The sequence below is a fragment of the Urocitellus parryii genome, chromosome 9 (assembly GCF_045843805.1).
Source record: "Urocitellus parryii isolate mUroPar1 chromosome 9, mUroPar1.hap1, whole genome shotgun sequence".
In the NCBI taxonomy this organism is placed as follows: domain Eukaryota; kingdom Metazoa; phylum Chordata; class Mammalia; order Rodentia; family Sciuridae; genus Urocitellus; species Urocitellus parryii.
The window spans coordinates 32,925,863-33,047,758 of NC_135539.1; the positions used below are offsets into that span (position 1 = coordinate 32,925,863).

At 47.7% G+C, this 121,896-nt stretch overlaps 2 protein-coding genes and 1 non-coding gene across 4 annotated transcripts; 1 reads left to right on the forward strand and 2 right to left on the reverse strand.

Moving 5' to 3' along the window:
- The first annotated feature begins 26,169 nt into the window (after positions 1-26,169).
- On the forward strand, positions 26,170-111,503 carry Baiap2l1 (BAR/IMD domain containing adaptor protein 2 like 1). 2 transcript variants are annotated; one of them, XM_026404216.2, is made up of 14 exons: positions 26,170-26,404; positions 49,091-49,166; positions 54,626-54,712; positions 86,911-86,972; positions 87,081-87,152; positions 88,622-88,759; positions 89,857-90,009; positions 92,516-92,683; positions 94,990-95,137; positions 97,048-97,255; positions 98,309-98,386; positions 100,238-100,418; positions 109,286-109,323; positions 109,748-111,503. In XM_026404216.2, the coding sequence occupies exons 1-14, from the start codon at positions 26,354-26,356 to the stop codon at positions 109,821-109,823; spliced, it is 1,536 nt and encodes a 511-aa protein (XP_026260001.2). In that variant the 5' UTR covers positions 26,170-26,353; the 3' UTR covers positions 109,824-111,503. The 2 variants fall into 2 exon arrangements, with proteins under 2 accessions (XP_026260001.2, XP_077658624.1); XM_077802498.1 differs by lacking the exons at positions 26,170-26,404; positions 49,091-49,166 and adding an exon at positions 26,846-26,933.
- On the reverse strand, positions 52,659-52,733 carry Trnal-caa (transfer RNA leucine (anticodon CAA)). The gene has a single exon. It is a non-coding gene; the product is annotated as a tRNA-Leu (tRNA).
- Positions 111,504-111,623: 120 nt separating the features above from the next.
- On the reverse strand, positions 111,624-120,379 carry Bri3 (brain protein I3). The gene is made up of 3 exons (XM_026404181.2): positions 120,157-120,379; positions 119,775-119,877; positions 111,624-112,022 (listed from the first exon to the last, which is right to left on the reverse strand). The coding sequence occupies exons 1-3, from the start codon at positions 120,296-120,298 to the stop codon at positions 111,890-111,892; spliced, it is 378 nt and encodes a 125-aa protein (XP_026259966.1). The 5' UTR covers positions 120,299-120,379; the 3' UTR covers positions 111,624-111,889.
- Between the last annotated feature and the right edge of the window lie 1,517 nt (positions 120,380-121,896).

Here is a 121,896-nt window from a genome sequence, read left to right on the forward strand (position 1 = left end):
GCCGGGTGTGGTGGTACGTGCCTGTCATCCCAGCAGCTTGGGAGGCTGAGACAGGAGGATCGCGAGTTCCAAGCCAGCCTCAGCCACTTAGCAAGGCCCTGTCTCTAAATTTTATATATAAAGGCTGGGGATGTGGCTTCAGTGGTTAAGCACCTCTGGGTTCAATTCCCTGTACCAAAAAAAAGAAAGGCAAGACTCTCAGTTTCTTGCTGGGACTCATGGGTCCCCAGGACCGGCCTCTCGGTCTCCGTCTTTGTTCTCACTGGGCACCATGTGCCTGCCACACCCACCTTTCTTGCCCCCCCAACGTCCTAGCCCTTGACACTTGTGATTCCTGTACCCAGCTCCATGCCCCTGATGGCTCCGACTGGTCCTCGTGGCCACGGGGCCTGCGCAGATACCCCCCCACACACACACACACACACACACACAGCCTCCTCACTTAGCATGACACTTGCTCCGGCCCCCGCCTGCTACTTACCACCTCTACGCTGTCACCAGTTTAACGTTCCTTGTGACAGTGCAGTTACATCATTTATTCGTCCCTGCTTGTTGTTCATCTCTTGGCTCCGCAGAAAGGTTCCAGGAATGTCAAGGACATCCTTGTCTTCTCAGCACCCACAGTGGGCTACTTTCACCCAACAAACACCTATATCACACTTACCGAGTGCCAGACCCTCCACTAAATGATTTCCAACATGACGGCATTGAATCTTCATGAATAAGATATTTCTGTGATCACCCTCAGGTCATTGGAGAAACTGAGGCACAGAGAGTGCAAGGAACTTGCCCCAGGTCACACAGCTGGTCAGTAATGGAGCCAGGATTCGAACGAGGCCGTCTACCCCAGAGTCGGCGTGCAGTGGGGCTTCAACACTGCTCAGTACACACGAGTGTGGCAATTAATGTCTGCTGAGAGAATGAGCAGCCACGGAGGTAGGACAGGTTCCTCAGGAGGAGCGTGTCAGGTGAAAGAGAAAAGGACCCAAGTAGTCTCTCCCATGGCCACACCTTACATGCCAGGCCACCCCACCGCTTCCCACCTGGACCACAGGGCGCTGGGGCTGCAGGGCTGGGGGCCAGGGGCACTTTGGGGCACGTTTGCTAAACCTGAGCACCTGTGTTGTCATGGTCAACAGCCTCAGGAAGCAGAAAGGAAGAGAGGAAATCAAGAGATCCATTTCCTAAAAAGAAAAAAGAGGGAGAGAGAGACAGTGAACCACCAAGAGAAACAAGTTGAGCGAGGCCCAGAAAGAAATTAGAGGTGGACAAGTTTAGAAAATGAGTGAGAAAAGGAAACCTGAGAGAAGAAAATAAAATTCTCGCACCAAGCAAGCCAGGGCCTCAGGCTGGAAGAGGATCCGCCCCTGAGGGCTCAGCCGGCCGCTCCGGCCCCTGGGCTTCTTCTGAGGCCTCCTGGTCAGGGCCAGATGATGGTTCATACGGTGCTGCTGATTTTTTATGTTCAGGTTAAACAAACAAAAAAGAAAAAGAAAAAGAAAGAAAGAATAACTCTTTGGTTTCTTTGGCAACCCGCTTTTCCTCAACACTTCTCAGCCCCTAGAATGCTGTAAACAGAGTTTATTGCTGCAACTGGGTTTCTGTTTGAAGTCTTGGGAGATTGCGATTCCTGTTAGTTGCTAGGTAGCATCCAAGGTGAGCTCTTGAGCCACAAGCCCAGCTCTGTCTCCAGAGGCATCAGATGGAGCTTACTCGATGCTAATGGCAGGAACTTTTAGATAAATGATTCCATCTGCTGGGGCCCTAGAAACCGTGGACGAGAAAAATATTTCCCAGCCCGTTCCAGATGTGAAAGGAGGGCTCCCCTGTCTCTCATAATTAGCACCACGCTGAGAGATCGGTTTCCAGGAAGAAGAAAGGTCTGACCCAAGCAACCCCCCGGTGTTGGCCTCCGTTTCCCTCCGGCATACACATTCGGTTCTGTGATTTGTGGGGCAGTTTTGCAAATGTGATTTTGCTCAGTTTCCACTACAGTCTTTGGGGGTGGAAACTCGGGAAATTTCCTTAATGTGAAAGCCCAGCCCTTGTCGGTGCTCCAGAGGTGGAGGTTCGGCAGCAAGGGGAGGGCTGGATGCCAGGGCCAGTTGGAAGTTTTTTATTGGCTGGTGGTGGGTCAGAGGCTGAGCATCAGAGGGCTCTTTCTGGTGACTCCTCTCTCCATTGACGTAAATTCCTACTAAATGGAAGCAGTAGGTGGGAACCATCCAGGCAAGAATGAGCCAGACCTGGCCCACCCTCCCGTGGGCTTCCTCCTCCACCCTGATGCAGCCGACCAAGACTGGGCCAGCTCCCTCCTCTCTCCAGGGACAGCTGGACCTACAGTCCAGGACAGTGGACTCTGAGGAACGGACGGCCACCATGCTCTGCCTCTATCCTGTCTCTTTCTGATTGTAACCTCCCCTGCTGGAAGATATGAACCATTGACCTTCCATTGCAAATCCCTGAACCTGATGATCTGTTAAGTCCAATGCAGGTCACCGAGTTTCAGCACTGGGATTTGAGAGTCAGGTCCAAAGACACTTTCTCACTTAAGGACGATGTTGAGGAGATTAACAGGCCAGATGGGGGCACTGCTGAGTCTCCTGATGTAGCAGTCAGGAAAGGTTGGGTTATGCTACAGTAACAAATAGCCCCCAAAAATCTCAGTAGGAAGGGAAGGAAGGAAAAAAAGGAAGAAAAGAGAGAGGAAGAGGGGAAAGGAGGTTGGTTTCTCATGGCCTTTGTTGCTGAGTGCAGGCCAGCAGCAGTTTTTCTCTCCTGTCCTTCATTTTGGGAACAGGACTGAAGGAGCAGCCTTATGTAAAGTATTGTGATCTCACAGCAGAGGGAAAGGGGTCGTGGCAGAGGAAATGGCTCTTAAAGTTTCTGCTCCAACACAGAGTGAGTCACCTCTGCTCCCATTTCAGTCCCTGAGCCAAGTGTGATGTCAGCAGACGGGGAAGTATGATCCTCCCTCAGGAGGGGGCCACAGGGAGGGATCATGGACACAGTGACAACCCAACAGTCTGCCACCCCTGGCCACCAGGCCAACTTTCACCTATGTGTCCCATCACTGAGGGCCTCTCCAGACGGTCATGAAGCACCTCTCCTGGCTCAGAGCTGGGGCTCAACGTAAACAAGCCAAATGTTCCCTCTTCTTAAAGACAAGGAAGCTGGTTTGAGGAGGGTACATCCTGGACACACAGACCAGATGTTCCCTAGGTTCACCTCTTTCTGGGCGCACAAGGACACTTCCCAACTCCCTTGAGGGGGGTATGACCTCATGACTAGGTTCTGGACCACAGAATGCACACAGGAGTCTTTGAACCACTTCCATCCAGGGCCACAAGCTCCCATTCAACCTTTAACCCGTCCCTCAGCCACGGGGAAGGCCCTCCACCAGGACGGTAGCCTCACCAGGCGAGTGGTGCACACCTGTAACCCAGCAGCTTGGGAGGCTGAGGCAGGAGGATCGTAAGTTCAAAGCCAGCCTCAGCAAAAGTGAGATGCTAGGCAACTCACTGAGACCCTAAATAAAATCCAAAATAGGGCTGGGGGTGTGGCTCAGTGGTCAAGTGGCCCTGGGTTCCACTAGTACCCCTTGAGTTCCTAGTACCCCCACTCCCCCAAAGAGAAGAAGGCAGCCTCTCAAGATGGAAGAAGAGGCCATGCTCAGAGGTTGTCATCCAGGTGGAGGCTGTGTCCCCTGCCTGGTCCTACATGACACACAGCATCCCCTCTGTGACTGAGCCCACCATAAAGACCCCCCCCCCATACCATTCAAGAAGCAGAGACGTAGATTCCACCTCCTGACCGGAGAGCCACAAGCTCAGGTGAGACCAGAAAGAGCGTTGATGACCATGGTGGAAATACAGCCTGCCTCCGGTGGGTCCACCAAAACGGAAGGGGCTGCTGGGCAGTGGACTGGCGAGGCGGCCCTTCCCCAGCCCAGCTCTGAAGTGAAGAATCAGCTGCAGAGGTGGAGGTGGAGCCTCAGCTGTCCCTTCTAACTGACCACCTCAGCCAACATCCCACCACAGAGTGGACAGCCCTCTCAACCGGATGCCGACATGGCTCCTGTGAGCGGCGTGGGACCCTCAGGAGGGAATCAGAGGAGCGAGGAAAGGACGTTCCTTGGGTCCCCATCGAGACCACACCTGGCCACCGGCGGGAAGAAGGACCCAAGAATGGGGTGGTCTCCTCTTCTGCCTCCACCAAGCCAGCAATTCCCGACCAGCCTCTTAGAAAGATTCTCTTGGAGAAATAACAACATTGTCAGGGTCCCTCATTGTTACTAAACAGACTGCTTTGTGGATGGACCATGGGAAACATTTTAAAATTTTGATTGAAAGTCCATCAACCTGTTTCCAATTTTATTGGAATCCCAGCCAAGCGTACAGTGAGCCTCCAATGCAAAGGCCTGCCGGGGCATAAGTTGAGGAACAGAGATTCTAGAAGGTTCTAGAATGTTCTAGAAAGCCTCACCTGGGTCACCCCACCCAGCCCTCCACCTACTCAAGACTCCTTACCCAGCTTCAGCACAAGGCAGCCAATTATTATTCGTGTCTGCTTCTTTTTAAGGCCAAATCACATCTTGTCTCACTTTGTGACATGGTTTCCTTTGGGTAATTAAAAAAAAAAATCTTCTTTTTAAGTGATTTTTTTCCCCTTCCTTCCACTCAGCTTGTCACCCGTGTTCTGTAAATAGTACAAGGCAGAAAGCAATTAATTCGCCGGCAAAAAAACCAGGGAATTCCTATTTGAAAAATCAGACTTTTGTCCTCCTCTTGAACCGGAAGGCTCCCTAGAAAGAACTCCATCTGCATAAACCAGCAGCCTTCCTCTGCATTTCAGGTCCCTTCTGTGAAAAGGTCGGACATTTGTCCCCCCCTGCACACTGAGGTCCTTCCCATGCAAACCACAATCCTACGGGAACGTCACTTCCCCCGGGGCTTCGACCTAAGAGGAGAGCAAAGCTCAGCTCTTCCCACTGGGGCCTGAGAGTGCCACGCCACCCCTTAAGCACTTTCCTCAGGTGGAGCGTTGGTCAGAGTCCCTCCACCTCAAAGTGGCCCAGCGCTGGACACTGGCAACTGTGCTTCAGAAAACCAGGGCTTTGCCCTCGCGGGTCCCCACCAACTGTCCCTTCCCGTCACACTCAGCAGGTCAGGGGCAGTGGCGAGCAGCCCACCAGGCCCCCGAGAGCCAACTTCCCAACTGGACACGCTGTGTCGGCAGCTTGGAGTCAGCCGCCGTGGGGCGTTGACGTCACAAAATGCCAGAGACTGGGATTTCGTGGGGGTGCACCATTATTCCAGAGAAGCTCACTGGTGCGGACCTCAGGGGACCCTGAACAAGAGGATCCGGCCATCCCAGACCCTCACATCCTCGGCCTGCTCTCTCTGGGGCTCTGGACCTCAAGAAACCATGGCTGGGTGACCCCGAGTCCCAGGCAGGTGGGCCAGCACCCTTCTCCAGAGGGGCCTCCCTCTCAGGTGCACACCGCCTCACCTGGTCCCTGAGACCAGGCCAAGCAGACACCAGGAGACCAGGCGAGTGTCCCTGTGTCTGGGGAGGGTCCTGAATGTCACTGGAAGGGAGGAGATGGACCGAGAGGTGGGAGAGGTGGAGGAGGGCCTGGGCCTTTTTCTGCTTTTCTTTCTAATAGTTCAGACGTCAGGTGTGGGACCGATGACACTTGTTTCCAAGGGAACTGTGAAGGCCCAGGAAAGTGGGAGGCATAAATGGCACCTGTGGTGGGCCTCTGCAGGGGAGCCCAGGAAGGACACCTGGGTCAGACAGGAGGGCTCGGGCCTCCGGTGAGGGTCGAGGGCATCACACTTCTGTCCAGGACCACAGCCCATGGCATCCCTGCCCAAACAAGGCCCCACTTCCTGCTGTCTATCTGTCTGTCTGTCATCTGCCTGATCCCCAGCTACCCCTGTGGTCTCCCACACTGATAACCATTTGGGTGGGTTTGATGTACATCTTACTTAAATGTGTTGCTGAGGGCACAGAGATGGGAAGGGACACAAAGGGCGATGGCCTTTCTTCCTATTGTCACACAGGGCTAGGCTTTCAAAATGGGGCTGAGGGGACAGTTGGTCCGTGACTTCTGACTATTGCACAGTGTTCTGTGCTGTGTCTCCACCTCCTCACCCCGCCACCTCCTGGTGGGAGACTCAGAGGCTCCCTGAGTGACCTCTGGCAGTCCTCATGTGGAGCTGTGCGGGGATGTCCCTGGGATGTGCAGCATCTCTGTGCACTGGACGCTCTGGGCATACTGTCTTGGTGGTCTCCTCCATGGACAAGGGCCAGTCCTTTTCCTCACTGACCAGGAGGGTGATGACCGGATCAGAGGGGATGTGGGCCAGGACATGGCTGGGAGAGCTCTGGGGTGCTGCTATGTGTAAGAGATCATGAGTTCTGGGATACACCCCCAAGAGGGTATGTGTGGACAACCGTGGGGCCCCCCCGATCTCCACCCCTCACCTGGCTCCCGGCTAGGTAGCGGGGAGCAGACCAACCTAGGAGAAGTAAGGGGGTGAGGGCAGCCTGAGGCACCCATGGAGGTCTGTGTCTCGGAATTTCAGGAGACACGTTTAGCTAACTGGGTGCTTTTCCTGGCAATGTTCAGCTGCCCTGGTGCAGGGGCAAAGCCGCTGGCCACTTTATGTCAGCCGTGCTGGGGGACAGTGTCAGGAGAGGGAGACAGGGATTTTAATAAAGAACCGTGAATGAGGAAGGGGTGACCCAGTGAAGACGTGGGGCCAGGCGGAAGAGCTGGGACAGGCGAGGAGAGGTCCAGGAGGCTCCCTGAGGGTCCTTTCCAGATGATGGCCGCATCCTGGGTATAAAGAGTTGCCTGAGTCAGAATGTGGGGAAAGGTCATTGGAGATGTGGCCATCAGGGTGTGGACTGGGACTTCCCCAAGGGGACGAGACAGAGGAGACACGGGAGAACGGCCAGAAACCATAGTCTTCAGCGAGTGAAGAGGCGCTACCAGACCAACAGGCAGCAGTCGCCAAAAGGAACGGCTGGTGACAATGAGAAAGAAGGAAACTCTTAGCAACCCCTGGGAAACATGGAAGATACTTGGCCTGACCTTGGAATTTGCAGAATATGATAAAAATTCCAGGTCAAATTGTGGGGAGGATACAGCAGGGACCTTTCCAGAAGATGTGGTGGGCCTCTGCAGGGGAGGACACCTGGGTCAGACAGGAGGGCTACAGAGCTCACCGGTCACCCGTGGGATTGAGAAGGATGGAGGGACAGGACTGGAGGTGAGCCACACGCTACAGCTGACCACGTTCTGCGGCAGAGATGGCAGGTTACGTCACACTGGGGAACAGGAGGAGGGTCTGCGGCACACAGCCCTGGTCCTTTGGGGGTGACTAAACTAACAAGGGGAGGTGAGGCATGATGTGAATAGCTGTGGATGACCCTCCAAGGGACACAGAGAATCATCTCAAGCTGAGGATTTAAAGTGTTGGGAGCCTCAGGCAACGGTGGGGTGGCTGCTCCCCCTGGTGGCCATGGTATGACATGGCAAGTAAGCTCTGCAGGCTTCATCCCCAAACCCACACCTGGAGAACAGGTCCAGCCAGGTACCACGTGCCTGTGGTTGGACAGCAATGGCCATAACAGCAAAGCTCAGATGCACATCCCAAGTCTTCCCTATAATTGTGACCTGTGGAGGGATCCCAGCCCAGTAAGTTTATTATCAAGGTAAAAACCATCTCCCAAACTCACTGGTCCCCAGAATACCTGTATGCGAATGGCTGAAAAACTGTTACCTTGACAAAGAAATACATCTCTCTCCAAAGGTAGTAGAATTCTTAATTCATGAAAAATTTCATTAAGAGAGTTGGGTCAGCTTCAGAATTTCCCCCTCAACATTTTATCCTAAAAAATGTTCAAACTCACCAGGCACAGGTGATGCACACCTGTAATCCCAGCTACTTGGGATGCTGAGGCAGAAGGATTGCCAAGTTCAAAGCCAGCCTACTCAACTTAATAAGACTTTATCTCAAAAATAAAGCGTAAAAAGGACCAGGGATGTATTTTAGTAGTTCAATCCTCAGTAGTATTTGTTTTTAAAAGAAAAAAATTCAAATTTTGTTGAAAGAAATTTTGGGATAAACAACCCATGTATACACCACCTCGATGCTACAATTAACACCTGATTGTACTCACTCTGTCACTTATCTATCCACCTACCCAGCCTTCTTTTTTTGGGGGGGTACTGGGGATTGAACTCAGGGGCACTCAGCCACTGAGCCACATCCTTGGCCCTATTTTGTATTTTATTTGAGACAGGGTCTGAGTTGCTTAGACCTCGCCATTGCTGAGGCTGGCTTTGAACTCACGATTCTCCTATCTCAGCCACTGGAATTACAGGAGTGCACCACCAAGCCCTACTCCAACTACCCAGCCTTCTATCCATCCAACGAGCTAACCTATTTCTGACACATTTCCAAATGAATTGTGACATTAGGACCTTTCACCCATAAACACTTGTCATTAACTAAACTAGAATATTCATTGATAGTCCTTTTTTTCTTTTAAAGAAAAATATGCATAGAATAAAAATGCACAAGTCTTCACGTGTACTATCTAATAAATTTTCAAGAAACACATGCACCCTATTGTTCTGCTCATTCCCATCATAGAACAGTTTTGACCCGTTCCAGGACCTCATGTAAATGGAGTCATAAATAGGATTATACTCTACCCTTTTGTGTAACACCACCAGAAAAGCTGCCCTGGTGTTCCTGCAGGGCTGAGAATCTCGCTCTGACTCAGCCCTTTTCTTACCTTCCAGACGAGGAAACTGAAGGTCAGTGATTGGGTGATTGCCTGAGGTTAACCGTCTACAGATTCATGTCCTGAAACTCCTTGACCCTGTTGACTGTCTATCGATGGAGTTTCTTCTGGAACAGTGGTTCTCAAAATTTAGCCTCCATATGATCTCTAGAGGATCATAATCCTTAAGCCTGGGCTGGGGTCCAAGAACTTGCATTTTTAGCAAGTTCCTGATAACGCTGGCGCTGCAGGATCAGGGCCTGCAGTTGAGAACCTCCGTCATAAAAGGCAAGCTTAAACTGGGTGCCGTGGTTCACGACTATAATCCCAGCAGCTGGGGAGGCTGAGGCAGGAGGATCACAAGTTCAAAGCCAGCCTCAGCAATCCAGCAAGGTTCTAAGCAACTCTGAGACCCTGTCTCTAAATAAAATAAAAGACAAAAAAAGGTGGGGAGCTGAGGATGTGGCTCAGTGGTGAAGCACCCCTGAGTTCAATTCCTGGTACCAAAAAAATATGTTTAAGATTCACTACTGGAGACCAAATGCCCCCCATCATTTCTACAGCTTGTCAAAATGGGCCAGCACCGTGACAAACAGGAATCAGAGGGGAGCTAGATGCTAACAGACACCACATTGCAGCGAGGTGTCCCCAACCCCAAACTGGGGCGGGGCAGGGGGGTGCTCCACTCTCTGCTGACTTACATGGAGAACATGCTGGACCTGCCTCTCAGTCCATCTAGTTCATCAGCCGAGTTAATCTAGTTGGTTTGAAGGTCCACTGGCTACTTCCAAGGGCTGGGTACATTTACCCTCCAGGGACAGAGCCCACCTCTCCCTACCCCGCTGTGTGGTCATCATGGGGTGAAATAGATCGTTTCAGGGGGAACACACCGCACCACTTTTTATTTTAAGGCTTATGAATTGATTTGAAGGTGCATTAGGAAAACAAGAAATCCATGAATTTACATATGCTATGTATTATTTACACCGCTTCCTTCTTTAAATCAATTGAAGTTTAAACAAGGAATTGATTTGAACAACCAATAATGACAGATTAATAAAACAGTGGCTGGAGGGGATGTGGTAAAGTCAAGGAGTAGGCTTCGTGGGGTCTGAGAGATCGGCTCCAGAGGATTCCAGAAAAAGGTGAGCCACCGAAACTCAAAGAGCAGCCTGTCCAAACAGGAAAATGCACCTCCTTTTTCTGAGCTTTAAATCATCTCTCCAGGACATAAAAACAATGCCACGTAGTTTATTTTACATTTGTGTTTTGTGACTTCTTTTGCATATTATTCTCCGTCTCTTATGCTGGGCTGCTTAGTTCCTTTAAAATATGTGAATTTTCGTCTATGCTGCAATTTTAAAGTGTGATTTTTTTTAATATAACTTTTCAGGCCTAGAATTATTTTTCCTTGAGGGACCCATCTTCAATTTCATAATGAAAGTCAGCTGGAGTAGGAGACTGAATAGAGAAAATTACTTTAGAGACCATTTTTCAATATCTTTTTACTTACAAATGAGTTGTATTGTCATTAAAAAGTAACTTTGTTCAGTTCTGGTTCTTTTTTTTTTTTTCCCAGTACACCTGCCTCCTTCCACGTGGAATTTGAGAGAATTTACAGCGAGAACATACGCAGCGGCGAGCCAGTACAGTGATGTGCTCCTGAGGCCCCAGTGACTCAGAAGGCTGAGGGAGGAGGATCGATTGAGTCCAGTTCAAGGACAGCCCATGCAATATAGCAAGACCTGTCTCCAAAATAAACAAATAAATAAAACATCGAAATACTAAAATCAAGAGCTGAAAGTGGAAGTTGGAATGAAGGAAAATAAAAAACAAAGGTATTATCGTTTCCAATTGGTATCTGAGCTCCCTGGCAGCTGAAGAGAAAAGGGACATAGAATTTTTTCACAATTTCTCTTTCCAGGAAATAGGAAATGTGTCCATTTCTTGGGGAAAACCACTGTTCTAAGGCTTTAGCTTTAAAAAATCTTAGCTCAGAGGGATCATTGCATGATAGAAAAGACAATGAATGTCCTTGATTTTCCTAAAGCGAAGGGAACACGGTGGCTCCCTGACACCATCAGAGTTCCTCACAGGGGTAACCGAATCGCTTTCCACCATATTCATCTCTAGTCCTAAGGGTCCAGCTGTGTCTAACGCTGCACTGGAACATTCTTTTTCATAACCAACAGTGTTTTTAAAACGTTGAACTTTTGCTACCTTCTTTCCACCAGTGACTCCCAAATTCATATTCTCCCAACTCCAGTCGTACATCCAACAGCCTCCAGCCCACCTCCGCCACCCAGCACCGTAACTGTCCCTCAGCTCCCCACCCCCACCATGCCTAGTCTCAATCAGGTGCCACGGGGGACCTTCAAAAATGTCAGTCATATCAAGTCATGTTTGGGCTCAAAGCCCCACCATGGGTCCCCACGTCACTCAGAGAACATGACAACGATGTCCTTATGTGGCCACGAGGCGACACAAGAAATGGCCCCTATTACTTCTCTGACCTCAGCCCTCGTCTGCTCCAGCCACACCAACCTCTTGGCCGTTTTTCTGGACACATCAGAAGCATCCGACCTTTCCTGGCTGGGATGCTCTTTGCCCCAGATCCCAGCAGAGCTCATTTTCTTTTCAGGTATCACTTTCTCAGTGAAGCTACCTTAATGGCTCTGTTTAAAAGGCTCCATCTTCCGCCCCATCCATCCACTTCCTCACACTTTCAGGACCATTTATCCTCCTCAACTCTGTCTTTTTTCTGCTGCTCTGATCTCCTTCTAGCAATCTTTATAATCATATTCTATTATTTATTACTGTCTTATCAGTCAAAACAGGCCAGGTTATGCTACAGTAACAAACATCTCCCAAAAATCCCAGAGACTTTAAAAAGCAAAGATGGTCCCCAACTTACAATGTCTTTGACTTTCGCCTAGTACAAAAGTGACAAGCATTCAGTACAAACTGTACTTCAAATGTTGATCTTTTCCCAGGCCTCATGATAGTTGGTTCAACACTCTTTTATGATGCTGGGTGGTGGCAGTGAGACATAGCTCCCAGTCACATAGGAAAACATTTGACATCACGATGTGCTGTTGTTGTTAAGCTGTGATGTTTGGTGGGTCAGGTAGATTAAATGCATTTTCAATTTATGGTCCTTTCAATTTGTGAGGGGGGGTTCCTCCTTTGTAAGTGGAAGAACATCTAACATTTCTTGCTCATGCTAGGTCTCAGGGACATGGGCTAATTAAATGAACCCTCTCTTAAATATTTCCTGTTTCCATGTCAGGTATGAGGGAAAGTTCTGGAGGGCCTCGCGACAGCAATTAGATGCTCATGCCCAAGTAACAAGTGGCTTCTCATGTTTCATTAGTCAGAACTGGTCACCTGGCTTCACCCAACCACATGAGGAGCTGGAAGTAAAATCCTACCATGGACCAGAAAGGGAGAACTGGAAATATTTAGAGAACAGTGTTAATGCTGACAACACTAATCTTGTCCATTCTTATTACTTGCTTTCCCTCTCTAGAACTAAATCTCCCCAAAGACAAATATCTCTGGCACCCAGAACAGTGCCTAGAACATAGTATGTGCTCAATTAAAAAAAAAATTCAGAGTGAACTTGGTTAGATCCATATCAGGAACAGAAAGTTAGGAGTTAAAAATAAACTCCAAATGGAATGTGTAATCTGTGGACATGTCAGACAGGTTCTGGGTCTGTTTCTGGAGTGTCCTTGAAGCTCCTGAAATTATTTTCGAACTTTCCCAAGGAGAGGGTCTTACAGCTTTCACCAGGCTTTCAAAAGATACCTCTAAAACAGAGACCAAATGATCAAAGGAGAGTTTGGATATGTCGAGTATAACAGCCAATATCACTTAGGTAGTAAAGGATAACGGGTATGTCACTTCACCTGTCTGGGCCTGGGTCTCCTCTCAGCACTGGCAAGTGAGCCTTAAAAGCTAGAATGGCCCAGGGGGAGGCGCGGCCATTCACCTGCGCGGCCAGCGCGCCATCTAGTGGACGCAGCGGGCAGCTCGCACAGCCCGGCACACACCTGGCCCCCCTGGGTCCCAGGCAGCAGCTGGAGCTCAGAGAAGGTTTAAGCGGCATCAAGTCCGTGCAGATTCTAGAGCAAGGCCGGCCTTTGGGATTTCCCTGCAGGGTAGGGCGGAACTCCAGGTCTCCTCCCTACTGCACTCACCTCCTTCCTTCAGCCACAACTTTGATACACTCCTGGCCACCAAAACACTCTCAGCAGGAACAAGACTGGATCAGAGGGTTGCAGGAACAATTGCACACCACTTCAGAGAGCACCACGCCACCGGATAATCAAGGAGATTTAATGCTGTGTTTTATAAAATCAAAATGAATGCAAAAAAATTAAAAAATAAAATCCATGCCGAACAAAACGTAAATTTTAAAATCAAGACAAGATCCTCATACCCGATCTGTTCATCGGCGGCAAGCTCCAGTAGGGCTCACAGGGCATATCGCTGATCCTGTGCCTCCCCAGCCTGGTCCCAGGGTGGCTGGACTGGGCCAGAGATTGAGGTCCAGCAGCATCAATGACCCTCCTTCCTGGGCACACAGGGACAGGCCCCTGGTGGCTCCTTGGCTCTGCTTACGGGGTGCTGACCCTTGAGTGGTTATGTCACTGCCCCAGACAGGCCAGACCGGGCTAGGCCCACCTGGAGTCCCAGATCAGCTGGTGCCTGTAAGGCCCAGGACCTTTGACTGGTCATCGTATGGAGCTGATGAGAGCCTGCTGCTGCTGCCAGGGAAAGGGGCCTTGCCTGGGTCTGCGTAGCCTGATTTGGTTTGTGGTTGTCGTTATTGTTTGTTTTTTATATGGAGGTGAAATTCACATAGTAAAGTGAGCTACATGAACGTATACATTTCAGTAGAATCCAGGACAGTCACGGCACTGTGCAAGCATCACCTGTAACTAGTTCAAAACAACCTCTTTGCCCAGCATGGTGGCTGGTGCCTGCAATCCCAGCAACTGGGGAGGCTGAGGCAGGAGGATCACAAGTTCAAAGCCAGCCTCAGCAACTCAGCGAGACCCTGTCTCAAAAATAAAAAAAAAATAATAAGGGCTGGGGTTGTGGCTTAGAGGAAGAGCACTTACCTAGCATGGGTGAGGTCCTGGGTTCGATTCTCAGCACCACATAAAAAATAAAATAAAGGTATTGTGTCCACCTACAACTAAAAAAAAATAAATGTTAAGGAAAAACTAAATAAAAATAAAATAATAAGAGCCGGGGATGTAGCTTAGTGGTAGAGCGCCCACAAGTTAATTCCCAGTATCCAAATAAAGAAAGTAAAACAAAACAACTTTTTCAACACCCCAAAAGGACAGCCCCTACCCTCCTCTGTATAACCAAGAATTACCTAACACTAAAGAAAATGGTCAAGTCCAGCCAAATAGGGGCTCCAGGTTTGTATGGGGAAAAGATTGGTTTAAAGTCTCTCCATAGTGACAGAGGCTGGCACAGAGCTCTTGAGCTACACTGTTGACCCTGCCCTCAGGGATCCACCATCTTTTAGCTGAGACAATACAGAGAGGAGGCAGAGTATCAGGAGATCCTGGTGTTTGGATCAGCAACCTAGGAGAGGAGGGGACATGCTCAGAAGAGCCAACAGGAAGAGCTGCTCCCACCAGTGACACGCCCTCCCCTGGCTGCAGGGCTCAGGCCGGTCCCTGAGGAGGTTTCCCACCCGCAGCGTCCCCATCCCTTCACACACTCATTGACATAAAAAGTGAACTAATTCTAGTACCCACAGGCCTGGTGCCCTTTACCCTCCACACAAAGACCCAACCAGGGTAGGGACATGTCTCTCCAAGGCAAACAGAGCTGTCCCCAAATCGATGACTGGCTGTGTTTGCTGATGATGTCACATCCGTCCTGGGCTTCCTGATCGATGTGACTCAAGGGTGAGTGGCTGGTCAAGGTGAGTCATGTCTTCACCCACCCAGACAGCCAAGAAGGTGGCTCCTGGGGTGTCCCCGTCCTTGGAGAACAAAGCTGGGCGGAACCTCAGACCTAACTTCTGACCTCGGGGTTGCCAGTGAAGGGGCATCTGGGTGCCACCTTGGCACCTTGGGGCAGCCTTCGGTCATGCCCCTCGGGTAAAGCTCACGGTGCCTCATTCCCATGTGCAAATGAAAGAGTCCTGTCTTGACAGAGGCTTTGCTAACTGTCCAGTAGCAGAGACAACAAAACCAAGCCAAGGACAATGATTCCAAAGGGCAGGAGGGGGAGGGGCGGTCCATGAGAGAGGTGGGCCAGGTCAGGTCGCCAAGCCTTCATCAGGGACCAGGTCCTCTCAGCGTGGGCTCCCGTTCCAGCAGCTTGTCCCCAGGCTTCGTCCAAAGCAGCCTGCTCCCAGGGGTGTCCTGGAAGCCCCTGATGGTCCAGGGGCAGTATCTCGCAGCCCTTGCTGGTCATTTCGTCCTTCTCTAGTCTCATAACTGCTAAGGGTCAGTGGATTGGCCAAGAAAAATAAATCAAGAATGTTCACTCTGCCAAGAGGAAAAATAAATGAACCTGAGCGGCATGGGCCCTGTGGTTGCTGGACCTGTGAGCCGTGTGGAGATGACATGTGACTCCACCCGCCCCGGCTCAGAGCTCAGAGCGAGTGGGGGGTAAAGAGCTGGCTGGCAAATCCTGTGAGCCGCAATCTCTGTTGACAGTGGAGATCAAAGGCGGTCTTGGAGGGGACAGAAGGGGTAGCAACTGCAGGACCCATGACCTGGCCTCTTCCAACAGCCCTGGTGGCCCTGGGGGCCTCTGTCTAGTGCCTCGCCAGCAGCCCCAGGAGCAGCGGGGACTGTCCGGCTTAGGGCTTATCCGTGCATTCCAAGGGGAGCCTGATAACGGAGTCCACCGGTCTGGAGCCTGACAGACTCATCTTTGAGAAATGCCCCAAGGAAAAACACAGCCTCTGTGACTACTCCCTCAGGGTCATCTGAAGCACCACCCTCCCCCACTTGGAGTGACCAGGAAACAGAGCCCCAGGACAGGCTGTGACTAGCTCTGAGTCACAGAATCGGTTTCCCTGAGACAGAAACTGAAATTGCCAGCCCGGGACCATCTTCCTCAGACCTTACCCCGTTGGAAGGGCAGCAGGGGTCCCCTGTCACCCAGTCTGGGTGCCACCTGGGCACCTTGGGGCAGCCTTCGGTCATGCCCCTCGGGTAAAGCTCAGGTGCCTCATTCCCATTTGCAAGTGAAAGAGTCCTGCCTTGACAGAGGCTTTGCTAACTGTCCAGTAGCAAAGACAACAAAACCAAGCCAGGGACAATGATTCCAAAGGGCAGGAGGGGAAGGAGTCCTGGAGGCCGAGAGCCACTCTGCATTGTGGAAGGAGGCTGCCCCTAGGTCCTAGCTGCTATGCACACACAGTGGAGACTCCATGGATTCTAGACCCTGAAGTCTACTCAATGAGCAAACCCTTCACCCAGGCCAGGTTGTGGGGAGTGCTGACACCCAAGTGTTTTCACCAGCTTAGTGTCAAACAGCCAAAGATCTCAAGACCCAAGGAGCGCTGATTGACGTTCTATGGCAAAAGCAAACAGACAAAATCTCATCTCCTTTCACATTCACAGAAAAGCTGCTGGTATAAGAGAAAACTGCCAAGAATTAGCAAGTCATTTGAGTCCAGAGACGTAGCGTCATCTTAGCTAATAATAATGTGTGAATGCTTTCCTATCTGGTGACTTCTGAGAATATTGCTCCTCTTGTTGCTATTTTGTGGGACATCTTGCAAACCACTGTGACTGACTCCAAAGCAAAATGGATGATTTATCTTGACCAGGTTCCAAATTGACAACTTTGAACAATGACTCTGAAATTTGTTTCTTGGAAAAGTGGGTGTCAAATGATGTTCTTGGATTACAATGAAATGAAAGTACTTTTGGAGAATGGCTTAAGGATATAAAAAAATCAGACAGTAGGGAATTTTTTCAGGACAGTCCCAGTTTGAATAGTACTCTCTCCTCTTTGGTTTCCATAATCATTCTCAAATGTGGCTACCCAGGGAGGGGTCTTTTGTTTTAATTGCAAAATAGGGTATTCCCCAAAAGGAAAAACTTATATGTATAAAAATTTTAAGAAACTCTTTCCTACCACTTGGATTTATTTTTTTATTTGAAGGTGCCTGATGTTTAGCCAGGCATGGTGTATGTATCTCTAATCCCAGTTCCTTGGGAGACAGGCAAAGGGAAGGCAAGTTCAAGGCCGGCCTCAGCAACTTAGTGAGGCCTTAAGCAACCTAGGGAGACCCTGCCTCTAAAAACCCAAATTAAAAAGGTCTGGGTTTGTAACTCAGTGGCAGAGCATCCCTCCTGAGTTCAATTCCCAGTACAAAAAAAAAAAAAAAAAAGATTCATGATGCTTATATGTGTTGAATTTGACATGATCTCAAATTCTCCCACCAAATTTTAAGAACAATATAGGCAGCCCTTTGGATCCTCGGATTCTAGAATGTGAGATTTGACCAACCACCAATTGAAAATATTAAAAAAAAAATTGTACCTACACTGAACATGGATAGACTTTTATTTCTTGTCATTAAATGACACAACATAACTACTATTTATTTAGATTTTACGTTTTATTCCCCGTGGCTCAGGAGGCTAAGGCAGGAGGATCGTGAGTTCAAACCCAGCCTCAGCAAAAGCAAGGCGCTAAGCAACTCAGTGAGACCCTGTCTCTAAATAAAATTTTAAAAGGGCTAGGGATGGGCTCAGTGGTTAAGTGCCACTGGGTTCTATCCCTGGTACCAAAAAAAAAAAAAAAATTACATTGTATTATCTAGAGGTGACTTAAAGTATTGCAAGAATATAAGTTATATGCAAATATTACACCATTGTATATAAAATTGGAACTATAGCATCCATAGATTTTTGGTATCCATGGGCATCCTAGAACTGATTGCCTACAGATACCAAAGGAAAACCAACTATGTCACTTAGGAAGGCTTTATTTAGCTGCCAATCAGAAAGCTCAGTGCTCACCGAAGCTTGGAAGTCAATGAGGGTCTCTCCCTTCGGTCCATCTCTACTTGTTCATGTTTAACCTTTTTCATTGCTTTGGGCTTACAGATGGTGGCTACTTCTTGCATGAACGGATCTGCTTTCTAGGGAAAGCAGACCTTTGTTTACTCTGACTCTTTGGCCAGAATGTGTCTATTTTTCCACTCCTAACTTCAAAGAGACCAGAAAATCACATTTTTTCCCCCTAGCTCACCATCTCCTATAGTAGAAAAAAGGATTTGCACATCAGCTTTTATATGCTTACTATGATCTTTTCAATGCTACAGCATTTACAAACTTTAAATATCCCTAAATACAAAAAAAATAATAATAATGCATAGGATGCATCTTACTGCTCGGTATGAAAATAGTGAAGCTCTTTGGACAGTGAATTTATGGCTCCTATTTCTGAGTCCACAGTGCTTCCTGACATCATGGCCAAACTCCTGCTAAAACTTTTATACTGCTCAGATACTGATGGGATGTGGATTGGCGAGGTCTGCCGTTTATACTCAGCAGAGTTTCCATTGATTCTGAATCCTTGCACTTCTCGGTCAATGTTGGGGACATTTGTAAAGAAACACATAAATTACTACTCAAGGTTTTGCTTAATTATTTATAATTGCATGCATTTGCCCTAATGGAAAATTTCATTTTATGCTGAATTTTAAGATCCGTGGGGCTGATACATCCCCTTTGAGCATTGTCTTGTTTATTGCACTCCACAGATCCCCGGGAATTTAAAGTGAGAACCGAGGGACTGTGATGCTCAGAGTGGTGGGTCGCAAAAAGGTCTGAGTTGTTCGGGGAAACAAATTCACTAGAAATGCCAGGGTCCAAGGTGAAAGAGGCTGGTGTGGTGAGATGGCATCTGGTACAAGAACATAAATATGAGTGCGTGATAAGGTGGGTGTAGACAAAAAGGATCAACTGAGGCATCCTCCTGTCATGACCTTTGCTCTCTTGGAAAAAGAATTAAAATGTTAAAAGACAGACCACCCTAGTGAAAAGGTCGGTCCATGATATTCCACCCCCTTAACATCTCCTCGTGTTCTCATTGGGAAAAACTCCTTAGTAAGCCCAGCCTTTTGGTGTGGTGGCTTTCACCTGTGATCCCAGCTACTCAGGAGAGTGAGGGCAGGAAGACTGATTGAACCCAGGAGTTCAAGACCAACCTGAGCTACATAGAGACCTGGGGAAAAGAGAGAGAGAGAGAGAGAGAGAGAGAGAGAGAGAGAGAGAGAGAGAGAGGGGGAGGGAATGAGCTTTTGTCTGTCTCCATAGATTTCAGCAAAAGTACTTCAGAGCATCATTTTCCAAGTCTTCTCTTTCAGAAAAAGTCCCAGTGGAAGGTAAAATTGTTCCAGAACTTACTGAGTTTATCAAGGAAAAATACTGAGCACATATGCAAGGATTTGAGTCCAGAGACGTAAAAAGGAAATCGACAGGAGCGGTCGATGTTTGGCATTTGGTAAATGCAAAACCCAAATTTGCTTGGCGAAGGAAAGTCTAGAACTTTCTCTGCGGATGCTTTCCCATGGCGGGGTGGGGGAGGTTGGTGATGGAGACAAGGCCAAGGAGGAGAGGCCAGGAAGATCCACTTCCACAAATCCAGCTAGGCCATGTCCCCTCAAGGCCAACTCAATGAGGAATTTTCAGGACAACAGATCCCCGTGGCTTTCCTTTTCTGCCCTTGGAAAAGTAAAGAATGTTCCGGTTATCTTGGCCTTGGGCAAATAATGCCCCCTCCCCCTCCCAGAAGCCAACCGACACCAAGAGAAAAAGATTTCACAATCAGATCTGTGCACAGAAGTTTAAAGGGAGGCAGAGAGAGAGAACTTTAGGACTAAAAGTAACTTGAAGAACAACAACTCTATTCCAGAGGCAAAAAAGAATCCTAGACCAAGAAGTGGGGAAAAAAAAAAGTGTCCCCTCATACCACAACTGATAGAGATAAAATGAAAGCCGATCCCTGACCTCCTATCCAGAACTTGCCACTCCACACACAGCCTCAAAGGGAAACAACAAAGGTTCTTTTCATGTTTCTGGCCCCTGAGACAATCTAGAATTCCTCTAGTGACAAAGATTAAAAATGACAGATAAAATCTATCAAAAATGTTTCAATACATAGCTGAGTTTGCAAGGAAAAAAAAAAAAAAACCAAAAAGACATCAAAAACACAAAGGAAAGAAAGCCAAACAAACAGCACAGGAGAGCCCTTGGGAGTGGGGTGGGAATATAAGAGCTAGAAATGGGCCCAAATAGCCAAGTGGCTGCAATGTCCTGTGTTTCACCAGTACGGAGACTCACAGCCCGTGCAAAATGGAAAGTAGACACTCATTCATTCAGGTGGGATCCTGGAAGCTGAAATTACTAGAAAATTCTTAATGGGCTAGGGGGATGCGAAGGGAGCCGACCTTCACTGGGGTCTTTTTTTGTTTTTGGGGTTTTGGTTTTGTTTGTTTTGGTACTGGGGATTAAACCCAGGGGTGCTTCGCCACTGAGCCACATCCCCAGTCCTTTTTCTATTTTATTTAGAGACAGGGTCTTGCCAAGTTGCTGAAGCTGACTTTGAACTCAAGATCCTCCTGCCTCAGCCTCCTGAGCCACTGGGATTACAGGTGTGCGCCACCACACCCAGCTTAACCGGGGTCTTGAGTAGAAAAAATTAATATCCTAAGATTGTGTCACAGGCCAGGGACAGAGTCTGAATTTTTACCCCACCCCATGGTGAGCTCTTTGGAGTGCCTGGCAGGAACAGATGGCAAAACATTTTTGGAGAAATAATGTATAACCCAGATGGGAATGCGATGGGACTCTTTTCAACAGTTCTTGAGCACCTACTGTGTGCTAGGCCTTGAGCAAGCTACAATGGACAAGACAGAAATCATCCTTGCCCTCATGGCGCTTGTGATCTAATGGTGGATGGAGGAGGAAGACAGCAATGAACAAGAAAAAGATGAGCTAGCATACAGTTGGTCCTCCATGTCAGCAGGTTCCTGTTGTGGATTCAACAAACACAGGTTGAAAATATTCAGAAAAATCTGTGTTAGACACAGTGATGTACACCTGTAATCCCAGCAGCTCGGGAGGCTGAGGCAGGAGGATCAGGACTTCAAAGCCATCCTCAGCAACAGGAGGCACTAAGCACCTCAGTGAGACTCTGTCTCTAAATAAAATAGAAAACAGGACTGGGGATGTGCCTCAGTGGTTAGTGCTCCTGAGTCCAATCCCCAGTATCTACCCAACCCTCCAAAACACTGTCAAGACTGAACATGTTCAGGGGCCGGGTTGTGGCTCAGTGGTACAGCGCTTGCCTAGCATGCATGAAGCACTGAGTTCAATCGCCAGCACCACATAAAAATAAACAAATAAAATAAAGATATTGTGTCCATCTACAAATAAAAAATATATTTAAAAAAAGACTGAACATGTTCAGCTTTTTTCTTATTATTCCCTAACCAATGTATGAATTGATTAAATATGAATCATCTAGAGATGATGTAAATGTGCTGGGGGATATGCACAGGTTACATGCAAACTCAAAGCCATTTTATGTAAGGCACTTGATCATCTGTGGATTTTGGTATCAAAGAGGAGTCCAGCAGCCAATCTGCCATTCATATGAGGGATGACTGTATTGGTTTCTCATTGATGCTATAACAAATTACCACAAACTTAGTGGTAACTTATAACTTTAAAACAACACATATGTTGGGCTGGGGATGTGGCTCAAGCGCTAGCACGCTCCCCTGGCATGCGTGCGGCCCAGGTTCGATCCTCAGCACCACATACAAACAAAGATGTTGTGTCCGCCGAGAACTAAAAAATAAATATTAAAAATTCTCTCTCTCTTGGGGCTGGGGATGTGGCTCAAGCGGTAGCGCGCTCGCCTGGCATGCGTGCGACCCGGGTTCGATCCTCAGCACCACATACCAACAAAGATGTTGTGTCTGCCGAGAACTAAAAAATAAATATTAAAAATTCTTTCTCTCTCTCTCTCTCCTCTCTCACTCTCTCTTTAAAAAAAAAAAATTCTCTCTCTCTCTCTCTCTCTCTCTCTCCTCTCTCTTTAAAAAAAAAAAGAAAAAAAAACACATATGTATTCTCTTACAGCTGTAGGTGAGAGGACCCATGTGTTGGCAGGGTTGATTCCTTCCAGAAGTTTTGAGGGGAGAGTTCATTTTCTTGCCTTTTTCAGCTTTGAGTAGCTGTGGCTACCTGTGTTCCTTGGTTTTGGGCCCTTTTCCCCATCTTCAAAGGGCACTGCTTCAGTCTTACCTTCTGCCATCGTTATCACCTGCTCCTTTGGCCCTTCCTGTGTTTTTTTCAGAATGACCTTCCTGACTCTATCAGACCCATCAGCTAATCCAGGACCATCTACCTCTTTCAAAATCCCTAACATCTGTAGTCTCTTTTGCTATGTGAGATAACTGATGTTCACAGATCCTGAAGATTAGGACACAGACATCTCTGGGGAATTATCACCCAACCTGCCACAGCCAGTGGTGAGCACTATTAGAATTAAAATAGGATGTCCCGATAGGACGATAGGACAACTAAAGTACTATTCAGGTTGAGTGGACAGGGAAGGCCTCTCTGGAATCCAAATGACAGGAAAGAACCAGAGGGCTGAGGGCAGGGTGGAGAACATTCCATCCAGGCAGAGGAAATAGCTAGGGAGAAACTCTACAGCAGAAGCTTGGTGTGTCAATGGCTTTTCAAGAATGAGAAAACTGTAAGCCCCATCCTGTCTCTTGGAATCTTTATGGGAACTTTCTCCAAACTTCTGTTCTCAACAGGAACTTCTTTTGTCACAAAACTTGATAGGATACTCCAGGACAGCTGGGAGCACTCACAGGAGGCAGAGAGCCCCTCAGCAACTGCATACCAAGTTCAGAAGACACAGATCCCTAAACAAGAGCTTGTTTTGATTGTGGTTACCAAGATGTTATTGACATGGTTGTTTGCAATTGCACTTTGCAAACTGTGTTAACATAAAACAGGACATTAGGTTATTTCAACTGAAGCAGGAGCTAAAAGAGAAGGGGGTGGCTGTTTGTCCCTCAGGAGGTGTTATGCTGAGATGCTAAGAGACCAGACCAGCTCCTCTTCCTAGGTGTGTGTGAGTGTGTGTGTGCGCGTTTTCTTAGCACATACCTAGCTACTGAATGACCCCACAATGGTGACTTTTCTCCATTTTTTTCCTGAGTCATTCCGATACATTGATTCATTTTCCTTCACTTTGAGCATCACATAGTCCAAGAACAACTAAGACTATGGGTTCCCAGGTTTACATGCAATCAACAAACATAGGTGAAGAATCTAATATAAATGGCCTGGAGGGCACACCTATATTTTTACATACAGCAGGATTGCCATACCTCTATTACAGCTTTCATTTTAATCCTTCTTGAATTTTGCCTCCTGCATTAAAGGATGAGTTAAACCTGGTTCCTTCTGCACCCAAACAACCCCCAAAAGAGTGCCTGGCACAGAATATTGGATAATCAATACTCACTTATACTCACTTTTTTGTTGATGTTTTTCTTCAATAAAGAACTCCCAAGAATCTAAGGACAGAGAGCCCTGAACGGGGGCTGAGATATACTATATATGCCAGGACAGATTAAAAACTGATGATTCTCACCAGGCACCGTGGCACACACCTATAATTCCAGAGGCCCGGGAGGATGAGGCAGGAGGATGGAGAGTTCAAAGCCAGCCTCAGCTAAAGCAAGGCGCTAAGCAACTCAGTGAGACCCTGTCTCTAAATAAAATACAAAATAGGGCTGGGGATGTGACTCAGTAGTCGAGTGCCCCCTTAGTTCAATCCCCAGTACTCCCTCACCCCCCAAAAAAATCCGATAATTCTCAAAGACTTCTGAAGGAGCAGGATGATCATAGGAAATTATTTCCTAGGAAATTATTTCCAGAAAGGTATGTTAAATATGACCAAACATCTGTTGGAAGATTTGCATACACTTAATAACCTGGTGCTTCCATCAAATTCCAACCTCGGCAATTAAATTGGGCTATCTGAGATACTCGGAGGCTTTATGGTGGCTTGTTAGTCCCTGTCTCCTCCAGCTCTGACTCACACAGCTGGGCCATGGGGGGTTAAAGGTTAAGCCTCTGCTCTCTCTCCAGCTCCCCGGATGACTGCCCGGCAACCTAAGTGGAATGACTTCATCAGAAGGAAGGCTCAGAAGCAAGTTCTAAGACAAAAGGTGATCTGGAAAGTTAAGGTGGTGATTTTCACATTTAAATAAAAACCGACATACTCTAAGAGCCTAATATGTAATGGTGGTAATTATAAGGCCATAAACATATCCCACATACAGCAAAGGAGGCCTAGTTGGAAAAATTACTAGCCAAATACTGGATACCTATTAAGGAAGGGGGTAGCTGCTTCCTTTGCCTGAAATCCAGGACGATATGTTATTTCCCCCCAACATCCAAGAACATATAACTGTTTGGTTCCCAAGCGTGATATATTTTATAGCTTGCAAAACCTGATAAGACTGCCCCAGAGTCCAAGTGGATGTGTCTGTTCTAAGTCCAGAGACATCTCATACTTTCGGGTTTCCCATCCCAGTCACACAGTGCCTTCATTGTGAGATTTCCTAGTGAACTTTATCCCAGGAGCAGTTTAAATTGCCCCCCTCCCATATTGGGGAGCTGAACCCAGACCTGGTGCATGCTAGGCAAGTGCTCTCCCATTGAGCTACATCTCAGATCCCAGGAGCAGTGTAGAAGCTGTAAGTGATGCAATGTACCTAGATAGAAGTTCAGTATTTCACTGCATAATCATTGCCACTACATTAAAGTATATTCACGAATATTCCATGCATACTAACCTTGTACCAAAGACAGTTTAATAATTAATTATTTTAAAGTACACCAGCACGATTAAAAAAAAATCAGCAGCTTCAAATAATGGTCACACCCCTCTTTTTTACAACAACAACAAATTGGCATAAAATCCGTGACAATTATGCAGTGGAATATGGTTTTTAAAAAATCAGACTAAGCCGGGGGCAGTAGCACACACCTGTAATCCCATTGTTTTGGAGGTGGAGGCAGAAGGATCGTGAGTTCAAAGCCAGTATCAGTAAAAAAGCAAGGCGCTAAGAAACTCAGTGAGACTTTATTTAAAGTACAAAATGGGGCTGGAGATGTGGCTTAGTGGCCGAGTGCCCCAGAGTACAATCCCCAGTACAGGCCCCCCCCCAAAAAAAAATCAGAATAAGATCTCTTGTCTGTGCTTGGTGGAAGAGTCAGATGCTAAGCAGTGGCTCCTACTGTAAAACGCTGTTCTGCACCCTCAGGGTCTGGGTCACCCCGACATTAGGTGCACACTCTGGGAGAGGTCCAGAGATGACATCTGCCTCACCCCTGGGCAGGGCTCGGCCCAGGAGTAGACAGAACAAGGAGCCTGAGGGGCCCCACCTGGGAGACAAAGGAAGACAGGCTTCCTTAAAACTCAGCTCACCATGGTTTCTAAATCCTATAAAGATCTTTTGATAAGCACAGTTCCAATAAGTTAAAGGTCGAGCTTAACGTAAAGGTTAAACACGTACTGCCATTTCAGCTACCAGTTCTGGGCACTCATTCATTTTTTTATATTCCAGGAGCTTCCCAAATTACAGGTGGAAGTCCCCCTTCCTCCACCTAAGAGGGTCATGCCCTCCAGTCTTTAGGTCAGCGAAGGGGTGGGCCGGGAGGCAACGATCAGGAAAATCCTTGCGCCTGGGGGATGCGGGTGTCCCCTTCCTGCGTTACCAGAAGGCAGGGCTTAGGGGAAGAGCTCGCGGAGGACGCGGGCCTCGGACTCCAGTCCCAGCTCCGTGTGGTGCACACAAGGGCTTTATTTAGGACCACAGAGACCCGAATGTCCTCGGTCCAGGTTCCGTAGCACAACAGCGACGCAGCAGCAGACTCTTCACGGTCCCCGGGTCGCCAGGAGCCCTGGGAGGGCCGCGAGGGGGCGCGCAGTGGCCGCCCCGCCCGCCTCAGGTGGGGCCGCCACGCCTACTCCACCGCATCCTGCTTCGGCTCCGCCCATCCGGCGGCTTGGCCACGCCCACCCGGCGCAATCCCATTGGCCTTCGTGGAGGCTGGCCCGCCCACCCTCACCCACCCCACCTTGGGCCCGCCCACCGCCTGCCAGGCCACGCCCTCCAGGCCGCCCCAGGTGGGGCCGCCCCGCCCACCGGCCCCGCGGCCCCGCCCGCTCCGCGGCCTCAGGTGGGGCCACCCGGCCCGCCCCGCCTGCCCCGGCCGCGTCTGGCCGCTGCTCCTCCGCTCCCCGCGCGCGGCGGTGCAGCAACTTTTGACGTTTTGTCAGTGGGGACCCGGGCGAGCCCTCTTGGGCCGACGGCGGTGGCCGCAGCCGACCCTCGAGGGGCCCTCGGTCGCGCCCCGCTGCTCCCGCCGCCCCGGGTCTGGCGGCCACGAGGCCCCGCCGCGTCCTCCCGCGCTCGCTCCCCCGTCCGGAGGCTGCAGCCATGTCGCGGGGGCCCGAGGAGGTGAACCGGCTCACCGAGAACACCTACCGGGTGAGCCTGGGGCGCCGGGCGCGGGGTTGGAGGCCTCGGTCCCTGGGGGAGGGGGCGGTTCTCCAGGTCCCGAGTGCGGAGGCCCCGGGCGCAGGGGTTCGAGGCCGAGGGCGGGAGGCTGGGAGGCCCTGGGACTCCGGGGGGGAAACCGGAGTTGGGGGTTCGAGACCGGGAAGGGGAGCCTCGCCGGCAGCTGGCAATTAATTGTCACCAGGGAAAGGTCGGGATTTTCACCATCGGGGTAAGGAGGGGGACTTTCGCGGGAAGGCCCTCCCCTGCCCGAGCCGGAGACGCCCAGCGAGCCACACGTTTCACAGCCGACGTGTTTGGGGGAAGCTGGGCCGGCGGGGAGAGGCCGAGCGGGCTCTGGGCCCCGTGCCCCTCCCAGCTTCTCCTTGGAATCAGTGACCGCGCTGGCCTGGCTGGGCTGCAGCCCTCCGAGGCCGGAGAGACGTGCTCGAGTTTCCTCCGAGAAAAGAAAGCGCACAGGAATGTAGGGGGGAACTCCCCTGTAATTAGCCATCGCCAGGTGAGCCGAGCTCCCCGCCGGAGCCTCGCAGGGGGCTCGGGGAATTTTCTGGTTCGGTGGCGAGTTTGCTCTGGGAAGCCTCGAAACGCCCTCCCCTTTGCACCTTTCCTACGCAGCTTTAGGTTGAACTTGGCTTTAATACATTCGTGGTTTTGTGAGGTTATTGCAGCACCGAGGAGTTAATAAAATTGACATAACTTTAAGGAGCGCTGGAAGGTCCGTCTCTTGCATGTTGGCGAGAGAGAATTTTCCCAGAAACAAGACATGGGATTAGTGGCCAGTTTAGTAAGTTTTAAGTCCTAATAAATGAATTCCAGTTGAAATAAGATATGCGTTTAATCATCTGCTATTAATAGAATACAAAACAACTTTTGTTTTAATTCTGCTTAGGCTCCTTGCACCCTTGAGACTTTGAAGTTCTCTGAATTCATTTGTAGCCATGTGTACATGGCTTTGCTCATTTTGTAGATTTCTTTTAATCTTAAAACTGAGTCTTTAAATTTGTAAGGACTGAGTGAGTTCCTGTAATCAGAGGAGTTTATTGACCTTTGTTGGGTAAGGGTCTAAAAACAGCATGAAAATATTTTCATAATCTAGCCATTGAAGGCCCCCAAATTATCAGTTCTGTTCATCGGAATACATAAAGTGTATACCGTATCATGTGAAATATTACTTTATAGGTAGACAGAGTAGACTGTTGACACAGCATTTGGGGGTCAGGAACTGTGACCAAAAACTGTTCCTGCTAGTGTGTTTCCTTAATAGAAGGCAATTTCTAGAAATGCCAGAAATTTGGATGTTTAAATGCTTATGTTTGTATTGAGATTGTTAACATTTAAATGACCCCAAAGATGTCTAGGCAGGAGGTGTGGGGTGCTGACAGAGAGTAAATAAGACATTCTTAGATTGGGGAGTCATCACTACTCTGATTATAGTTAAGAAAAAATTGTATGTGACTGAAATGCAGATCACTACAAATTATGTGTGGATTCTTTAAGTATTCGCTGGAGTTCAAAAACACATGAATATTGAAGTTCTCCAATGTAGGCCTGTTTTTCCAGTCTGAAATGAGAATATCAACTTTAGACAAGCAATCAGATATTCAGGGTAAACTCTTCTCTCTCCCTTCTGACTGACTGACTGCAGGAGTCTTAAGAGGGGTTGTATTCAAGCGAATTACAGAGTCACAAATGTCAACAATTTTGGCAAGTCATATACCCATGGAACTGGGACAGAAGGAAAAAGTGTGGATTTCATTGTTTTGGTTATCCAAATTTGTAATCATAAAACAGTGTAAGTCATTTTCAGATTTTGAAAGGTTATAATATACTGAAGATCAGAGACCACTACTTTATTGCTTTCTATTCCTAGGTGCCTTAAAGCACACCCCAAACTCACTAAATATTGATTGATTTTAATCACCTTTTCCTTATTAATATGTTGGGATCAGGCTTTTTCATGTTGAGGTGATGGGGAAAGAATTTGCAGAACCAGAAAACAGGTTTACATAATCATTTCAGTAAAGGCTGCTAGCCCTTGGTTTGGCTATGATGAATACACAGTGAAGTTTTACCTCCACAGGTCTGATTAGAAACCTGAAAAGCCTTTTGCCTCCTCCTCATTGAGTTCTTCCCCAGGCCCCACCCACAGTGATGGAGGCTAAAAGCAAGCATAGTATGACAAAATTCTACTGACAATATTGGTGACTCTCATTCTTATAAAAACAGATTTCCTTTATGTTACCTAGCAACCTGCAATATTTTACTAATAGAAACACAGCCTAACCAGGTGTGATTGCAAAAGCCACCTGCAACTGAGATTTTTTTTTTAATACTCAAATTTCTTTGAAATAAAGGAATAAATTCTTTAGAGAAAAGGGAGGTTTATAAAGTAGTGTGATCCTCTATATGCAGTATCAAATATCCTTTAATACATATTTAAACATTTGCTGAGTTTTCTAAAATATGTACTTAGACAAATTATTACTGGCAATCCATGCTAACTCCCTGGACGGCATACATTTTACAACTTCATAAACAAATGACATGATAATAAGCCTCAAAATATCAAATAATCTTGCTGTTGCCAATTAAGAGTTTGGCCAAAGATCCCGCCTCTTCCCACACTTTAGTCCATAGTATGCCCATAATTTTCCCTCAAAAGCTTGCTTGTGATTTTTACATGGTTTTCTGATGAGTACATGCTTTAGTGGGAGAGGAAGAAGTCAAGTTCAAACAAACCTTTAATTAAGAGTAGCCACAACCTTCCTAGAAGTTAGAACTGTTCGTGTCTTAGGAAGTTGATGGAGGCCCCGTGTGGTGTCATCTAGGGATGTCCTGCCTACATAAATCTTGCTAAACAGTTGACTGCAGGAGGAAAATGACAAGGAGGGACAGGGACACAGAAGACTCAATGTCACCTTCTCAAGGAGGCTTGTTCAAACAACTTTAAATTTGCTGACAGCGCTCTCAATCTCAACTTGGGCTACTTTACCTTTCCTCCCATAAAACTTCCTACTCAGTATCCTAAGTGATATATTTTCTGTGTTTTTTCATCTCTTTCCTCCTCAACTGGACTGAGCTCAACAAGGCGAGGAACTTTGTTTTATTGTTTTCCTTATGCCTAAAACCGTTCCTGGTGCACAGTAGGTGTGCATGATTGTTGAGTAAATACACACTTAATTTATTGAACACCTAATCCTGTGCCATGCTCCCTGCTCCCACCCTTGATCATGTTCATAGAGCATCTTGTTGCTAAAAATATATCCACCCATGAGGTGGACGTTCATGAATTATGTGTATTTACTTGTCATTTTTAGATGAAAAACTAAGGCCTAGAATCTATTACCGGCTTCCACATTGGTCTCCAAATAGTAATTTAATTTGTAGTTTCTAGTGATCAACAAATGCACAAACCAAATACATTTTTTCCCCAAATATATTTTCTAATTTGGCAATATAAGATGTCACCGGAATTTTTCTGTCATTCTGACAATTCACCTTTGGCATGTTTTGAACAAGCCTTTTGTTAAGAAACAAGTGCTTTTCTTTCACTGGGTAAAGGGAACAATCTATGCATGTGTTTTCCTTGTCTGTTGAATACCTGTCAGGTTGATTTCCAGTGTGAGACAACAACATACAAGTCTGGCATGTAAAACTTTCATGCCTTTCAAGACCCCTCTCTGAGGTGTGCTCATCACTGTAGCTCTACCCACTGCTGGGTATCTTAATCTTTTCCCACAGCCCTACCTTCTTCAGGTGTGCTGAGATAAGATGGGATTGCAGAAGTCCAGATGGCTTGCTCTTGGCTCCATAGGACTGACAGAGTAGAGCCATGTGCTGGGAGCAGGAGGGGGTGCCAGGTATCGGAAGTATTCTGAACAGCCCAGTGCCTTAGCTTTTTGTTTGGTAAAATGAAAGTACAAAGCAAACAATAGATTTTTTTCTTCTGATTTTTTTTTTTTCCCCTAATGGGAAAGAGGTTTTTTTGAACTCAATAACATTGCCGTGCGGCATCTTTTATTGTGAAACCCAGGGGACCACCTGGACAAGTGACACCTTCCATGGGTTTCAGGTAGCTTTTGAGTTCACATTTGTGACATTATTCCAGAAGTCACTAGCCTTATAAAGACCTATACATTATGGAAAACTATTGTCTCCGGAATTGCCCCGAGTTCGTTTTCTTCATTCCGAGTGGCCATTTATTCTGCAGTCCAACAGCAGAAAATAGCCGGGCCAGCCTCAGCAGCTAAGCGGGGCCCTGAGCAACTTATCGAGACACTGTCTCAAAATCACTGTAAAGCACTTCTGAGGTCAATCCCTAGTACAAAAAAAAAAAAAAATTAAAAATTTTTATAAAAAATACTTAGCTTTAGTAGAAAGTGCCAGGCAGTTTTCCAAAGTGGTAGCACCAGCTGACATTCCCACCAGCAGTGTATGAGTGTTCCTATTACTGTGCATCTTGCTGGCAAGTGATATTGCCCGTCCTTTTATTAATTTTTTGCCATTCTGGTGGGTATGTGCAAATAAAATTTTAAAATTCAAGACCAGAGTTATTTGCTCCAGGCCTCCTGACTGATTATCTGTTTCTCTGTAGGATGCCTACAACCTAAACAGGAGCCCCTTAGGGGACACTTTATGTCAGAGACAGGATCATGACCTAGGGGTTTGGATCTCCGAGAGGCCATACAGCTGTAGTGGTATTCCCTAAGGTAAAACATGAATCTCAGTATATTCAGTTCTAAAACTATCATAGTTGCACATATCAAAGAGTTTATTATGGAAAGAATGTTGAGGGTATAGACGAGCCCTGTTTAGACAAACTGGAATGCTTGGGTGGAGTGCAGCACTTATAGTTAATTAATTTTCTTGCTAATTGAGTATTAGTGAAAGCCCCCCCCTCTCTCTGTCACACACACACACACACACACACACACACACACACACACACAAGATTTAACTCTGTTGCTCTACCACTGATCTACACCCCCAGCCCCTTTTATTTTTCATTTTGAGACAGGGTCTCACTAACTTGCTGAGGCTAGCCTCAAACTTGAATCCTCCTGCCTCAGCCTCCCAAGTCACTGGGAGTAAAGGCATATGCCTCCACACCCAGCCTTTCCCTTTCTTTTTATGTAACTTTTCTTGGAAATATATGAACTTTATTGTTAGGGGCACAGTAGGCTAGTATTTTTAAAAGATTTCAGTTTAGTTAGATTTCAGGGCTAAAACAAATGTTATTTTTAATTTCTCCCCAGTTACATTGTAGCTGTATGTACTTGAGAAATCTCCAAGTGATACCTTTCAGCATTTCCCAGTTGATTCAAATGTATCTGTGTGTATATTTCATCTTGGAGGCTTTTTGTTGTTTATGGTACTGGGGACCACTCCACCACTAAGGTGTACCCCCAGTTTTCAGTACTTATTTCCACTCCAGTCAGTATTTGGTGCTTCATCATTCTGATGACTCCACAGTTCTCTGTTTCTCATCATAATTTATTGATTGAGCCCCTGTTGTTGGACATAGGTTGTTGCCAGGACTTTGCTGGTAAAGCACTGCAGTGGGCATTTGCGAAGGTAAAGCTTTGCCCAAATCCATGATGTTTCTGAAAGCTAAATTCCCAAGAGGGAGGCTGGGTCAAAGGGTGGATCGTTGCAAAATGCCCTCCAGAAAATACACACCAAATTATGCTGTAGCCTGCATTATGGGAGAGCGCACCTTTCCCTGACCCCAACCAGTCAAGTAGGTCTTTTAAAACTACTTCCTTTTTTAAATAACCCACAGTAGGTGCGTGAGCTTACAGTAGTAAAGCATGTTTAGCTCTGCTGAGATAGGGACATTGTCCAGAGTGCCAGAGATATTCCACAAGCTTTAGGCATATTTCCCCATAAACTTAAAACTTGTGGGATGTGTTCAAGTAATTACAGCTCTGTGACCCATCGGACCTATGTCCTTCTGTCCTTATTTTCCTCTGCCTTGGTTTTATACTTTTATTTGTTTTCCTGACCTTGAGTCTCTTTCTGACTTATCAAGTTAGTGATTATGTTCAGCCTCTAACAGTTGCTGCAAATCTTTGTGGATAAAGGTGAGGCTCATGTATATGAGATAAAATGTTGCTGTTTTCTCTTTCAAAGATAAATGAAAAATGTTACTAGAATGAGTTCCCAAACCAGGGAGAAATAGATGTTCACTGCTCAGAGATCCATGCCTTTCAGGCAGCCTGCCAGGCTGAGTGGTTTGGACAGAGCAGCAGGGGTCAAGATGCCCTCCTGTGTTTTGTTGCTTAAACTGTTTATATGGTGCTTTGGAGGTTAAAAAGTCCCCAGGCAATAACAATTCCTTCACTAAAAATCTCAATGGCCAGCAAGTTAACTGGAGGAAGGAGATTTGTAGTTTTTAAGGAGGCTCTGCCTTGTAAAGTGTTTACATTTTTTAATGTTGAAGAGTCACTTTTACAATGCTTAACTGAAAAGAAGCAGCAAGGGCTATATAGTCCATTTACTAAGGTAAAATTACCATTTTCTACCTCTGTTTGCAAGTTGACCTTTTAAAGTTAAAAAGTTTTAATGGTTTTTCTCTTAATTTTCACATACAGGAATACTTTTTAACACTTACTAACCTGAGATTATAAATGCAATAGAAAACTATCTCAAAAGAATTAAACCATTCAGATTTCAATTCTTAAAACTTGTTTTAAGAAGCTTATTCCTATTGTTGCAAACAGCTGATCACCTTCAAGGTGCAGCTGTGTCCTACAAAGGTATAAAACTGGTGATAACAAACTGTCAAGGAAGTCCACCTGATTAGAGCAAAGTACCTGCATAGATGCACTGAGGGGGAGAGGGGATCAGAACGATGACCAGCCCAACACCAGCCATCGTAAGTGCAGAGTTGACCGTGTGAGTTATGGGGAGAGATGAGGGGTACAGCAGACAGCCCTATCGCTGTCACATGCCTGTCAGATACAGGTGCTCAAGACTTAAGGTAATAAACCAATCCACTCTGGCTACAGAAATTCAAATGACAAATCAGGAAAATTATATTGATAATTCCTAAGTGTTGTGATAATGACGATGATATAAGACTTTGATGATTGGATTGAGGATGCTGTTTAGTGGCCATGCATTTGCATGACATTCATGAGGCCCTAAGTTCTATCCCCAGCACCACAGAGAAAGAGAGAGATTTAGGTCAATTATTCTCTGAACAGCTTGAGGTGCTGAGGTGCAGGACATGAACCAGGTCTTGACAGTACACTGTTTATCTCTAAGCATGTAAACATGTGAAACCTTGTTTCTATTAGAGTATTCCCTCTGACTGTTAATGTTCTTTGAGAAGATTTCTGCAGCCAACCAATCCATCCCCTTTTAGCCTAGATTTGAGGGTAGTTAATAAGTCATTCTCTTCCATTTGATCTTGTGCTTCTGTTTTCTTGTCTGTAAATAAGGATGATAATAGTATCTACTCACGAGGTTCATACTCATGAGGATTAAACATGGTAATGCATGAAAGCTTTTAAAACAGTGTCCAACACATAGTAGGTGTTCAGTTAGTGTTCCTATTGGTAGCTTGAGTCTACTGGACTGTAACTGTCATACAAGCATTGATTTTCATGTTTATTCACAGCCTTCCTCAGTATTTAAAAGGCTGACACGTAGGTGGAGCTGAATAAATATTTGATAAGAGTGGTGTTGAAATTATTGGCACTTGTTTTTCTCTCAATGAGCTGTATGCTCCTTCAGGGTTTTTTAATTCCCTCATGAGGCTGGTGCATAGTAAGAACTCAAAAATATTTGTGGGATAAATACTGAAGATCTGTGTCCCTCACACAGCTGTGACTAAAACCATCACCTGCTCCTTAGCATGTGGGATTGAGACAGCACTACTAACAACAGTGGCCCTGGTATGAGCACCTGTTATGTGTGTCCTGAGCATACCACCAACATTCATTCTTTCTGCAACTGTTTTCTGGAGCACCACAGCTGTGCCAGGCCCTGTGGTCACTGGAGAACCGACCAACAGACTGGCCTTCTGAGGTCATCACCAATGGTGGCACAGCTACCAGAGTTTAGCCCCGCCAGTCCTCCCCCTCCGCCTGCCTGGAGTCATGGATTACGCTCCCCTGGCCCCAGCCCAGAGTTGTCCTGCCTTTGCCAGTTCATTTCTTGGGAGTTTGTTCTCATATTGGAAGAAAGGAGGAAAGGATTAAGAGATGTGAAGATGGAGTTTCAGAGAGGATTTTTTTAGGTATTTTGTAAGAAGCCTTTGGAACATTGGATATATAAAAGAAGTAGAGGAGAGATAAAAAGTATATTTTTTAGAAATTTTAATTCTCTTTACTGGAATCTAAGAAATATAAAGATCTTGAACTGTCGTTAAATTATTTGGGGTTTTTGAACAATAATTTTCACATTGCAGGGGCTGTGATCTTAGTGTAGAGCAGAATGATTCTTCTCAGGTGGAAGTTCACTGGAATTCTTCTAGATACTACCATATAAGAATGGGGTTGGGGGCTGAGGCTGTAGCTCAGCGGTAGAGCACTTGTCTAGCATGTGTGAGGCCCTGGGTTCAATCCCCAGCACCACATAAAAAGCTAAATAAACAAAATAAAGGTATTGTGTCTGTCTGCAACTAAAAATATTTTTAAATTTTTTTAAAAGAAGAATGGGGTTAGGAAGGAACTAGTGAGCTTCACAGAAAAATGGCATTTGCTGTATGAAGTCAATGTACTTTGGTTTGATAAAGTTCCAGTGTCCTATTTAGTACTTTGGGGCTTTCTAAACAAATGCAGCCCCAGGCATGAATTGGGCTCTCCTGCAAATCCATTCTTGCTTTTTTATCCCAGGATGCACTTTTTAAAAACAAAAACTAGGCAGGTAAGAACCCCTAACCAAATGGTGGAGCATACTTCAAGGCATATATCCATTGGCGGCTGTTTTAAATCCAGCATCAAATCAATTTTTGTTTTTAATATATGCCATTTACATAATTAAGGTTACATATTTCTAAGTGATATTCAAGTAATATTAAAGATGTTTGCATTTCTTATTTTTCCCACATCAACCTGAATTGCCGTGGTATTTATCACATACCTGTCTCCCTATTCGACTATACACTTTGAGGGCTGAGCTGTCACCTCATTTATCTCAATGTTTTCTAGGCTCAATTGTGGGCAGATGATGCACAAGTGTGTGTGTGTGTGTGTGTGTGTGTGTGTACATATATATATATATATATATATATATTTTTTTTTTTTTTTGGTACCAGGGATTGAACCACTGAGCCACCTCCACAGCCCTTTTTTTAAAATTTATTTTATTTTGAGACCAGGTCTTCTCACTAAGTTGCTTAGAGCCTCACTAAATTGCTGAAATTGACTTGGAACTTGGAATCCTCTTGCCTCAGTCTCCTGAGCCACTGGGATTACAGGCATGCACCACTATATCTGGCTACATTTTTAGTTTTTGTTTGGTTGGTTTTGGTGATGCTGGGGATTGAACCCAGGGCCTTTTGCCTTTGAGACAAGCACTCTACTAACTGAACTACATCCCCAGCCCAGCATTTATAGTTTTTCTCGTTGCTTCAATAGCCCAAATGTGAGAAGGATTTTACAGAGCTAGTGGAATGAGACTTAAATACATGTGTTTTCTAGTACTTATCCTGATTCATTTGTTCAGTGTGTGTCTCTCTCAAATACCAGAAAAGAGAGACATTGTCAGATCCTGGTTGCAGTGTTACTTTTAGAATTTAAAGTTACATTCTGAGGTAGTCATCCTGGTACCACAATTTAGAACAGGAATGATCATGTTTCTATTCTTTCAAATAAAAACATATGCCTCTATCAACCAAGCAAAAATGGTTACAGCTCTTATCATAATTGGAATCTCAAGAAGCAGTGTTTGTTTCAATTTCATAGATACTATTCTCCCTGAAGTTCAGAGTCTGAAAGCTGCTCGAGTTCTGGGGTAGGGTTTCCCGAGGCCAGCACAGGTTAGGCGCTGGTGTGAGCCTGATGCCTTGCTGGCTGCCAAGGCTGGGGGTGCCTGCTGCCAAGGCTGGGGGTGCCTGCTTCCAGCCAGGGGTTTTCCTGCCACCACTACCCCAACCCAGTGTGATCATCTGCACTTAAACTACAAGGAAAAGTGATTTTTAATTCTACCAACAAAAAGTGTAAAACTTTTGTCTAATGTTTAAAATAGAGATTTTCTGGTTGTGAATTGAGTTCAGATCATTTTTTTTCATCAGATGACTGCGAAATCTGAATACCTGTATGTGGTTCTCCCTCCACAATTAAAAAAGTAATTTAAAAATCCATATTTTTATATAATATACTGGCTGGGATCACTCGGACACATAATTTTTGTGAAAGCCTTGAGAGCTTTACCTAAGGGGTGTGAGCCGCAGCAGAACTTCCTGCTCATTTCCATCAGTGTGCTGGGGCTTTTTGTTTGCCTGTATTGGGCTTTAGCTGAACACAATTCTTGATGTCTAAATGAGTAGGGACTAGTTTGTCACAGAAATCTGTTTCTTTAAACAGTGACACAGAATGTTGTGGGCATATGATTGCATCTGGTAATTTATACCTATCTTTTTGGATGATCACACTCGTTCTCCTGGTCGGTTCTTAGGGAGCTCAGGACCTCATAGGTGCACCCATGACTCAGAACATTCTTCTATGAGAGGCTAAGCCCAAAGGCGTATCCGTGCTTCACTGACCACTTGCTCTGAGCTGCTCAGGCTCAGGCCACATCACTAGGAACAGATCCATGTGAACCTGCACAGTCCCCCCTGTTTCTTTCTAGCTGGACCTCTGCACCTGAAGGATCTCTCTTTTTTTTTTTTTTTTCCTTTGCAGTTCTGGGGATTGAACCCAGGGCCTCATGCATGCTAGGCAAATGTTCTGCCCCTGAACTACATCCCCCATCCTTAAGGAGAAACAATTCTGTATAAGACAAAACCTGGATCATGATGAAGGGAAAGGAGGACAATGTTCTAGTCATAGTGAATGTTCGATAGAGAGTTTTCTCTGTGGGCTGAAGATTTCCTATGAAACTTCCCTTTTATAGAATGACGGAGTAAGACCAGGTGCAGTGGCACGTGCCTATAATCCATCCCTGAGACTCAGGTGGCCAAGGCTGGAGGAGCTCAGGATCCAGGCCAGCCTCAGCAACTTAGCAAAACTCCATTTCAAAATAATTTTTAAAGGGGTTGGGGATGTGGCTCAAGCGGTAGTGCACTCCCCTGGCATGCGCGGGGCACTGGATTTGATCCTCAGCACCACATAAAAATAAAATAAAAGATGTTGTGTCCACTGAAAACTAAAAAATAAATATTTAAAAAATTCTCTCTCAAAATAATAATAATAATAATAATAATAATAATAATAATAATAATTTTTTTTAAAGGGCTGGGGGTACAGCTCAGTGGTAGAGCATTCCTGGGTTCAAAAGACAAAAAGAAGGATGCAGTAAGGACTTTTGCTGGAAAAACATGCCAGATTTCTTCCCTAGTCATAGCTGGAAAGACAGCTGGTCCTTAGCAGTTTGATCTCCAAATTCGTGGGTTATCACTTTCTCCTAATGGGTCACATTGATTTTCATCCTGTGAGGGGAGATCGCTGCAGACAGCTGCGTGAGCACAAAACTTTAGAACAATAATACTTTCCATGGGTCCTGAACAGCATTCCCAAAGGATGGCAATGACCTGTGTCTCAAAACATCTGGCTCTTCTGTGTGTGAGCTAGTTAGCCACAACCATTGTGCAAGCTGTCCCACAGCATGAGGATGTGAATCCTTAGCAGTCAAAAGTTGTCTAATTTTTAAAGCTTTATTTTTTTAAAGCTTCATGGAGTTGTAGTTTATGTAACTGTCAAGTTCACCCCTTTTAAGGGTACACATTCTTCATGCCCATTTTCTGTCCTTTCTTACTCCATCTCAGACAACCTCTGATATGTATTTTCTCTATAGATACATCTTTTCTGGAAATTTCATAAATAGTGGTCATGAAGCATGTGATCTTTTGTGATTACTGAGCATAATGGGATTCATCTATGTAGCATGAATTAGTTCCTTTTTATGGCCAAATAATATTCCATCATATGGATATACCATATTTTGTCCACTCACCAGTTGATGGACATTGAGTTGTCTCCAATAACTATTCATGTTTATTTAATTATTTTTTAATGGTACTGGGGATTGAATTCTGGGTCACTCAGCCACTGAAGCCTGAGCCAACCCAAGCCCTTATGTTTTATTTTTAAACAGGGTCTTGCTAAATTGCCCAGGTTGACCTTGAATTCGCAATCCTCCTGCCTCAGCCTCCTGAGTAGTTGGGATTACAGGCATGCACCACCACACCTGGCCCAATAAGGCATTTTTTTTTTTTTTAAGAGAGAGTGAGAGAGGAGAGAGAGAGAGAGATTTTTTAATATTTATTTTTTAGTTCTCGGCAGACACAACATCTTTGTTGGTATGTGGTGCTGAGGATCGAACCCGGGCCGCACGCATGCCAGGCGAGCGTGCTACCGCTGAGCCATATCTCCAGCCCCATTTTTTTTTTTTTTAAGAGCCACTTTATTGCTTAATGTGTGAAAGACGACTTAAATGGCAACTTGGGAAAACATAGAATTTGGAAGCAGACTTCATAAGGAAAGCCCTGCCGTTTTCAGATTTTGTAAGTCTGGGAAGCCTTCGCAGGTGGAGGGCAGAGCCTTGCAGCTTTTATGATACCTCGGATGGGCCTGTTACTTAGCTAACGAAGCTGCGAGCAGTGGCCCCATTACCTCATGCTTGGTCTGCACGGCTATTTTTGGCCCACTGGGCCGAGGTGTCTGTGCAGTGCAGATGAGCTGTGGGGCCGAGGGAAGGCGGTGGCAGGTCCACTGTGGACAGGCCTCTCCGCAGAATACGGTCCCACCCTGGCTGACCCCCGCTGGTGCAGGGGAAGCTGTGGGGGCTGATTTAAGGCCCTTGTCCTTTATTTACATCTAGTTCCTGCTGAGGGAACTGTGTAAACAGTGTCCTATGGGGTGGGAGTGCAGAGCACTTTGAAGGAGGAGAAGCCAGGGTCCCTGAGCTCGAGGGAGGGTCTCAAGAGGTTTTAGGCTGAGGCCAGTGGCCAGCTCGCAGAGATTGAGCCTTCAGGCACCAGAGGAGCAGAGATGCTCCCCTCTGGGAATGAGTGCATCCTGTTGAGGGACAGCTGGAGCCTGGGACTGGGTGGAGAGCACAGCTCTGGCCAGGGCCAGCCAGGACCTTCCTCCTGCCCTGTTGTTAAGAGGACAATCGTCAAACTTGAGGACTGAGGGTAAATCCACCAGGAAACCACCTTTGTCTTTCTCTTCCCTACTTGGATGTTTTCAGACACATGTGCTTTTCTCTTTAATGCAGACAAGGGAAACAGTTTATGGCCTTTTAAAAAGGGGACTTTCTTCCGATCGCCAGGTGGACCAAAGTACAGTAACATCAAGTGTCAGGCTGTGGGACATGGCATTCTTACTCAGGGTTTGTGGGAGCATAGGGTTTGTGTAGCCGCTTTCTTTCAGCTTGGCAGTACTACGTCTGCAAAATTGAAAGACCTGTCACATGTTGGGTCCCAGCGATTCTGTTTCTGGGAAAATTTCCACCTGTGTGCACACCTGTGTGATTCCTTGCCCCGTAGCTGATCGTAGCAAAGCTTGTAAGCCACACACAAGCTGCTCAGTGGAGGAGCAGAGGGAGGACATGCAGCTGTGTATATGCTGGGTGTGTGTGCGCTGGGCGTGTGTACGTGTGTCCACACAGAAAGATTATTTCAGGAAAACGGCTCACACAATTATGGGGGCTGACAGTGTGAGGTCTGTGGGGCAGGTGGCAGGGGATGTTGTGGTCCTTAAGTGAAGTTTTCTCTTCCTCAGGGAACCCCCAGTTTTGTAGTTTAGGTCTCTCAGCTCATTAGATGGAGTGCACCCAGAGTTGCACTAATTTAAGTAAACTATAGCTAGTACCCGCATCTGCAGATGCCCCCTAGCATCACCTGGGCTAGTATTAAGGCAACTGAGGACTGTGGCCTAGTCACGGGGACACCTGAAAGGCCCCATCACCGTCCACAGACGCTAAATGGGAATGAACCAGATCCATATATATCCGGATGGACAAGTCCCGCAGCTAATGCTGAATAACACAAGAAAGATACAAGGGAAACATTGTATGGTGCCATTTAAGTATTTTTTCATTTAAACATCTTTTCAATGCATAAAGCAAAATTATATGTCAATATGACTAAGTAGATATTCATGTAAAAGTATAAAAGGAGGGTTAGAAAGCTAACAGCAGTATTAATTAGCAGCTTCCCTGGGGGGCTCCGAGACTTGGGTGGGGTGGTTATGGCGTCCTGCAGTTTTTGTCTGTAGTTTGTTTTAGTGACTTTCAGCAAAGGGAACCAGTAGGACAGTGTTGACTGTTAGCCACTCCTGTGGGGACTCTAGAGCTGCGGATTCTTCCTCCCCTCCCTCTCCTAGTGGAAGGAAAAGGGGAAGGGGGTGAGAGATCTTGCCCAGGTGGAGCGGCTCCATGCTGTGATGCTCTGAGGTTAAAATATTCACCCCGGAGGAGGAATGAAAGCATAAGAAGGATCTAAAAGGAAAAGGGGACACTGGAGAAACAGCTCCTCCCTGAACTTGTGCTCTGACTTCATAAAAGCAGTTCCCTCTCTATTTCACAATCCTTCAGGAGGAACCATGGAGGCCCCAGGCTGAGCGCAAAGGTTGAAGCTGCCTGGGTCTGCCTCTGCCTCTTGCTGCCCCTAGGACCTTCAGCAAAGTTTAAATATCTCAGCTATAAAACAAGGATAACAACCATGGCGATAAGGTCAGATGAGAAGCTCCATGGAAAATATTGGGCATGTAGCCAGACACAGACCCAAAAATTAAACAAGCAAATGCTCTCACCTGAATAAAACAGATAACACTGATTTTCTTCCTAGAGAAGGGTGCCATAAATCCTAGATGGTTTGTAGTCGTGATCTCTCTTATCCCGATAATGACACTTTGAGGTGGGAAAACAATTCCATTTATTTTCATGTTGCAAATGGAAGTACCTAGAGAAATCTGTGTAAACAGGGATGTTTATTCATCTGAAGGTTGACTAATATTTAGAGCTTTTCTTTTGAAATATTAATTATAATTCAGTCAGTATGTGCTAAGTGTCAAGAGCTATAAAGAGCACATAACAAGTGCCCCACAGGGCCTCGGTGTGGCTCAGTGCTAGCTCAAGGTTGGCCTAGAATGCACAAGGCCCTGGGTTTGATGCCCGTAAGTTCACTGTAGTATTCAGTTTTCACATTCAGTCTTCATATCCCTTATAAGGTGAAAATCGCCGTTATTCCCATTTTATAGAGGAAGAGACTAAGGCTCAGAGAGGTGGTGATGTGATCTGCCCAAGAATTCAAGGCACAACCCCTCGCCCCCCAGGCTTGTTGCTGCTCTCAGGGCCTGTCACATAAGGTATACGTAGTACAAACTGAAGGTGATTTAATAAATGGGGGGGGGGGGTGGAACACTACCTGACGGACAGAAAGCATTTCTGTGTTTGTGTTTGCATGAGTATTTCTGATCTAGCTTTATACTTCAAAACTATACAAAACATCTCAGTTGTCTGATTTTCCTCTAAGCAGCTGTGCTTGGCATCCATGGTGGGTATGAACTGTGACTCCTGTAGCCATCTGCTAGCCCTCAAGCAGCTGCCTCTTTGCCAGAGTTGCTTACTGATACTCTCCCTCAGGCAGAGCGGGTCAACCCAGTGCCAGGGAGGTTAGCAACAATTGCCAGCAACTTCCGAAAAGGAAGCAGGATTTTCTTCAAATAAAACCCACCTAGAGGTACCCCTAGATAGGGGGCTGGGGACACAGCTCAGTTGGTAGAGCACTTGCCTTCCATGTACAAGGCCCCGAGTTCAATCCCCAGCACCACAAAAATCAAAAAAGAAGTACCCTCAGGTAGCCCTTGTCACATTCTTGCCATGTGACACTAGAACATGCCTTGATTTATATGAGCAATTGTGATTAATTTGCATGAGCGCATGTAGAATAAAATAATATATGAAATTTCAAAGATACATACTCAGCCAAGTTGTAGAACTCCAAATATTTAAAGATTCACAAATCAGTTAACAATGAAATCCATTATTCTGTGTAATCATACTAATAAAAAAGGAAGAAGATTCATGAATCACTTTTAAAGCTCATCCAATGTAGATATTATTCCCCTTCCCCCACCTTGTGGCACTGGGGATTGAACCCAAAGGCACTTTACCTCTGAGCTATATCACCAGCCATTTTTATTTTTGGAGACAGAGTCTCACACTGAAATGCTGAGGCTGGCCTCCAACTTGCAATTCTCCCACCTCAGCCTCCCAGATTGCTGGGATTTCAGGCATGTACCACCATGGCTGGTTTATTGCTTACATTTTTAACTAAGAAAAACAGGGTGCTGAGGGCTGGGGTTGTGGCTCAGCGGGAGAGTGCTCACCTAGCACGTGCAAGACCCTGGATTTGATGCTCAGCACCACATAAAAAATAAATAAATAAAAAGTTAAAGGTATTGACAACTATAAATAAAAAATAAATACTGAAAAAAAAGGAAAAGAAAAGCAAGATGCTGAAATATCAAATAATTTGTTCTTGGTCATGTAGAAAACTGGTGGATGATGGAAGAAAACTAGAAGATTAAACTGATACTTAGAAATTTAAAGCCTTCTTAGTTTCACTGTCTGGCTAATAATAATTTAATTATTTTATACTTTCTTAAATACAATTTAATTATTTTCTACTTTCTTAAATACAAATTAATTATACCCAGTTAAATTGCATATAGTTCTGTATTGGTAAAGGTATTTTTTTTTTTTTTTTTTTTTTTTTTGGTACCAGGGATTGAACTCAGGGCACATCCCCAGCCCTATTTTGTATTTTATTTAGAGACACAAATCAGTTAACAATGAAATCCATTATTCTGTGTAATCATACTGATAAAAAAGGAAAAAGATTCAGGAATCACTTTTAAAGCTTATTTAATGTAAATATTATTCCCCTTCCCCCACCTTGTGGCACTGGAGATTGAGCCCAAAGGCACTTTACCTCTGCGCTACATCACCAGCCACTGAGTTGCTTAGCGCCTCACTTTTGCTGAGGCTGGCTTGGAACTCTCCATCGTCCTATCACAGCCTCCCAAGCTACTGGGATTCCAGGTGTACCATCAGTCCAGCTGGCAAAGGTGATTTTTCAAAAATGAAAAAATCTGAATACCAAAGTTGATAAGGCCATGATAAGAGTGCATAATTTGTTATAAAATTATGATTAGTAACTACAAGGGCCTATGATAAACAGACCATCTGGAAATCTGGTGAAAAGTGCCTACAGGTTTCAAGGGACCTGCTCTTCAATATGTTATTCAGAATAGCTGACAACTGGGCTGGGGACATAGCTCAGTTGGTACAGTGCTTGCCTTGTATGCATAAGGCCCTGGGTTCAATCCTCAGCACCACCAACAAAAGAATAGCTGACAACTACTTCTCCAGTGCTGCTCAGCATCTGCGCTAGAACCAGCCCCTCTTCACTTGAGACTGGCACAACTAGAACTGGAACATCGCCAGTCCACTAGCCTAGAATTTATTTTATAACCATAGCTATGCCTACTCTCTGAGTGGGAATGAAACATTCTGATTGAAACCAGGTTGGCAAATTCTCCTATCAGGTAGTAACCAGAGGTGCATATTAAGTGTTCATTACTTCTTTGTAACAATAGAGTGCTTCTTGGCCCATTTGTACCCTTTTTGTTCGCTTTATTTTATACTTGGGGTCTTAAGCCTTTTATCCTCAGGCCAAATTTAAGCTGAACTTTGTGGGTATTGCTGATGACTCTAGTTGCAGATCAAGTCTTAGCGGGCATTGGTTTCCTCTTTATGGCCTAGACGCGGCCTTCTAAGAATATTACAAGAATTTTAAGCCAGATTTCCTTAAGATAGTTTTATCTTTTAATTAGAAAGTGAACATTTCCTGGCTGGGACTATAGCTCAGTGGTAGAGCCCTTGTCTAGCACGCAGAGGCCCTAGGTTCAATCCCCATTACCATTAGGAAAAAAAAAGTGACCATTTTTTTAAAAATATTAATTTTTAGTTGTAGTTGGACACAATATCTTTATTTTACTTATTTATTTTTATGTGGTGCTGAGGATTGAACCCAGGGTCCCATCTGTGCAAGGCGAGTGCTCTACTGCCGAGCCACAACCCCAGCCCCATAAAGTGACCATTTTTTAATGAAATTATTAATTTTTAAAATTATTGAGCTCACCTTGATTGCTGATAGGAATGTAAAATGGTGCGGCCACCCCGGGAGCAAGCCTGGCAGTGTCTTATAAAGTTAAACATATACCTAGCCCATGACGCAACTGCTGAACTCCTGGGTATTTGTCCTGGAGATACGAAAGCTTGTGTTCATACAAAAACCCGCCCATGATGGCTCATATCAGCTTTATTTGGAATAGCTAGTGACTGAAAATAACTCAGATGTTTTCCAACAGTAAATTGATACGCAAACTAAGATTCACCCATACCGTGGAATACTAGTAAGTAAAAAAGAAGGGAATAAACTGTTAATATGCCAATACATGGAATGTGTCTGAAGGACATTATGCTGAGTGAAAAGGCCATTCTCAGTGGGTCACAAACTGTAGGATGCCATTCATTCAAGGTCTTCCCAATGACCAGGTTAGAGATGGAGCTCGAGGACGCGTGGGGAGGGTATGACTAGGAAGGGACACACAAAGGAGTCTTTGTGTTGATGGACAGTCCTGCATAATTGAGGTGATGGCTGTACCAGTCCATACAGGTGATAAAATTTCATAGAAATAATGAAACCCCCCACACACACCAAAAAAAAGGTGAGATGAGAACTGGAAAAATCCAAAGAAGGTCTATAGTGGGGCTACTGGTGTCACCGGGATGTCCTTTCCCTGGGTTCCCTGCAGCCATAGAAGACGTCATTGAAGATGCTGGAGGAAGCATGCCTGGGAACTGGCCATCCCACTCCTTGTGAGTCATGAACTATTTTAAAATTATAACTTTATTTCAAAATAAAAAGAGAACTGATAGGAGATCACAGAAAAAGCAGCTATGGCCACAGGCGTCCAGTACTGAGGCTCTGCCGTCCTGCAGGAGGCGGGGGTCACTTGGCCTGGGCCTCCTGACTGCTGTGGTACCTGGGCCCAGGACAGCTGCCCACCCAGTAACATAGGACCAGTGGGCTTCCCGGGAGACAGGGAAGAGTCGCCTCGTGTTTTTTGTTTCCTCCTCTTGCACAGGATGGTGGTAAAGGATTTTTTTTTTTTTTTAAATGTAAATCTGAAGTGCAAAGGGACCTGAAAAGGAAACATCTGTTGCGGGGCGGGAGTCCTGTAGGGACTTTGGGGAACAGACAGTGGATGGAGGAGCAGTGGCTGGCTGAGCAGGACCTGCTGCCCTGGGCAGGACTGAGCCACTCCTCCCCAAACCCCAGAAGCTCAGGACCAGCCCGCAGATGCGGGGGGGGGGGGGGGGGGGAACCTGGGATGGGGAGTGGTGGGCTGGCCTCCCAGGTCCCCTTCCTTCCTGCCCACTACAGCAGTAGCTCCTCTGCCTGACCGACCAGAAAGTTAATCTCAGATCTGGAGCCGAGAGCGCTGGTCTGGAAACACCAGGGGTAAAACTTGGAACAAGGGGCTGGGGTTGTGGCTCAGAGGTAAAGTGCTTGCCGGGCACACGTGAGGCACTGGATTCAATCCTCAGCACCACATAAAAATAAAAAAATAAAGATATGGGCTGGGATGTAGCTCAGTGGCAAAGCCCTGGGTTCAACCCCGACAAAAAAAAAAAATTGGAACAAATCAGCTTCGGATGAGCAGGGTTCTCAGTCAGCCAATCCCCACTTCCCACCCAAGGAGAGGAAACCAGGATCTTCTGTGGAGAAGCCCAGTGGTCCTGGCTGCTGTCTGTGGCCGACCCACGGACGTGCACAGCTCCCTGCTGATGAGTGAGTGAGGGCTTTATTCCCAATGTGACCTGGCCGTGGAGGACCCCCAGAGCTAGAGGGACAGTAAACAATGGGGAGGGTAATCAGGAGATGATGTGAGGAACAGTCCACTGTTATTCAGATAAGAGAAGATACCACAGTCATAAACCAAGATCGGGAGGGTGCTTTATAAAAGGACCAGGCAAGGAACTTTAAAGTACTCTTAGAAACTTCAAATATGACAACATAGCTTAAAAGTACTACAAGAGTTGGAATATAAAGTTGAGGATATTCGTCAGATGTAGAACATAAAAACAAAGGGGAAAATCAGAGAGAAGATAAAATGATTAGAGAATAAATCCAGGTTGTGTAAAATCCTCATCAGAGTTCCAGAAAGAATAAGACAAATAAGACCAGGAACATTTTCCAGACTTAGAGGATTTGATTTTCCTTATGGCTAACATCCCCAGTGTCCAGTAAAATAAATGGAAAAACATCCACACTGAGGCAGAACAGTATTCGGTTTTACAACATAGGGATAAAGAAGTGGCTTCCAGAAGTAAGCTTTAAGAGGAGGCAAAAGACACAGAGGAAATGACAGATGACTTCTCAGTAGCAAAACTGAATGCTATATACCAAAAGGACTTAAAATCAGCATACTGTAGTGGCATGGCCACATCAATGTTTATAGCAGCTCAGTTCACAGTAGCTAAGTTATTGACCCAACCCTTCAATAGATGAATAGATAAAGAGAATGTGTGTGTATATATAGATGGTGGAATATTACTCAGCCATAAAGAAGAATGAAATTATGGCATTTTCTGGTAAATGATGGAACTGGAGACTATCATGCTAAGTGAAATAAGCCAATCCTGGAAAAAACAGAGGCCACATAGTCTCTGATATGCATGTGGATGCTAACACACAATAAAGGGGGGGGAATAGAAGGTCATTGATTAGACAAAGAGGAATGAAGGAAAGGGAGGGAGAATAGGAAAGACAGAATGAATCAGACGTAACTTTCCTATGTTCATATATGAATACATGATCAGTGAAACTCCATACCATGTACAACCACAAGAATGGAAAGTTATACTCCACATGTGTATAATATGTTAAAATACCCTCAATTGTCACGTATAACTAAAAAGAACACATTAAAAAAATTTTTTAAATGCTAAAGACCAGAGCATGATCTTTAAAATGTAAGGAAAGTTGTTCAGCCTTCTTATTACACTCCAAACAGAAAGATAAGGGTAATTTCAGACACATGGGGACACGAACTTACCTCTCGCACAACATTTCTTAGATCAGTTGTAGAGACTGTTCTCCTGGAGAAAGGAGGGGAGGAGGGTGTGGACCCAGGTAATGAGAGCTCTTAACCCCAGGCAACCAGAGAAGGACACGCAAGGCCACAGGGGGACAGGCTGAGCAGGAGGACAGAGTCCTTGAGGGGCTCTGGGGGGAATGGAATGGAAGGTTAGCTGACAGTTTTATATATTTAGAAACAGTGTTGGTACGTCTTTGCTAGACAGCATGGGGGAGAGCTGAAGATACCTAGAAAACGGAGCATGGCCGGCAGGGGTAAGAATCAGACAATTATTGATCTCAGAAATAAGAAAAAGGCTTCACCAAGAAATGTAATCTTTAGTGCATTCTTCAAATGTGACCAATATTTATAGTCATATTAAGCTCTGACTATTGATTCACCAGAACATTGCCATGTGATTATCCAGAAGGACTGAGAGAGGGAGAGTGGAGTGGTCTGGAGAGCTAGGTCCTCGTGGACTGTAGGAAGAAGCCAGTTACTGTCTAAAATTGGGAAAACAAAATGTTCTGGATTCTGATGACATGCAGGAGAAAAGGCGCTTGGCTGGAAGCATTCTGGAGCGAAGGGTGAGGATGGGGAAGGCTGAGGCGAGCTGGTCACTGCTCGGTGACTGTCAGTCTCCACGCGCTCTCTGTTCCCGGTAGCAATCGAGAACCTTTTACTTCTGCAGGGTGTGAAGAATCTGTCCCCGCTGAATGTCGGGTAGTACACCCCTGGGGAGAAGAGGCAGAGAGATTCCCCTGGTCCACATGGGATGGTCAATGCTGTGTAGCTCATTGTTCCCAGATGGACCAAATACAGTACCCCTGTCCTCCCCTCATGAAGTCCACGCCGCAGAGGTCATCTGCCTGTCTTTCAGGCTCTCCTGGAAGGTTCTATTCACCGGGCAGCCCAAACACTGCCCTTGACTGTGAATGAAGTTCAGGTAGTGGGTTGAGCAGCTGAAGCCTGTCTCTTCACACTAGAGTGACAGCGATTAGCAATCCACTTACACCCAAGAGGGCACCCTCGCCTCTGGGCCACACTCCCATGGGGCATGGCAGGCTTGTCAATGTCTGCCACCTGCTTGCCCGTTTATAGTAGGTTCCAGGCAGCCCTTGCACAGGTGAGAATGGCCAGGGTTACACACGCCTTGCCACCTGCTACATCAGGTAAGAAACATGGGCTCTTCGTGATTTTTAAGTCCACATGCGTGACTTTGGGGGCGCGACTGGTAAGCATACACAGGTATCCAAGGCCACACAGTGGCAAAATCTGAAGATTGCTTGGTCTGCTGTTTATTAATTTTTTTGCTTTGTTTGTTTGTCAGAATGTTATGGAACAGTTTAACCCGGGGCTACGAAATTTAATAAACCTAGGAAAAAATTATGAAAAAGCTGTTAATGGTAAGTCTGTTTTTCTACATTGAACAATGTAAAGTCCATGTAAAAGTTATTCAGTAAATAGTTTACTTATTTTTAAATGCTTAACATTGAATGTTTAAAACAACTTTAAATGGCAAAATTAATTGAATCTACAGAACTGTGCAGTGATAGTGCACGATGACTTCAGTGTGTATGAAATGAGCGAGTTGAACCAGAATGCAGCGATTGCCGGCTCATTTTAACCTTCAAATCGGGCTTGGTTGACATGGCTCAGTCTTCTACATCATTGCCCTCAGCTTGTTTTTTCCTTTTTAAACCAAATTCTCCGTGGACTAATAAACATATAAAATGTGTATTTAAAACATTATGCATGTTCATGTCCTGCACACAGGAATTTTTCTGCTTTTTTTTAATATCAAAGATTTTCTTGCCTTTAAATGTAGCACTTTTGGAAATAACATGAGAACTAGTAGTTTTAGTCCAAATGGAAAAACATACAGAGTTTGGACTTAGATTCTCATTTCAAAATAAACAAGCTTCTCATTCATTTAAAAATAAACTTGAGTGTTGACATTTGCCTCTCTGTGAACTAGAGTTGTTCACAAACTCAAAGTTTCATTGAGAAAACTGATATGCAGGTAAGCATGTGTTCCCCTGCTAAAAAATAGATGCTATTATAATTCAAGCATAATCACCTTAAGATCTTAAGGCGCTGACAATCACCACATTTTGACATGGTCAAGACAATTCTTCCTGTACGGCTGGTGTTATCCACCCATCCCAAATATCCACACTCTGGGTTCACCACCTACCCTGGTTCACCAGGGCCGTCAAGAAACAGAAGTAAAAACTTTAGTTTCCAGTGGTTTAAATCTGAAGAAATCTTCAGATCAAGTTTCAGCCACTTCAGATCAAGTGGCTTTTAACTTACCCCTTCCTTCTCTCTTCCGCCACACCCCACCGTGCTCCCTGTTGATATTTCAAAAATAAACCTGTGGCCTGTGTCCCTTAGCAGAGGCAGCCCAGGAAAGGGGGATGTGCTGGCTGGACTGTGGGTGACAGGGAGCATTGTTGCTGTAGTCATCAGAGAAGGAAACCGCTTCCTTACTTCGTCACCGAGCTTGCTTTGCCTGACACTTTCAGTGTCAGGAAGGGCAGCAGCTCGGGGACCCCCAGCCCCCTGGCCCCCAGCCTCAGTGCCGTCTGCAGGCGCCTTCCCCCCTTCAGAGGGCAAGAGCCCGCCTGGCATTGCTGTCTCTCCCTGGGTGGTTGCTTAATCACAAGCCCCAGAGTCATTGCTGTAGACGTCCTTGTGAAGGAGATCACTGTGGCCCACAGAGGGGGCGTGTTTTTTCCCCTGCCTCTCTGAGGCGGAATTGCAAGGCAGGTCAGGGAGCTGCCCACAGCGTGGCGTCCTGCCAGCAAGACTTCTTACTTTAACACCTCCTGGAGAAGATTCTCTAATTCGCAAGCATTCCCAGAGTTTCTGCAGTCCATCTGGCCGTAGTTTTGCCAAAGCCACTGAGAAATTTAAATATTTATAAAATTGTTGGTGGGGATTTGGAGTAGAGTTGAGGATGCCGGCCAGATGTGCAGTCAACCGATTATAAAGTGGAGAACACTGAATGAATAAGAGCCGTGTGGACACCGTGTCCCAGGAGGCTGGTCAGCGGGGCTGCTGTGGACTGGAGCAGGCAGGAGGCCATGCGGGAGCTTCGATGGCCGACAGATGTTGAGCTCCAGCAGGTGCCCGCTGTGTCACTCAGAAAAACAGCGTCCAGGCCAAACCTTGGGTCCAGCCGGCCTGGGTGTGGCTGGTGCAGAATAGGTGGGAGGGCTGGCTTGTGTATGCATTTGAATGCACCATAGTCACCATTGCTGTACAACAAGCTGTCCTCAGACTTGTGGCTTTGGACAGCAGTTTGTGATTTCTTCTGTGAAGGCAGGACAGTTCTCAGACACCTGGAACTCACTTCTGCAGCTCCAATCCGCTGAGCCCCAGATCAAGGCTGGGAACTGGGCTAGCTCTCTCCTCACAAGGTCTTTCCCTTCAGTGAGACCACACTGGGTCCTCACACCACAGCGGTGGTGTCCCGAGAGTATAAGCACCAATACCTAGCACCAATCAAGCATCTCTGGTGCTTGTCGATCCACACTGGTCAAAGCAAGCAAGTCACATGGCCAACCCTACCTTCAGTGTGGCTGGGAACCACACAGATGGAATTCTGGGAGGTGTGGTTCATTGAAGGCCATTACTGTAAAAATCTACCATGATCTCCAGGCAGCATGGGTTTACCCTACTGGCCAAGGGAGGCCATTAAAGGCTTTTGAACAGGGCAATAACCCAACAAAACTATTTTAAGGAAAACTTAGCTGGTAGAGGTATGTACGTAGTTTATCTAGTTTGATGAAATAGTTTACCAGCCACTAAAGTGGAACAAATATGCCTCAGTCCTTAAACAATAAGTAGTAGAAACACAATAAGAATTGTGTTCCCAAAGGGAGGCAAAATTATTAAAATGTTACTTTATTATTAGTTCTAGATACATTTATTATATACATAATTTTATAATATATATAATTTTTTGTACTGAGGATTGAAACAAGGGGTACTTAACCACCAAGCAGCCACATCTCCAGCCCTTCTATATATTTTATCTAGAGACAGGACCTCACTAAGTTGCTGAGGTTGGCTTTGAACTTGTGATCCTTCTGTCTCAGTCTCCCGAGCCGCTAGGATTACAGACGTGCACCACTGTGCCCAGCAAGTTATATAATTTTAAAGTTAATTTTATCATAAAAGCAAATGTATTTTTTAAGACTAAAAAGATTACATGGCCTTAAATGTAAGTCAACAGTTAATGAAATTTTTCGATTTCACGTGGGGATGCAAACCAGAAATTTTGTTTAAATATTGTGCAATCCTGCATGCCGTTCTCCCACTAACTGGCTTTTCAGCTTATCAGGACTTTACAATTTAAAATCTTCATTCTAAAATACATATATTAACTTGACAGTTTACTGGTCATGCACCATGTTTTGAGGTAGAGTCACTGTTTTCTCATCCCAGCTAAGACCAGAGAGTCAAAAAGCACCACAGTTTAGGCCTGAGGAAGTGGAGTTGGAGCTGTGTGGCTGTCTCTGACTCACCGCTGACCTTGAGGACCTCCCAGGATATCTCCATCCCACTCCCCTTCACAAGAGAGGCTGATAACATTCCCATTGACATTATAGGGTAGATTAACCAAGTAATGGCTTAAAAAGTCATATAAATGGTAATTGCTATTGTTCTTTTTGTAATTATGGTTTAAGTTAATCCACAGTCATATAAAATAATTGTACAGCAGAACACTGCATTTCCTGAACTTCTATACAGACATAGTGAATGCTGTAACTTAAAATTTTTAAATGTCTACAATAATAGATAAATTTGTCATAAAATTGGGTTATTTGTTTTGGCCTTCAGCTGGACCTGATGTAACTCTCTGCCCCCTCCTACCATGTGTGTGGGGGTGGTGGTGCTGGGGATCGAAACCAGGGCTTTGTGCATTTGAGGCAAGTGCTCTACCAACTGAGCTACACCCCACCCACCACCCACCCCCGTGGGTGGCTCAGTGGCAGACTGCGTGCCTAGCATGTGTGATGCCCTGGGTTCAAATCTCAGCACCGCATACAAATAAATTTTTTAAAAATTCATGAACAACTAATTTTAAAAAATTATATGTGTGTGTGTGTGTGTGTGTGTATATATATATATATATATATATATATATATATATATATATATATATAAATGTAATTTTTTTTAACAACTTTAACATTTTTACTAGGGCCTTTCCCAGCTATCTTTAGAATAGTTACACAAATATAGATGTTGATACAACTGTGGTCATTGTGTCTTTGATATGCATCTGGTTTTGTTTTCATCAAAAATAGAATATAGCCATCTTTACATATAATTCATATATATTTTTAAATCCACTCTTTAAGAACATGCTGGTTATGAAGTAGGCAAAGCAGCTGGGACACCCTCTCGTTGTCCTCTCGGTAAAGGCAGTGACTGGACGGGGTTCCTTTGGGTTCTAAAATCCTGCCATACCTAAAGCTACGGGAGAAGCCAGTTTCTATGTATGAAACTAATCTTTGGATTAAAGTGAAATAAATGATTTTCTCCTAAATCACCCTACCTACAAGGTATCGTGGCAAGGCCGGCTTGTCGAGCACCTTCCTTCTTAAGCTGCACTTGCTGTGGCCCCTGCCACCGGCAGCCACGTTTCCCCCTCCTCTGTCCTAAAGATTGAACCCAGGAAAGCTGAACCACTGAGCTACCTGCCTAGCCCTGGGTAGAAGTTTTTATTTCAAGACAGGGTCTTATTGAGTTGCCCAGGCTGGTCTCAAACTTGCAATCCTCCTGCTTCAGCCTCCTGAGGAGCTGATACTACAGGTGTGGGCCCCTGGGCCCAGGAAGCAGCTGCCATTTTTTTCATCGGTCATTTTTTCATCTCGTCATTAGGGCATTTTATGGATGAACAACCTCATTTCAGAAAGGATATGCAACTTGTCCACAGAAGTCATGGAGTCATAGTTTAGTCTTCAAAATCAGTTTGAAGGGGGAAATGTTTTTAAAATAATTAGAACCCAGCTCATATGGCAATAAACATTTTTCTGTTTCTGCCAAAAAGGGAGGAGCATTCTGTTTTGTTGGGTTCTCCCCCCTAAATAATTCTGGTTTTTTTGGGGGGGTGCTACTATATTTCAAATTTCATAGGTTTCCCCTGGTAGCAAATATGCTGGCTCTTTGTGATTTCTTTTTTTTTTTTTTTTTTTTTTTTTTTTTTTAAATAATTTTTTTTTTTTTTTATGAGAGAGGGAGGGAGGGACGGGGAGAGAGAGAGAGAGAATTTTTAATATTTCTCGGCGGACACAACATCTTTCTTGGTATGTGGTGCTGAGGATCGAACCCGGGCCGCACGCATGCCAGGCGAGCGCGCTACCGCTTGAGCCACATCCCCAGCCCTCTTTGTGATTTCAAATGTCTTTTTTAATAGGAAAAAAAAAAACGCACCATCAAAGGACCAGGTTCTTAGACTCCCCACTCAAGTCCTCCTAACTAATAATGTTGCTGACCCGTAGTGCTATAGAATAACCATCTGGGAAAAGAGTTTTCGCTGGAGTAGATGTGTTCCCAATCCTGATTGGGTGTCGGGCACATCTGCTCTGGAACTGGTGCCAGGAGTGGCCAGGGCCTTCTCTGGACCTCTGGCTCCTGTTGCTGAAGTTTCCTAGGCTGGTCCCAGGTGAGGATCTGATGGGGCTCTGCTGTGGGCAGAGGCCACCAGCACAGCCATCAGGCATGAGTGCCACCTCCAGGCCACATTTGCCATAGCCAGGAGGGACCTGGGATGTTTGAAAGAAAACTTGTGTCAGTTCCTCCTTTCCTTGTCTAAGTGATGATTTTGTGTGTTTCCTTTGCTGTCTAGCTATGATCCTCGCAGGAAAAGCCTACTACGATGGAGTGGCCAAGATGGGGGAAATTGCCACCGGGTCTCTGGTGTCCACCGAGCTGGGTGAGCCAACCATCCATTATTCAGAAACCTAACTTGTCATCCTGGGCACCCTGATGAGAAGGTACAGGGTGGCTGCGGGCACTCCATGGCCTGTGGCAGCAGAGGCTCAGTGGAGGGCAGGCCAGGCCCAAAGCCCGGCCGAGCAGAGGGGCTTCCCTGCATCCAGGGAATCCTGGCTCCTGCTCTGGCCTCTCACCCTGGCCGGAGATTCGAGCCTGGAGCCTGACCCACATTCTGAGCCGCAGGAGGTGGGCGAGCCGCGGCCTGGCAGGAGTGCTTCCTGAGTCACCGAGGGAAACGGGCTCTGCGTGGCACTCTTGGCTCTTGCAGCTTCCACAGTGGCTCTTGGTGGTGACTTTTCCGGTTCTGCTGGTATGAATTGATCTCCTGTGCAGCAGCGGAGGGCGGCCACACCCTGGGCCGCAGGCGGGGGAGCGGGTTTCTATTTACAGAGCCACTTGGCTGTTGCCATTGCCGCCAAGAAAGGTCCGTTTTTTTATAGCCCCAACGTCGCCCTCATTTTCAAAACTGTCGAGTGTGTTTTATTGTATGAGGGGTAAGATTTCAGCCTCGGAGTGTTTGGAAACATTCAGAAAAACAGAAGGAAAGGACAGGAAAGAGGGGTCTGTGGGTTTGAAGAAATGTCTGGAACGTGGGGAGGAAAAGCAGAGGAGCACAGGGTCCCAAAGTCAGCCCAGCCCAGTGGCGGCCTGTCCTGAGGGCCTTCAAGGTGGTTGCAAAACCCTGACCATCAGCGGCCAGGATGGAGTGGGGCCAGCTGGGTGAAGTCCGTCTGGGCTCACGATTTCTGGCGCTTCCTTAAGCTGTAGGTGCACAGGTGAGCTGCAGCCAGTGTGATGGGGCCTCATACAGCTGTGCACGGTGGCTGGACCCTAGCTTGAGCGCTCTGGGGACTGACATGGGGCACCGCTCCAGCACCCGCAGCTAACAACACACAGACGCAAAACCCAGGACGTTTGGGGGAGTAGGTAGGATGATTGTAAGGTTCCAGACAGGGCGAAATTAATAAGAAACGTCCCATTTGTGTCATCAGGGGAAAAAAAACAAGTGTGACCCTTACATTAAAACATATGGCACTCTGACTCACTGCCATTCAGGGTGCCTTTTTAATGTTTTATGGGTCCTGCCACTGTTTAAATAAGACTTCGGCTCCACACCTTGCTTTATCCAGCTGTGAATCAACTATTTCCACAGCAACAGTGTTGTTATAAACACGGCTTGAAACTCCAGTTTCAGTAAGGAAAATATGTTTTGATGGCGAAGTTTCTTTCATGTGGATGTGTGTCTTATTCGGAGGGAATGGAAATAACTTTGTCTTCACATTTTTTGTTTCAAGATATCCTTTTGCTTATATGCACGGCCTCACAGTTACTAGCTTTCCACAGGGCTACAACAATTCCAGGATAAAATAGCACCTCAGTACGAGATGATGATTGGGAGGCTGATGTTAACTTCTTTTGACTTGCAAGTTTTCATTTTGTTGTGAATGAAATTTTAGACTAAAATACCATCCTGCATCTGTTTAAATTCCCTATATAGAAGAGTAGTGGCAACTAATTTAAAAAAAAAAAGTGGCAAAGATAGACAATATTTTTCTTGTTTTCCAATAAGATTTTATTGTGTGGTTATTCCTGCCTTTCAGTGTTGGTGCTCATAGTTTGATTGTAAATCTTATAAACTTTCATTCACTGTGTCTTTTTTTTTATTTTAATAGTATTCTTTGTTTTATATACCTTTATTTATTGTTCTCTGGTGTCAAGGATTGAACCCAGTGTTTCACACATGCCAGGCACACGCTCTACCACTGAGCTACAGTCCCAGTCCCTCACTGTGTCTTTTGGGTTGAAGTCCACTAGTAAAGCCAGAGCTGCCGCAGAACCATGGCTGATTTCTAGCTGTGGATATTCCCATTTAGACATCCTAGCTGACATTAGTTCACCCATTGCTCTGTGAATAATTTAGGATCCTTTTGCCTAAAAGTAACAAAGTATATAGCCAACAATGATTTAAGCAACAGCATGCTGCCTGTTCCACATAAGGCCAGGAGTAACAGGTTCCCAGTTAATCTGGGGAACCTAGGTTCCTTATCCTCAGCGTCACGCCCATTTCCTCATTCATGGAACTAAGATGGCTGCCAGTCTGAGCATCACCTCTCTTCCCATGTTCTCCAAAAGCAGGAAAGGGGATTTCTTCTCAGATGTACTCTTTTACAAAGGAGGAAACCTTTGCCCAGAAGCCCCAGCACACAACCCCTCGGGTCTCATAGTCCAGTTTGGATCACACACCCACGCCCAGCTCCCAGAAAGCCTTCCCTGGCCTGTTAGCCAAGGAATGCCAGGGAGGAGAGGGCACAGCTGTTAGGAGATGGCCTGGTGATGGCCCCACATCAGGCGTCTGACACGAAAGGTCTGTTTCAACAGCTTCTGATGGAAGGAAAGGAGCTACACCAGCGTGCCCTCTAGCAGGACCTTGCGCTTCTGAGCTCTGCGTGTGTCTGGTTGGGTGACATTTTTCTCCCACGTGGCTGGGGGGTGCGTTACTTCCTCCAGAAGGCCATGGCGGTCCTTCCTGGTCTGCCCTGTGTGGAAGCAGGAATTCTAGTGCGGAGGCAGCAGGGCGTGGGCAGCTCTGTGTCCTCCGCCCTCGGGCTTTCCCCAAGCCTCCTGGACTTGTCCTCATGAGCGCGCATCTTCCTCACGCCGCCCTCTCCACCGTCCTCCTCGAGTCTTCTTCTGGCTGGGGAGTCTGCAGGGCCAGGTCAGCAGCTACTTTCACTTGTGACCCCCTCGGCTGTATGGTGGACCGATGGGGGGACAGAGAAAATGAGTCATCCGCCCCTCTGCAGCCACCGGCCGCTGCTATGGGTCCCTGCCTCTGGGACAGCGGCGACCTCACGCAGTGCGCCTGGGCTTGCTGAAGCCGCTTTTTCCTTGAGTGGCCCCAGCCGGCCTGCGATCCGAGGCAGCAGGAACAGCGGCCAAGTGCTTGCTCTGTGCGGGGCCCAGTATCCTCTGCTGGCAGTGCTGGCCTTCAGTTCTCGCCGCGGCCCTGCGGGTGGAGTGGAGGCAGCTGTGCCGTGGCCTCACAGTGAGGCGCCAGAGCCAGCGGCTCGCCCCACCTGGGTCGCCAGTACTCAAGAGTTCTTCACCCCCGAACTCTGGAGCACTTCGCTGAGGCCAGGGGAAGAGGAGAGGCCAGCCGGGAAAGGTCACTGAAGAGGAAGAACATGGGGTCCCAGTGATGGAGTTCTTTTTGAGAAGGAATGACAGGTTGTTTGTTGTTAATGGCAGATTGGGGCCAGCAGGTATAGTGATTGGCAATGACCAGTGTCTGTAGAAATGATCTCACTAGGGTCTTGACCATAAGCACCAGATGTCTGGGGGTCAAGGAGAAGGGAGATTCCAGAGACATCGTCCACACCAAGCTGTGGGTCCACCACCTCATTCCCCCCAGCCCCCCGCCCCCCAATGAATTTCTCCAGATTGTGCGCAGGTGCAGCATCCCTCTGGGAGGTGATAACATGATGGTCACCAAGTTCAGGGTGTAAGAAATAGCCTGCAGGGGTGACCACCTGGACTCTCTTATCCCCAGCATGTGCTTCCCAGCCAAGCAAGGTGGAGCAAGGCTTGCAGAGGCGGCCACCCTGGAGCTGGGCAGGCATCTGTGCACCTGGTGGAGAGCACACCCTGCCCAGGAGCCCAAGGAGGACCCAGGAGTGAGGCCTGGTGCGTTTTACTTTCCCCTTGGACGGCTAGGGAGTGGGCCACCTGGGCCTGCATTGCTGCTGTCAACTGTGGTGCAACCTTGAGCTTTATTAGTGGGCCGGCCAGGCATAAAGGACGATGGCCACAGCCTGAAGACGGATGAGGCAGTGAGCCTGTGGCATCCAGAGTATTAAAGACCAAAGACGCCCCAGTGCTGGTCCACAGGCTCACAATTAGTTGAGAATTTCAAAGCAACAGCAATTTTTTTTCATCAGCATTACTCTCCTCTATAAAGCAGGTTATGTGAATTTGTAAGAATAAGCACTTTTCCTTGATTTTTTTTTTTAAACTGGGGAGGGAGCCCAGGGCCTCACACATCCTAGCCAAGTACTCTGCCCCAAGCTGCACCCCCAGCTCTTTCCTTGATTATTCTTGAGACAGCTGTTCAGTTCTCTCCGTTGTATCTTTGTTTTCTGTTTCATGGATCTCTGTCTTTGAGGTCACTCTTATTCTTTTCCTAATTTCTCAAATGGCACACTTACAGTGTTAATTTTAAATATAGCAGTCCTGCTTTTCATTGTAATGAAGATATCTCTGCAAGTGGAAACCACGTTGTCATTCTTGATATTTAATGGAGAAAGTTATTATTTTGTGACTTTTAAAAATGTTTGTCAGAATGTTTAAAATAGTCTTATTTATGAATGTATAGGGAAGTAAAAAATAATAGAACTAATATTTAATTAGCACACTGTAATTTAAATAATTAGAAACATTGCAAATTAAAGTGCTTTTATAGGTAAAAAGTTTATCAAGTAATTTTAACTACACTGCCTTCCCATACAGCTTGGAACGTGGAGTGAGCATTTTCTCTTTGCTTTAGCACAGTGTCATACTCTCCTAAATTTGGATTGTTGAGACATAAAGGGAAAAAAATCAACTCAATTTCTACTCTTCTCCAGCGCAAACACTTATATGACCAAACCCTATACACCAAGCAGGCAATTCTGCAGTGAACTAGCTGGGGTGTCCTCTCTTTCAATTCAATTCTGTCGTTATCTACCTGGAGATAGTAATAGACCCCACTGGTTGAGGGCTCAGTCCCCCAACTTCAGAGCCAGTCACAAGTAATAAGTTGTTACCTGTTCTCTGGCCAGGTGGCTGTGAGTTGCAGTTCCCACTACCTCCTCCTGGGTTTGACTCATTTGCTAGAGTGACTCACAGAACCCGGAAACACTTATTACCCATTTATTGTAAAGGATACTGTGGAGGTACAGACAGACACACTTAGGGCCAGGTGGAACAGGAAGAGGTGAGGAGCTTCCACGCCCTCCCCAGACGCACGGCCTGCAGGAACCTCCTTCTGTCCCGCTGCTGGAAGCTCCCGGAGCCCAGTCCTTCTGCGTTCTTAGAGAAGTGATTGATGAAATTGTTGCCCTGCCCTAGCCACCAGCCCCTGCCTGAGGGATGCAGGAACCCCTAGCCATCAGTCAGCTCATGGGCACACGAAAGACACGCAGCTCCAGACTGGGATTCTGGGGACTTTGGGAGCTGAATTTTGGGAAACTGGACAAAGACCAAATATGTGTTTCACAATATCATGATCAGTTCCCACGTTTTATCCTTCATGATTTCAGTGATGGGAAATCTCATCAGGAGTTCTTTAATGTGAAGGGCATTTTTTCTGGCCTTTTTTCCCCCCTGAAACGTCTTCATCCTTTTTATTACAGCCACTTTCTTCTGTTAGGTTGACATTTTGGGGGCGTTGCCTGTCGATGCACATCCAGTGTCCCTCAGACGGGGGCAATGCCAACATTCTCAGTCGGCATTTCCTCCACCCCCGATATTCAGCTAAGAGCTGCCATTTTTCATGTCGTACCACACTTTCATTTTTTTGGGCGGTTCCTCTTGCAGTTATTTGTCTAACAGGTCGCCTGGGTGATGACTGGGCCACTTGGCTGTTCGCTGTCCCTAACCATATCACACTGTCTTGATTACTTGGCTGCATTGCACGTTGTGGTATCTAGTACTTATATCCTTCAGCTTTGTTCTCATCCAGATTGTCTTGGCTGTTCTAGAATTTTTGCATTTACATATATATGTTAGAATCATTTTGTCAATTTCCACTTTAAAAAGTCTCCTGGGATTTTGACTAGGAGTGCATTAACATCTTGATATTGAATCTTCTAATCCATGAAAATGGTATAACCTTTATGTGTGACATTTTAATTTCTCTCTGCACTCTTTTTATATTTTTATTGGGGAAGTCTTACACATTTTTATAAATTCACCTTAGACACTTATGGGGTGTGTGTGTGTGTGTGTGTGTGTGTGTGTGTGTTCTATTGTAAATGGTATTTTTAAATTTCTGTTTTCTGATTGCTGGTCCCATTGAGGTTTTTATTTCAGTGACTGACAGTCATTACTGTAAATTCTCTTTTGTTCTTTTTTGAAATGTGAAAAGTTTTAATATTTATTTTATAACAGCTCACTTGAGAAACAATTTACATATAACTCACCCACTTAAGAGTATACAGTTCAGGCTGGGGATGTAGCTTAGTGGTAGCACACAGGAGGCCCTGGGTTCATCCCAAAGTGAATAAGTGCAGTGAAGTGATCTTAGTATGTTTACAAAGTTGTGCAGGATTGCCACAGTCGACCCACCCCCGAAGGAAACTTAGCACCTGTTAGCAGTCACTTCCCATTTAACCCTAACCTCTGCCATATTGCAATGGCTTACTTCCTACCTCTGTGAATCTGTTTCTGGTGGGAATTCCATGTAAATGGAGTCACACAATATGTGGTCTTTTATCACTGGTTTCTTTCATTTAGTACAGGGATGTTGAAGTTTATTCATCAGGTAGTATATATCAGTACTTCATTTCTTCCCATGAATGAATAATGTTCCATTGTTCAGATTGAATATCCCTAATATGAAAATCCAAAATGTTCCACAATATGAAACTATGAGTGCCAGCATGACTTTACAAAGGGAAATTCCTCACCTGACTCATGTGACAGGTCACAGTCAAAACGCAGGCACACTGGAAATACTGTATAAAATTATCTTCAGACTATGTATGTAATGCATATGAAACATAAATGAATTTCATGTTTAGACTTGAGTCCATGCAAATATTAAATCTGAAATCCCAGACACTTCTGGTACCAAGCATTTCTGATAACAGATACACAACCTGTGTAGATCACAGCACATTGTGTCTACATAGTTACTGGTTAAAGGGCATTTGGGTTGTTTGCATCTTTGGACTATTAAAAATAATGCTGCTGTGAAAGTCCATGTACAAATTTTGTGTACACGCTTTTCCTTCTCGTGGATTTTCTGGCTCCTGTGGTAACTCGAAATTGAACCTTTTGAGTAACTGCCAGACTGTTTTTCAAAGTGATAGTCACTTATATTCCCACCAGTAGTACAAGGTGGTTCCAGTTCCTCCTCATTCTTGCCAACACTTTGTTAATCTCTCTGATTTTGCTTTTATTATAGTTTTCCTAGTGAATGTCAAGAATTATTTTGAGCCAGGTATACTGCAGCACGCCTATAATCCCAACAGCTTGGGAGGCTGAGGCAGGAGGATTGTAAATTCAAAGCCAACCTCAGCAATTTAGCAAGGGCCTAAGCAATTTGGTGAGACCCTATTTCTAAATAAAATACAAAACAGGGCTGGGGATGTGGCTCAGTGGCCGAATGCCACCAAAAAAAAAAAAAATCTCACTTTGATTTTTATTTTCATTTTCCTAGTGACTGATGAATGATACCAGACATCTTTTCATGTTCTTATTGGCCATTCACTATTGTCTTTGGAGAATTGCCATCCCTTGGTATGAAGTTCTTGAGGATCTAATCCTGCTGATGCTATTTTGGGCTTATTTTTATTTCATTTTTTGGTACGGGGATTTAAGCTCGAGGCACTTTACCACTGAGCCATGTTCCCAGCCCATTTTGTTTTATTTTGAGACAGGGTCTCATTAAGTTGCTGAGGGTCTCACTGACTTGCTTAGGCTAACCTGGGACTGATGCGCTTCCCTCAGCCTCCTAAATCAATGAAGGCTGTAGAAGTTTTGCCATTGAAAGTCACCAAGAAATGAAAAAGAGAAAGGTCAAGTAGTGGGGGTCTTCTCCGATTGCCTGATATATAACATGGTTTACTTCTTACAAAGGGGTAAGATGTAGGAGTGGAGTTACGTAGCTCAGGGCGAAGCCTGTGCTCAGCATGCAGGAGGGCCTGAGTTCAATTCCCAGCACTTAAAAAAAAAAAAAGTGATATTTAAAATATGCAAAATTTACAAGTTTCTCTAATTATCAAAACTTAAGAAATAATGACAGATTTAATTTATATATTAATCTTCCAAGTTATATTTCATTCTCCCCAGACCTCATTTCTTGAGAATAAATGTCCTTTATGAATAGAATCTATTCTCTTTCAGAAAATGTGTCATTGCTTTAAACTATATTTGAAAACAGTGGAAATATATTGATGATTTAAGAGAAATACCAAACTCTGGTCATTTTTATGCTGAGTGGTCTCAATTCCTCAATAGTAATTAGCATATTTTTAAAATTTTTTTTTTTAGTGTTGATGGACCTTTATTTATTTATTAATTTATATGTGGTGCTGACAATCGAACCTAGTGCCTCACCCATGCTAGGCAAGCGCTCTACCACTGAGCCCCAGCCCTTAGCATATGTTTTTAAGGCTTGTTCAGATTCATGTTGCCAAGTATCACCGTTTGTCAATCACACCTTAACTGAAGGGTGAACACACATGGCCAGGGGCTGGCCAGCACCTGTGTCTGAAGTTTTACTGGCACCTGACCACACCCACTGGCTTGTGTGTTGGCTGTGGCCGTCTTCGGGAGAGGATGTTGAGTGGTTGCAGCTGGGAAGTCTGGCCCACAGGCCTCAACTCTGCAGTCTAGTCATCCTTACCAGGATGGTGGAAGACTTTAGTGTCATGGAATGGCCTGAATATGAGTATCCTGTGAGGGTTTGGCATCCTCTTCTCCAAAGAAAAAGCAGCTTTTTACCCAAGTATCCGGGTTTAAAAGCATTGTTAGCAACATGGTACTGACACCACAGTCAGATAAGACACTCAAGTCCCTGGGGCTGAGGTTGTGGCTCAGTGGTAGAGCACTTGCCTGGCATGTGTGAGGCACGGGGTTCGATTCTCAGCACCACATATAAATACATAAATAAATATCCATCAGCAACTAATAAAATATTTTAAAAAAGAAAGAAAGAAACTCAAGTCCCTAACCACTGAGCCATGTTGGGAGGAACAAACTGACTAAAACCGAATCCAGATTTTGGCTTGTAAAATATTTTCATTCTCTTTGTTGAATTATTAAACAATAAAGTCACAGGGCCAAATGTATATGACTCTACAGTTGTTGGTGTGTACCTGTTGTCACACACGTCGGTGTGTGTGGTGCTGGGGATGAAACTCAGGCAAGTGCCCTGCTACTGACCTGCACCCCCGCCCACATGAGTCCTTGTCAGTGCGTATCTCAGCTCCCCTGGGCAGCACGCTGACTTAGCAAAGCTTGTTTCAAAAAGGAAGCTGAAATTTAAGCAAACTTCCATTTTTCCCCCTAAACCAAGCAGTTTATTTTTTTAAATTTGGAAAATATTGAAAAGGGAAAACAGAAATGGTCAGAGGAAAATGTTTTGGCAAAATATTTGGGGGGGAAAAACTTGAGTTAGTTTTTTCATCCTTAAAGCAGAGAAAACTAAAGGTTATTCTCATTTATTTTTCAAAAAAAGAAAAAAAAACAGGCTTTCTTTGGGGACTTTATAAATTTGTTTGATTTCTTACAATTTACCATCACTTGAGTTTAGGCTGTTCTTTTGTTCCAGGTTCGCCAGGTGTTCCATTATTTTGAATCACATTTAATTGTTGGGTCAGCTTCCTAAATTGGACCTAGAGCAGATTTTATCTCCTCACCATCAGGAAAATTAGAATATCACAGACTTTTTTTTTTTTTTGTAATTAATAGGATGTTTATAGGTCTTGCAACTTTAAAAAATATATATATATTTATATTTATTACAGTTTTATTGATACTCAAGTTCCAACCTGGACAGTCTTTGGTCTTAAAAGCAAGAGCAAAACGAATATTTTTCAAAAATGTTTTTAAAGAAGTGTTGCTAATTCATAGAAAATTAAAAATACATTCCTAAGATCTCAGTAAAAATAAAAGAATTCATGCCAGAAACAGTGACAGTGCTGCTAAGCCAAAGCGGTTACTATTGTCTAAAATCACTTAATCTTTTGGTTACAGGTTAGGCTGATTTAAAGAGATTAAAATTCTTCCCACAAACACAGGAAAGAAGCCATCTGGGCTTTATTTTACCTCCTTACCAGTGCCTGCTACATGCTGGGCGCTGTTCTAAGCACCGCACAGATGTTAGCTCCTGAGATCATCAGGACAGCCCTGTGAGATTCACACTATGATTATCATTTCCGTTTTACAGATGTGGAAACTGGGGTTCAAAGAGTAATTGCTGAGGTCATCCAGCTGTTCATGGCTGGTTAATTTGATCCCAGGCAGCCTGCCAGCTATGTGGCCTATTGTGCCAACTTAATTTCCTAAATGTTGAAAGATGCCTTTCTGACATTTTTTATTATATGGCAGACTAGCCTTCCCATCCTAGCTCAGCAAAAGAAAATAGAGATGCATCATATGGTCTAAAACTGACTCACGTGCATGTAAGTCTGTGTTGTGGGTTTTCCTCGGATGTAATCAAGATTGTCTCATTTTTACTTAGGAGCATTTATAATGTGACCATTTATTCCAACTTTTTAATTGTGCAATTCTAGTCAGAGATTTGGAAAACAGTGCGTTTTTTCCTAGAATCACCCATATGATAAATGCCTTTAGACTTCACAAGTGACTTTTCGTACCTCAACTTTTAAGTGACTGTTGCTCACCCAAAACATCTTTTTCCCTTTTCGGAGCAGGAAGGATCTCAGCTATAAGAATCGTAGTGAAAAATAGGCTTATAATCTCTAAGTGTATACTTATAAGGTCTGTGCTCTGCACGTACCATGTAAGCCTATATATCACATAGGCAGCTTGTTTTAAATATGTGTAAGTTCCTAAAAATTTTAAGATGTTCTGTGTTATAAATCTCACTTTACTGAAGTTGTTATAAGAAAAGCACTCCTCTCGGGCTGGGGCTGGGGCTCAGCCGTAGAGCGCTCGCCTAGCACATGGGAGGCCCTGGATTCGATCCTCAGCACCACATAAAAATAAATAAATAAAGGTATTGTGTCCAACTACAACTAAAAAGTACTTAAGGTGGGGGGGAAAAAAGGAAAGCACTTCTCTCCGCTTTGAACCAACCGTGTACCCATGTGGTACTCTAATTAGTAAAGACCACATCATTCCCTCATTTTCATGATACTTGCCTGTTCCCTAAATCTTTGAATTTTGAGTGTACAATAAAATCATCTCATTTAAACCCAGTTTTCACAATTAGTTAAATTGATCATCCACTTCTTAAAGAACATCATGTGTCTTCACAACTCCGAGGGGCAGGGCGAGGCACCCTTGTTCTCATGCTGACAGCCACAGAACAGCTGGCCAGGCAGGTTCGTGCAAAGGACCCAAGGGATTCTACCTTAGCCACTGTCACCATCCTCGGTCACCAGAGCTCCTTACATCCTCTTACAAGCGGATGTGGGTTTCTTATTCTGCTCACAGTGCTGTGCTAGACCTGAAATTAAGGATCAGAAAGCACCGAGATGTAACAATAGACAGAGGAGGGAATTTAGAATTCGCCAACAAGAAGTGGCTCTGATTAGATGCACAGGAAACAACACAGGGACAGGCTGAAGGACAGCTAAGTAAAGGGGAGAGGGACATCCCCAAGACAGAAGATGGCTGGAGTCATGGAGGGAGTGGGGCCTGGCCTCACCAGACACACGCCCCAGCATGCCGTGGAGCCCGACGGGCTGGACAGCTCTGGAGGGGCCTTAGGCCAGTTCCTTGCTAACATGGGCCGGGTACTAAAGTCTTTGGACGCCAGTTATTTGGGAGTGAATGTACTTCCTCGGGTACTCTTTCCTCTTCAGGTAACTTAACAAAATTATTAAAAGCAGGGGTGCCCACAAGCACAGGAAAAGATGTAAATCCTTGTGGTTTACCAGACAACCACTTCACTCCAAGGGAGCAGCTGTCATTAAGACAGACAATAACAGCTTTGTCAAAGGTGTAGGGAAATCGGAAGCCTGTGCATTGCTGATGGAATGTAAAATGGAGCAACCACTTTGGAAAGCAGCCTTTGGTTCCCTAATGTTGAAGCTTAGTTACCGTATGACCAGTAGTCCCACCCCTTAGATGCCTACTCAAGAGAAATAAAACCTAGGCCTACACTCAATCTTGAAAACACATCATAGCCAAGAGGTGGAAACGGCCCACATGTCCAGCAGCTAATGATCGGAAAAGCAAAATAGGGTCCATTCGTATAATGGAATATTATTCAGCAATGAAAAAAATGAAGCGCTGATGCATGCCACAACACAGAGGGACCTTGAGAACATGCTGAGTGGAAGGAGCCAGGAGGAAAGGCCTCATGTGGCCTTAGTCCATGTACTCGAAGTATCCAGAGACAGCAAACCCAGAGACAGAAAACAGACTTTGAGGTTTCAAGGGGGATCAGGAAATGAGGACTGGCTGCCTCGTGGGCACAGGGTTTCTCTTGGGGTGAAAATGTCTTCCAACTGGATGGTAGCGTTGGTTGCACAATATTGTGAGTGTCGCTGTCGATCTTCGTGTGTGTCCCACCACCAGAACAAATGAGTGAGTGTGCCAGTAAAGTCCCCGGTGTGGGGTGTCCTGATTCATTCATACTAAAACAGTAAAATCCACAGAGCTGCTGTAGGAAGTCCAGGGGCCACCGTCACACCTTACCTGCAGCCCCTAGACGAGCAGGTGACAGATGTGTCTCAGCCTAAGAAAATTATCTAACTGCTGTTTGTAAGGTGTCAGGTTGGGGTTAAAATTCAATTCACTGATTCTGTGGGTCCTGGAGGGCTTACCATGACCCTCAAAAGAGCTCAGGCTTTAGGCTTCTGGGTCCCCCCACCCTTCAATAACTTTGTTCTTTGTTGTGCTGTGCTGAGAGTTGAACTCCGCGTGCTCTTCCACTAAGCTGCATCTCCAGCCCTTTTTACTTTTTGTTTGGAGACAGGGTTCTGCTGAGGTGCTGAGGGTCTTGTTAAGCTGCTGAGGCCTTCCTCGAACTTGTGATCCTCCCATCCCGGCCTCCTGCCTCAGTCTTCCAAGTAGCTGGGATTAGAGGTTGTACCACTGCCCCCAGTTCCTACAGGGCCTCATTTCTTTTTTTTTTTTTTCCCTCCTTGCTTGCTTTTTAAAACATTTTTCTTTTTAGATATACATGACAGTAGAGCGTATTTTGACCTTATACATTTTTTGATTGTACATGATACGGAGTTTCACTGGTCGCGTATTCATACATATGAACACACGGAAGTGATGTCCAGTTCATTCTACTGTCTTTCCTGTTCCCATCCCCCACCCTTCCCTTCATTCCCCGTTGTTTAATCCCCCTCTTACTGTGTGTAAGCAGAGAGAACATTCGGCTTTTGGTTTTGGGGGATTGGTAAAGCCTGGTTCTTAATTGTGAATTTGTCATTTTGTATTCTCTGCCTTAAAAAGGACCTCACAAAAGTTGGATGTCTAGGCAGGAAGCAAATCATAAAAGTAGTCTTTAAAAACTGAAAGATTGGGCATATCAGAGAATGATGGGAATCATCTGCGTATTGTTCCTTAAATCCAGTGGCAGGAAGAAGCAGGAAACCAGAATGTGGTTCAATATTTAAAACAAAAAGGCCTTGGGCTCGGCCCCTGTGTGAGGCCTGCCCACGGCTGTGCTGGCAACAGTGTTTCAGAAATGGCTCTGGGACTGGGGAAGATGTCCTGGTGGAGGAGGTACCAAGGCCGGGTGACAGCAGTTATCAGAACCTTGCCCAGCTCAGTGATAAGTTTTAGAGAGGCCCGGATGTGAGGAGTACGATAGTCTAAGGATGTTGATTGACTATGTCCATGTGTCGGATTCAGGGATTGGCTCTATCCTAGGGATCCATTTTCTCTAGGCTTCTTGAATCCAGGGTCACCATTTCCAGTGTTGGTGAGACCTAATCCCCAGCTTCAAGATAACCCCAACACAGTAAGGGGCATGTGAGGGGCACATGCATAGTGTATAGGACCAACACAAGAGTAAAATGCACAGAAGTGACAGGAGATCACCAGGAGGGTGGTCCCACCCATGGCGGAGGTACCAAAGGGGCCAGGGAACTACCTCAGGGGATGTTGGACATCCCAGTGTGGGGAGGGGGGGTGCAAGTTCAAGGGCAGCCTCAGCAACGTAGGCCCCATCTCAAAACAAAAACTAAAAAGGGCTGGAGCGTTGTAAAGTGGTAAAGCACCCTGGGTTCACTCCCCGGCACCCCAAAACCTCAAAGGCCAAGTGGGAGATGGGGTGGGGGGTTTCTTTCACTTTTCTCTCTTACTGGCCCTGAGGATTGAACCCAGGGCATAACACTGGGCAGGCAGAGCTATGTCCCCCAAGGGGCAGATGGGGCAGGCTCATCTCTGCTTGCTAGGTAAACCCTGAGGTTTGTTGGGATCACGGAAGACGGTGAGCAGAGGAAAGGAGAGCCTGGTCACTCTGTGTGCCAGGCTGCAGTTTCCACGTTTGTAGGTTTTGTTTCAAATTGAAGTAAGAATTAGTATTAGAAATAAAAGGTTTGAGCTATTAAAAGCTGACTAATATTTTAGGATCATGGGGTTCAAAGATAAAAGACAAATTAGCAGGTGACTGAAGAGGCACAGTAAGCGACAGGCTCTTCCCCGTGAGGAGCTGGACTTTCAGATTCCAGTGTCCACTTCTGTAACTGCAGGGCCCTGAAGCTGGCATGTGACCGAGAAGCAGGCTGGTGGAGGCTTTCATCTTTGTAACAATGGACTTGTGACAAATTCCCATCCCCCCTCTCTTCTTTAGTGTCCCTGATGAAGTATTTTAATCTTACCCTCTTTTCCTCTCTGCCCAACCCTGCCCAGTTTCCCACTTGATGTTTGTAGCTCACAAGTTCTCTGGGAAGTCGAGACACTTTCACTTTATAATAAGAATTAAAATGCACTTTAAAAAAAGTCAGACCTTTATTGAAAAATGAACCTAATAAACATCAAGCTCGGTTTTTTAAAAAATATTTATTTTTTAGTTACAGATGGATCTTTATTTTTATGTGGTGCTGAGGATCGAACTCAGTGCCTCCCGCATTCTAGGCAAGTGCTCTACCTCTGAGCCACAACTGAAGCCCCTCAAGCTCAGATTTTATCTTTATTATTTTAAAATGTCTACTACACTGTTGTTGTTTAAAGTACTATAGATTGAGCCAGGGGCTACATCCCCAGCCCTTTATGGTTTTTTGTTTGTTTGTTTGTGTGTTTTTTGAGATAGCATCTCTTTAAGTGGCCAAGGCTGGCCTTGAACCTGGGATCCTCCTGCCTCAGCCTCTTGAGCCTGTGGGGTTACAGGTGCGCTCCGTGATGCCCACTGGTTTGTAGATGTAACATTGTACTGTTGAATTGACTACCCCTTAAACTCATCTTTTTTTTTTTTAATATCTTGTTTTATTTTATTTTATGGTGCTGAGGATCGAACCCAGCGCTCCATCAGCTTTGATGTCTATTTTCACCCTAAATTTCTCTCTGTTGACACTGACACGAGCACAGCCTTATTCCAGGGGAAAAGATGAATGTGGTAGTACTCGCATGGAGGACAGAGTTTGGTTTTTGTTGCTCTTTGGGAGAAAGTTGTTCTTTAATTGAGAGGGGAATCACTCTGTGGTATTCCAAAAGGCACATAAAACCAAATACCAGTGATCAAGGGATTCTGTAGTTTTTCTTGCCTAGTTAAACCACATTTAAGTGAGCATCTACTACCTGGTAGGCATTGTTCTAGTCACTGGGGGCAGCAGTGAAGCCCAAGTCCCTACTCTCGGGAACTGACTTTCTAGTGGGTGGTAAAGACAAGTTTAATTAACAGGTAATGATAAGGTGAGGGACAGGGTGGAGCTGATTCAGGTAGGGTGACCTGGGACAGGCACTGGGGGAGCTCATCAGGCAGGACCTTCCCATGGAGGCCAACCAGTGCAAAGGCCCGGAGACCTTAGTGGGCTTGGGCTCTGCCCCTGGGGAAGCCCATCTGGTTGAGGTGCAGTTAAGGGTGGGGAGTGAAGGGGAGGAAGCCTGGAGGCCAGAAGACTTGAGGCAGGCTAGGTCCCTGGGGCCTGGGAGTCACTGGGAGACTTGCCTTTCTACCTGAGGTGGAGGCGTGGCCTCTGGAGGTTTTGAACTTGGGAATGACTTGACCCACTTAGGTGTTAAAAGGCTTTTCCAGGCCTCCCATGGAGAGTGGAGACAAGGAGGGTGACTGGGAGGCTGTTGCCCCAGCCAGGTGAGAAAGGTGATGACCCTGATGGGACAGAGGTGACAGGTGTGCTGGCTCCTCTCAGGTAGGGGAAAGTCTGGTGCCTGGTCTCCCAGCTGGAAATGCGAGGGGAGGCCTGTGTGGGCGTGTAGTTCCCTACCCCTGAACAGGAGCGGCCCCTGACCTCGGCCACACTGATACCCAACATGAGCACCCTGGCTTCCCCAGTCGGATCCAGAAGCTCCTTAGGATCAGGGTGCGCCCGACCCGGGGTCTTCTCATTCCATTCTCACCAGCTCCTAGGAGGGGGCAGTTCTCTGTCTCACGGGTGACTACAGGGTGCAGGGTGGTACTGGGCCCTGGAGAGGCCTCCTCCGCCCACGGGCCCCACCTCTCTGCACAGCCCTGAGCAGCGGGCAGGTGGGCAGGTGAGCAGGGCTGCCACATCTCCTGCATGAGTTACGCAGCAGGCACAGAGACGTCCCTCCCCCACCTAAACCATATTTGATTGGTTTCAAAAGTTTAGGTGCCCAGAGCTGGTAGCCACTGACCACTCTGTTGTGTGTCAGGGCCTCTGTGTGTGTCTGGGCTGTGACCCGGTGCCAGGACCTGTCTTGGGGAGTCAGTCCACCACTTTAGTTGAGCCTCCTGCATGATCCATGCACTCTGAGCTGAAACTGCTTCCAAGACCAGGCCGGCCCTTGGCTCCTGCGGGCCTGTGCCTGGTGCTGGCCAGCCCTCCCGAGGTGGCTGGCTCATTTCTAAACAGTGCTAATAATTAGAAAGTTCTGGCTGGTGTGGGGGAGACCATTCCCTCCTCAGGTGCCAGTGGAGCAAATCTGTTTCTTCACATAGTTGACCAAGGACACCTGCCCAGGCTCCGTCCTGGCCCTGCTGCCTTCACTGTTTGGGTCACCTTGGGAAGACCATCACACGCCTCTCCAGGCCTCATTGTCCTGCTCTGTAAAATGGGGGTATCCACAGAACCTCCCTCGGAAGGCTGTGGGGTTGGGGTGTGACCGTCTCTCTAAAGTAGTCACCATGGTGCATGGCAGAAGAAAGGATTGGACCCCTCGGGTCGCTGCTGCGCAGCCCTAGTTCAGTGCTGTTTGCCATCATTGCCTGAAGGTGGCAGGTGGGTTGACACTGGCACTGTGAGGGGGTGGACCTACCCTTTCTTAGTCAGCCTCAGTCGTCACTGGGGAGTGTCAGATCCAGAAAAAACAGGTTCCAGCTTTTGCAGAATCTCTCACATTCACATCGTATGGGACCACTCAACCTCTACCCAGGTTGCGGTTGCAGGGCAAAGGAAGAAAATACCTACAGTTAATTAGTTACATCCTAGGAAATAAGTGGTTGTCAGCTTGTCCTTATTGATACCACCTGTCCTCACTTTTATTAGCATCACAATGGTTGTATTTTTTGCCTTAATCTTCTAATCAGTGAAGAAGGAAGATGAATAATTAATATTAATTTTCCTCACTTGATAAAGTAACTTGTAGAAAACCTGTAATCTTTTAATATTGTGTTTTACATTCAGATCTAAAGAAAACAAGTACCTGTAATCTGTAATGGATGTAAAATTGATAAATTATTTCTTGTGGTATATAGTTGATACTCTTGCATAAACTAACATTGTCCTTTTAGCTAAAATTAAAATAGTACATTAAATTCCAACTTAGGAACCAGATGCAGTGGTACACACCTGGAGTCCCAGCTACAGGGGAGGCTGAGGCAAGAGGATCACAAGTTTGAGGCCAGCCTCAGGAATTTGGCAAGGAAGGCCTTGTCTTGGGAGGGGGGGGTAGCTTAGGGATTGAGCACAATCAGGGTTCAGTTCTTAATACTGCGGGGGGGGGGGGATCTAAGTTGGGGAAATACTTATTTATTGCAAGCTGGTGTTTTGTTTAACTCCACAGTACTTGTGCCCAGCAGATAGACTGACTGCTTTAGTTGGTAACCAAAAGTCAAGTGGGAAATAAACATTTAATTTGCTTTCAGAATCAACTTATTAGCCCTAAAGATAGAATTGTTACCTATGCCCTATGTCTCCCTACTCCTCCTAATAATGCAAACTTGCTTCTAATTTTCAGAGAAGACATCTCTACTAGGCACTACCATTGGATCCCCAGTAGTCGATTCATTTCCTGTTGCATTTGTTCTGTCTGGAACGTTTTGGTTTTGTTTTTGGTACTGGGAATTGAACTTAACCACTGAGCCACATCCCCAGGCCTTTTATTTTGAGACATGCTCTCACTAAGTTCTGAGGCTGGCTTTGAACTTGCAATCTTCCTGCCTCAGCCTCCCGAGCTGCTGGGATTACAGGCCTGTGCCACTGAACCTGGCTTTCTAGAATGTTTTCTTTGGGGGTTGTGGGTACTAGATATTGGCCCAGGAGTGCTTAACCACTAAGCCACATCCCTAGTCCTTTTTATTTTTTATTTTGAGACAGGGTCTCAATAAATTGCTGGGCTTGACCTCAGCCTCCTCTCCAGTCGCTGGGATTACATGCATTTGCCACCACGCCTGTCTAGAATGTTCTCTAATGGGAGTTCCCAGTGAGATTTGAGTTCCACTTCAAGGGTAATAGTAATGTTTTAGCTTTTTAAAGATTTTTTTATGTGTAAGTTTATAATTAATTGTTTTCCAGTCACCTGGGGACGTCAACCCGCAGGACCTGGTGCCAGGCGTCTGGCCCTGGTCCGGGAGGGTCTGGCACTGGGAAAAGGAAAACTTTGTGAACAGAAATGTTTGTTGTCATTCCCTTCCCACGTCTTGCTTGTGGCTCAGGATCCTCTGAGACTGGACCTTGGTGTCACTAAACCCCAGTGACAGGAAGTGAAAACTGCCAGGCATATGCCCCTGGTAACTCCAAGATGGGATACGGAGCCCACGTGGGGACAGCTCCTGCCCCGCAGGGGCTCAAGGTCCAGCGCTGGGACAACAGAGGCCTCTCTGTACCAGAAACAGTCGTCTCAGTGAGGACGAGGGGTTCAGGTCCCTCGGGCATCGTTTTTCCCCAGGAATCCCTGTAGAGAGAGTGTAGAGCAGGGGACCCGGGTTCTAAGGGCCCTTTGGCTGGCTCTTCCACCGCCGCAGCACTTGTTTCCACGCGTTGTCACCTAAGTGGCCCTGCCTTCATCTGCGCGACAGATTGACCTGTCTCTGACACTCTAAAGCCCTGTTCGGGGCCTCGTGAGCCCTGGGACACACTGTCCAGAGAATCTGGACCAGTCTCTGTCCAGAACCACAGGCAACTGTGTTTTCCCTGAGCAGAGCTCTGGTTCCCAGTTACTGATAGTTCTAGTGATGTCTGCTCTTGTATTTTATTTTAATTAATAGCCTGGTTTTTAGGGGGCTGGGGATGTGGCTCAAGTGGTAGCACACTCGCCTGGCATGCGTGCAGCCCGGGTTCAATCCTCAGCACCACATACCAACAAAGATGTTGTGTCCACCGAAAACTAAAAAATAAATAAATAAATAAATAAATAAATAAATAAATAAATAAATAAATAATTCTCTCTCTCTCTCTCTCTCTCTCTCTCTCTCTCTCTCTCTCTCTCTTTTTAAAAAAAAATAGCCTGGTTTTTAGAGCAATTTCAGGTTTACATAAAAATAAGCAGGCTTGTTATTGTTCCCATATGCTGCCCTCTCCCCCAGTTTCCCCTGTTTTTAACATCTTGCATTGTTGTGGTTCATTGGTTACAAATAATGAGCTAGTATTGCCGCTACTACATCATCTCCTCGTCATCCTCGTCATCATCATCATCATCATCATCAACTTGGTACTGGAATTGAACCCAGGAGCATTTAACCACTGAGATACATCCCCAGCCCTTTTTTATTTTTTATTCTAAAACAGCGGTCTCACTAAGTTGCTGAGAGGCTGGCCTCAAACTTTCAACCCTCCTGCCTCAGTCTCCTGAGTTGCTGGGACTACAGGCACGTGCCACCATGTCCAGTGATACATTATTATTAACATAATCCTTAGTACATTAGGCTTCACTCTTGGTGTTTTGGCAAATGTATGACACGTTTCTTACCCCACCTCTCCAAACCCCAGGCAGCCACTGATCTTTTCACTGTCTCCATAGTATTTCTTTCCCAGAATGTCATATAGCGGGAAGCACACAGTATGCAGGTTTTACAGGTGCTACTTATTACTAAGGTTCCTTCTTGTCTTTTTGTAGCTTAATAGCTTCTTTCTTTTCTTTAACCTCTGCATACTATTCCATTATATGGTTGAATCACATTTCGCTTCTCCGTGTACCTTCTGAAAGCCTTCTTGGTCACCTCCAGGATTGGGCAGTATGAATAAAGCTGTTATGAACCTCATGCACAGGTTCAAGGTTTTTGAACATTTGGATGAATACTACGAGTGCAGTTGCTGGATTGCACAGGAGGACCATGTCGACCATCGTGAGACACTGCCCGCCACCCTCCAAAGTAGCCCCGCTATTTTGCATTTGCCCGGCCGTGAGTGAGCGATCCTGCTGTATTGAACCCAAGAGCACTGAGTCACATTCCCAGCCCCTCCCCTTTTTTAAATTTGGGGGGGTACCAGGAATTCAACTTGGGGGCACTCAACCACTGAGCCACATCTTCAGCCCTATTTTATATTTTATTTAGAGACAGGGTCTCACTGAGTTGCTTAGGTCCTCACTTTTGCTGAGTCTGGCTTTGAACTCATCATCCTCCTGCCTTAGCCTCCCAAGCCACTGGGACTACAGGTGTGTGCCCCCAGGCCTACCTGGATTTCTAGGAGTATTTTTGATGAGTTCTTTGGCATTTTCTACCTAGAGAACCATGTCATCTGTGAATAACAGGTTTTCCCTTCCTTCCCAGCCTATTTGCCTTTATTTCCTTCACTCTTCCCATAGCGTTATTTCCGATTCCCAATGGGATTCTGCATAGGAGTCATGAGAGGGGATAGTTTTGCTTCGTTCCCGCTTGAAAGAAGGAGGGTTTCCCTCTAGCTTCCCACCATAAGAATGATGTTATCTATAGGATTTTGTGAATCATGTTTTTTGAGGATTTTCGCATCCCATTCATGATGCATCCATCTGTAGGTTTTCTATTGTACTGTTTTTATCTGGTTTTGGAATTGGGGTGATGCTTCTCTCATGAATGAATTAACTCTCCCTTGGCTTTTATCCTCTGGAGGAGACTGTAAAGAACTTACATCACTTTCTTCCTCAAGTGTTTGGAGTTCACCAGTGAAACCATCTTGGCCTACTGTTCTCTACCTTGGAAGGTCATTACTTGTTGATTTAATCTCTTCAATAGATACGATCCTTTTCAAATTAAACTCGGCATGTGTGAATTTTTAAAATATTTTTTTAGTTGTCAATGGACCTTTACTTTATTTACTTACTTACTTATTTATATGCAGCACTGAGGGTCGAACCCAGAGCCTCACACATGCCAGGCAAGCGCTCCACCACTGAGCCACAACCCCAGCCCTGCATGAGTGAATTCATTATTCTTCTGATGTTCATGGGGTCAGTAGTGATGGCCCTCTGATTTTTTTCCCCTAATCATCACATTTCAGTTATACAGAACAATGATTTTTATTGTGGCATGATATAAGTAATGTATATTTCTTTCTTTTTCTCTTGGTTAACCTAGTTTGAGGATGACCAATTTTATGGGGCTTTTCAAAGAACTAGATTCTTTTTGTATTATTTTCTTCTCTTTTTCCCCCATTTTCATTCTTTGATTTCTGCTATACTTTTATTTCTCTGCTTGCTTTAAGCTTTTATTGTTCTTTCTAATTTCCTGGAAAAGGAGCTTAGTTTGTTGGTTTAGGTCTTCTTTTCTAACATATGCATTCAATGCTATAAATTTCCAGCTAAGCCCCACTGTTGCTGCTCCTACAAAGTTTGATAAGTTACACTTTTTCATTTTCCCTTAGTTCAAACTATTTTTAAATTTCTCTTGAGATTACTTCTTTGACCCATGGGTTATTCGGAAATATGTTGTTTCATCTCCGAATATTTTGGGATACTCCAGCTATCTTTCCATTACTGATTGCTAGTTGAATTCCATTGTGGTCCGAGAGCCTACTTTGTACAATTTCTGTTCTTCTAAATGTGCGAAAGTGTGTTTTGTGGTCCAGAAAGTGGTCCGTCTTGGTGAGCATAAAAAGAACTAGTTCTCTGCTGTTGGTGGAAATGTCTATAAATGTTGACGAGATGGAGTGAGTTGGTGGTGCGCAGTTCAGCTGTGCACACTGACATCCTGCCAGCCGGGCTTGCCAATTACTGATCAGGGGTATTAAAGTCTCCAATTATCAAAGTAGATTCATCTGTTTATTCTTGAATTCCTATCAGTATGTATTTTGACTTTTTCATTTGGTCACATATGAAGGATTGTTATGTCTTCTTGGAGAATTGACTCCTTTATCGTAATATAATACCCTTCTTTATCCCTGAAAATATCCTTATTTTGAAGTCTGCTTTGTGTGAAGGTAATGTAACCACTAAGACTTCTTGGGATTAGTATTAGCACGGTAACCCTACTTATCTCCTTTCTTCTAATATAGCTATATCTTTAGAGTTAAAGGGTTTCTCGTAGAGAATACATATGATGTATGAGGGTCTTGTGTTGTGTTTTTTTTTAACCCATTCTTGTCTCTGTCTCTTGTGTGTGTGCACGCACTGCACGCACCTCCCTGGGGATGGAAGGAACCCAGGGAGCCTCATGCATGCTAGGCAAGCATTCTGCCACTGAGCCCCATCCCCAGCCCTTCCTTATATTTTATTTAGAGACAGGGTCTTGCTGAGTTGCTCAGGGCCTCGATAAAGTTGCTGCAGCTGGCTTTGAGCTCATGATCCTCCTGCCTCAGCCTCCCAGGCCACTGGAATTACCAGTGTGCTCCACCTCACCCAGCTCTGTCAGTCTCTTTTAATTGATAGATTTAGACCATTCATATTTAAAGTGATTAGTGATATTATTGGATTTGTGATTTTTCTATCATTGTACTCTTTCAGTGGTGTTTTGTTTTGGTTTTTTAACTTCTTTGTCTTCTGATTTTTTGTTGTCCTTGTTTTTAGTTTGCTTGGGTTTTTTCATTTGTTTCTGCAGCACTGGAGATTAAACCCAGGGCCTCACACATCTAGGCAAGCATTCCGCCACTGATTTCTTCTCCCCATCTCTTTTCTTTGGTTTTCATTGAAGATTTTATGCTCTTTTCTCCCCTCTTCATGTAATCACAATTATACTTTTAAAATGTTTTTACTACAATTTACAATTAGTCTATGTCCACTCTCAGATAATACTATACTTCTGCAGGTCCAGATGCCCCTCAGTTTACGATGAGCTATATCCTGATTAATCCGTCATACTTGAAGATGACCATTAAGTCAAAATGCATTTACTACACCTAACCTATTGAACATCGGAGCTTAGCAACGCGGCGCACTGTAGAGTATCAGTTGTTCCCCCCTCATAGTCACGTAGCTGGCTGGAAGCCCTGGCCACTGCCGCTGCCCAGCGTCACAGGAAAGAATCATCATACCATGCATCACTAGCCCAGGAAAAGATCAAGATGAAAACTCAAAGTATGGTTTCTACTGAAAGTGTATCACTTTCATACCATTGTAAAATCAAAAAATCCTAAGTTGGAGACCATCTGTACCTAATTATAGGAGTTTAACAATTCTTTCCTCCCCTTGTTGCACATTCAATTACTCAGTGAGTTAATAGTAAAAGGTTTTATTTACCTTAGTTCAATCCTTTTTCTCTCTGTGTCTTACTGGGGATTCCACCCAGCCCTGGAGCATGCTGTGCAAGCATGTTGCCATCCAGCTGTGTCTGAGCCCAACCCCTGCTTTTTCTTTTTGTTTCATTTTGAGGCAGGGTCTTGCTAAATTGCTGAGGCTAGCCTCGAACTTGGATCCTCCTGCCTCAGCCTCCTGAGTCGTTGGGATTACAGGGGTGCACCACCATGCACAGCTGTTTATTCCTTCTTGAATGGTCTTCCTTTATGTAGATCAGTGTTTTTTTGACCATGTGATTTTGTCTAAAGAACCTACTTTAACATTCAAGTATTTCTTTTTGTTTTTGGTATTCTACAGTTTGAATATAATATGCTGATGTCAGAATTTTAGTGTTTATCTTGTGTTCTCTGAGCTTTCTGGATCAGAGAAAATTCTCCGACATTATAATCAAATGTATATTTTTTTTCCTGTTCTTTTTTCTCCGTCTGGTTTTTCTACTATGGGTATGTCACATCTTTGGTAACTGTCCATTCTTGTATATTGTTCCCCTTTTCTCATTCTTTTTTCTCTTTGTACCTCAGCCTGGTGAGATTCCACGGACAGATCTTCAAGCTCATCGATTCCTCCCTCAGCCCTGTCCAGTCCCCTGGAGAGCCGGCTGGTCAAAGGCATTCTCCGTTTCTCTGGTTTCTAGCATTTCCTGTTGGTCCTCCATCAGCATTTCCGTCCCTGCCTACGAGGACATCTGTTCTTGCCGGGTGTCTGCTTTCCTAGTAGCGCCCTTAGGATCTTCATCATGGCTGTCCCAAGTTCTCAGTCTTATTATTCCTAAGTCTGTGCCGTGACCGAGTTTGGTTCCGATGCTTGCTGTGTCTCCTGTTGGAAGGTGACCGTGCTGGATCAGGTCACTGGGTGGGTCAGTGCCTTCAGTGCTGGGCTGTGTTTTCTGGCCAGGGTGTACGTCATGTTCTATGTGCCTGTAGCTCTGCCTGCACCAGGGGCTCTGGTTTTCCTCCAGTGTCCCTGTTTGTGATTCCTCTGTTGCTTGTGGTTTCTCTAGAAAATTCTATTCCATGGAGTCTGTCCTGGAGCCCTGGGGTGGTGAAATACTGGGAACAGGAAGTCGCTCTGCTATCTCAGGTTGAAATCTTGGTTGTTGTGGTGTTTTGTAGACGTTTCCTGGTCGGCCAGGCTACCTGGGATCTGATCTTTGGAAGAGTTTCTCAGCCTTTTTGTTCCTCCCCTCAAAGAGGAAGACTCAGGGGGCTGGAGTGAGCCAGTCACTCTCCCCCAGGTCAGATGAGGCATCAATAAAGCAATGTCCCTCCAGTGTCCCTCGAGGGCTGGCCTTGCTCACCCAGCACAGAACAGGACTCTAGGCTTATTTAAGGGCGGTGATATTTTCCCTCACCGTTGCCAAAGGGAAATTGTTTCCAGTCTTCACAGTAAGAACCTGATGCGGCTCCTAGAGGAGGGGACCAGGGACCGAGCTCTGGAGTACTCCCTCAGCTCCACACTGAGCTGGCCACTCATCCCTTCGGCCTGAGACTCCCCACCAGGGTGGCTCCTGCACTGGCTTTTTTTTAAGCACTACTGGGGTTGAACCTAGGAACATTCTTTCTCTGAGCTACTTCCCCAGACCTTAGTATTTTATTTTGAGACAGGGTCTCTCCCAGCTGCCCAGGCTGGCCTCAAATGTGACGCACCTGCCTCAGCTGAGTGTCTAGGATCACAGCCTCCCCGGCCCACGCGGCTCCTCACACTGGCTTCTGCTCCCAGGAAACTGAGTCCTTGACCAACCTCCTCTCCACTCCTCCGGGCCAGCCTGTGACCCTGTCAGCTCAATTCTCTGATGAACCTAAAGAGTTGTTGTTTCTTAGTTTATGTCGCTGGGATTGGGGGGGAGGGGTTGTTCTGTTTGAGACTGGGGTCTCACAGTTTGGCCCAGGCTGGCCTTGAACTCCTGGGCTTGAGGGATCTTCCTGTGGCAGCCTCCCAGGGGCTGAACTACAGGCACGGGCCCCTGCACCAGGCTCTTTGCTGGAATCTTCTGGAACAGTCTTTTGCTTGTTTCATTTTGTGAGTAACGAGGGATACCTCCAAGCCCTTTACCTGTCGGAACAGAACCCAGAATTGCCTATTCAGTAATCAACAGTAGCCAGAATATGTACTCTCCAAGGGATAAATTCTGATAAATACAGTTTATAAAACAGGAGAAAGGTCAGTCCTTAAGGGTGGACTGTTATGAATTCTGTTTAATATAGCAAAATGCAGTGAGGTGGAGGAAAGCCTTTAAGTGTCTTTTCTTACATGATAAATTGACAGTTTTCCTTTGGAACCCAGGGGATAGGCGAAGAAAGGAACCGAGAGGAGAAGTGGGAGCCAAGTTTAGGTGAAGTAGGTTCTGTTTCTCCTTTGTTCTATACTTTTTAAGAATTATTCTGAAACATTTGAGCGTACAAAGATTATACATATGTGTAAGAACAAAATAAAAAAGAAGGGCTTGGGCTAGGGCTCGGTTTAGTTTTTTGTTTTTTTTTTTTCCTTTTTTTTAATGTGTGCTAGGGATTGAGCCCAGTGCCTCATGCATGCAAGGCAAGCGCTCTACCACTGAGCCACAGCCCAGCCCCTAGTAAGTGGATTTTCATAAAACAAATACCCAGGGGCTGGGGCTGGGGCTCCATGTGTGAGACACTGGGTTCGATTCTCAGCACCTCATATAAATAAAAAATAAAGGTCCATCAGTAACTAAAATGAATAAAATAAATATTTTTTTAAAAAAATCATTGTCTCCAAAAATAAATAAGCAAATACTACAATAAAGAATTGGTATTGTAAGCCTGAATCAAAAATGCCAAGGTGGGGTTGTGGTTCAGTGGTTAAGTGCCCCTAGGCTCAATCCCCTGTGCCAAAGTACAAAAAATAAATAAATAAATAAATAAATAAATAAATAAATAAATAAATAAAGCCAAATGGTAGGTCAACACTCAGGAACTCAAGATCGTAACTTTGAAATGTCTGGTCTTTGTGATTGGATTTAGATTATGGTTTTTTGTATGTTTGGTATCAGGGATTGAACCCAGGGGTGCTTTACCACTAAACCACATCTGCAGCCATTTTTATATTTTATTTAGAGACAGTGTCTCGCTGAGTTAGTTGCTTAGGGCCTTGTTATGTTTCTGAGGCTGGTTTTGAACTTACAGTCCTCCTGCCTCAGCCTCCCAAGACACTGGGATTACAGGGGAGCACCACGGCACCCGGCAGGTTATACACCCGTAGCTGGAATGTTGTCTGAGTGATTTTGTGTCCACTGAATATCAAATGTGGGCACACAAGCATTCATTTCCTCTTGTTTTTATGTAAATGTGGTTGTCCAGTAAAGGGGTCATGTGATTTCTACATCACAGGTAATTACTTTTTTCTACTGTTACTAACAAGCAATTTGTGGGAGAAAACTTCCAAATTATGCAACTATCTTGTTTCCTCATCAATATTTGTATCCTCGACTTAGCACCTCTTAGTGACTTTGGCCCCAGCCAGTCTTCACTCAGCGCTGGGTGGTGACTTCTCAGTTCTGACCCTCCCTCCTCCCTTACTGATGGCCGCTGGGCCGCCTGCCTTCAGCAAGGCACCTCCTTGTCTGCCCTGTCTGTTTGATCCATTGTCACCGTGGACCTGTGGACTCCTAGAATCTTCAACAATTTACTATTTATTATTGCCCTTTTGGTGCTCAAACTGCCCCATATTTGACCAGTACCCGTTCCTTGTGAAAGACGTTCATTAGAGCTGGAGTTCTAACATGAGCAGTAACATGTAGTGGGTTAAGTCAGAAGGAGACCTTTGGAGGAACGTGCAACGAGTGTCACCCTGTGCCCTTGTGGCATTGTCCCTGCATTCATTTCCCTTACTTGCACAGCACACAAGCTGCTGGCCTGCACAGGGACAGAGCCACCGTTAGCGGGGCGGAGCCCCCCGTGTGGTCACTAATCTGCCTGTGTGCTAATTCCACTTGGGGGGCCTCTGACCTCAGCTGCACACTTGCCAACTTCCGTGTATTTGCTCTTCACTTCTATTATATTTTCTCCTGATCACGTTTGATATTTGGAAAATCATCAGAAAGATTCTGTTCTTTTCCAGTGACATTTTTGATCCGTCTAGCTTTACTCCGCACAGCGTTACTTCAGGCCAGTAGGAGGCTGGCCTGCCTCGGTTACTGGACAGTCTCGTTCCACTTGTAGTAACACGTAGGAAGTGGCGCGTGACTCAGCCACTACTCTGCTTTCTGGAAATAATGAGTGTTCAGAGCACCCGTGATCAGATATAAATGGAAAGCATCTTTCTCCCGGCCTACGCATTCCGCACATGTTCCCTGCTGCTCGGGCCCTTCAGCAGTCTCCATCTGGCTCCTGAAATTTTTACAATTTTTAAATTGGTGAAGAATTGTATAGTCAAAAATATGCTAATAGTCTAGTGGGTGGTGGGGGCTGTAGCGCTTGCCCGGCATGTGCCAAGCCCTGAGTTTGATCTCTGGCACCTCAAAAAGAAGAAAAATTCAAAGACCCATATTTCAAATGAAAACTTTCTATGTTTATGCCAATAGTATCCTTTAAATTTTGTTATTTAGCATTTAAAATCCATACTGCCTATTGGCCAGATGCATCTTCTTTTGTTGTTGTATTTGTTTGTTTGTACTGGGAATTGAACTCGGAGTGCTTAACCATGGAGCCACAACCCCAGCCCTTTCTATTTTTTGAGACAGGGTCTCACTAAGTTGCTGAGGCTGGCCTTGACTTTGCAATCCTCCTGTCTTGGCCTCCCCATCACTGAGTTTATAGGTGTGTGACACAACACTCCACTGAATATATATTTTTATATAGTATTATTTAAAGTGTTGAACATATTTGTTCCTGGTTTCCAGTAAGAGTATATATCTCTATTGTTTGTATGAATTTTTTGGAAACTTGATGGTAGGTATTGTATTTTGAGTTCATGATTTTGAAGTACATATATATATTAAATCTAAATCCTTTGAGCCGGGAGTATAGAACAGAGGTAGAGAGACCCTGGGTTCCATCCCCAGCACATGGAAATCTTTTTTTTAGTTAAAAAAAATTTATAGATTCCTTTAATATTGTCAGTTAAGAACACAGACTGAATCACAGGACTATAGTCACTGAGTTTCTCCCCACCTGGAAGGGAGGAATGGAGGGCTGGGGCAGGGCATGCGGCCTCCTGTCGGGGCATGCACTTAGTTCTGCTCTATTTGAATCTGGGTTGTGCTTTCTCCACTCCACCCTCCAGTGTTTTCAGGGTTTGGTTTCTTTCTTTTTTTTCCTTCTCACGTGTGATTTATGAAGAAGTAGGTTCACAGGACTCAGAGCAAAGGCCTGGAGGGCGGGGGGCATGACTTTTCAAACACAAAGCAATACTCACTGAATCCAAGACTAGATCTGCAGATCGAACATAAACACAGTTTTTCATCTTGTTTTCAAAATATACTTGAGCAACTTGCACAATCCCAGCCAAGGTATGTGTCAGCCCTTTTATGACCGAGGACTCGGTGGCTGCCACTGTGGGGCCAGGGACAGGAGTAACAAGGCCCAGGTTCCCTGCCTGCCCACTGTGAATGGACTGGTTCACTAGCCTGAGCCTCAGTGTGAGGGGCAGGGCGGGGTGGCCCACAGGGCCAGAGCACCAGGGTCACCCAGCGCCTGTCCTCAGGAGTGTCCTGGCCGCACATCGAGCGCTCCTCAAGTCCTCAGTACACCGGGTTGTGGAAACAAAGTCACAGAGAACAAAGACTGTGGCTGCCGAACTTCAGCCTGGGTGGCTCTCATGATTTAAACCAAATTATTTTTAGGCATTTTTTTTTCTCAGTGACTCTAACTTGCCAAAGATAGAGTACTTAATCTTCAGATAATTGAAGTGAATTTTGTTTGTGTTTCATCTTTAACAAGGACTTAGTTGTTCAGGGGGTTAAAATAGATGTAAAAGAAACTCAGAGTATTTTAATACCTAAGATGACTAAATGATGATCAAACGGCACATGGATGTCCTCATGTTCTCGGCCATGGAAGGCTCCTTCTGCAAAGAATCCCCTCTGATTTTTCAGTTTGGGGAGGGAAAGCGTGAAGGACGCAGGAGGGAAAGCTGGTGAACTGGGCGGTGGCACCCTGAGGGCTGGGGATGGCTGAGCTCTGGCTCGAGTCTGTCTGGCAGGTTGTCCTGTTTGACTTCCTAGAATCACAGAGCTGAGGGAAGGGGCTATTTTGTGACTTCACAGTGTGTGACCTTCCCGGTTATGTACCAGTAGGCAATGTTCTGTCCTTCCACCTGCAGAGGTTAGGGACATGGCTCATGGAGGATTCAGTTGTTGCTCAGAGCTGGTTTGTCTGGGACACCAGGAGAACCGGGGAGTGACCTGTTGCACCTGTATTTTGGAAAGATCCCTGGCCCCTGTGAAGAAGGTGATCCCTAAGAGAACACGGGGTCAAGGAGGGGTGTCCACAGAGATAAGGCCTGAGCCGGGCTTGGTACAGGGAGGCAAGAAAGGACCTTAAAGAGTCAGCTGGCAGCACCCTGTGGGGACGAGGAGATTCCTCCCCTTACTGCTGGTTGAACAGACTCAGCTAGCGGGTGTCCATGATGTCACCTGTCCTTCCCACATGTCCTCTCCCTGGCAGGAAGGAGATAGGAGCCTGGGAAGGGCCGGCACAGCCTTTGCCCGAGGAAGCCCCGTGAGGGAGGGCATATCTTCCCTAGAGGCAGCCACATGGAGGCACCATGTGCCCAGCAGCGGGCCTCAGCCCTGAGTAAGACACAGGCGAGCGGGGCGCTCGTGGCTGGCTGGCAGAGCTGGGGCAAGGAGATGAGGGGTGGGGGCGACTTAGCCCACACACCTGTCCAGTCTGAGGTGCCTATGGGGTGTCCACGCGGAGGAGTCCAGGTGGAGGTGGGAATTCTGAGTCAGAGGGTGAGGGGAAGTCAGCTGTCTTGAATGCTCCTAGATGGCAGCGAGAGCCACTTGTGCAGAGTCACAGCTGAGGCCACGGTCTTTCCCTGAGTCCCACCACAGTCCTCGTTTTTACCCTTCCCCGGAGTCATTCAGCTCACCACGGGGTTCTTTTTACTTATGCATGACACTAGAATTCACTTTGGTATAATATACATATATTATATGGCATATATCCTATTCTAATTGGAACCCCAATCTTATGGCTGTACATGATGGTGGGTGCACTCGGGTGTATTCGTGTAAGTTCATGGGGAATGTATATTGGGCTCACTCCACTGTCTTTCCTGTTCCTAACCCCGCTGGCTTCCTCTCATTCCCCTTTGTCTAATCTACTGAATATCTGCTCTCCCCCCGTCCCCCGTTATGGTGGTTATCTTCCACATAGCAGCAAAGACACTCAACCTTTGGCTTGGGGGACTGGCTTGTTTTGCGTAGCCTGCTGGTCCTCAGACCCTTCCATTTACTTGGAAGGTCATAAAGTCACCTTCTGCCTGGCTGAGTGACACTCCTGTGTACGTTCTAACCTGGCCACTGAACTGTGGGGTGAGCCATCCTGTTGTCTGGCTCGGTGTGGTTCTGAATGATTCTGTGTCAGGTATCGGATGCACTTGGTTCCTGGAGACAGGTCGGCAGAGAGAGCCTGTCCCTCACTCTTGTCAGAGGAAAGTGGCAAAACGTCAACACACTGCTACCAACTGCAAGAGACGAGCTCCGCAAACTGTGTGGTCAGACCGCTGCTCTCTGCAGTGAGGCTCTTTGTCCTAGAACATTCTCTCTGTCATGTGACTGCCCCTGTTTCAGAGAAGTGGTGTCATCCCGGGAGACCTGGGGCTGAGCGCGGTCCTGGCTGCGGTTTCCCCTGGCACTCATATTTTCCAGAACAATACAAGAACTACAGCAGGAGGAGAGGGAATAGCCACTTTCTCGTATGACTGGCAAATAGTCAGATTACTCCGGAGGTCAGATAAAAATAACTAATTTGTTCCTATAGTTAGTTCCTGTGATGACCGAGGTAATCTTCTGTAAGAAAATTTCAAAATTAATCAGATCTATGTTCTGGCTTAGGAAATGAGTAAAATAGAACAAAGTGGATCTGAAGACAGTGGGCTCTGGATGTTGTGAAGAAAGTCTGCCCCCAGCCAGCCCTCCTGGGACCCCCTGGGGACCGTGGCCCTGCTGTGCTTCCTCCCACCCCTGTGCGCCCTTTGTATCTGTGTGGAGGGTGTGCTGGCTTCGGCTAACGGGTCTGGTTTTGTCCACAGGCCACGTCCTCATAGAGATCTCCAGCACCCACAAGAAGCTCAACGAGACTCTCGATGAGAATGTATGTGGATGTCTTTATATTTGCAAAATATGTTCATTTTATTTTTAAATTTTATTTTGCCTAAAATCACAAATCTGGTGTGGATTTTTTATTTCCTTTTGTTAACAGTTCAAAAAATTCCATAAAGAGATTATCCATGAGCTGGAAAAGAAAACAGAACTGGATGTAAAATACATGAACGTGAGTAGGGTGGTCACCCTCCCCCACCCCAGGGTCTGACCTCGTGGCCCCAGAACTTTCCCCATTGCTCGGTCAGCAGCCAGTGGGGTGGGGGGTGGCCTTGATACAGGCCTGGCGTTGATACGGGTCTGGCTGCATAAAACCAGCAAGCCCTTTGGGCTGAGTAGGCCCAGTTTTGCCACCACGCGGGATCTGCATTAAAAGAAGCGTAGAAGAAAAAATATGGAAGAAATCACAGTGCCCTGGAGAGCAGGGGTCTCAGAGGGTGCTTCTCTGTGACAGGGCCACTATATCGTGTCCTGCAGCCGGTGCTTTCACAGACCAGCGGTTGAGGGCATGAGTTATGCGTGGGAGGGTGCCAGAAGCCTGTCCTGTGGGTGCCTCTTGCCTGTCACCCAGGATCGTCCATTTTAGTGGTTTTCTGGGCTCTTTCCATTTGGTCCCCCGCCACAGTGCATGGGCTCTCCCCATCTTTCATTTCTGCTCTAGAATGCTTGCTTGCTTTTGCCACCCCAAGTCCCCTTTCTTCTTGTGGCAGTAAGCGATACAGGTTACCCCCAAATCATGCCCACCCACCCACCCACCCTGCCGCCCATGTGGCCTGCACAGTGCTTTGCTGTGCACTGCTGGAGAGACCACAAGGCCCGACACAACTGTTCAGGCACATTTAATTCTGAGCCTTTTGTGTATGTTATCTGATTTTAGTCCCTACAAAAACCCCATAACGTACATGCAGCTTAGTAGAAGGAAGGCATGGATTTTAGAGAAATTAATTGCTGAGATCACACAGGCAATGAGAGTGTAACCTGGCTCTATGAGGCTCCGACACTAAGTTCTTAAACACTCTATTGCTGGACATGGTGGTGCAGCCTGTAATCCCAGCAGCTCAGGAGGCTGAGGCAGGAGGATTGCAAATTCAAAGCCAGTCTCAGCAACTTAGCGAGGTCTAAGCAACTCTGTGAGACCCTGTCTCTAAATACAAAATAGGGCTGGGGATGTGGCTCAGTGGTAGAGCACTCCTGAGTTCAGTCTCCGGTGTACACACACACACACACACACACACACACAAATACAAATCCACTCTGTTACACAGGAACCCCAAAAAGCCACAGGCAATTGCATTTGTTCATTCCGTCTCTTGTAGGTTGACTCAAATAACAGGAACATGTGATTGAGTTTATGTAATCACTAAAACACATACTTACCACCCAGTGTCCAAAAACCTTTGAGGAAAAGGAAGAATAAAAGAGACTGTTGTTCCTGGAGAGCTGCCCTTGTGGTCAAGGACCCTCGTACAAGCAGGGGACGTGAGAACAGACAACCCCAACATGTTCAAGATGAATGGGGGGATCTGTGTGAAGTGTGGGTGTGAGGATGTCAGAGTTGCAGTGAGCCACACAGTGATGCGTGAGCAAAAAAATGGTCACACGTGGTGCCTCAGTTAAATAAGCACAACATTTAATTTACAGGCAACTCTAAAAAGATACCAAGCAGAACACAGGAATAAATTAGATTCTTTGGAGAAATCTCAAGCTGAGTTGAAGAAGATCAGAAGGAAAAGTCAAGGAGGACGAAATGCACTAAAATACGAACACAAAGAGATCGAGGTGAGCTTTTCCTCGGTGTTTGCTTTTGCTGAAGGGTATTGTTTGTACACTGTACGGGGAGGCGGGGCTGTGCCTACTCACTGCTGTGCGACTGCTGTAGTTAAAAGTAAGCATTATTTATTAAAAGTATTAAGAGCTGAAGACTGCAGAATTTTCCAGAGTCAAAAATGATTAGTCTGTGAGCTGGGTTTGGCACACGCCTGTCATCCCAACTATGCTGAGGCAGGGGATCCAGGTTCAAGGCCAGTCTGAGCACTTTATTGAGAGCCTGCCTTAAAGTTTTAAAAAGAGCTGGGAATGTGGCTCCGTGGTAGAGCACATGCCTTGGGTTACATGTCCAGCACCTCAGAAAACAAGCAAGAAATATAACTGACTGGGTCAGGCATGGTAGCACATGCCTGTAATCCCAGCAACTCGGGAGGTTGAGGCCAGAGATCAATTTTGAGGCCAGCCTGGGCAACTTAGTAAGACCCTGTCTCAAAATAAAAAAAGGACTGGAGATGTAGCCCAGTGATGAAGAGCTCCTGGATTCAATCCCAGCCTCAAAAAAAAAAGTAATGCGTCCACGGCCACCTAAAAACATTAGCATTTCCCCCTGACGTGCGTAGGAGCAGGGGCCTCCTTGACTGGTATTGCTGTCCCCATTTAACACCCATTTTACAGTGAGGGGAAGTGAAGTTTAGGTTAATCCTATGGTTGGCATTTGGAACCCAGGCTTAAACCTGGAGCTCTCTGGCTCCAAAGTCCACAGTGCTCTCCAGGAGAACGCCGTCATCACGACCATATCTCTGGGGCACAAAGTAGTATTTTGTGCTTGGCGTCCAGTGGGAATATGAAACTCCTGGCCACTTCTTTCCACACGTGAGTCAAGGACCTTGATGATGGTATCTGCTCCAGTCAGATTCCAACTCTGCCCGTAGAAGGTCTGTCTGCATTTAGTGTTTATTCTGTTATCAAAATAAACTGAGCATAAAGATGACAGGAGATAAACATCAGGCCATGCAGCTATCTGATGCCTTGTGTCATACTTTTATCATTGTTGTTTATTTTCCTAGTACGTAGAGACTGTTACTTCTCGTTGTTGTTTATTTTCCTAGTACGTAGAGACTGTTACTTCCCGCCAGAGCGAAATCCAGAAATTCATTGCAGATGGCTGCAAAGAAGCTCTGCTTGAGGAGAAAAGGCGCTTCTGTTTTCTAGTGGACAAACACTGCAGCTTTGCAAATCACATACACTATTATCACTTACAGGTGAGTGTGTGGGCAGATCGCAGTAAGTGTACCAGCATAAGCAGATGCCCTGGATGCTCTCCCTTCTGGGTAGGCCCCCTATAAAGCAGTGGTAGCCTATTTGCCAATAAGAAGATTCAAAAAAAATTATTTTTTTGCCAATTTGAATGTGTAAACATATAAAAATGCAGATATATTTATCATATGTCTACTTATAATATTTAATTAATTTAGAAATCACCCATATTAAAATTCCTTATAATGCTTATTCATTGAGAAATAGCACCTTTTTTCTTTTCTCACCTACAAATTGATTTTTCATACACTCTGATGGTCTGGAGTGTCAGTGTCTTTTTTTTCTCCCTTGTCCTGAGGATCAAATCCAGGGGCACTCGACCCCCGAACTATACCCTTAGCCCTTTTTATTTTGAACCAGGGTTTCACTAAGGTGCCCAGGCCAGCCTTGAACTTGCGATCCTCTTGCCTCTGCCTCCGTGAAGCTGGGATTACAGGTGTTCTCCTGTGCCAGTGTCTTGACCAGGGCCAGCCCCTGGGTGGTCTGAGATGCTTTTCTTGTAGACTTTGGGGGGATGGTCACTGGCAACTCTGCATCAGCATGGACCCCCATTCATACCCATCAGGACAGCTGGTCCCATTACTGTTCACTCATCTTCAAGGTGTTCATTCATGATCCCCTCAGCTGAGTGGTTGACTGACTTAGTTCCCTGCTCCTGATACGTGCAGCTGTGAGGTTAGAACCCAGGAGCTATTATACAACATGCTAAATTTTCCTTCCTCTTCTATTTTTTTTTTAATTATGAATTCTCTGGGGCCTATGTATGTATCCAAAACTAGCACTAATTGAGGTCAAATATCCACCGTTGTTCATAATAAGGTAATTCAGAGAGTGCTCCACAGTAGGAGATGCTTTGCAAGAGCTTAAACATAAGTCAACTGTCCCTCTCTTTTGGGGGCAGTCTTGGCCTTATGTGTCTATGTGCATATGTTACCTATTCTAAGAAGGTTTTGCAACTTGAAGAAATATTCAGCCAGCTAATACATAAATACCTAAGATTTAAAATTGTGATAGCAAAAAACAAACTACTGTATTAAGTGTTTGCTTTTGTTAACCTTACACTACTTAGAGCAATGTTGAGGTAGCTTTAGAAACTTGTTTCCATGGCGAGGGCCTCGTCCTGCAGCAGGGTCATGCCGTGGAGAGCTGTAAGTGGCCCCGAAGCTCCCTTCCTCTGGCCAGCCCCACTGTGCCGTGAGGCAGCCTGGGCTGTTTTCAGGAAGCGCCGTTTATTGGCAAGCTCTTTCTTAGACTTAACCTTGGGTCCCTGCTATGCTTTGGAGTGGCACACACCAGTTCTGTGTTTTCTTTACTAGAACTTCTTTGACTATCTGAAAACTGCTTTGTGACTTCCCTTATCACAGCCAAAGCATCCCAGTCTTTTTTGTGGCTTTGGATGAGGCAGGGCCAAGCTGCTGGTCCATTGTGTGGCACTGCCCCAGTTTGTCAAGGGAATAGTCAGGGTGGGCTTTGCTGGGGATCCTTGTGTCCCCAGGATATACATCAGCATCCCCAGCCACTCCTGATAAACCTGGAGTCTGCATAGGAACCATGCGATCGCCATGTTAAGTAGCTTCACGAATGGCTCCTACTTCCCTTCTCTGGCCAGACTGCTGCCCTGGGACAGGGCTTCGCTGAGAGGCTTCCAGAGCCTCTGGGAGTCCCATTGCCAGAAGCAGAGTAGGCTTGAGGGAGCAGGAGGGCTGTCCCAGCCTCCGGGCTCCTCTGCCCACCTGTGCCTCTGGGCTGTCCCCGCTGCTCCATGAGGCCTTGCTTAGCCTGTGGGAGGGCACCCTTGGTACTTCCACCACACCCTGCCTGCGGTCCCTCCATCCCAGGCCAAAATCTGACTGACTTGTCAACATGTGCCTTGGTCTTCTCAAAGTCCAAGGGGGTTCCTGGGCCTCTCACCAGCAACTGAGGGGATGTTCTTAGGAGTAGGAGGAAGGAGACTGTGATTGGTATTTCTGGGGCAACTCAGAAAATAGTGAGATTCATAGATTGCCCACCCCTGCCTCCTTTAGCATTTGAACTGATTCTTTCTTTGGGGGCAGGTGTTTTGTCATTTTTGTTTGTTGGTTGGTTTTGGTGCCTGTGCATGCCAAGCACGTGCTCTACCACTGAGCGCACCCCAGCCCTGGGCGATTTCTACTTATTTGCCACCTCTGCATTAGGTATGTGTTTACACTGAGGCAGCAGAGAAGTTCCTTGAGGGTGGAGTCTGCTGCCATCTCAGCAAATGAGACACAGCAGGTGCTCACAGTTGCGTACCCCAAAATAACACCCCCAGTGGACTGGCCCAAAGGACCAGGGCTTCCTGAATTAAACTCGGAGCTCCCCCCTTCTGGTGGGAAGCCAGTGATTCATTATCAGTGATGCCACGCGATGCGGTGTTGCCAGCTCTTCACACAGTGCACCTCTGTGTTTACTTTGTTTCTTTGGGATTTACAGTCTGCAGAATTACTCAATTCCAAACTGCCCAGGTGGCAGGAAACCTGTTGTGATGCCACCAAAGTGCCAGAGAAAATCATGAACATGATAGAAGAAATAAGAACTCCAATCTCTACCCCTGTAGCCGGGACACCTCAGCCGTCACCCATGATTGAAAGAAGCAACATGGTAGGAATCGATCACTCTTCTCTATTTTCAACTGCATGTTTACTGATATGATTTGGCCCAAAGGACCAGGGCTTCCTTTGTTGGTTGAAATCATGATCTCTCCTTGTCTACTTTTCTCAGCTTTTTTCCTTTTCCTTCAGATTTGGAATTAGCTGTGCAAATGTGGAATACTATGTGTAGCACTTTTGTCTCTTTTTAAAAATTTTATTGTTACTCTTTTTAATTGTAATGATTCCAGCTTTATAAGTTTATCCCCAGTGAAGAAAGTATAGGTGTCTTGGAAAAGAGACTGAAAATTTCCTGTGCCATTGACCCAACGTCAGTCACTCAGGGAGGGGGGTATTCAAGGTAAGGAATTCAGGCTCTCTAGTTCCCTGGTGTTGGGACCTGGGCATGACAGCCTTCTTAGTTTTCACAAGTGCGTGTGGAGATCTGGATCCGAGGTGTCTGGACACAGGGATCCCCCACACTCGTTCATCTCCAGCCCCCCAAAATGATAGCCTCCTAGCCCCAGAACAGAACCCTGAGCACCTGCAAAAGTAAGAAATAGCGCCACGAGGAGCAGCAGCGCTGAGGAGTGAGAGAAGAGAGAGAGGGCGGGATCAGGGCGCAGGGAATCAACATGGGAGGAGCCTCCTCCCCAGCCCAGGCAGGGAGAGGCCGCTGCCAAGGGTAGAGCTGCTGCAGGAGCAGGGAGCAGAGGTGCAGGAGACAGGACGTGGATCTCTATGCAGTCTCTTCCCTGGCCCCAACTACAGGCCACAGGGCCTTTGGTCTACCTGACAGTGTATCTGGACTCCGGGCGGGGGGGGGGGGGGGGGGGGCGGGGGCGAGTGCCCCTGGAAGAACGTGCTGCCTGCCCCACCCCCCTCCCTGTGGCACCGGTGGCAATGAGAACGGAGCAAGTGCAGACTAGCAGACCAGTGAAAAGAAGAGGGGCCAGCGGGGGCTCCTGGACACTGGGAAACCCACATCACGAAAGGAGGCACCAGAGTAAACCAGCAGGACCAACTGGGGTCACAGAGTCAGCGGAGGTGGAGGAAGCCATCAAGAACGACTGCTGGAAATCTTGGGAATTAAAAAATGGATTATTATTTGTAGTTGAAATGATATGTCTTGGATTTGTTTCAAGATAATCCAGCGGGGTTTGGGATGCCAGGCGAGGCACGAAGAAAGACAGGCTGTGAATTGGTCACCACTGAGACCAGTCCATGGGCGAGGGAGGGTTGCCATGCTGTTCAGTCCCACCTTTGCACAGTGTTTGAATTTTAGTTACATTTTTTTTTCCTTCTCCCTTACCCCAAAATAACACCCCCAGTGGAGGGCTCAGTAGCAGAGTAGAACTGCCTAGAAAACTAAGCCGAAGAGCTCTCCCAAACCCAGTATGGCAGTAACCAGAGGGCTTCACAAACAAAGGACCCAGGACAGATACACGCCAGCAGGTGCACTCACTGCCTCCTTACCGCCACCGCTTGGATTCCACAGGCTCTCAAGTCCAGCTTGTCTAACACATGTGCCTGATTTCTCCGCCTAACCCTGCTTGTCCCGTCTTCCCCAGCCAGTAAGAGGCAACTTGTCCTCAGCCACCAAAGCTCTGCTCCTGTCTCTGTCCTCTGCACCAGCCTCTATCAGCATATCCTCTTGTTTTGGCCTTCAAAGCCCATCACAGGCCACTCATGGCTTCCCCCCATCCCCCGCCCCCCCACACAATGTCCTCTCTTGGGGAGGCCTGCAGTGCCCCTGGGCCTGGTCTTCAGCACAGCAGCCAGAGGGATGAACACCTGCACAGATCTGAGCCAAGTTTCAGAATATTAAGGATACAGAGAAAATCCTAGAAAATTCCAGGGGGAAGAGAATAATTTACTTACAGAGAAAGGTGAATCCCATTGATACCAGATTTCTTTTAGCAAAACAAGATGATAGAATTTGGTGTAAGTACATTCAAAATTCTGTGGAAACATTATTTTAAATGTAGAATCCTATAACTAAGTAGCACTTTGAGGGAACCTAAAATACTTATAGAGAGAAAGTGGATCAATGAGTGGTCGCCAGGGGTGAGGGGATGGAGAGTGGCTGCTGCCTTTTTTTTTTTTTTTTTTAAGAGTAAATATTTTTTTTTTAAAAAAAGGTATGGAGGGGAAAAAAGAGGTATGGTATTCTTGAAACAATCAATATGGGGCATTGCCCTACAACTAAGAGAATTGGAGAAGAAGGTGGGATTTAAAACATGTGATACAAAACAGTTCTAGGACTGTTTATCATTCCACTGTTATTCTAATATTAGACTAATATTTTTTTTTCCACAGATTGGGAAAGATTACGACACCCTTTCTAACCATTCTCCAAAGATGCCCCCAGCTCCTTCAGCCAGAGCGTATACTAGTCCTCTGATTGATATGTTCAATAACCCAGCAACAGTTGCACAGAATTCAGAAAAGATAAATAATTCAACAGGTAAGATATTTGGTTTAATTTCCTTTCAGGTATCTTTTTAAATTTTTAAAAGTAATTTGTAAAATAAATATTTTGGCTAAATGTATTGGGAAGGAAAAAGGTAAATACTGAGCTGAGTAGAGTAGATACATCTGGCCCTAGCCTTGAGTAGCTCACATCTCAAAACAAATGAGGGTTAGACCATAGGACATCTTGATAAGTGACCCATTTCTGACACTAATTCTGAATGCTGATGGATGTTGGATAGAGTAAACATACTACTGAGACGTGCTACATCTAAGAATGAGCCAGCTAGAATGCACCCAGCCTCACCCTGCGTTCCATATTTGGTGGCTGTTACAGTACAATTTCCTTTTCAGTAAAACAAACTATAAAAGTTCACATGACAAAATTATGGTCTTAAATCTTACCAATAGGCTTCATTTGAATTCTCCTCCGTATTCTCCATCATCTCTAATAGGGCACCTCAGACTTTCTGGAGACCTAACTATAACTGCTTAAATTTCTGAACCCATCACTGTAGTTCAGCACTCAGGACCAGTTTGACAATCAGGAAAAGCAATCAAGTTGGGTGTTGAAGAGAACCTGCAGATTACAGATGCTTGCAGCTGTTGGCCGAAGATGAGAGATTCCCTAATGACAGTGAGGATTGCTTAGCAGGAAAAAATGATAGCCTGTGGTTAATTCCTTTCAAAGGAAGTACAGAATTGCACAAGATGTAAGGCACATGGCCACACATGGTGGTACATGTCTGTAACCCCAGCTACTCAGGAGGCTGAAGCAGGAGGATTGCAAGTTTGATGCCAGCCTGGGCAACTTAGTGAGACTGTCTCAAAATAAAAACAAAGGAGAGCGGGACGTGGTGGCACTCGCCTGTAATACCAGTGGCTCAGGAGGCTGAGACAGGAGGATCGCGAGTTCAAAGCCAGCCTCAGCAATGGCAAGGCGCTAAGCAACTCAGTGAGACCCTGTCTCTAAATAAAATAGAAAATAGGGCTGGGGATGTGGCTCAGTGGTTGAGGGCCCCTGAGTTCAATCCCCAGTACCAAAAAACAAAGAAGAAAGGTCTGGGGATGTGGCTCAGTGGTAGAGTACTTACCAGTTCAATTCCAGTGCTGCAAAGGGGAAAATTTTACTTATTTATTTATTTATTTTGGTAAGAATAAAGCAAAAAGAGATTCTGCGTTGCTTTAAATTAAATCTCCATTCCAATTTTTGTTTTCTGGAGTGGCACGTGTCAACCTGCCATCGATTTGAGACATGACTTTTGTAACATAGCACCTCCAAGTAGAGGCTGTGGGCTTGCTGCCGCGCATGGTGTCCCGCACACCCTTGCCAGTGGTGCATCCTGGGGACTCTGTGGGGCTCGGTTCCTTTTTCTGTCTGTCAGTAGTAACCTGGCTTTCTGGTGGCTGAAAAGCACTGAGATCGTTGACTGCCCCCTAGTGAGGGCTCAATAAAGAGAATTGTCACCTCATCCTTGCTCAGGACGGAGAAGCCAGAAGGTCCGCCTTTCCAGTCTGCCCCTTCTCCCTGTGACTCAGGGCATTAGCAGTGGGGTTGTGCTGTTGCCTCAGATGCTTCTGTGATCCAAGCAGGGAGCAGCGGGGTATTGGGACAGGTCTTGTCTCTGAAGCGAGCCAGGCTGGCTCTGGCGGCCACCAGTACAAAAAAAGCCAGTGCTCCCCGCTCATCCTCTCCTCTTAAAGGGCCCACGGCCCAGGCTGCCCTCGGGCCACAGCCTGCTTGTTCCCTTGCAGGCCAGTCCCATCTGAGCAATGTAAAGGCCTGGAATGGGCCCACTAGCCTGGAGGGTCACATGGGCAAGGTGTGGCGGGGGTGTTCTGAACTTGCCTGTGGTCAGCTCTGAGAAGCCGTCCCTGCTGTCCCTGCTGCGCTCGCTTTAACAGATACCTCAGAGGACACCAGTTTACAGCGTTCTGTTTCGGTCGCTTCTGGACTGAACCTGATGAAAAAGCACAAAGTAAAGACCATCTTCCCGCATACCGCGGGCACCAACAAGACCCTGCTCAGCTTTGCACAGGGAGATGTCATCACGCTGCTCATCCCCGAGGAAAAGGACGGCTGGATGTACGGGGAGCATGATGCCACCAAAGCGTAAGTTGACGTGACCCGCTACGCAGGGCTCACCCAGCCCTCGTTCAGAAGGTTCACTTAAGATGCAAATCGTGGGGACAGACTAGCTCTTCAGCCAGAGTTGAGTTTGTAGTTCAGTTGGCAGAGTCGCTCCATCCCAGGCTATTTTTGGTGCATCTGTGTATACAGAGATAGATTTGGTACATGAAGAGATTAACAGATCGTGTGCATAACCTCTGACAGGGGCTTACATGTTGTTTTAAAAAATGTGGCTTTGGGCCAGGCGTGGATTGAAGGCCCATAATCCCAGCAGTGTGGGAGGCTGAGGCAGGAGGATTGCAAGTTCACAGCCAGCCTTGTTAATTTAGTGAGGCTGTAAGCAACTTAGTAAGACCTTATCTCAAGATAAACAATTTAAAAAGGGGAGGGATGTGGTTCAGTGGTTGAGTGCCCCTGGGTTCAATCCCTGATACCAAAAAGAAAAAAAATACAGGACTTTGGGTTTCTCAGAGTTATTAGATAGACTTTAAGACGCAGCTGGAGTGGTGGCATACTCCTGTAATCCCAGGGCTTGGGAGGCTGAGGAGGATGCAGGTTTGAGGCCAGCCTCAGCAGCTTAGAGAGGTCCTAAGCAACTTAGTGAGACTCTGTCACAAAATATAAAATAAAAAGATGTAGCTTGGTGGTAAAACACCCCTGGGTTCAACCCCCATTACCAAAAGAAAAAGGATTTAAGACAAATTGTTTAAATGTCACCCTTGTCATTTCAACCACAAGTCTACATAAGTCTCATTGGCACTAGGTTGTCAGTTTGCTGTGTATGGAATAAAGCCAATTAAAAAAATAAAGGGAGTCTGAGTGACACAACTATGTATGTAAGACGTTCACTGTCCTGGTTTGTGTGTGCAGTCAGACTTATTTATAAAGCCTGGTTTCCCTCAGTCCCTTATGAGCCTTCACTGCTAGCCGGGGCCACCTGCCCAGGCCATCGTCAGGACTCCCCGTGCTGTGCACTTGACCTGCCCGCATCTCATAGCACAAACAGGTCCTTTTTTTTTTTCCCTTCACCTGCAGGAGGGGTTGGTTCCCGTCGTCATATACAAAGTTATTGGAAGAAAATGCAAAGGAATCGGTGGCTGCGCCCGCTCCAAGGTACCCGATGTGAGCCAGCTCTCCTGACCTTCCCCTAATGTTCCCAGAGGGCTGGGTGTGTGTCCGTGTAGGATACTGCAGTGTGCACGAGGCCCTGGGTTCAATCCCAAGGACCACAAAACAGACAAAAAAGAAAAAAAGCAAGAAAAGCTGAGTTATAACCTAGACGTGCAGCAGCCCCCCACCACCACCATAGAACGTCAGCCCCCTGGAGTAGGAGTGGTGGCTGCTCCAGTGGTTTCTATGAGTGGCCCCGATGTCTCCTGTGAAGATGCTCGTGCCTGGCCCACCTCCTGCAGCCCTCTGAGGCCACCCTTGCCGCCTCCCCCTCCCGCAGGTGCTAACCCACAGCTCACATTCAATGCCCTTACCTTTCTCAGCAGCTCTTACCACTAGAGAAGGCTTTTCTGCAGTGAGTGTTCTCTCCCTTTGGTTTCATGACCTGTTTGCCATCTGTTTTCCTTGGGCTCACCCGCTGTCCCCGTTCAGAAGCCTCTGCAGTGCCCCCGCTGCCCACCACCAGTACTGGGCACTCCTGGGTCCGTCCTCAGCCTTTCCCTTGTCTGCTTTCTGGGCCTTCTCATCCACTCATGACCGTGACCCCACAAATCCGTACTCCACAGGATCAGACCAGTAATGATAGCCCCACCTCGGGGCTGTCCCCCTGCTTTGTGTTGGGAGCTCACAGCAACCCAGAGACGGGACCCTCCCCACACCTTTAAAACAGGCAGCTGCTGGGCGTGGTGCACACCTGTAGGCCAGGAGCATTGCAAACTCAAGGCCAGGCAGGGCAGCTCAGCAAGACCCTGCCTCCAAATAAAGAATGGAAAGGGCTGGCTGTGCAGCTAACTGGCAAAGCCCCCGGCTTCAGTCACCAGACCACGAAAAACAAACGGACAGACACAGGAAACAGGGTTTAAGAATATAATATGTTCACGGGCTGGGGCTGGGGCTGGGGCTCAGTGGTAGAGCACTCGCCTAGCACGGGTGAGGCACTGGGTCCGATCCTCAGCACCACAGAAAAATAAAATATTGTATCCACCAAAAACTAAAAAATTAATATTGGAAAAGAAAAAAAGAAAATGTTCAAGGATACAGAGAAATGCAGAACCCAGACCCAGAAAGAGCTCTCTGATTTAAGAATGGATTTTTGTGTGTGTATTAGGCAGTTCTAGTTTGCTGTCCCTTGGCCCCCCACAAATGACAAGTTCAAATTGAGCTGGTCCTCCTCCCCTACACTGCCTCTTACTTAGTGTTCCTTGTCTCAGAGAAACCATCACAGCCCCCCCCCCCCCCCCCCGCTGTGCAGGTCCACCCTCAACACCACAGTCAGCGTCTCCTGGGTCCTCCCCCAGGACAGGGTCTTGTGACACCATCTGGGTATGCGCATCCCTAGCAGAAGAGCCAGAGGGCCACCTGCCAACAACAGAAACTATAGTCTTAAGATGTTAAAATTCTGAGTGTCAACATTTTTGATCTTGGTCACCCGCTGCTTGCTGAGGGTCTTGCTGTTCTGGTTGATGTCCTTAAATGACTCAAGAGTCAAGCCCAAATTAAATTGTTTTCCTCTCCGTTTTTTTTTTTTTTTTTCTCAGTTCCACTATAAATCTTTTTTTTTTAATCTCTCTCCTTTTTTTGTGTCTTTTAAAAAAAAATGTTTTTTGAATAGACGTTTATAATCTAGGAAAAACACCGTGTGCCTTATGCAGATGCATAGAGTGTGTGCCACCGACCCCCCCCCCTTCCCTTTTGGCTTATTGATCTGCTGTTACTGTGGTCCTGGTCGGGGGTGCTGGGGTCGGGCGGGGTGGAGGACCTTCTCTGACTCTGCTCTGTGGTCTTGGCCCCAAGCCCTGCCCCGGTGAGGAGTGTCAGCACGGTGGACCTGACTGAGAAGAGCAGCGTGGTCATCCCGCCCCCCGACTACCTGGAGTGCGGGTCCACAGGAGCCGCTGCCGGTGGGAGAGCCCACGTTGCACAGAGCACGTCCACCTTCAGAGCACTGGCGTCCAAACCAGAGGCCACGTCTCCTGTGAGTGCATTTGACTTCCCTCCTGGTCACCTGGCTCTGCCCTGGCAGAGGGTGGGCTCCTGGCCAGGTGGTCTGGGGGCTTCTTCTCCCCGCGACTCCGGTCATCTTCCTGAAGCCCCATCACGACAGCCTTCCTGTGTCCCTGTGTCCCTGAGGGTTTCCATGTCCTAGTTGCTGGGTCTTTTAGGGCTTTCAGGAAACCTTGCCTCTGGTGGCAGCTGCAGTCCTGTGGTGGCAGCTGTCCCCTTCCTCTGCCTTTTCTTCCCCTCTGCACTGTGTTCACCCCTGTGACGTCATCTTAGACCAGCCCTGGGAAGAACAGCCAAGGCATGGGTTCCCGGCGTCATGGCTCCTTTGACAGCTGCAGGTGAGGGGAGAGCATCTGTGGCACACCAGGCGCTGGCGCGGGCTCTGGGGACAGCGATGATCAACGAGGCCCTGGCTCCCTCAGAGCCCAGTCCTGGTGTAGGAAACAGAGCATAAAACTAAACCAGAGGATCCAGGATGAAAGAACTAAGGCCAGGCGAGGAGGTGGCGGAGCAGGTGACAACCTAGGTGTACGGGACAGGTTAGGTTGGCTGAGTGACCTCAGCGCCCTGGGAGGGAGGCCTGAGGGAAGAAGGGGTGCTCTGGGTGGGGACAGTGTGGAGTTGGCTCGGGGGCCAGGCCTCTGGGCCTCTTGACAGCCAAAAGCAGTCCCCCAGCAGCCCCTGCATGGGGAGCAGCCCTCCAACCTGAAGGACATGGAGCACCTACAGCCACGGGCTTCTCTGAGGTGACATTTAGGTTGACAGTGACAAGGATCCAGCTGTGCAGGGCTTGAGGTTCTTATGAGACGAGCAGGAAGCTTTAAATCCCTGGGCGTCATGTTTCCGCGAGAGCAGAGAACATCAGGGTCAGGGCACTGCTGGTCCCCGGGTTTCCTCTCCAGCACAGATCAGAAGGGATGGAGAAGGGGCTGAGAGGCCAGACAGGCCAGGCAGGGAGGAGGCCGAGGGCAGGGGTGCACCCAGGGGTCCCCGGCCCTCTCCGCTCAGGGCGAGGGAAGGTGGCAGCTGCTGGCCAGGCCAGGCGAGGGGGCAAGTTTGATGGGAGGCTGTGGAGCAGGCGCAGGGCAGCAGTCAGAGGGTCAGGCTGCTTGTCCTGGGGAGCCCAGTCTGCGTCATGCTGGCTGTGTCCACATGGCGTCCTCTGCGGTGTCGTCCTCTCTGTAGTGAGGGAGGCCTCAGGCCTGGTCGGACCTGCACCATGGTCCTGTCTGCATATCCCATGGTTCATGGTCCTGTCTGCATATCCCATGTCTTCTCTCTGGGCTGGTGGCTGCTGACAGTCACCAGGCTCCACTGCTGCGTCAAGGTCATGTGATACCTCTTATGGCAAAAGAATTTTGCCCCAAAACGATGCTCTGGGATTATGAATGAAGACACTGACGTCCATCTTGCCCTTGTTGCCGTTGTACTGAGGCTGGACCCGGGGCACTCTCCCACTGAGCTTCGTCCCTCGTCCTTTTCACTCTTTATTCCGAGACAAGGTTTTGCCAAGTTGCTGAGGCCGGCCTTGAACTTGAGATCCTCCTGCCTGAGTAGCAGGGTTACTGGCATCCCTGGCCTGCCTGTTGTCGGACCTTCGGTGGCTGCCCCGGGAGGCGCTGGGAAGGGCAGGTGGCCTGAGGCTGGCAGACACCACCCCTCCATTCCACCCGCTCCTCACACAGTAGGAGAGCTGTCATAGTCAGTGTTTGCATCACTGTGACCAAAAGACCCGCAAGAACAACATAGAGGAGGCAGAGTTTGTTTGGGGCAGGTCCTTGGTCCACAGACAGCTGACCCCATTGCTCTGGGCCCAAGGTGAGGCAGAACATCATGGCAGAAAGGCGTGGTGGATTAAAGCAGTTTAGGATATGGCCACCAGGAAGCAGAGAGAGAATTCTACTCACCAGGGACAAAACAAGTCCCAAAGGCACGCCCCTGGTGACTACCTCCTCCAGCAATGCCCAGTTTATCCCCACCGGGGATCATCAGTTACAGCTCTCATAGCCCACCCCCCCCTCGCACTGTGTCACGTGGGCGTCTGGGGAATACGTCCTGTCTAAACCCCAACAAGCAACAAGCACACAGTCTTCTCCCAGGGACCCACCCTGGAGAGTGGGAGTGGGGTGCATGAGGGAGGGCAAGACACACGGAAGCCACTGGCGCTTCCCACCTGAGCTCTCGGGGCCTGGGGGATACAGCCAACCCCTCCACTTAAGGGGCTGCCCCTCAGAGCTGTTTATCCAGAACCCCTCCCCACACAGCCCATCCCCATGACCTGGGGTCCTGTTTCTGTTTCACACGCTAAGAAGGCCTTCTTTGTCATTTTGGTAGCCGTTAGTTTTGGGTTTCACTTAAAAACACTTAAAAGTTTCCAATGTCTAGAGAAAATGCCTGCCTTACGTGGTTCCAATGGTGATTTCAGTTGTCATCACTTGGCAAGTCTTAGAATGTTGGTTAACCAAGCTAGGGGTGGAGCCCAGAGCGCAGGACTGGACCCTTGAGGCATGGGGGTGGACGTCTAGGAGGAAAGCATCTGAGCCGAGCTCTAAAGGCTGAGATTTAGCAAACACACAGCTTAGCTGTAGTGGCATCTGGCTATGACTTGTGGGGGACAGGCAGCATGGGGACCAATAGGAACATGGTGGGGTGGACAGGTCAGGCCTAAAGCCTGATGAGCCAGGTGGCCAGAACTGCATTGGGTCCTGGTTCAGCCTTTCAGTTGGCTATGAGGCTGGGTGGTCATCCCCCTCCAATGACATGGGAAGGGTGACAAGGGCTTCTCCAGAACTGGTGACAAGACTGGTGTAGACCACATGGGGCAAGCCATTGTTCTGTCTTTGCCCTCAGCAGGTCTGATTTGCTCATATTTATATATTTTGGAGCCATTTTTTGAAAACTTATGTAATTTGAGCTCTAGATCTTTAACATGCCAATCTTTTTTTTGGGGGGGGGGGGGCACAGGGAGTACCAGGGATTGAACTCAAGGACACTTGACCACTGACTCTCATCCCCATCCCTATTTTGTATTTTATTTAGAGACAGGGTCTCACTGAGTTGCTTGGGGCCTCACCATTGCTGAGGCTGGCTTTGAACTCAAGATTCTCCTGCCTCAGCCTCCTGAGCCGCTGGGATTACAGGTGTCTGGCAACATGTCAATCTTAAAAATAGGAAAAACATTCTTTAAATGCTAGAAAAAAAGATGGGACCATTTTGAAGATTCTGAATTCTTAAGTAAGGACTTATAGTGTATGATCTTATGCATTAATTCCCAAATGAAAGACTTTTGTGACAGAAATACACCAAAATCTACATTTGTTTTCTAAGTGTAAATCAATTGATAAATGTTAATTCTAAAGTTCATCCTTGTTTCTGCCTCCAGAAATAGTTTGTCAATTTGATTATTTTGTAGCAGAGCTTTAAACAAAATATTCACTAGAAATCCATGTTTTAATGTAGTAATCAAACGTCATCGTCTGCTAGATGCGTTATACATCCACCAGATTAGGTTCCCTTTTTAAACCCACATGCAAGTCATAGCTTCAGGTTTTTGTTAAAGAGCAAAGTTCAAGTTTGGGCAGTGGCTCCTTTGTAAAAACTTAACCATCTAATCGTTACACTCATACCTGTGGTGCTTCTATTAAAATAACATTTGCTGCTTGTAAAGATCACCTAAGGTTCTGGGATTTTTTTGGTAATATCAATGAGGAAACTAGAAAAATATTTTTAAATTTTTAATTATGTTTTCACTTCTAGAATACCTACTATTAATATTTTATCGCATTCCCTCGAGAGAGAGAGAGACAGATAGACGGACAGCTTTCCTAACCTCCGCCCGTCTGCACCAGCCACACAGAGGAGCCGGGGCCCCAGCTGAGCTGCCCTGTGGTCAGCCAGGCCCCTGACACCCAGGGGTGAAATGCAGAAAGGGGAAGCACAGAAACACGACAGGCAGTTCTGAGGTCCCACAGCTCTTTGAGAAATAAGCCGTGAACAGGCATCAGCCTTTCACATCAGAACATGCTCACTGATGGACACCTGCCACTCTCACCTGTGGCTAGTCACTGAGGTCCTGAGGAGTTGCTTTGCCGTTCCTCTGACCTAGAGGATAGTGGAAAATACCAAATAGGGAAAGTCACAAGAAAACAGTAATTGGCTTTTAAAAATCAAAGGGCCACCAGGCCTGAGCGCCTCCCAAGCAGGTGCTGTCAGCCGCCACTTCAAGGGCCACCCAGCTGTGCTGCTTGAGGACATCCGCTTTTCCTTCTCTCTGAAACAAACAAGGAAGAGGGCAGCAACCCCCAAGTAGGTAGTGCCTCACAGGTGCACACACAGTTAAATGGTCGCCTTACATTCCTATCACAGAATTGACGTTTTTGAAGTAGTATTTCAAGATCTCATGTTTTTCTTTTTTTTTTTTTTGGTACCAGAGATTGAACTCAGGGCCACTCAATCACTGAGCCCCATCCCCAGCCCTATTTTGTATTTTATTTAGAGACCAGTCTCCCTGAGTTGCTTAGCGCCTTGAAGTTGCTGAGGCTGGCTTTGAACTCGCGACCCTCCTGCCTCAGCCTCCCAAGCCACTGGGATGACAGGCTGTGCTACCACACCCAGATGAAAAGAAGGGAAATCACCCCCGGCATATGTGGCCTCTCCTAATGTCGCTTTTCAACTGGATGGGCCACTACATATTCTTTGCTGCCAAGTGATTCAAACCAGGAGTCCTAGGCCACAGCCCTGGGAGGCCAGGGACCCTGACTGGAGGCAGGAGTGGCCGCTTGCCGCAGGCCTCCTGGTGTTGGCCGCCTCTCCCGGAGCAACAGGAAGTGCTGTGTCTAGTACTCTGTGTGGCCGGGGAAAGCTGCAGTAGGTGACACTGGAGAATTTAAGCATCAGGCGGAAATGTTCTGGAACTGTCCTGCTCAGTGCAGCAGCTGGGGCCTGTGGAGCAGCTGAGCAGCCTTAAACAGTGCAGGGCACTTAGGAAGTTGGATCGACTGTTTTGTCCACATATGGCCAGTGGCCACCCTGCCAGACAGCCAGGTTCCAGTCGCGCAAACTACAGCAGTGTTCAAGATTGACCCACTGTGGGACACTTAAGATGGCAGCCCGCCCTGCCTGGCAGCCATGGGGACCCAGTCAAGTTCTGACACCCAAATGGTTTAACTTTCTTTCCTTAACCAAAATGTTTAAGCCAGCTGTTGACGTGGGGGACTAGGTGCTGCTCAGGCCAGACTCGGGGACCCATGAGAGCTGGCAAAGCCACCTCTGTGCTTAAACAGGGTTTCCTGGGCCCCCGTCTTCAGCTATGGTCACTTGCACACAAAGGTTTGGTGTTTCTAACATCAGCGTTCTTAGTGTTGGAGGCCTTGTGGCAAGTGACTGGCCTCCAGCTGCTTAGGAAGGAAGTGTTGTTCTGTTCCACTGAGTGGGCGTCCTGAGCCCAGCGTCCTCGCTGTCCCATCACCTCCTGGCCTGCCACAGTGAGGCCTCGGCTGGACCTGACTCACCCTGGCTGGGCCTCAAGGCTCCTCTGTGCCGGCAGCTGGGGAAGGAACTGTTCTGGTGGTCTGAGGTGACAGGGACCTTCCTGTAAGCAGGGATCAAGTGGTCCCCTCAAGGCACATGGCCCTGTGGTAGACACCCCCACAAAAACCTGTAAAGGAGGGAAGGGGGACGTAGAGTGGACAGCAGCTGCTCGGTCAGCAGTGTCCCGTGTAAGGGTTCTCCTGTCCTGCGGCCCCCACCTGTTGGTTCTCTGGTTCTCCAGTTTCAAAGCCGTCACTGTCCTTACCCTTCCACTCTCCTGATGGCCTACCTGTGGGTACCTGGGTTCAGCCTGGATCACCTCCTGTCTTGTCCACTGTGCTCTGGGATCAGCACCATGCTGACTGCCAAAGAGGACAGAGGAGGAAGTGCAGCAGGCCCTGCCCACTGTGCCCCAGAGCCCCAGAGATGACTCATTCTTAGGCCAGCTAGAAAAGGGGGCTGCACTGGGGAGCACTCAGTCCTGGCTACCAAGGGCGTGTGCTGGCCGAGCTGGGTGGGGTGCTGGGAGATGGCAGTCCCTACTGAGGTCGCTGATACTCGGCACCAAAAGTATAGTCTCAGCACTCACTGGACTAGAAGAAATCGGGGCTCATGGAGAGCTCCCCTGACCCAGCATCCCAGCAGTCACTGGGATCTTTGGAACTGGGGTTGAACCCAGGGGCCCTTTACCACTGAACCATATCCCCAGCTCTTTTTATTTTTTGAGACAAGGTCTCACTAAGTTGTTGAGGCTGGCTTTGAATCTGCAATCCTCCTGCCTCAGCCTTCTAGTGCTGTGCACTACCACACCCAGAAAAAACCCCAAGTGTTAAAGGGGAAATTGGTCTGAAAATGACTGACACAGGTGCACCTGGACTGACCATGAGGGTGCAACCTGAGCTGACAGCACTGTAAACTGAGGACACGCCTCACCTACAGACATCCCAGCTGAGTAGCAGCACAGGGCACACAATGTCAGGTGTCCCCCCTGTGATTGTGGGGCTGACAGGAGCCACGGCTCGAGACCTTACCCAGAGCCACTAGAGACTGCGCCACATATTGCTGGCCCAGGTGAAGATCCACAAAGTTCAAAGTACAGTTTCTACTGAACACACACTGCTTTCACACCAGCAGGAACATGGAAATCAAGTCAAGACACTATATTCAGGGCTGCGTCTAGGCTTGTTTTTTTTTTAAGTAAACATTTTATTAAAGAATACCACATACAGAAAAGTGCACAACACATTTCCACAAAGTGACTCTATATCCAGCAGCAGCTCAAGAAACAAGGTTCCCTGTCCCCAGGGCCCCACCACCACCCATGCACACCCCATGCAGTTCCCATCCCTCCCGCAAGGCCAGAATCCCAGTATCCTGGCACTGAGTGGCCTGCCGGGGACAGAATTGCCTGGGTGTGTTCAGCATGGGCTGTTAGCACCGGCTGCCCTCAGCACCTTGGTGGCCGTGTGCCCTGTTGGTCCATGCCAGTGCCGGGGTATGCCCAAGGAGACACGGGCACAGCACCAGGATCTGCCCCAACACCTGAGAGGTTCTGGTCTGTTTTCCCTCTTCCTCACAGCAGTCCTTGCCTCATGCCACGTTACTCTTGAAGATTTGCCAGGATCCCTTCAGGCAGGGTGGGTAAGCACCCAGACTGATGCCAGGGCTCATTAAAATGCCAGTGAACTTGCTTTAAAATTCAGTTGGGCCATGACGCTCCAAGCAACCGCAGGCCTCTGCTGGAGCACAGCTGCTGGTGGGGGCTCCCAGGTAGAGGAAGTTTCTGGCTCTGGTTCCAGTGGGCAGAGCGCCTGCGCCACCAGGTGGCAGCATAGGGAGGGAACAGTGCTCTGCCCCAAGGCTAGAAAGTGCCTTCCAGTGGGAGGCAGGGCCCAGGGCTGGGCCTGCTGGTGTGAGCGGTGCTTGGCATGGTGTGAGTGGCTCTGGCCAGACACAGTGCCCTTCTGACCTCTGGGTCGACAGGAAGCTCCCTTCCTGCACAGGGGCTGTCACCGCGGGCTTCCTGCTCCAGGCAGTGCCGTCAGTCCAGCGCTTTGAGAAGGCAATCAACAGGCACAGTGGGGCACACTTGTGATCCCAGCAACTCAGGAGGTAAGGGCAGGCTGATCCAAGTTCAAGGCCAGCCTCAGTTATTTACCAAGACCCTATCTCAAAAATAGTATTAAAAAGGGCTCAGAATGTGGCACAGTGTGAAGTATTCCTGGGTTCACTCCCCAGTACAAAATCCAACACATTAGGAATGACCAGAAATGACCTACTGAGGCCTGTCAGGGAAGCCCGGCTCCCCTGGAGAAGTCACTTTTGCAGCCACTTAAAGGCCCTATTGGGATTTGCTCAGCAGGGCAGTGGCTGTGCTTCTGTGAGGAACAGCAGACACTGCAGCTGCCCTGGCCTAGGGCTGAGGCTGTGGTCACACCCGGGACCCAGCCGTCTTGGGCCCAGCATTTGGAAGACACCATCCAGCAGGAGCCTGGCCCTGGCCTTCACCCTCAAGGCTGGCTCTGGGAAGTGAGAAGAACATTCCAAGTCTCCATGTGCCAGAGAACAGCAAGAACTAATGAGGGGGAAAGGTGCACACACACACCTGGCCCCGGTCAGCAGTGCCCATGAGAACCTCAGCGGCCTCCCCAGAACTCCAGGAGGCACAGCCCTAGCGGGGCAGCAGGAGGGCTCAGCGCCGCGGGGCTTGGGCAGTTCCTGGTGTTAAACAGTGTTTGCGTTGGTTCCATCTTTTCTCCCTCCCGTTTTGGGACTCCTGTCTGTAAGACCACTGGCCCCAGTAATCGGCCTCAGCCTCCCTGTCAGCAAGGATTGATTTTTACCTTCTACTTTTTCAGGTCTTCATTCAGTATTCAGCCCCCAAAAAAAGCCCACCACCATCAGGACGGCTCTGCCAGAGCCGAGTCTGCCTCTCCCCTGAGCGGCGCTGGCCTGCACACAGGTGTTTCCTGGTGGCTCGGCTGCTCAGTTAATTTGCCCAGAGTGAGTGTCCGTGTATAGGACATGGTCGTCACAGGCTGGCCTGTGTGGGCACCTCAGCCACACTCTGAGGCAGCTGTTTGGTCCGTGTTCTGACACTAGTGAGGGGCCCTCCCGGCCGTAGGACATTGTCACATCTCGCCCTTCTTCTTTCCAATGAATTCAGACACCCATGTGATCTCACTGACAGACCACAGGGTGCTTTTAAAACAAGGAACCTTAAATAGTCCTTATGCTTTCTGCAGGTCGTATTAAAAATGTCCCAATTTCATGAGCCTTTCATGAACTTCCTCTTTATCTTTCCTACAGAGTGACGCAAATGGGACTGCAAAGCCGCCCTTTCTCAGGTACGTGTATGACTCCTGGAGCAGCTCTTAAGAGCTGGTGCTGCCCTTGCCTGGGGGAGTGGGCAGCGCCCCAGCCCAGGAGGCCCAGCCTGAGAGGGCCATCATCCCCGCCTGTTTTGCCCTTCCTGGCATCAGGCCTAGAGGGACCGAGCACCTGTGCCCTGTCCAGCTGCTGTTCAGGGTGGTTCCCACACGCAGCCCCCCTCCCAGCACAGGACCACAGAGGTGTAAAGCTTTGGAGTGTCCCCAGTGGGTCACATGGAAAGGACTGCAGACTTTCACAGAAACATCATTCGAGGCTTGTACACACGGGGAAGGTGGGGAGTGCCACAACGCAGAGCAAGAATGGGGTTAGCAACTCATTTTAAATGGAATTCCTGTCCTGGAACAGTTTGTCTATAGTTTCCCCCTCCCTCCCCAATAGTGGAGAAAATCCCTTTGCTACTGTGAAACTCCGACCAACAGTGACAAATGATCGATCAGCACCGATCATTCGATGAAGATGCCCATTCGATGAAGATGCCACAGATCCTCCTGGTCCCTTGGACGTCGAGTTCTCACCTGCACAACAATAGATCTATACTGACAAGTGCTGGGACTGTCGTAGGCTTCACCCAAGGGAGCCTGATTTCCAATGTATCCTACTTGAGCAAATCAATGCATTTTCTCAATTTAGTTAGCATAGTTGGGTTTACACATTTCTGTCTTTAAGATAAGTGAATAATAGTTTAGTGACCAGCTCAATCATTTGAAGTATTTTTTCCTATTCTGTTAAAAAAAAAAAAGTAAATTTGGTTCCAATCCTTACTATATCTTTAATATTCTGATTTTTAATAATAACTGCCAGAATAAGGGATAGTCTATGCTTTCATGGTTGGCTTCTGCACCTAAATGCGAATGAGACCATGGTTTTATTTTACAAAGCACGTGCTCTTAAATAGCATTATGACGTTTATCTAAAGAAAATATTGTATAAAGTTTGCATCTTAGCATGCAAATCATAATTTTAAGCAATATAAATTATGAAAACATCATATTAAAGTTGATAACTTTTTTTAACTTACAAATTTTGAACTTGTGGTTAAACAGAGCTCCCCAGAGATGGAGGACTCCTGGCCTCCCTCGGAATTGCAAAGTACAGACAGCTCACCTGCCCTCTGCACAGCCACAATGGGCACTAATGAAACCGTCCGTAAGAACTACTGAGCTCAGTGTTGGTGTCACAGCTGGATTCACAGTGGGCCACCCAGGTTGTCCTCACATGGCCTGGCGCACTGGCAACATGTGACTCCAAGGGCCTTCTCCCTAAGTGGGGTAACCAAAGCTGCATCCACTTAACAAACCTCTTCCTAGGTCCTCTGCAGGTGGCACTTGTTCCAGCCCACCACTGTCAGGCACTCAGCTTCAGGCCTTCTAGGACCAACTTCTGGTCAGGCCTCTCTGCACACTGCCCCGGGCCGGGGGCTGTAGCTTGACCCTGCTCCGAAGGATCTGGGTCTGGTCAGTGAAGACTAAGATCCACACAGAGGGGGCGGGAGGTGGCTTATCATGGCTACTTTGATCTCAGCATATATAAATCATTGTTCTGTAAGTCAGAATTTGGTCAAGGTCAGATGGAGGTGAACCAGTACATGTGAGACTCTGGCTCCTTCCAGCTGGCAGAACAATGTCTCAGGCTCTCCTGGGGGATGCACAGGCACCCCCAAGAAGGGCTGCTGCTGCATGACTAGTTAACACCCTCCCAGGACAAGGTCTGGCTTACACCATGAGCAGGTGTCACGTGGCACTGTCTTGAAGGTGCCCCAGCCTGGAAAGAAAGCAAATTTTTAAAATCTATTAAGTGGCCCACTGTTGCTCCCACCATTTCAGAAGCACAGGGTTAAGGGAGTCCACTATCTTCAGCAGCAAAGAACAAGTGAGGCCCTGGGTTTGGAACTGGGGGGGTCCACACCCTAGACTTCATAGCTCCCCATTTGGGAGTTTTCTCAAGCTTTGTGACTCTGGTGTAGTAAGGGACCTCCCCACCAAGGTCATCCATTAGCTGCAATGTGCAGCCCCTACAGCCTGGAACCAGAGCAGCCATTCCTTGCCCCACAAGTCAGGAAGGTGCCCGAGGTACGTGCTCTGTAAATGTTGGGGATCTTGTGTTTAATGTTGAATAAAGAGTCTGAAATACTCTTTCCTGCGCCATCATCAGTGCCAATGAGAAGACGGCCACTCACGGGCTCTGTATGTGTAGTTTCCCCCAAGGAGACTTCCCGTGGGCGGCAAGCGCAACGCCAAACACGCAGGACCCGCTGAACAATGGTATGAATCATTTATTTAAAACAGTATTTCTCACCTTTCTCAAATCGAAGACTGCAAAAAATAAAAGCAGTGCTTTCTTGAGTTGTCATTAACCTTGGGAGCAGGGTCACTGCCTTCCACACTCTGCCAAGCTGGCATATGCCAATCTATCCCACCTCACTTTACAAAACAGTCCTGAAGCTTAATCAAATAAAACTATTATACACGACATTTACATTAGAAAAGAGCTGGATGTAGGAAAGCCAGGTGTGTTGTTCCCTTAGGTAAAGGTTGCTCCACAGTTGGGACATCTTCGCTTCTTCAAGGCAAAACAGCAGATGAACCCAAAGGGAAACAAGATGATGGCCAGGAAGATGCCCAGGAAGGTGAAGCAGTCCTCCAGGACCCCGACTCTGTGGAGAGAGGGGGCGGGTGGTTAGGACCCGCGGCAGAGCTGCCTGGAAAGGCGGCCCGTCCCCAGGGTCCCCCAGCAGCAGCCTCAGCTGAGGGCACAGAGCAGCTGCTCAAGACAGGGCTGCTGACACCAGCTCCACGGCCACACTCTGGCACCTTTTACACCCCCTAAAGGGCAACTGTCCCTAAAAAGGGATGAAGTCTACCTACAGTGTGCATGACGGAGGGCACCAAGACCCTGGGGACACGGCCCTGGTCCTGTGCCAATGAGCACAAGTTCATTGACCTGAGTCTTCCCACAGTCCTGGCGGGTGGGAAACAGGCTTATGCTCAGCACTTGGGTCTCCCTCTAGAAAGCGCTGGACCCAGGGCTGAAGTGATAAGTGTCACTAGCGCTCCCCTCCAGGCCTCAGAGGTGCTGCCTCCTATCCCAGAACTGTGGCCCCGAACTCAAGCACTTCACGAAGAGAAACTACAGAAAGGACAGAAGGACTGGGGCTGGAGAGGGGGGAGCAGGGACCTGCTGGCAAGGGTTGCTTTCCTTTGTAAAGCTGAGGGAAAAAATGTCACCATGGCCCCAGAGGACCCCACTCCCTACCCCCATCCTAGCTCCTCCTCTAGCTGCCCACCCTATACACACACACACACACACACACACACACCCCTGCCCACAGTGGCCCGGAAGCAACCGTAGTTCTCCTGCCCCCTGGTGGAAAGGAGGAAGGGCACAGCTTCAACCAAGGTGTGAAAGTGGCAGAACTGAGGGCTCCCACCAACTCAGGCCACAGCAGCAGCCAACAGAGGCAGGGACCCAGGGACCAGTACCTGCTTCTCTGGGGCACATGAAAAAACAAACCAAAATATCCCAAAAGTCTGGTTTTTTGCTTAAAAAAGATGTCAAACTCAGTGCCCACCTCCCTCCAACCCACACAAGTGAGTCCCGAGAGCACTTTCCACCACACCTGGCCCCGGGTGGCTCTGCAGAGAAGGGAAAGTAGGACTCTGGTCTCTCCCCTCCAGGGGGTTCCAGCGTCCACTGGCTCACAGGCTGAGTGCACTGGGTCAAGACTCCTGGGGAGCTGGGCCTAGTGGCACACACCTGTCTGTAATCCCAGAAGCTCAGGAGGCTGAGGCAGGAGGTTTGCAACTTCAAAACCAGTCTCAGCAACTTAGCAAGACCCTAAGCAATTTAGTGAGACCCTGACTCTAAATACATAAAAATGGCTCAGAATATGTCTCAGTGGTTAAGCGCCCCTGGGTCAATCCCCCCAAAAACAGACTCCTGGGGAGCTCTGTTCCAGCTCTGCTTCCCTGACTCCCAAGAGCTGGCCCTTTCTGCATCAAGATGGTGGACCAGGCTGGAGCATGGAGAAGCCCTGCTCTGAGGCCACACAAATCAGGTCTGAGTTGATGATGGCAAAGTTACCACTTCTGGTACGACTCCTCTGTGTAACACAAGGTCATTAGGTCACCACACTTGGGCCTACCCTTGGTCCGTCCCCTGCCTCCAGTCCAAGGAGGGTACCCACGCCCAGCGTGCTACACACAGCATGCCCCGACCTAGGGCCCTGGCTAACAAGGGGTTGGGCAGGGCAACCCAGATGAATAGCACCTGAGGCCACTCTGGTGTCCTCAGCCACCAGCTGCCCCCAACATAGATGGATGGGACATGGCCCTGGGCTTGGGACCTCTACCCTGGCTGAGGGGGGCCAGGTGGCTCCAGACCACTGGGAGCTTCTGGCTGCGCTGCCCTCCCCACCCCGTTCTTCCCACACCTGCAGGTGAAACCCTGGGGACACTGGTTTGCACGTGTCAATTAGAAAATGTCCCATGAAAAAAGCAGAGGGCAGGAGGGAGTCAGGTGAGTCAACTTCCAAAGAAGCCAGTCCCTCTGAAAAGGTCCCAGGGAGCCAGGTCCAGCACCTCTCCAGGCTGTGAGGAAACCAGGAGCCTGTGGGGACCACCAAGACCTAAAGACAGTGACCAGCTGAGTGCCTGCAGGGCTTGTTCCCCTAAGGATCAAAAAGGCAGAGTGAGGAGAGCGCCAGAATCTGCTCACGGGCTGCGGAGGAGCTGCACCCAGCCAACCACTGGACTTCAGTGCCAGGAGGGCAGCAGGTGGCACAGGGCATCCTGGCTGCAGGCGTGAGGGGCTGGGGTGGGCTCCTGGTATTGGCCTGCGTCTCATCCCCACAGACCATCCCAACTGCAGCCTGCTGCTGTCCTCGAGGTTCAGCACTCAAGGGCACAGCCCCACCCCACATCCTGATTCTCTATCCAGACTCCAAAGCCTTGGCCACATTACAGAAGCTGGAGGGAGCCCAGGAAAGGTGGTCACTCCCGGGCTCTCCCTGCCACCAACTCACAGTACCACCTGAAGCTATGATTCCCACCAGTGGTCAGGCGAGCTTTCTGGGCCCAGCTCAACACCCAGCACCTCATTTTCTCAGTCTCTGGAGGGGCACTTAGAACTTACAAAGTAACAGAATTGTGGCCTACACTGGCCGGCCTGGCCCTTGGCCTCCAGGCACTAGGGCAGCTCATCCTCAGTGCCCAAATTCATGGGTTTCCTGTTCAAACCCACTGCTTCCTTGAGCCAGAGCTCAGGGCTGGGCAGCCTGTGCCACCCTCCACTGACCTGGGTCACGAGAGCCAGGCCTGATGCTAGAAGTGCCCAGCAGCACCCACCCTCGTAGCATCCCACACTCCCTCTGCCCAGGCCTGCCTTCATCCCATTGCCAGAGAGGGCCAAGGCCACCCGTGCTCTGGGAAGAGTGAGGATGCTCCCCTCAGGCCCACCCATGTGGGATTATCACCCACAAGGCTCAGGTATCTACCAGCAAAGAGTCTGTAACCCAGGACCCAAGAATGCTCGTCCCCTGACAACCTGCACCCATGGTCTGACTTGGCTTCAATGGGCCCAAGGGATAGAGAGGACACCAGCCCACAGCCTGCTTCAGAAAGCTTTCGCCCTGAGCCTGGGCTCAGCCTGAGGCCCCCATGCCCTCCACCCCAAGATGCCACTCGTTTACCTGCAACCCCAAATGCTAAAAGGCTGGGAAAGTGCAACTTTCTCCAAGTTTATAGCAAACTCACCGGAAGCGACATGACCTGAGCTCCTGTGTGGCTATTCAGAGTTTTAATTTCTCCTACTTAATGTAAGATTCTCATCTTGCCATAGAAATATTAATGTTTTAACTACAGAACTGCCCCAAACCTCAAAAAGTGTTGGCACAGTTTAGATTTTTAAAACCCAACAACTTCTGATTTAAAAAGCACGACCCAGCTTCAAGGCCAATCTGGAGCCAGCAGCACACAAGACCGCCTGTGTGGAGACCAGCCCCTCCTGCAAGCCTGGCCCTGGTGGCCTTGTGCTCTGCCTCTCCAGACCCAAAGGCAGCCCCATGCTGCCAGAGCAAGTTTCAACTCCCTCAACTGGCTCAGAGTCCAAACCCGCAGTCCTTCCAGCTGCACTGGCAGGCCCCTCCCCCGTCCTTGCACACAGGTCACGTGGGGGTCGGAGGATTATGGAAGCTGGAGACACTAGGGAACTGACTAACACTGAGAACAGCGCTTTACCCCCACTTGAGCCTCTCAGAACAAGTGGCCACTAGAACCTGCTGATGTCAGCCAGAGCTGGGCCCTGGGGGGTTCCAGATGAACTCCGCCTCACCAGGACAGAAATGGGCAGAAGACACTGGAAAGAGCAAGCTCTGAGCTGCCCAAGGACAGGTACCCAGTCAGAACTGTCCTTACCCCTCACATGTCCTCACATCACAGAACTCCATAGGTGTCACCACCCCACCTGACAAGCTGACCTGGAGCCACCTGCAAGGCCACACAGCTGGGAGTGCAGTGACAGGAAATGCAGATGGGCTCCCCAGTCATGGTCCTGCCCCAAAAGCCCCAGCCAGCACAGGGCACTCAGGAGCCTTCCCAGTTCATCCCCAGTCATTTTCTCCTAAGCTCAAGGCACAATCCAGCCCCAAAAGCAACCCAGCTCACCCGCCCCTGAAGGATAGCCTCCTCAAGAAGGATCACAAGTTCAAAGCCAGCCCCAGCAATTTAGCCAGGCCCTAAGCAACTTAGCAAGGCTCCGTCTTAAAGTAAAAAATTTAAAAAAGGGCTGGGGATGTGGCTCAGTGGTTAAGCACTCCTGGGTTCAATCCCTGGTACCAAAGGAAAAAAAACAAGAAAAAAGAAAAGGAACACAGAGGGCTTCTTCCCTGGGCCACAAACCTGCAGCCAAGGCTCAGGACCAACCTGCCTCTGGCTGTCCCAAGGTTTCCAATCTGAAGGCCCCCTGAGCCGTAGGTTCACTAGGACCTGCAGGCCACGCAGGGCAGTTCTCACCAAGCCCAGCTGCCAGGCCCAGCCTCGGGCCTCCCCAGTGGAAGAAAACAGACCTGGGCAGGGCAGTATCCAGCGGGCTTCCCAGAACACCAGTCTGTCCCACCAGCCATCACCTCAAGGTGCCCACACTATCGCAGCTGGGGGACTTGGACCGAGCAGAGACTAGGCAGCCAGGGAGGCAGCACAAGCATCCTGTCATCAGGCACCTTGGCCAGCATGCATGCCAGGGCACAAGCTCCTGCCATCATGCACAGTGCCCCCACCTCAGCCAGGACCACCCAGGGCCAGGGACAGCCCCTACCACAGCTCAGGCTGTCACTTCCCTGACCAGTTTCCCACCACAGGCCCTTGGCCACCCACCATCACCTGAAGCCCAAGGCTTAGCCACTCCTTCTCCCCTCCAGACTCCATAGCCAACCAGAAGAAAGACTGTCTCTGCCCCCAAGGGCTCCACACAGACCACCCAGTGCCACATCCAGGGCCTGTGGGCAGCGTCTGACCAGGGTACCTGTACTTTCTCTTGGCTTCCAGGACCCCACTTCTGTGAATTTCCTCCTGCCTCCCTGGTCACCCCCAAAGCCAAATACTGAATGGCAAAGACTCAGCCGGTGCTGCTGGGCAGCTTCACACATGTTCTGCCTACAGCCTGTGCTCCCAGGGTACCTGGGCCAGCACACGGTGGCCCAAAGAAGCTGCAGAGACCTACAGTGCTGCCATCCTGCCCTATATCTAGGGACAGCCCAGGGCAGGGGAGAACCGAGCTTCAGAGGTCTAGCACTAGCAAGGACACCCCTGGCCAAGGCAGTTTCAGCAGGCCTCGGCGGGGCAGGGTACAGGAGGTGGCTTGGAGGAAGCAGGCACAAGACTCACTCAGCTGCTGGGGGTGAAGAAAACACTGCTTATACACGGCTAAAAAGGGAAAATGGAGTCAGGCTGCTCAACAGCGGCTCAGACAGGATGGCAAAGTGACAAGCGACATAGACCTCTTATGCCAAGCCTCGCTCAGAGGGAATCACAGACGTGTGACTTGGGCAAATTCCTGCCAAGCCACCAGGGAGGGCAGGGACAGAGCCTGGCAGGCCTGATGTGGAAAGAGAGGAAGTGTGGTCACATGAGAAGTATCCTGTCTCTCGGTCCTAAGATGCCAAACAGGGGAAGACTCGACTCTTTTGGGAGGAACATCTCTGTTCTCTGTTCCTATGCACAAGTGGCCCTAGATCACACACCCTCTCCTCAAATCAAGAGGCTGCCTGCTCCCAGGCTGGCCATGTGGCTACCCACTCCCCTGTTCACCTAGGATTCCTGCCTGAGAGCAAGGGGCCCCACACCCAGTGAGGCTGCTGCCACCGTGGCAAGAATAGCCTCGGATACCAGCAGCAGTAAGGACTGCAGGTCTCCAGGCGCACAGGCTCCAAGGACGCAAAGGGCCTTTACTGTCGGACATCAGGCATGCTCAGCCCCGACAGAAGGGCCCAGGAGGATCAAGGAGCGCTCTGGTTCCAACTTTAGGGATCTGGTACCCATAACCTTATCCTTGGAGCATAGAGGAAACCACCAGCTCCCATGAAGGCTGTCCCCCCTCCAGACCTTCCCCAGAGTGCACAGCCTGCATTCCGGACCTGCAGAAGCCACAGCCTCCAAAATGACACAAGTCACCTCCTAGAGAAAGGGAAATACCAGGGAAAGTGCTCCCCATGCCAGGAGCTGACTAGGCACCCCACATTCCTGGGAACTTCATGGCCACCCTGCCATGCGCTGGCCTCCCCTCCAAGTTCAGGGGCTCAAGCCAGAGAAGCCTCCAAACCATCTCATCAAACACCAACATATCCCAGGATTGGGAAGCCACCAGCTGCATTGGGCCCTTTGTTCCAAGGGCCTTCCTGCTTCTCCCTCTTGTCAACCAACCTAAAAACCTCACCTCAGATCACTTGATGTCTGCTCTCCACAAAAAAAAAAAAGGGGGGGGGGCTGGAATCCAGGAGTTGACTGACTGGGGACAGAGGGCCTTGCACACAGCAGCACTCTGAGCACCCAAGATGAACCTCAAAGCCAGAGATTCTCCTTCTCCCACCAATTATCCAGAGGAATTTCCCAATGACTTTCTGCATGGGGGACCTGACCTCCTCACTCATTGGCACAGGCCCAGCTCCCAAGCCATGCCCCCCCCTTTTCTCCACCAAGCCCACCCCATGTGCTTCAAAACCAATCACTGGCATCCCCAGGTGCAGAACCTGCAGACAGCTGCACTGGGAGATAGCCAGTCCTCTAGCTCCCACTTCTCCCAAGGCCCATGTGTCAGCGGGCAAATGACCACCAGGGTGTCAGAATGCACACCCAGCTTGGGTTTGTACTGGGGTTCCTGAGTAGGCAGACAGCCTCCCAAGGCTCTCGCTGGCCCACAGCCCCCTTTACCAGGCACATGGTCAGCTCCCAGGTTTCAGTGTCTCTCCCCTCAACCCACAATGCCCTCCTCATTGCACAGTTGCCCCCAGGCATGTGAAATCATTAACTTCCCTATGGCTGGCTCCACACTGGGCCTTACCAAGACACTTTTGAAATGAAGTCTCAGTCCAAACCAGGGTTTCTTAATTCCATCTCAGAGACTTCAACTTCCTCCTCTCAGAGGCAGGCTGAAACCTTGCTCCCCAACTCTGCCCCAACTTCCTGAACTGAGTACTCCCAAATGCCAAGGGTAGGGATCAAGTCTTATTTGCATTTGAATCCTCAAAACCTACACACACACACACACACACACACACACACACACACACACGCACGCACGCACACATGCACACACATGCCCATGCACACGGCCCAGCTGTACCTCAGACCCTATAAAGTCCTTAGAAAGTTTCTGTCAGGCTTCAGGTTTGAGGGTATGAGAAAACCACTCCTGCCGGAACAAAGAACCACGGATTTCCTCCCAGACCAGCCAGTGGCCAAGAGTTGTTAAGCCCCGCTCCAGGGCTCTGTATTCAGTGACCCTCACAGCTGTGGCTCCCCTGGTCACTTGGACCCCATCTCCCTAAACATAAAGGCCAACTGACTCAAGTCGTGGCAAAACAAATCAGCCTTCTTAAAGAATCAACTGCACAGCTAACTTTCTGAAGAACCCGTCGCAGGTCCAACACCGGCCAGGAAAAGCTATCAGTCCCATTTTGCATGCCACTCATTCGGAGGTACAATGGCCCCCCCAAAGGCACACGACTCCCCAGCAAAGGGAGCCCACGCCCTTTGCCCCCTTGCGCGCCGTGGGCCAGCGATTCCACCTCTCCCACACTGCAGTCAGGCGGTCCAGCGGCCTCTCCCAAAGCAGGGCTCACCCCAGCTCGCCGCCCCCCGCTGCCTCTGCAAGGTCCCAGCACGTGCGATCTCAGCCTCCTGGGGCCAGGACTTACCTGCAGACCGGGCAGCCTCCGACCACGACGATGGAGTTGGCAGGGTACCGGGTGACCGTTCGACTCTGGATGTTGTAGACCCGGGGGTGGTGGGTGGGGATCCCTGTGGGCGGGGGTGCACATCAGAGGGGGTGGCCCGACTCCGTCCTCCCCCCGACCGACCCCTGGTCCTGGCCCACTTGGCCAGGCCGCTGCCCCGAGCGCCGGCCCCTGGAGGGAGGGCTCCCCAGGCCAGCCGCGCCTCGCGGACCCCACGTTGCCGGCCAGAGGCAGGCTCCGCGAGGGGCGCGCCGAGGAGCGGCTCAGGGCAGCCCGGCCCCGCGGCCCGCCCGGAGGCTGCCCGGCTGCGGGGTGCGCCCCGCCGCCGCGCCCGCGGGCCCACCTGTGACGAGGTAGGGGTAGGGCGGCGGCGGGGGCGCGGCGGGGATGGCGCCGTAGCCGTGTGGGCCGCACGCGAAGTCGCCCTGGCCGGCCTCCAGGCTGTAGGCGGGCGGTCGCTCCTGCAGCAGCGGCTTGTGGTCCATGGCGGCCCGGCCCGCGCCCGCCCGCTCTGGCGCGGTCGGCTCGCTCAGCCCAGCGGGGACGCGGCGGGGACGGCGGCCCGCGGCTCGGCCCTGGGAGGCGCCGGGCGGGCGGGGCGGGCGGGCGCGGGCTTCCCGGCCCTCCCGCCGGTCACAAGACCGGGTCACGTGGGCTGCGCGGCGGGCGGGGCCGCCGGCGTCTTAAAGGGGCCGCGGCTGCCCGCGGGTTAGCGCCAGCCCAGCTCCCCTCGGCAGACCAGGGGCTTCCCCGCCCGAGGAGATCCCGCAGCGGCCCCACACGCCCCTTGGAGTCTTGATTTTCACGGCCCGCGGAGAGCCCTGGCCTGCCGTGGCTACCTCCTACGGGTGACCACCCACGGAGTGGGGGCGAGGCCCCAGACGGTCCCCGGGTGTGCCCGCCGCCCACAGAGCCAGGGCTGCAGGGCACCGAGGACTGGCTCCCGCGGGAACGCCCGCTCCGCGCTTGGCTGCTCAGCTGCGGCGCATTCCTCTCTCTGCTTTTTTTGACAAACTAGGTCGTAGCCAGGGTTGGTGGCACTTATTACAATAATTCCGCCGTCTCGGGCAAACCCTAACTATCGGGCACCTGCTGTGCGTCCTCAGGTTTCCCACTTAACCACCCTGCGAGTTGCCTGTAGTGGCCCCCGAGGTTACGACGCGGGACTGAGACTCGCGAGGGTGCGGGGGGAGCAGTGGCTCCACCCGGGCCCCAACCCGCTTTCGGCTGGCTGCTGATAGGCCCCTCGCTGAAGCGCTCCCACATCTGAAGCCTAATGGGTTTGATGTGAAGACTGCTGCAAAATTGGAACACTTAGGATCACTTCCTGCTGCTTTGCGAGGGCTGACTCCGTAGCACTTCCCGTTTTCCGTGCTTTTATATGTAACCTGCATTTTGACTCCGCACTGGGAAAACTACAAGTCCTCTCAGACCCGCCTTGTTTTTGATTTTTAATAAAAGACCATCATATTCTCTTCTAAGCCCATTTCTGTCTGTCTTGTAAGATCTCCCAAAATCTCATGGAGAAGAACCAAGTAGTGGGCCAGATTCAGGCCTGATCTGCTTTAGGAGGGCAGCCAGGTCAAGAATGAGACTGATGGAGAGTGGCTGAGGGTTTCAGGGTGAGCAAAGGCCCTGACAGTCACTCCTCAGAGACAGAACTCAAAGGAGGGCCAGTGAAAGTGGGAGTCTCTGTGTCCAGGGAACTTGGCGTCCAGCATCATCACATGAGAGGTGGTTCCAGGTCAAGCTTCCTGACACCTGGTCAGCTGTGGCCACCCAGATAGGGACCTTCATTCTTCCCCCTGCCCTGCAGACTACTAGTAAACACGGTGGTCAGCTAGCCCTCCTGATATCCTTTCCTATCAACCCAGCTCGAGCTAAAAATCAACCTTCAGGGGCTGGGGATGTGGCTCAAGCGGTAGCGCGCTCGCCTGGCATGCGTGCGGCCCAGGTTCGATCCTCAGCACCACATACCAACAAAGATGTTGTGTCCGCCGAGAACTAAAAAATAAAAATATTTTAAAAATAAATAAATAAATAAATAAATAAATAAATAAATAAATAAAAATCAACCTTCATA

Coding starts and splice junctions, on each gene's coding strand:
- Baiap2l1 (XM_026404216.2), top strand. CDS start 26,354: ATGTCGCGGGGGCCCGAGGAGGTGAACCGGCTCACCGAGAACACCTAC. Junction 54,713..86,910: donor TCTGGTGTCCACCGAGCTGG/GTGAGCCAACCA, acceptor TTTTGTCCACAG/GCCACGTCCTCATAGAGATC. Junction 92,684..94,989: donor TGATTGAAAGAAGCAACATG/GTAGGAATCGAT, acceptor TTTTTTCCACAG/ATTGGGAAAGATTACGACAC.
- Bri3 (XM_026404181.2), bottom strand. CDS start 120,298: ATGGACCACAAGCCGCTGCTGCAGGAGCGACCGCCCGCCTACAGCCTG. Junction 119,878..120,156: donor CTACCCCTACCTCGTCACAG/GTGGGCCCGCGG, acceptor CCCCGCCCACAG/GGATCCCCACCCACCACCCC. Junction 112,023..119,774: donor GGAGGCTGCCCGGTCTGCAG/GTAAGTCCTGGC, acceptor CTCTCTCCACAG/AGTCGGGGTCCTGGAGGACT.